General features: G+C 43.1%; 1 protein-coding gene across 2 annotated transcripts; it reads right to left on the bottom strand.

Annotated features, from left to right (window-relative positions):
- Nucleotides 1-6,193: 6,193 nt before the first annotated feature.
- On the bottom strand, nt 6,194-116,218 carry SGPP2 (sphingosine-1-phosphate phosphatase 2; the record flags this gene model as incomplete). 2 transcript variants are annotated; one of them, XM_081262181.1, is made up of 5 exons in its annotated part: nt 6,194-6,857; nt 33,751-33,840; nt 36,134-36,313; nt 67,778-67,936; nt 116,000-116,218. In XM_081262181.1, 5 exons carry the CDS (start codon nt 116,216-116,218, stop codon nt 6,306-6,308), a joined length of 1,200 nt encoding a protein of 399 aa, XP_081118307.1. In that variant the 3' UTR covers nt 6,194-6,305. The 2 variants fall into 2 exon arrangements, with proteins under 2 accessions (XP_081118307.1, XP_081118308.1); XM_081262182.1 differs by having other exon boundaries at nt 116,135-116,218.
- Between the last annotated feature and the right edge of the window lie 4,781 nt (nt 116,219-120,999).

Raw genomic sequence — 120,999 nt, 5'->3', positions numbered from 1 at the left:
CAGCGCTGGCGCCCATCTCCCCTCACTGAACACAGCAGAAAAGTTCCCATGAGCACACAGTGAGACAGTGGCTATTCACTGTGGCCCAGAGAATGAGATCTACCTTGCTGGCATCTTTATCTTGAACTTCTAGACTTCAGGACTGTGAAAATAAATTTCTGTTGTTTAAGCCACCCAGCCCATGGTATTTTGTTGTGGCAGCCTGAGTAAAGACAAACTGAACATTACATTTAAGAAAACCAAAGACTGGGGCTGAGGTTGTGGCTGAGTGGTAGAGCATTCGCCTAGCACGTGTGAGGCTGTGGGTTCCATCCTCAGCACCACATGTAAATAAATAAACATGTCCAACTACAACTAAAAAAATTTTTTTTTTAAAAAAAAGTAAGGACTGGCATGTGTAAAAAAACTAAAGGCAGCAGTGCACCTCTGGGTGCCTGTGAGCAGCTCCCTAAGACCCTTGACCAGAGTCAGTGTGGGGAACGTGACCTCTTTGGACAAAAGTAGGGGAGTCAAATGACCTTGCTTGCCAAGAAGGGCAAAGTCCATGCAAAGCAGTCTTAGTCTCCTTTACAGTCTGCTTTGATTTTCTAGCAGACAGAACAACCAAATGTTATAGCCAGACTGTGGATTGGAAAAATGTCTCCAGCAAAGGGTTCATGAAATTGTGTCTGCCTAAAAGCCCTGAGTTTTTTCCACCCCCATGTGATGAATGCAGTGTTAGAACATGTTCAGTCTTCGGGACAGTGGCACACACCTGTAATCCTAGCAACTCAAGAGGCTGAGCCAGGAGGATCTCAAGTTCAAAGTCAGCCTTAACCACTTAGTGAGACCCTGTCTCAAAAAAATAAAAAGGGCTGGGGAATGTGGCTCTGTGGTTAAGCACCCCTGGGTTCAATCCCTAAAACCAAAAAAAAAAAAAAAAAAAGTTCAAGGACAACACTCGAGTTTTTCACATCTCATTCATAAGGTTCAGACTTCGTTGTTGATTCAGGAGGCCAGGAACATGGCATGAATCTGCATTAGAAAACATTTTGAAACAGCCCATCGATGTCAGGAGGCAGTGGCGAGGCTGAGAGCAACTGCAGCACTGGGATTGGAGGATTTGTGAGTGCCAAGTAAATCAGGCCATTAAGACAGCATAAAGATGTGGGGGAAATGTGACTTTTCTATAGCCAAAGAAATTTTCTACTTCCCACAAGCCTCCACTTTCTGTAGTGAACAATGAAAATATGCCCGTCCCTAAATAAGGATCTCCTAAGGGCTGACAGGAAGCCTTGGGTGGAAGTAAGCTTGTGTAATCACCCTTTTTTGGTGCTGGGCAGATACCGTGTCACATCCCAGCTAGAGATGGGCGGGGTTAATCAAAGATGTCCTGACTGTGAGTCTTGGGCAGAACATTTAAGCAAGAAGCACTTGGGGTAGCTTTGAGGCAGGTGGAGCAAGATGAGCCAGACAGAGAGGCGCCCCATAAACAAACCGTGCTGTAGGAAGATCATTTAGGCCGGATGACTTATGGAAAGCACTGGGCCCAGCTGTCACACGGAGGGCCTGGGCTGGGGTTTGTATAGGGGGCATAATGGGAATCCCTTTTTGATCTTCAAGAAACTTCAACATCTTTTTATCAGTACTTAATTAAGATGTCTAAAATGACTTGCATTTTGTGTACTCTGTGTATAATTTGTCCTGTGTGACTGAAGGACGCGGCAGCCTGGAAGCCCAGGAGACCTCAGTCCTCCAGGCTCATGCATACAGGTAGAGGAAATGACTTGTGCAACACAGGCAGTAAGGCAGCCCTAGGGGCCACCCTGCCGCCTCATCAAGGACCTCAGGCCAGTGCTGTGTATATTAAAGAGGTATTGACATTCTTTGAACACCTGCATTAGGAAGACTCTGACCAAGGGGACCTGTATGTCACAGCAAGAGAGAGAGCAAGGCCGGCAGATGTGTCGAGTATGTGCGTTAAGGCTGCGTTCCCGCCGAACCCCAGCTACATCCTTGCTTTTCTTGTTTGTTTTTGCATGCCATATAGACAGGCGTGAAAAGGGAAGAAGAATTTTTGGCTTTGGGTAGCTCCCTTGTCTCATGTGGCTGCAGTTTTAAGAATTTAACATTCTATTCATGGCCCACATTCAACTCTCATTCTTAATATGCATCTGTAAATATTTAAATGTGTCCTACAGGTGTGCCCCACTTTAAGAAAACAAAGGATTCATGGTGCACCCCAAGTAATTTATTAAAGCCTTATGTTTAGAGAAACGAAGGATGGCCATATGAGTTTTAAACAGCAAACCCTTCAGTGAACTTAAAGTCTGAAAAATACAAGCAGCTTTGAGGAAAACATCTATTGTGTAAAGTAAGGCAAGCGTATACCACTATTTCACTTGGTTCTGCCCCTTACTAGAGAACCAGGGCTTCACTCGTAATCATCAGAGAGAGAGGCGGGGGTACTGAGTTCCCCGCAGGAGGCAGGATCATGGAAATATTCTACAAGTTTCATTTCACAGAACTAGTTCAGGGAACTGGGCAAAGACAAGACTGAGGAACACAATGGGCACAAAGGACACAGATGCTGGTCATCTCCACCCAGGGCTCTCTGGAAACAAGGTTGTGAGTGAGCAATTCAGAGGTGTAGAAGGGGAAGGAGTCTGAAGTCACCTGTAGATGTCCCTTCATTTTTAACACAATATCTATGCGAGTTTACTTTGGTTCTTCCTTGTAAGCACTGAAGGAATCTGGGGAAGCACCTCTGGTCAGAGCTGATCCCACGTGTTCTTTAAGCCTGGCTCATACATTGCTTCTACACATTGCTTGCATTGCTGCAGTCCTCCACCTGGAATTAATCTCCCCCTCCTCCCGAATCCCATGACACGGTATGTTTTCCCTACAGTCTTAATACTTCAGATCTTGAATTGTAATTCTCTGAGCCTGTGTCTTCTCTCTCCTTGGAGAACTCCACAGGACAGGTTGGAGTTGCTCATTCCAATGGTGCCTGGCATCGTAGGTAATAAATGCATCCTGCTCACAGTACAAAGAGACTCCTAGACTGCTCTTGCAAATATAAGTGTCAACTTCTCATACCATTTCAAATAGCAAACTGGGGTACTTGGAGGCAGAGCACATAGTTGCAGTTGTTACTTTGGTTTTGCACTCACTCACCTTACCAGCAGCAGCTCTAACACACCTTCCAACACAGAGTGAAATTTATCTCATTTACAGTAAAAGGACATAGAGGTGGGCACTTAAGCATGCCAGTGTAATATTTCCACTAATCATATGTGACCACTATGGGGCTTACTGGTATTTGCATGTGATTGAATCATGATAACAGAATCATGCAACTTGCCACTTATCTTTATCCCCTTTTTCCAACTCAGGTCCAGTGAACTCAAAAAAACGATCCAGGGTAAGGGGGAAAAAAATCCAAAGGAACAGAACATTGGCTTTTGAAGCATTTAATAAGAAGTCAGAATCAAACAAAAATGATTTATTTTAAAAAGAATAAATTTACATACCGTACATAAGCAAGGCAGCTGAAGGCTTCCAAAATAGAAACCTGGAACACATGGTCCTGAAACACCACATGCTTTGATTACACTTGGGGAGCATGAGTTGTCTATTTGGGCAAGAAAATCCCATGTTTCAGTGAACAATTGAGCATGTGCTGGAGCAATTTCATCCTCTGCCATTGAAGTCCCCTTTAGTCCAGGGGTCTCTTCTATGTCCCACCCCCATGTGTTGTTATGATGCAGATTTGAGCAAAACTGTCATGAAAAGACAGCTACTCAGAATGAAAGTTAAAGGATGAACACCACAGACCATAGTGACAGTGAGCTGGGGGTGGCATGGGGACAATCAGGAAAAGGGTGTGTCATTCTATCTGGCTCCCTGGGGGCTTGGCATCAAGGTTGGCTGGGCTACATAGGCTTACATTGGACACATTGTGGGAAGCTGGATTTACAGTCTTAATCTCTGAAATTCCAGATCAAGAGAGGGGCTTTGGACCAAGACTAAAGCCAAACCAGCAGGGGGCAGTCTTCCCCCAGAGAGGAAATGCACACTTCATGAAAGGAGACCCCGGCCCAGCTCCCTGAAGGAGAACACTTTGTGGGAGGTGTGGTGGTGGTGGTGGTGGTGTAAGTAGCGGGAAGTTCTGTATGAGAGATGCATGGAAGAGGGACGGCAAGGTAGCGTTTGAATCAAGAAATGACATTTTTTCAATCGGTTTCTGCCTGATTCTAGGCCATAGACCTGAAGTCCCTCAAACTATATATGCTTGGCCTCACCAACATACCCTTATTCTCCCGTTGCTGTGATCAGATATTTTAAAAAGTGGCCAATCATGACATCCTTCTTTAATGTTCCGTGGCTAATACATTCGTCTTCCACTCAAATTCTGTAAATATAGCTTTGAATACATCCATATAATGGCTTAACCTTCCTATTGTTGGGACTTACTGTAAAAAAAAAAATTATATGTGAATGTTCACACTTACTGCTATGACACTAGTTACAGCCTCTCTTTTCCAAAATTACAAGTGGGCAAAGCTGATCCTTTTGTCACCTGACTCAGACACACCAAATAAAATCATTTTCTGTAAATAAGATCCAGTATTGCAAACTGGTTTAGCTTTTGGTAGGGACAGAAGTATGGGAAAGGGCCTTATCAAACCAACAGCCACTGCACTAAAGAGGCAGCCCTAGGCAGGAGGGCCTGCAAGCTAGGGGTCTCCCCCCCAATCATGTGGTGCAAGTGATAGATCCCTTTTGATCCCTGCCTTCTAACTATGATAAGTGTGAAAAGAATTTTCAGTTAAAATGGTATGTTTTGCTAAAAATTGTTCTTGAAAAATTGAAGCACTAAGTCTAAGATCATCCCAACATTAAGGCCATGGAACATATTTGAAATCAGGAGAAACATGGGTTTCAGTTTTAACCCAGGATACAGGGGTCTGAGCCTCTGCAAATTTTAAGGAAGATAATTTTTTTTCCCAAAATGCGTACATAGTAATGATATCTTAGGAGCATAAAACATTGGCTTCTGTGGATTAGGGACTATTCCCCAAAAGAGAGTTTGTTGACTACATATTTATAGTAACATTTGAGAAAGTTGTTGATACCTATCCTTTATGTTTAAGAACTGAAGAGGGAAATCTGGAGTATGCATATGATCACCTTCCTGAGGCTAAGCAGAGCTCACCCTAGGTTTAATGGATCTTCTATTTGATTTGCTTGTTTTCTGAAGAGAAGCTGAAGTTGTTCTTGCCATTAGTGACCTTAAAATTGCCAAGAGTTAAGAAGTGGGAAGATAGAGAGATTCTATCTAGTGGATGAGAAAGCAGAATTACAGAAAGTAAGTGTGAAATGGAGGAGAAATGTCAGGAAGCCCTGTCACCATCAGGCAATATCACAGAAGCCTATCCCCTTGGAGTCAAAGGATTAAGGTTCATCCATTCTTCTGTTGATCCACTTTCATAGGCAGATGCCAGTAACTTCCAAGTTTACATGAAAGCCCGCACTGCTGACGACATCAAAGACTGAGGCAGGAGAGAGCAGGAACCTCAGCATGTCCCAGTCATGTCAACATGTGATGAGATGGCAGCAGCCAGTCATTCTGTGGGTCACAAGAGTATAGTACTGGAAGCTGGGACCCTGCAAATTGTATGGTCAAGGAAGAGCAGATCCTCATTTCCACATGAACCTGGAGGAGACTAGGCCTCATGAGGAAAGCAGGCTCTTCCCATGGCCTCATAGCTCTGCAGGCACCCTTCATCTCCTCCCAGGAAGCTTTATTCCCATGGTCGTAATCTAACTTGACCATCACACAAGGAAGTTGTCTTCTCCGAGGAATGTGGTTGTGCATGGCGCCATCCTTTCTCCAAGACCAAAGCTCCAAATTTGGAAATGAGATTCAGTGCTGGGCAAGGTCATAGCTAAAAAGACATGTTCTACCTCCACATCCTCCAACTCTGTTGGCTCTCCAGAGCCCACTGAGATTTGTACACATTCCTCAGCAAGGCCACAATTCCTGCCCGCCCAGGACCAGGTCCAAAGTCCATGTAACAGAAAGGGGAGGGATGTTCTTGAAGAATTCAGTTATGGTTTTCCGCTTGGGTTGGCTGTAGCACAATCCTTACAGACTAATGGGAGCATCAGTTCCACGGCAGCAGCATTTATCTGGTATCAGCAGCACAGACGTGTGACTTAAGCTGTATCAGAGAAAAACAAGTGGTCAAGATTGCCCACCCCACAACTTTCCTGAGTCTTGGCTCTCATGTCCAGTGGGCTAGTTTTCAACTGTTTGAGGCTCAGAGCAATCCCAAAAACCTGTGCAGCATTGGCACAAAGGTGGTAGCACAGATGCCAACCGACGTGTAGGTGACAAACTTGTAAGGCACTTCAATCTCCAGTCTCCGCCTGGCCTCCTTGTTCCTGGTGACCACCTTGAACCACGAGTACAATACTTGCAGGGAGAGATTTTGTACAAGTTGACGCACCAAGAGGATCAACACGATTCCCACAATAAATTTGGTCAGACCCAAAACTAACATGTCAGTGGTGAGCGGTGGAATGTTCTGAATGACAGGGAGCGAATCCGCGGGCTGGGACACTAGCTGGAAGAAATGATTGATCCAGAACCCTATGGCCACTCCGGCCCCTGCAGCCAGAATGGTGGTGGTGTCCGCCCGGGTCGGGCTGTAGTAATCAGACACAGGGTAATTGTAGCACAAGAAGAACGGCACGACGAGGACGCACACAGGGAAAAGGGGGCTGGCCGAGTCCAGGCAGTCGATGAGGGTCCAGGCAGGGTAGGTGAGGACAATGAGGAACACGGTGATCAGGACGCCACCCAGCACATCCTGTGAGGAGAGAGAACAACGGTGAGTCTTCCTTGGGTACAGCTCTAATTTTGAGCCAAAGATGATTGATTTGATATTGAAAATACAATTTCTGCACTGTTACCTTTCACAGTACATGCTCAAAAGAACAAAAATAGGAAGAAGTGCACATAACCATGTTATTCATGTTACATATTTTCTTCCATTTTTTTCCCCTGCATTTTAGAACTAATTTTGTCATCTTCAATAAATGCCTGTAATCTCATGGTTCTTTTAGACTTGCTTGTTACTTGAATCTTAAAAGTATTCCAAAACTTATATCATAAATATTGTCATGGTCTTCAAGAGGCTGCCATCCTTGGGGGAAGGCAGGGTTGTGACTGCAGGCTGGCTGGAGGGGGCAGGTAGCTTCTGGGGAAGCCACACTGACAGCAAGCAGAGCATAGCATCTTCAAGCAGCAGGGGTGGCATGTCATATGTGCAGGTGGATTGAGAAGACTCTTTGGAAATGGTGGAGTCCAAGCTCACCTTGCTGGACTTGGACCACCGCTCTGTCTTCAGAGACCCAGTTTCAAACAGCATGCATACAATTTCATTGAGCTGCTGTACCATGTTCTCCCTAATCCCATTCTTTAGGACATTTTAGATTGAAGAGCATTTCTTTCTTTCCTTTCCTCCTCCCTTCCTTCCCCTCTTAAAATATCATGAATTCCTTGATGTCACACCTTTTCTTCTTCGTTTAGTTTTCTCACTGCAAAATTTATTAGAAGATGAAGTCTTCATGGAATCAATAGACCAACACAGTTAAGTCAGAGAACTGACAGCTTGCTATGGTTTTGTCTCAGATTTCATGTGGATTATTTTGGAAGTTTACAACTGAAACATTTAAAACATGTTTCCTAACACACTGGAAAATCTGGAAAACACCAAAAAGCAATACACATGCATTGTAGAAAATCTGGAAATCTTTGAAAAGCATAAGAAAAATAGATCCGTGGTTGTGCCACTGAAATTAAGCACGATCTATGCTTTGGCATATTTCCTCCAACTTTATTTTCATAGATATGGGTTAGATGGATAGACATAGATATATTAGTATTAGAATTCTAAGCATTGCTTTTTTAATTTTACTACTAAAAAGTTTATTTAACAAAAAGTTTAATATGAAAATGTACATGGTCTGATTTTTACGTCATAGTTAAACAGGCCCTCGGGAGAGGGGACATAGATTTCTCTGCTGGATAACCATTATTTATACTCATTCCAAGGCTTCAAACGTGATCACACCGTTTCCCTACGTGACCACCATTCCAGTATTGTTCTGTTGCCCACGAGTTGCCATCTCCACATGCTCATCTATCAGGAGATTCATAAAGGGGTGAAATCCCTGCAATGTTCCATGGACATGTCTGCGACCACTTAATTTCAGTGATAACTTCTTGTCCATAATTCTTTCAGCTTGAGAGGGTGAGCTTGGCTCATGTTGTCTACTCTGTAAGCCCAGAGATGCTTTGAAACGACAGGCTCGTTTGTTTTCTAGTAACTTCATTCTGTGTGTGTGTGTGTGTGTGTGTGTGTGTGTGTGTGTATTATTGGGGATTGAACCCAGGAATAACTCTACCACTGAGTTACATCCTAATCCTTTTTTATTTTTTATTTGAGACATGGTCTTGCTAGGTTGCCCAAGTGGACCTGAAACTTGCCTCAGCCTGCCTTAGCCTCCCAAGTTGGATTACAGGTGGGCACCATCTTGCCTGGCTTAACATTTTATTTCTTGCACTTCTGATGGCTGGGAAGCCTGAAGTTAAAGTGCTGGCATTTAGTGCCTGGTGAGGATCTCACAGCTGTGCCCTCACAAGGTAGAGTGGATGGGAGGGCAGAGAAAAGAAGGTGAACACTATGTCCTCAAAGATCAAAGTAAGGGAGAGCAAAAAAATAAGCCTCACATTATTTTATTTTTGCTTATTGCCTATAAAACCTGATGTGGGTAAACCCTGGGAGAGAATTGGGTCTTAGAAATAAACACTGAGACTGCAGCACATTTCATAGATTAGTGAGCATCCATCCATTCTGTCAAAGCCACATATGAGTGCCTACTGTATGCTAGACAGGACACTAGAGAATGCTGAGTGAACTAAGTAAATACAATCCCCACCCACGCAGCTTGCAGTCTGGTGCACAACCAGTCACTGTTACCTCGGGGGGCAACAGGACAGCCTGTGGATCCTGATGGTCTCTCGGGGAAGGACAGGAGAGTAAGCACCGGCAGGAGCCTACAGTCCCACGCGCTTCACAAGGACAACACCGTGCTAGCCATGTGCAGCGCTTGCTGGGTGACAACAGAACTAGATTTTCACTTTCAAAAGACTGTCTTGGCTGCAGGGAGGACAGATGGGAAGGCCACCTCCTGGGGTGGTGGTGGGGGGAGTCTCGCACCATCCATCTACATGGTGCCTCCAGTTTCCCAACGGCACATGGCTGCTGTCGAAGCTTCTAGATGCTGCCTCTCAAAGGCCACCTTCTATGTATTTGTTGGTTGTTTCTTGGGCACCTATGTCTTCCTCCCAACAGCTTTGGATTTCTCTGTGGGGATCCAGGAGGTTCTGGGAAACCATGGGATTGGAGCATGGTGACCTGGGAGGCCACTGGTGCTCCACACCACCAATCACAGAGCAGTGGGCAGGTGGTCACATGGCCTCCCAGTCCAGTCAGAGTGACGTCGGGGCTTTCAGCTGGGATTCTTGGACAGCGATGTTCTCTCAACCTCTGACCACTGTGTCCTGTGGATTACGATCCTTGACTTAGACATTTATTTCACTCTGCCTCTCCTGGCTCTCTCGGACCTCTGAAGTCTTACTATTGGCTTCCTCTTTCAGCTCTTCTTCTTTCCACATCCTGAATGTGAGCATTTCCACAGATTCTATCTTCAAGCCTCGTATGTTTTCTCTCTTGAAGAGCTTATGCAGGTCCATGCGCTCACCTCTCCATTCTTTATCACCGGGACTCTCAAGTCTACCTTTGGGTGTCTCTAATTCTAATCCTGCCTTGTTTTTTTCTTTTTTTTTTCTTCTTTTTGGTACCAGGGATTGAACCCACTAAGCCACATCCTCAGCTCTTTTTTATTTTTTATTTTGAAACAGGGTCTCACTAAATTGCTTAGGACCTCACTCGATTGCTGAGGCTGGCTTGAATTTGAGATCCTCCTGCCTCAGCCTCTCGTTGCTGGGATTACTGGCGGCCACTCCAGTGCCCAGTTTAGCCCTGCATTTTAAACTTAAATGCTAAATAAGTCCGCATGGATGACCTGTCAGCTCCCCAAACCAACTTGTCGAATATAAAAATCACCTAAGTCCTCTTCCTGCAAAAAATGGTGACAAAAAGGAGCAGTTTATGAAAAAGGAAATGTAAATGTCTCTCAAATATTTAAAAATATCCCTACACTTACTCATAAAACACATGAAAATTGAACTACACTGAGGGTAAATTAAAGTTTATGTTCCCACAAAAGTTGGTAGATGCATGTTTATAGCAGTTCTGTTAATAATCACTCCCAAATAGAAACAACCCATGCCATTCTGTGGGCGAGTGGGTAGATAAGCTGTGGTATATGCATACAGTGGAATACTTCTGAGCAATGCAAAACATCAAACTACTAATGTGTGCGATAGCTCTGGTGAAGCTTCAAGCAAGTTATGCTGAGCAGAAAAAGCCAAGACCCAGGGGTCACATACTGAGCAGTTCTATTTATATATCATCTCTAAAAGACAAAACCATAATGATAGAGAATGGATCAGGGGCTGCCCATGGGGTCTAGATGTTCTTAGATGTGGCTTCAAAGGGGTGATATGCAGCAGCTTTGGGGTGATGCAACTGTTCTGTACTGTGGTGGTGATGCAATAATATACATGTATTAAAATTCATAGACCTCTATGCCAAAAGTCAATTTTAAAATACACATGTTAAAAATGTTATTCTAAAATTAAAAACCAATTTCAAACAAATAAATGAAAATTACAAAGCTGGTGGGCTCTTCTGTTGCACTGAATGACACAATGGAGTCCCCACTGCTGTGTTTGGTCAAGCAGCTCTGGACACCTGGAGCTCCCAGCATGCCCGTGTACCATTTCCCTCTTCCACACAAACTATGCTGGGAACACCTATCCCTGCTGAACAGAATCCAGGAGCTAGCATTTTGTTAATGAAACTGTATGTTCATTAATCACTTGTCTATAAAATGGTGCGTGCTTTATGAGGATGAACTTGTTGATAGCTTTAAAAATTACTCATCTGTTTATCCTCTGACCCTCAATCTTACTCTGGGTCTCGATCTTAGTGATACAACTGCCCAAGGCTGAAATGGGACATTTTCCAGTTATCCGTTGTAATGCTAAATACTGTTTGTAATAAGAAGACACTGTTTGTATATAACAAGTATCATAGCAATACTGTTTGTATTAACACGTTCCATCTATAGAAGGACGGTTAAATTTAATGGTAGTGTATTCACAGCATGGAATACTATGCTATAAAAAGAAAAAGGACACTCAGATGATTTTTAAAAGGCAAGATGCAGGAAGTGTGGATAGTACATTATCATTTTCATTGAAAAAAAAGCTGAGGGAAGTTATAGACGCATTTGCACTTGAATACACAAAGAGGTTTCCTTGGATGGCTGGGAAGGAGGCTTTTCACAAGATACCGCCAACCTTTGAATTTTTTATCAAGTGGTTGTGTTACCTTCTTTAAAAATATAGGTGAAGCCAGGTGCAGAGGTGCACATCTGAACTCCCAGGGACTCAGGAGGCTGAGGCAAGTTCAAGAACAGCCTGGAAAGATAAGCTGTCTCCAAATAAAGAATTAAAAACAGGCTGGGGATGAAGGTCAGTGATAGCGCACCCCTGGGTTCAATTCCCAGTACCAAGAGGAAAAAAAAAAAACTATGTAAACACTTTAACGTTATGATATATTAGTAATAAGTTAAAAAACAAAAGCCTTGTCACCCTGTGAAATGAATCTAAAGAACAGAATTTTAATGCTACTGAAGTAGCAGTCATAAACTTTATAAAAATAAAATCAGTGGGTGAGGTGGTACACACCAGTAATCCCAGCTTCTCAGGAAGCTAAGGCAGGAGGATTGCAAGTTCAAGGCCAATCTTGGTAACTTATTGAGACCCTGTCTCACAATAAAAAGGGGTGATGGGTACAGCTCAGTACCCCTCAGTTCTGTGTTTTATAGATCAGTCAAAATCCAGGGGCCCGGATGCTGAGCAGCAGCACAATCCCCTACAGCCTCTGGCGGGTCAATTTTGCTCATATCATGTGTTTCAAAAGCCCTGGTTTCAATCCCCAGTACCAAAAAAGACTGAAGAAAATAAAACATAAGTGAAATAAAATTCTACCTCTCCTTCTCCAAACAGGACTCTCCTCTCAAACCCTGCAGGAGAAGGGCTCTCGGGAGCCTAGGTGCACCCTCTGCATAGCAGGGCCTGATAAAATGTCACCAGCTGGGGACTGAGAGCGCTTTACATATGTTTGAAGGGACACTGATTTCGAAGGAGGCAGAGCCAGCCATAATGAATTCAACACGGCAAACAAGCCTCTCTCCTCCCGCAGGGGAGAGAAAATTCTGCTACTCAGATGTCTCCATGCACTCAACTCAGGTCTGAGACCAGAGGAATTCAGAGACGGTGAAAGAGTTATTTTGACTGATCTATAAAATGCAGAACTGAAGAATGTTGTTTTGAGACTCCTCTGGTCGAGGGACCTCCAGATGGAAGAATCCATCCTTCCTCGTACCCCATGTGTGCACAGTGACAGTCCCAGACATTGTGGAACCTCCTGGCAGTGGAAAGCCAGAACATCTGTATCCCTCGAGATGCCCCGGAAGCTGAGTCAGTCATGGGCAGCTGAAGCCATGGTGGTATCATGGGGACCAGCAGGGAAGGGCTCAGGCTCAGGTGCCTGGCAGGGGCCCAGATGCAGAGCAGCGGCAGGATCCCCTACAGCCTCTGGCGGGTCAGTCTTGCTCATATCAAGTTGTTTCAAAGGCACATAGAAGACAGTGGGCAACATCAAGGTGCTAGAGGTCACAACCTCACCAGAGAGCAAGGGATCCAGCAAACCACCCCAACACCATGACATCAGAGGGCAGGTGGGACCATCTAAGTCATGAACACATGCGAGACTTGCATGGAAAACTCCAGAAATATTGTGTGTAGAATTTCTGAAGATCTCCAGAGCTCAGGGTGATTCTGTGGTGGCTCAGAGAATTCATTGTACCTTTTTTGGAGGGAGTAGGAGAGTTAGAGATGGCACCTGGGGCCTTGGGCCTGTTAGCTAAGCTCTCTCCCACTGAGCCATAGCTCCACCCCCTCATCCGATGATGTCCCCAGTCTGACTGATGGCAGAGGCTCAGACCTCAGAGTGCTATCGGGTCACTCCTGCCTCTTAGCCCTCAACCACTGGTCACTGGGTTGCACAGGTCCCTCCTTCGTGCTGAAGCTCCCCCAATCTGCCCTCACCCCTGAGTGCCCACTTCTGCTCCCCAGAGTCTGGGCCCTTCATCTCTGCTCTGTCTGCCAATTCCTAGGTCAGAGCCCTCATGCCTGTCCCCATAGCCGTTGTTCTCAGCTGTCCTGAATCACGGAAATGAAGTCGGTGTACTGATGCCAATTCTGACCCAATGTTTGACCCAGCCTCTGCGATTTAACACTCCAAGGTACAAGGTAATTCAGATACAGTGAGTCTAAGTATAAACAAACAAAAACAAACAAACCAAAAAACAAAACAAAATTAGAGTCCAGAGGTTGGTAGAATCCTGAGGATAAGGGTTTAGTTAACCTGTCATCGCGGGATTTTCTCTCATTGATTTTCCATTTCAACTTTCTGCTCCTCCCAGATAGGTCTACTTGCTTTTCTCGAATGTGCCTGGTACACTGTTACCATCAGAGTTTCACATTCTTTTTGGGTATAACACTCTTCCTCTGTCTCTACCTTGTCGGTTCCTCTAAGGCTCAGCTCAAAAGCTGTTCTTTCTAAGATATTTTCAGAATCCTCACTGTTGGGATGCCCCCTCTCCCTCCCTTTCCCTGAACTGCACCTGGACAGACCTGCTTAATATCACTTGCCAAGGTGCCTTCATCTTGCCCCTGGCAGCAGTTACGGGTTTCCACACTCTCCTCCAGGTTGATGATAAATCCAGTCCAGTATGCAGGCCAGGGTCCCTTACATCTCCACGTCATTCCTCAAATGTATAGTAGACATTCGGTTGTAGTGACTGAGAGAATGTAATTCCCTTCTCTTATACTGAATATCTATGATATTTGGTACCCATTTTTTCAACATATAAAAATAATTTTGCCCTTCTTTCCTTGGTCTGCCTTTGTAATTGTGGTTACCAAATTCCCTGACATCTGGTTGGAATATTCTTTGTGAACTAATTCTGTTCATCTTCAATCCATCAGGAGGCTGGACTATTTTGGTCCACAGCCCCAGCATTGGAGGCAAAAATAATTTTAGTGAACAGGGCTGCTAGAGTAGGTTTCTAAAGTCTTTCTTCTAACTATATGCTCAGGTTTTCAGCCATAAAAGGTGATTTGTAATAAAGATATTTAAGTATTTTTGTAAGGAAAATACTTGAACCATACGAATGAGATTTCTAACTAGGAGGCTCTAAATTTTTTAAATAAAATTATTCTAAACCACTTCTAAATATAGACTGTAAATGGCTCAAAAAATTAAAAACAACTTTTCACATTAGTTTTTTTGTTGTTGTTGTTATTGTTGTTTTACTAAATTCACAGAAACTAAAAAAACTCCCAAGATGTCCATCTCTAAATTGGATCTGCTATTTTGATTTTTACAAACTCAAAAATCAGGAGGTGATTTCTCTGGAACTGCACCATATTTGGCACAGTATGTGGGGCCACAGGGAAAAGCAGCTTATAGTTCTGAAGACCAGCAAAGGCAAGCGGGAGGGCAGATGACAGGGGACAGAGAACAAAGGACAAATGGGGGAAGCCAGCCAGCGTGTACCAACAGGTGGATCCAGGGGTGGATCAAGAGAAAGGCCAGTGCACATGGTTTAGAGGGAGAAATAAAATATCCAGAAGAAAATATAAAAAGCGAAAAGGTAAAAGATAATGGGGCAGAATGGGAAAGACAGTAGAATGAATTGGACGTTACTTTCCTGTGTTCACATATGAATGTGCAACCAGCATAAGTTCACGTCATGTACAACCACAAAAATGGGACATTTTACCCCGTGTGTGTATGATACATCAAAATATACTCTACTGTCATATAGAACTAAAAAGAACAAAATAAAATTTAAGTGAAAAAAAAAGATAATGGTGCAAAAAGCTTGATAACAAGAAGACATGCAGGTAAGAGAGGCAAAATAAATATTCTTTACTTAAAAAAAATAAAAAAACCTTTAAATTCCTTTCCATGGAGGAAGATAATTAAACTACAAAGTATACAAAATATTCAAACATTAGATCCAGCAGTTTCAGTCCCAGGAATTTATTCTATGAAAATAATTCAAGAAGATAATAAAACTACTCACAAAGTTCTATATATAGGGATGATTCTTGTTGGATTATTTTAACTCATGACAATTAAATCCAAAAAGTAACACGTGCTCCATTACAGAAAAATTAGAAAACACAAAGCAAGCAAAATCGGGGGAAAGAATGGAGAATATATAATAATAAGACAAATCTGAAAAGAAATAAATCAAACACATTATGTTGCTTACACCAAAAGCAAGATAAAAATGCATACTGCTTTTCCATTGAATAATGTAGCAGGAACATTTTACATATGAAAATATATATTTCTGAAATCTCATTTTTTAATGGCTTCAAAGTAACCCTAAGTGAGATGTATCAAGCAGAACACAAAGACTGATCCCAAATTCATATAAATAAATACCTGCATGCATAGATAAAATGTCAGAAGGAAATGAACAAAAATGTTAATAGTTTTTGCTTCATGGGAATGTCACAGGTGACCATCATCTTCTCTAGGCTCTGTGTGCAACATTCTTCATATTTCCTACACTCATTGCCTGCTATTTTTATTACAGTAAAAAATACAGTCAAGGAGAAAAAAATCAGGATGTTGAAATTAGAATATTTCAAAATAGACTAAAGTAGAAATAGTTAACTGATGCTTACAACTTTCACATCATGCCAAAAAAGAAATGTGTCCAAGAATCTAAATGAAAATCAACATACTATCCCTCCTGATCTAAGTAACATTAAAAATAAAGGCAGATCTCGAGGCTTGAAATACAATCAACTTCTGATTCAATCTACCATCCAAAGTTTAAAAGCAGACTATTAAAGTCTTTGAGACCAAAAAAAAAAAAAAAAAAATCATTGCATGTAACCAACATTTTCCAAAATTAAAATGCGAACGAACTTAAATCCATTTGATGGTTATACCTATTCCCACTTTCAGTTATAAAACTTGGCATTTAGATGAAAACTTGAGCTTTATCATATTTCACTATAGATGACAATAATAGGGACAGGCAATCTAAAGTGTTCAGAAGAGAAGGCTGAGAGTTAAACCAGTGGCAGAACACATCTTAGTGAATTCTTATAAAAACATATCAAATAGAATGTTTTTATCCCTAGCCAAATAAAACATTCCTCCTTTTAGTAAATGTCTCTAGAAATTTCAAGTGGAAGGCCCGGCTCTGAGAACTCTCCACATTTACGAATTCTGATCCAATGTCACATTCCCATATGCAGTTTACTTTGACCAATTTACATTCTATCTCCAAACATCTTCACTGAAGAATGCTATTGAGCAGGCCAACACAGGCAAGGTTAGCGGGGGAGAAAGAAAGAAGGGGACAGAACAAACCCTTTCATTCAATTGTTAGGAAAGAATGCATTCAGATCTTAGAACTATTTATGCTGAGAACTCTATGATTCTGGCATCTTCCCCTCCGCCCGGTCCCCTGCTGTGAATGTGAAGGGCCTTCTCTGCCCTTGGCTGCTCACAGAGCGAGCTGAAGCCAGGAGCTGAGTAAAAGCCAAGACCCACTTCTTTGCAGATACCGTGAACATTTTGAATGCAGGCTGACATTGAAACAAGCTAACGCAAACCCAAACCCAAACCCTGCTGTTATTCAAAAAAATCATTTCAGTTATAGGTCAATCAATGTTTCCTAGTTAACAGACTCAGAATATTTATTCTTTTCTATGTTAGCTAACAATTAATGAGATTTCTGAGAATAGTGCTGATGATATTCAACAGAAGCCAAATAGCAGGCGAGGAACAACGTTGTTCATGAATATGAATATGAATGATTACAGAGAGAAACCTACAATTTATGCAATTAGCATTTGTATAGGGAATAAAAAGTGAATGCATAAGTTCAAAAATATTAATTTCCTACTGAAGCGCATTGATGTCCATAGAAATCAGTCAAAAGCAGGTAGCCGAGTCCAGGACACATGGTATGAGGGCAAGCAACAGATTCTGATGATGTTAATGGGTCTTTGAGTGGACACTGTCACTGAAGCTCTTCCTTTGAATGTCACGACTGTCCTCAAAGGCACCTAAGATGTCCCAAGGTTGTTGCAAACTCAAAAGACTAAGGATCACTAGGCATGCAAATTTATGGTGATAAGACAGAAGACTTTGGAAAAAAAAACACTTTTAAAAATTGGAGTAACTATATAAGGTATAAAAAGTAAGCCAGCTTTTACTTTCTGCAGTTATAGAATAAATGCCCACCTGGAAAGTGAGTGTATGTAAAGTTTTAGGAGAAATTATGTTGACATTTTGGACAAAAAAAAAAAAAAAAGGTTTTTAAAAGTGTGTTAAGAAAAAATTATATAAAACAAGGACATGAGGGAAAATAGTCATTTCAATGTCATATGGAGCAAAGGCCACCTAAGGATTATAGAAGGGAGAGAACTTGACTCCACTCACTGTTACTATTGTTTCAAGTTCTCAGACTTAGTGAAGTGATAGGTTCACCAGTTGGGTTTTGTCTGATTGAGAGGCCGGTACTTGCCATTGTCATAATGATGCTTCCAAAGTACATTTTTTGTTCTATAGAATAATAACCCTTGGGCATAGAGCTCATTTTGTACATAAGCCAGCAATCTTAATGTAATATTTCTTTATTAAAGTGTCCATACAAGCCAGGCCCTGGCACACATGTGTCTGGAGGCAGAGGCCAGAAGATCAGAAGTTCAAGGCCAGCTACAGCAACTTAGCAAGACCCTGTCTCAAAAAAAAAAAAAAAAAAAAAAAAAAAAAGGACTGGGGATGTAGCTCAGTAGTAAAGCATCTCTGGGTTCAATCCCCACTACTAAAAAATACATATATATTTTGTTTATAAAGATTTACTTGTTCCTTCATTAAATCTCATTGGCACCTTCAATAATTAATGAGCCAAATAAGTGGTTTTGTTTGTTTTTGCAGCATTAGGGGTGAAACCCAGAGCCTTGCACACACCAGGAACTACATCCACAGAACTTTTTACTTTTTGTTTTGAGGTAGGGTCTTGCTAAGTTGCCCAGGTAGAGCTTGAACTTGTGATCCTCCTGCCTCAGCCTCCTGAGTAGCCAGGATTACAGGCTTACACCACCACACCCAGGTTAAATGAAACTTTGGACACATATTTATTTTATAGTTGGAAGAGACTTGTAATTTGACCATTCAAAAATTACACACTAAGCTAGGTCTGGTGGCTCCAGCCTATAATCATGGCTACTCAGGAGGCTGAGGCAGGAGGATGACTAGTTGAAGGCCACCGTAGGCAATTTAGTGACTCCTGTTTCCAAGACAAAATAAAAAGGGGTGGGAATGGAGCTCAGCAGTAAAGTACTTGCCTGGCATGTGTGAGACCCTGAGTTCAGTTGATCCCTAGAACTGCAAGAACATTAAAATAATAATAATAATACTCCTGGAAGTACATAACCATTTAATGTTTATTCAGATGACTAAATGTTTGTAAAGGAAAGAAAATTCTCTTGGATGATTAAATGTGCATATCCCATGTGAAAACAATTGCAATTTTAATCTTTTTTTTTGTAAGACATTGGTGTGCTAAAAAAATATAGGGCAGGCAGCAGATATTATGTTTAAGGTGATGATATTGAAAAACCAGCCTCTACCTCAGAGCAAAGCCTGTCCAAGGAAGGGACATGACCTTTGTCCTTGGAAAGACCCACAGAGCACTCCTAGGCACATTCCCACCCTGCTAAGTGGTTTATCTACAAATAACAGGAGAGATCTGCTGCACCAGGTGTCCCTGACTCAGTCAGGCTAGGTGGGGACTCATTCCAATCCCCTAGCAGCCACCAATCAGCATGAGACAGGGAAATACCTGGGATGCCAGATGACCCCCCAGTAGTTTATGGTGTTGGGAAACCATGTAGTTCAGCAGGAACACCCCTCTTGGCTTAAACCAATCAGTTCTAATGAATCCCCCTCTTGTAGTAACCAATCACCCCTACCCAACTTGTTCCCGCCAGTGAATGTGCTAATCATGTTTTAGAGTTGTTATTTGATTTTCCTGCGGTGTGTGATGATTTGCTAAGAGATGCTATGATGTATGTGAAGTCCCTGCCTTCCCCAAAGAATGCATAAAACTGCTGCAAACCCTGGGCTTGGGGCCTCTCAGTGTCACCAGTTGCTGTGTGTGCGCGGAGGACCGAGCTAGCTCACAATAAACACCTCTTTGCTGCTTACATCAATCTTGGGTCTCTGGTGGTCTTTTGGGGGTCCTGAATTCGAGCATAACAATATTATAAGGTATTACTATAGGCTTTTCATAATATCAATATTAACTAGAAAGATATTTGGGTATACTGTGTATTTCTAGACTTTCCCCCTTATACAGCATGATTTAGGAAATGATCGCTTGTTTGTCTTGCCTTCCCAGAATCTAACAAGTCCAAACGGCAGATCTTTATGAAACAAATAAAATTTCCCCACCCATAATTCACATTAAAACGAACAGTGGTATCGAGGGTGAGTCACAGGGTTTGGCAGGTCAGCAGGATTATGAGGTTAGATCAAACAAGCTCGCAGGCAAGTTATAACATTGTTTTTGACAAGTGCTAAGCAGAATGATCAGGATGGGGAAGGGGCGATGGCTAGCAGACACAAAAGACCCTGTCAAACATCCAAGTGATTTTTCTCAAGTCTGGGTGGGCAGAGGGGCCTCAGAGCAACCAGAGAACAGAAGACAGTCATGTTCAATGTAATATAATTGTTAAACAGGCCCATGCAGGTTGAAATTTAATTGGCAGCATAGCTGTATTTGCTGGGAGATGGGCATAGACTATTTCAGTGCTTTTCAAACTGCTATCTTGCATTCAAATCCACCAGGAAGCATTTGAGAATGAGAGCTCTGGTAGGTCTGGGTGGGGCCTGAGAGTCTGAATTTCTAACAAATTCTCAAGTGACTCTGAGGTCGCCTGTCATGGTCACACACATTTGTGAGCAGCTAAATCACAGAGGCTAGCATGGGGTCTTCATGCTAAGTGGCATATCTGAGCTGCCAGTGTGCTTTTTGTGATACATATAAATGAATGCAAGCCCCTAAGTTATATTAATGCACTTGACAGTGATATTGAAGTCTTTGAAAGGCCTAGACTGATATTCTGACATAAAAATATCTGTGCACAGAGAGGTGCAAAAGGAATATCTGGAGAGGCTTTTGTAGACCCATGACTCAGGTGCTCACATTTAGAGGAGAAGCAAATCTATCTGTCCTTTGTGGCTGCTCCTGGGGAAGGCTGGCTGGCACCTTGGCAGCCTGGCTCCCTGGGTGAAACAGACCTCCCTGAGGAACATGCACAGCCTTTCTCCATCCTAGGAACTGGAGATTTTTAAGATACTGGTCTTGCTTTGAAGGCTCTTCTGAGAAGTCAAACATGGAAGTTTTCTGATGAGGCTGGGCCATCTCAGTTATAGAGATTGTCACTTCCCTGTCATGAAGCATGCATCAAGGGCCAACAAGGTGAAGGCATTGAGCTTTGTGATAGTGGGGAAGCAAATCCACCATGCAGCAGATGCTTGGGTGTTTTCACAAATGTGGAGAGAGCTCAGGTGTGTGGTGTGGAAACCAAATAACGCCACAGGTCTGTGCACGTAAAATGATTTTATGCAGGTGTTAAGGTTTTAAAAGCATCAAGTCACTGCACTCACAGGAAACCCAATATGCATTTAAACATGTGGTATGTGAAGCGTTTATTCCTTACCCAAGTGAGCAGGTTTAAGGAGCATTCCCACAGAGATGTAGATCTAGACCTCAGCAGTGTTTTGCTATTAAAATGAAGTTCTAGACCTTGAGCTGATTTCCAGAGCATAGAGACAAGCCAGCTCCTTCCTTTTCGACGTGTTTACTCTACCCCAATTTGCGTTCCTCGGATCAACAGCAGGACATATTTTGGTAACGAGGCCATTTCTCAGGCATTTGATGGTGTGATGGGTAAACCACACATTTGCCCTTTGGTGACTGGCTGAATACTGTGATTTTTCTCCACAGGTGACTTGACCCAGATCAGCTTCTCCACACATTTAAGATAAATTGTTCATCTTGAAACAGCACTGCAGAGAAGGGTGGGTTGGATATTAATTCTGTTGAAAACTTGGTTGCCTTTTTCAATTGAATTTGACCCAGAGAGTTACAATAACTAGGGGAATTTTTAAATCAAGGGTTTGCAAGTTTTAAAATTGATCCAAAAGCATAAAAGGACAAAGAGATAAGCTCTTTGGGACTTATGTATTTGTTTGATTGACAAAAAGTATTATGTGATATGAAAGAAAGGAAGGAAGGAAGGAAGGAAGGAGAGAGACACAGAACAAGGAAATAATCTAAGAAATGCGAGAAGAGTTATTTTTCATCAAAGTCTAAACTCTTCCTTTTCTCCTAGGAAACCAGGATAAATAATAATAGAGTTCAAATAAGAATCCACACACCTGGAAATAATAATAGAGTTCAAATAAGGATCCACACACTCAATAGCTCTCAGGCTTTTATCTTCAGTTGGCTGTTACTTATCAAGAATATACTTGGGTAGAGGAAGAAGAAAACATAAGTCTATTGAACAAAAACAGCTTCCTTATTTTAATGTCAGGTTCACTTTTAAAATGCATTTCAGTATCAATTTAGAAATGAATTTAATTTAAATTAAGAAAATACCCACTATGTCGATGAGGAAAATAAATATCATATTAGAAAAAAAGGTACCTCCAAGCCCTTTGTCTGTAGCTAGGCTCCCACCCTGTGCACCAGTGGTACCACACTGTACTAGGTCTTCTGGAACTGGCTTTTTTTCCTTAACGACATATCATAGACGTCTTTTCATGATATATACATATATGTACACATGTACGTATCTATGTGTATACATATAAATTTTTATATATATATTGATTTGTTCCACAGTTCTAGGGATTGAATTCAGGCCCTCACACATGCCAGGCAAGTGTTCTCTCAACTGAGCTACATCCCCAGCTGCAGAGAATTTTGTAAGGGTTTTATAATATTATGCTACTGTATGGAAATACAAAACTTCCTTTAACTAGATCTGACTGATGGACATTGAGTGTGTGTTCACTGTTTGCTACTGAAAGCGTCTGAACATGATGGAGGCATAGTGTGAATGGTCAGGAGAGGCAGGGAGAAAGTGAGGCACAGTGGCAGGTCCCTGCAGTCCAGTTACTTGGGAGGCTGAGGCAGGAGGATCACTTGAGCCCAGGAGTTCAAGACCAGCTGGCAATGTACTGAGACCCCATTTCAAACAAAACAAAACCAGGCCTGGATTCTGAAGTCAGAGGCTTTGTTTCGAGTCTGAGTTGAAACTCTCTCATCAAAGACATAACCTTGGGCAGTCTGCTTCACCTTTCTATGCCTTTTACAGATGGAGTAAAAATAGAACCTTCCTCATGGCGTTGTTGTTAACTTAGAAAGGAACCTAGTAGATCAAATATGTTCAATGGCACATGGTATGCAAGACCTCTACTCAGCAGACTGAGAAAATCCAAAGATATACATAAAGGAATGTCCTACACCCATGTGCTAGAATACTCAGTATTGCAAAAGCTGCCAATTCTCCCATCCTGGTCTGCAGATTCAATTTAATCCATAACAATCTGGCATTAGGGAAAATGACAAGATGAGTCCAAAATTTATGTGGAAGTACAAAGAGCCAAGAATAGCAAAGGTAATTTTAAAGAACAAAGTTGAAGATATCTTCTCTGCCTGACATCAATATTTATTATGAGGTTCCAGTAAAGAGGACAGTACTAATAGGATGAATAGGTACAGAAGGTCTAGAGAGAGAATAAACAGACATTTGACTCGTGACCATGTTGATGCTTCAATAAGTGGATAAAGGATGATCTTTTCAATGATGGTGCCTTGTAAATTGTATATTCATACCGAACAAAAATAAATCACAAAATTAATTCCACGGAGATTGTAGATATAAGTAAGAAAAGTATTAAAAATTCTCAAATATAAAACAAAAGAATCTTCATGAACTTGTGGTAAGAAAAAAAATATCTTAAATAGGACACAAAAAGTTGTAACCATAAGGTGAAGATTGATAAATTAGATCACATTAAAGTAAAAAATACGTGTTCACCGAAATACACGACCAAAAGCCAGGTTTGGTGGTCCATGTCTGAAACCCAGTGACACTCAGGAGGCCAAGGCAAGGAGGATCACAAGTTTGAGGTCAGCCTTAGCAACTTAGTGAGAACCTGTCTCAAAATAAAAAAAAATAAAAAGATCTACCTCTACTGGAGGTAGCTCAGTTACTGAGCACCCCTGGATCGAATCCCCAGTACTACCCAAAAGAAAAAGAAAAAAGATACTACCAAAGGAATGAAGAGGAAAGCCACAGAGTGGGAAAAGAAACTCACAGTACGACTCACCAAGGACTCAGTAAGAAAATGATCAACAGTTCGGTAAAAAATTTCGTAAAAGACAAATAAGGACTCCAAAAAGAGGACATCTAAGTGGCCAATAAACACATAAAAGGGGGCTGAATGTCATTTTTCAGAGATCAAAACCGAATGTAATACTGAGATACCCACTGGAATGACTAAGATGAGCGCCATTAAGAAGTGAAGACAGGAATGTGGAGACCGGCCAATCCCTCACCTTACGGGTGAGAGTGTAAAGTGGCGCCGTTCTTGGAAAAACACAGTGGGAGACACAAAAGCTGATCATCTACAAGCCTATGACGCATTCTACGTTCACACTCAAGAGTACGACATACACTTTGCTCTAAAAAGCATAAAAAGCAGAGTGCAGAGCATCACTGCTTATCATATCCTCCAACTGGAAATGACCCAAACTATGCACAGAAGGAACAAAGGCTGGGGTAGTCACATAATTGCATATTATACCATAAAGGTTAAATAAGTTGCATCTACCAATCTGGGTGAATTTCATAAACATAACAGGAACTCAAAGAAGCCCAGTGCAGAAGAAAGCCCACGATAGGATTCTATTTACCTGAAATCCAACTTATCAGTGGTGCCAGAGATCTGGGGAGTGGGTACCTTCAGGGAGATGCAGGGTAGAGGGCACGAGAGGGCTGCCCAGGTGTGAAGATGTTCTGTTTCCTAACGTGGGTTCTGCTGACTGTGTGCATTCACTCTCTTGAAAATTAATGGAACAGCACATTTATAATTTGTATGCTTTTTCAACATGTGCTGTACATCAACATAAATTTTCTAAAGTTTTAAAAGATTTCTTATTTTGAACCAAAAGCCAGGGACCCTAGGATTGAACCCCACATTTCTTGTCTTCTAATAAAAAAAATACAGCATCCTCTAGTAAAATATATTATCTTACACACCCAGATCCAAGAACCAGGTAGCAGGGCCTGTGTCCATGACATTTTTAAGTCCACAGGGGACTGTGGAACTTCCTTCTCCATCCCTGGCCACATCAGGATCCCATTTTTTAAAGGGAAAGCATGGAGCAGCATGTCTTGGGAAACTCTCACCAGGAGTCCCCTCTCTCCTAGGAACTCCAAAGTCCCCTGTGGCTTGACCCCCAGTTCCAAGATCGCTTCTTATCTAACAGTAGCTGCCACACTCTACTCTTGGGGTCTTATTAGCACGATTGAGTTTCATGCTTGCACATTCTCTGCTGTTAGATGACACTTCCCATCCCATGTTTCACAAGTTAAAATTTCTTCTCACAGAAGAAACAAAATAGTGTTGAAAAAAATATTAGATATATGATCTTTCTTGGTATCCCATGGTGAATGTGATATTCAGACTAGTGGCTAAATGTTGTCAAAACTCACTCAATAAAGTGCAGAGAAATGAGAGGGGAAAATAGATTTATCAACAGATGACAGATAATAGTGATTGCAATCCACTCAACATTTATTGTGCTCTTACAGCTGGGCAACCTGCTGGGAACCGAGGGGGGCCAGGTGGGTATAGAGATGTTAAAAATAATAATAATAAGATTCTTACTTTCAAAGGACACACAGTCTCCTGGGACAAACAGACATAAATATAGCCAGTCATATACCTATGTCATAGCTTGTGCTTATTCCTAATAAGTGAGATGGATACACTAAAATGCAATATGACTTAAGGGACTTTGTAAATCTCTTAAGTGTTCCTTAATGTACTGACTGAAATAGAAATATTTGTGTTTAACATTAAAAGAAACAAAGACCAGCCAGGCACAGTAGTGCACACCTGCATCCCAGCAACTCTGGAGGCTGAGGCAGGAGGATCACAAGTTCAAGGCCAGTCTCAGCAGCTTAGCAATGCCCTGTTTCAAACACAAAACAAAGCAAAACAAACCTTAAAAAACAAAGCAAAGCAAAGCAAGCAAGCAAGCAAGCAAGCACACAAACAAACAAAAACCGTTAAAAGGCTGGGGATGTGGCTCAGTAGGAGAATACTGACCTGGCATATGCAAGGTCTTCAGTTCCATCCCCAGCACCAAAAAAAGGAAAAACAAAAACAAAAAAAAAACACAAATAACCACAAGTACACGCCAGTATCTTCCTGAATTGAGCACTAGAGCAGATATGTGTATATAGTTTTGCAAGGAGCCAAAGAAGTGAATCTTTTTAGAAATGATGTGAATATTATGTTTTGGCTAAGATTAAGTATATATAATATTCTGATCTTAGCAGTTTAATTAAGTATGATACAAACCAATGAGAGGTCAGGTTCATTTTACAAAAATTAAATTCAGTGATTTTGAAGACTGTGCTTTTTTCCATCAAGAGAAGCATAGGATTGTAGATTTTATAGAAAAATTTCACCCTTCAATGAAACCGCCACACACTGTGTAATCCAAAAAGCCGGTGCCTGATCAAAGAAACACTTGAGAAGGAAAGAAGGGACGAAGGGAGGAAGCAGATGGTTTCTATGAAATGTTTAACCAATCCCTTATTCTCAATTATTTTACCAGTAACCAGGCCTCACCTAGGAAGAGACGCAGCCATGACTTCAGATCCGTGCCCTCTCCTTGACTGGGGTGATTTCTTACTTATTTGATGCAGTTTCAATACAACCCACACTTTAAGCACCCATACAAGCTCCCTCTGCCAATCTGGGTCTCAAGTGGTCTTTCTCGTGGAGATAAGCTACCTGCTTCCTGACAGCCCCCTGCCTGTCTGTCTCAGGCCTGTCTGTCTCTGTGGCTGGAGGCCACCCAGCCCTAGGCCTGCTACCCAGGTTCCTTCCAACCCTCCTGGGAGCCTGTTCACCCTAAGCTTTCAGAACAGAGGGAAACTGTGTCCCACTTGTGGCTTTTGGGACAGTGTTGGGACAGGAAATTAAAAGTTAATTTGTTGACCAGGCACAGTGGCGCAGGCCTGTAATCCCAGTGGCTAGGGAGGCTGAGACAGGAGGATCCCGAGTTCAAAGTCAACTTCAGCAACAGAGAGGTGTGGGAGGCCATCCTAGCATGTGATTTGAGTTACCTCCCTGGCTGGGTGAGAGGCGCTTAGACACAGCTGTGTCAGAGCTTTCCCCACCCTTCTCCAGGTCCGAGGGCTTGTCCGTGCAGAGGCGTGTCTGGCCACTGCTCCGAAGACCCAGTCATCGCCCCTGATCTTGGGATGCTGCCCCCTTAACCTTCATTGGATGGATTTGTTCCCCAATAAAAGTCCACTCCCTGGCGTTATCTCTCTCTCTCTCTCTCTCTCTCTCTCTCTCTCTCAGGAGCCTCTTCAGTAAACCTCACCACCACATTAGGTAGCTGGAGGCTGGAGCTAGGAGAAGCCATCAGGAGCTGGTTTTAAAAGTAATTAGACTCTTGTCTCTTTAATTTAAAACTCCCTAAGGTTTTGCTCACGGTTTGAACCTTCTTTAATGAAGCCAGCGCTGGTGGCTGGGCAGAGAGAGGCACTAAGCAACTCAGTGAGACCCTGTCTCTAAATGAAATACAAAATAGGCTGGGGATGTGGCTCAGTGGTGGAGTGCCCCTGAGCTCAATCCCCGGTACTCTAAAAAATAAATAAATAAAATAATTTTTTTTTTTTTTTTTGTGGCGGGGAATACATACCACTGGCAGTTTTTTCAGGAAATTGTACTGAGCCCTAATTTTTATTCAATTAGTATGGAAGCATAAAATGCCTTCAACTTCCCTTCACATCATCCCTGACAATGGCCGTCTCTACTTCTCCTGTGATGGCTAACTAATAATATTATTTTGTCTTTAAAAAAAAAGAACTTTAAAAACAAGAGAGGTTGAATGCTTTACCACGAACGAGTACTTATTATTTTTGAAACCAGAAATAATTCTCTATTTTTACAAAAGGGTAAAAAAATATGACTCTCCAGGGTAAAGAGAAGACAATGGGCATCATAATAACATGGTGACTGATGTTCCCAAGTCTCTTTTTAATCTCGGTGAGGAACTCGTCCAACAGGATATAGCAGAAAGTCCAACCTCATAGGGTGTGATTTATTTGACAAAAGCCTCTTTCCTCGTATTAAGGAAGGCACTTGAAAGTAAATTCTTGTGTGTGTGTTTTAAAGTGGTTTCCAAACAACTTGAAAAACACGGTTGTCCAAAGCCAGAAGGGAGTTTTGTATGGTCTGCAGATAATTTAATATTTAAGAAGCTTTTTCAACATCCTCCAACTCCAACCAAAACTAAAGGAATACTTAGGGGAAAATACAAATGAGTAAGCAAATAAAACCTAATATCTACATAATTATCCACAGATCAAACAACATAGGGACAATGAAATAGCAGCATTGCTGCTGATTCAAGTCAAAACAAACACCATTTGTTCATATTTCTCATATCCACTGATCTAACAATAGAAACTCTGGTTAATCTTCCTATTAAGATATTTGGTTCCTTGGAAAACTTGGAATGGAACCACCATTTGACCCAGCTTTCTCTCTCCTCGGTCTATACCAAAGGACTTAAAAACAACATACTACAGGGACACAGCCACATCAATGTTTATAGCAGCACAATTCACAATAGCTAAACTGTGAAGTCAACCTAGATGCCCTTCAGTAGATGAATGAATAAAGAAAATGTGGCATATATACACAATGGAATATTACTCAGCAATAAAAGAGAATAAAATCATGGCATTTGCAGGTAAATGGATGCAGTTGGAGAAAAAAAACAAAACACGAATGTTTTCTCTGATATAAGGTGACTGACTCATAGTGGGGTAGGAAGGGGGAGCATGGGAGAAATAGACAAACTCTAGATAGGGCAGAGGGCTGGGAGGGGAAGAGAGGGGGCATGGGGTTAGCAATGATGGTGGAACGTGATGGACATTATTATCCAAAGTACAGGTATGAAGACACGAATTGGGTGTCAACATACTTTCTATACAAACAGAGATATGAAAAACTGTTCTATATGTGTAATAAGAATTCCGATGCATTTTGCTGTCATATATTTAAAAAATAAAAGCAATTTAAAAAAGAATAATGCAAAAAATGATATTTGGAAAGACTGCTTTATCAGTCACAGGGATTTGAAGTTGTTCTGTGTGGTTGAATAGTTCAGGGCATTGCAGTTATAGTGTGAACAATCTTCTTGAGTTCCAGTCATCCTTCTTCTCCCACAAACACAAAAACAATGTCATGCCCAGTTTCTGAGCCTTTTGAGAGTAAGAAAAATGCCCTGACATAGATGCAGAAAGAATATCTCTGGGGCTTTGCCTGCCCTCTTCTTCTGATAACTTATTTTTCGAACTGCCTATACTGTATGCCAGCCCCAACCCTAACCTTTGCTGCCAATCACAGTCCCTGACCCAACATGCTGGCTCCTGACCCAGTGGCCTAATTAGTCCTGGAAGCCCTGGGTCAGCCATTGTGCAGCAGTAGAGTCCTTATGCAATTAGAGATCTTTCCCAAAGCTCTCTTCCCTGGAATCCTTTCAGAAGTGAAACAGAAAGGATTTAAGCCTGGGGCTCCCTGGGTCTAGCCTCAGGGAGAAGAGGAGCACCAGAGCATGAACCACCTGTGGAGATGCAGAGACAAGCTTTGTCAGAGAGGGAGTGGTGGGTCTGGTGGGACCCAGGGGCACTCTCCCAATGACCACCTGAACCTTTGACCTTCTTACATTGTGGCTATAAAGACAATAAATTTTCTTTTAAGCTTAAAATGGTTTGAGTTGGTGTCAGCTATTTGCATTCAAACGGCCCTGATTGGTGCAGATGTGACCACCTGATGTTCCTGCATTGATGGGGCTCTCTGCCATTCCTGTTCTCAGGACACTCACTGCCTTTGCACCCCACAAGGTGGTTCCCAGGGTCCATTTTCTGCTCTGTGACCTTATGTGTCTGACAAGGCTACCTGGTCCAAAGGGTAGTGACAGGCACATCCAAAGTCTCACCTCCGTACCTTAGAGAGAGGAGGTGGGAGCCAGGACGTGTGACTGGTGGCACTCCAAAGGGAAGACAAGGACAGTCCTCAGAGCCACCCTGCTTCTTCTCCCTCCTGAGGCGGAGTGATTTGATCTAGCTGTCTTGAATTCCGCGAGCTCACCAAGAGAACAGAACCTGTACACCCAAAAAGTGACCCTGCAAACCGGACCATCACTTCAACGCGTTCCCCTGTGGGGAATGTGAGGCCTCGCTAAAAACGGACCTCAGCAATCAGGATACTGTGGTTTCCACCTTGCCCCGTGAGCCCAGAGGTGGGGTGGCCCAGGTGTGACTCAGTCAGCACCTGGGGGATGTGGTCACCTGTGGTCAGGCCGTGTGCCTTATGCTCCATGTTTTAAGGCTGACTGCTTTCAAAGGCCTATTTCCCTGGGGTCCTAAATGGCTGCCAGTCATAGTGAGCTGTGTCATCGCACATGGCCAGCAGGAGATAGAGACGCTTCTGCTCCAGTCTGATTTGGAAGCAATATCCTGGCAGCTGTGTGAGAACAATTTTGAGGTGTCTTTGGGAGTCGGAATTGGCAGCTTGCTGGCTATGGGGCTGCAGAGGTGTGGGGAGGGAGGGGTCTTGCCTTCCTTCCTTCCTTCCTTCCTTCCTTCCTTCCTTCCTTCCTTCCTTCTTTTTTCTCAGATTCTTTTGTTTTCTTGTTTTGTTTTGGTACTGGGAATTGAACCCAGGGATGCTTTGCCACTGAGCCACAACCCTAGCCTTTTTATCTTTTTTTTTTTTTTTAAATTTTGAGGCAGGGTCTTGCTAAGTTGCTTAAGGCCTCGCTTGCTAAGTTGCTGAACTTAAGGCTACTTGAACTTATGATGGTCCTGCCTCAGGCTCCCTAGTCCCTGGGCTTACAGGCATGTGTCACTGCACCCAGCTTGCCCTCTTTCTGGCATGGGCACCTATGTTGACAGAGATGCCCTTTCCTTAGGCAGAGCTGGTCTGAGAAGGTCTGCCCAGGAGTCCAGTTGGAGCCTTCGGCCAAGCCTTGAGGTTGACAGTAAAGTGTTCATGTCCGACAAGGAGTAACCGTACCAGGTGAGATAAGCCAATTGTTTCTCTCGACGAATGGCAGTTTGTGCTTAGGCACAGAGGACCATGTAGAAAACGCAGGCGGCCGCTTTATGACCCTTCAGTGCTGAGCTTCAGAGGCCGAGCATCAGAGCCAGGGGTGATCAGAAGTCAGTGGGGTTCCTGACGTCGGTGCCACACAGCTGTTTCCACCTTCCAACCCAGTTTTGCTCAGGTGTGCACCCACGCCCAGTGCTGCAGGATTCTCATCACGAGTCTGACAGATGGCTGTCAATTCCAACTGCGTATCAAGATGTGAAAAAACACCACGGTTCAGGACCTACCTCCTGAGCTTAAGTTTCAAGTGAAGAAGACACACTTTACTCTAAATAAAAGTACACCTTTTATTAGTTTCCAGGTATACAGTGGATGGCGTTAATGGCATCACATTGCTGAGCAAACCTCACTCTCCATCTCCAGAGAGCTTCTCCTTTGGCAGATCAGACACCTTGTGTCCGTTAAGTAGTTACTCCCATTCCCTCCTTCCTCAGTCCCTGGAGCCCGCCACTCCACCTTCTCCTTCCTGACGTGACTGCTCTAGGTTCTTCCTATCAGTGAACCAGACCACATCTCTCCTTTGTGATGGGTTGACCTCACTTAGAAGATGGCTCCAAGGTTTATCCGTGTCGTAGCTCAGGTCAGAATTTCCTTCCTTTGTTAAGACCGAATCATATCCCACTGGACACGGGTGCCACAGTTTGTTTCTTGGGTTTCCTCCACTTTGGGGCTATTGTAAATAATATTGCTGTGAATGTGGGTTTTACAAATAGCACCAGAGACAATGAGTTAGGAAGCCAGGAAAAAGACAATCAGATGTCACCAGAGGTATTTTGGAGAGCTTTCCATGGGATCTTGAATAGGCAACAAGGGTGGAGGGCATTATATATGGCAATACCTGGAAACTTAAGGAGCCCAGGGAAGAGGCGCGTTACCTTAGCTGACTCAATCCGGTTGCTCTGTGACAGGCCTCGTCATGTCAAGCTAGCAGCACTTCACACATCTGCCTTCACCCCAAATAGACTTGGAGACCCAGGAGGGTGGGGTGCCTTTGTTGACCTCAGCATCTCTTGGATATAGCCCAATGCCTTCTTAATAGTTTATTAAGTTGCTATTGAATAAAGCAGCCTATAATCCACCTCTATCCCACTATTACAACCAAATATTCCCTTCCTCTGCTGGGCATCATGTCCCACTGGTCCCCAAGCCACACTCTTGTCCTGTAGCCTGACTCCTGGCCCAAGGTTCAGTCAGGATCCAAATCTTTATGAAACGAAATTATGAGTGTAAAAGAAGCCATGGGCCCCGATAGAGGGACAGGACAGGGGTGGAGTGCCACAGCCTCTGTTTCAGTCTCCTCCCCCAAAGATAGTGGCTGTACCCACAAATATCTGCTTCTCCCTCTCCACAACCCGCTTTAAAAAGAAAAACAAAGAAGCAGCATTTCTATGGCGGTGGATTTGTGTGCTTTTTATTCCCTTTTGTGGCTCCACATGCTTGTGTTGACCTTGGTTTTCATTTTAAACCGAGTGTCCGAGATCACATTTTATGGAAACCTTTGGAAATTCAAAAGCAGACCCAGCTAAACACTAACCACCTGGAGAGTTCTACTTAATTCCATACGCAAGTCCACCAACGTGTTTGGAGAGAACCTCTATGTCAGGCAGAGCAGTAGTGTAGCAGATTAAGAATGATCTGCCCCCTCCTCCCCTTGCCTCAGAAGCCACCATATGCAATGGGATGGGGACAGCAAGGGCAGGCCTTGGTGAGAAGAACGATAAGACTCGCCCTTGGTTGCTCCCTGAGTTTCCAGGAGCCGAGCTCCCCTTTCACCCAAGTGGCAAACTAGCAGGGGCCCGGATGAGGGGAGGCCAGGGAGGCTGGAGTGTGAGAACACAGGTCAGATCTTGCAGATCTTGTCTTTACTCCTGGTTTACATACTTTGGTCATGCATATATTTGGTATTCAACTTGATTTTTTAAAAATACTTTAATATAGTCATCTGTGTTGATTACCGAGTTGTTGGCACCCATTAACCTTCCTTCCCCATTTGCCTCACTTGACTCCAGCTGCTGCCACTGCCTCCCCCTGCAGCTGCCCATGCTAACCCCCTCTTCCGTGTTTCCCGTGGTAACCCACACCTGGCACGGGGAGAGACGCAGGGAAGCTGGGCAGGGGTGGCCTTCCCCTCCCAGATCTTTTGCTAATGTCATCTTGAAGCTTTTCATTGAGATACACATGACAAGCAAGGGCCCATTTCTTTTAGGTTTTCCTGAACTAGAGGATGTTGACAAAACAGTGCCCCTGAGATAAACCATGACCAGCTTTGTGCTCTGGAACTTCCAGGCGACTGGCTGCTGCACTAGACATTTGAATTCTCAAGTTAATTTAACTGTGCTGATGGGAGCAGCCCTGGAAAAATTCCTAATAGAGTGAAAGGATGGACCATCTTCCCAGTGCAGATGTGTCTCCCTGCTCCTACCCCCACTTCCCAGCCTAGGACAGTATGGGAAGACGAGAGGTCCTACTTAGTGGGGGCTCACCCTGCAAAGAGCAGTGGAGGCTCCTGGATTTCAGGCCCATCTCATGAGGACCTAAGTGGGAATTGTACTGCTCCTTGACTGCGTCTTTGACTCTGGATGTTTGTTCTGTGCTGTTGGCTGCATCAGGAGTAAACCAATGTGGAAAAATGACCAGGGTCCCCCTTGCCTTCCTAGCCATTCTAGCCATCCTAGCTGGTCTTCAAAGTCTTGAGGATCCAATCCACCTCTGCCTCAATGACGTCATCTTCATATGTCATTACTATTACCAGACTTGCACCCTAACATAATGATCAAGTCATTGATCTGATGAAAAACATCATTACGTAGCAGACGCTTGTGTACCTAAGCAGTGTCAGGAACACCATAACACACTGAAATCATCAGGGCAAGACCTGCCCACGCCGCCTTACCAGGACCGTGTGCATCCCAGTGTAGAGCCTGCTGAGGCACACCAAGCCGGAGAACACCACGGCCATCGTCAGTCCCAAAGCAAAAGGGTACTGTGGGGGGTGGAGCAGAAAACAAGGAAATTAGATCACGCTCGGACGTGTGTGATTTGATGTTGTAGGTGGCAACAGGATTCATTGCGCCACAACTGCTGGTGTGAATCACATATTGCCTAGACCATCAATCCAACCATCTGAAGACATTTTAAACACAGGGAAACAGAAGGGAGGGAGGGTTAGGAAGTTTCTCTACATATAAACATGCGGATAATGCAGAGTAGAACTTGGTTTTAAGACTCATGGTCACAACTACTGTGCTGGCATTTTAACTGGAGTGAATAAATTTATCTATCTATCTATCTATGTATTTTCTGAACCACATACCCAGCCCTTTTTATTTTTTATTTTGAGGCAATATCTCACTAAGTTGCTTAGAACCTTGCTAATTTGCTGAGGCTGGCCTGATCTTCTTTCCTTAGTCTCCTGAGTCACTGGGATTAGAGGCGTGAGCCACCATGCCAGGCTGGAGTGAATAACTTTTATTTTTAACTACTCTGAAGTGAAAGCTTGAGAAATACACAATTTGACCGTGAAGCAAGGCAAACAGTCAGTGCCATATAGTCTGAAAGGCCCAACCAGCAACAGGCATCCAGATATTCAGGCAGGCAGTAGTCCAGACCTTGCTAAACCTCAGTCATAGCAGCCAGAGGAATCTGGCTAACACCGGGTCATATGGGGGATACACAGACTCTCACAGCATATTAATCTTTAAAAATTAAATAGAAGCCAGGCACAGTGGTACACACCTGTAATCCCAGTGGCTCTGGAGGCTAAGACAGGAGGATCGTGAGTTCAAAGCCAGCCTCAGCAATGGCAAGGCCCTAAGCAACTTGGTGAGACCCTGTCTCTAAATAAAATACAAAATAGGGCTGGGGATGTGATTCAGTGATTGAGTGCCCCTGAGTTCAATCCCCAGTAATGCTCCCCCCCGCAGAAATAGAAAGGAAATTCACAATCATGGGTTTTCAGGCCTTATGAAAAACCAGTATATCACGTGAGCTGAAAAGAACTTTTCAGAAGGACTAGGTGGCTTTAAAAATGAGCGTATAAGCGGCCAATTGTTACTGTTTTGTCATTGTTCTGTCCCTGCAGCCAGCCTCTCCTGGCTTCTTTTTTCCCTAAGTAACATTAGCGTGTTCACAGACTTCTCTGGATTCCGAGCAGCCCCCGGGAGACTGGTGCCCACCACATCCTCCTGGGCCAGCTGGCATTGGGTACAACATAGATCAGAAGTCTGTACTCAGTTAATTCAGACATCTTTGATCCTGGCATGACCTTGAAACAAGTTATGACAAATGATTATATCTAGTTAAACAGACATACAATGGTCCCTTTCCCCTTCAGGAACAGAGTTCTAAACCCAGGCGGCCTGGTGGAGAAGGCTGCAGGGTCAGTGAGGATCCTGTTACTCCCATTTCAGCATAACCCCCAGTATGGAAGATCCCTGATTCTCAGAGGTAAAGGGGGCAGGGTGAAACAATACTGCCGTTTACCTATAAGGCAGCTAGATTTCATGAAATATAAAATTTCCAATAGCTAAAAGGTAACATTTATGAAACACAAATTAAAGCAATATATCTCACGTAGGAGAAGACAGAAAAAAAATAAACCTTCATTAGAGTTTTAATATAACTGTTAAAAGGTCTTACTGTAATTGGGATCTAAGCAGACATTAAGGGACATTCTCCTGTTTTCATGATTAATCAATCTCCTGTCATTTAGACAGTTCTAAAATAATCGGAGTCATTCCTTCTAATGGCTGTGCCCTAAGCAGAGGCAGAAGCATCCTCAGAGGGTAATTTGAGCACAGACTCTTTTCAGCCCCAGGCCCTGGGGAGTCTGGCAGAGGGATTTGGTGGAATCATCTCTGCCCTGGAGGATCATTTACAGGATCATAAACTCTTTGTGTCTGGTGAATGGAGAATGAGAGCACTGATTCAAGTCTGCCCAGGCAGGCAAGTCAGGGGAAATGGTTCCTGGGAGAAGACAAACCATGCTCGCTGCCTGGATGGCTGTGTTTCGCCAGTTGTCCTGGTGTGGTTATTAATGGTGCCCACTTGCACTCTTGGGCACAAACCGATACGGATGCTAAATTATATGGTCACTTTATTTATGAGGAAGCTGTCATCCAATAGGTTTCGGTTCCCATTAGTCTTTATCCCATAAACTTTAAAGTTCTTCAAAGCAAACTTAAGAGAAAATTCTGAAGTGTACCTCTGTTAGGTTCCTTATTGTACAGTGTCACTGGCCTGGGTAGGGGGTGGGAAGGAGAGTCAGGCCGCCTTACCTGGTATCTGTCCATGGTAGAGATAAGGAGCGTGAAGGAGATGGCCGTGGCCGCCATGGCATGGGTAGATGGCATTCCAAATTCCGCAATCACTCTCTTCTCCAGTTTCACAACGGGAGGGGAGGAGGGACGGGGCCACTTCAATATATCCTTGGTCACCTGACCAACATACATCACCAACTGTAAAACCAAAGGACTGAGGTGAGTCCAATCAAATACAGAAAATAAATGAATTTCTTAATGGCCTAGTTTTATTGGAGGTTCCCAGTTGGTTGGCTGAAGTCTCCCTTCTCTCTGATCAGCCTTATTGGGAAAGTCTTGTAGAATAACATTTTAGCTGCTATAAAGAGATAGGCCGTCTAGATTCCATAGGACCACTGAGCAACCCAAATAGGACATTAATGCAAAGATTATTTATTTTAACCACATATCTAAAAAATACTTTCATAGCTTGGATATATGTCTAACACTGTTTTAAGAATTTTAACCATGTTAGCTAACTTATTCCAATAATACCTGTAGAATGTAGCTCCATATTATAGATGAATAAACCATTGCATGACTATCCACAGGCACAAATGAACTCTGCAGGAACTGGAATCTGAATCCAGAAATTGGGCTTCAGAGTATGCTTTAAACTACCACAAGATGGTACCTCCAACTTGGGGGTGGTCCTGGGTTAAAGACAGTCTAATGCTTAAATCAGGCACCATGTTTTCAAGCTTTAGCAACAAAAGTGATAGATCTTATGGAACATCTAGTTAAACATTTTTTGAATACCACTGTTCATCCTAGTGAACATAACTGACATACTGGATTGAACTTAACTTCATTCAGAAATCAGAAATACCAGTAAAATAAATGGCATGGGAATTTTCAAACCTAGAGTAAAGACAAGTCAATCTGGAGTTTGTTCATTTTACATGAGGCCATTAAAGAAGAACTCTGCCTTCCTGAGCTTTTTTTTTTTTTTTCAAGTGGAAGAGAGCTAGGCACTGTGATACATATGGGAGGCCAAGGCAGAAGAACTGCAAGTTTGAGCCCAGCCTGGGCAACTTAGGGAGACCCTATCTTGAAATTAAAAAAAAAAAATATATATATATATATATATATATATATATATATACACTATATATATATACACTATATATTTATATGTATATATAAAAATATATTTATACATAATATATAAATATATATTATATATAAAAATATATATAGATATGTAAAATATATTTGTTATAATATATATTTTAATATATATTATATATATATATTTTTTTCCTGGACATGTAGCTCAATGGTAGAGTGTCCCTGGATTCCATCTCCTGTCCTGGAAAAATAATAAATACATAAAGTGAGCAGAAGATAAAAATCTGGATTTGACATTCACACTCTCCAAAAATGGATAGAACTATTATAACAACAGTTTCGCTTATTTGATGTAAGCATTTTCAGGACAATTTCCCCTTGAAGAGAGAAGAGCAACTCAATTAAGGAATTCCATTCATGGCCAGAGGGCACCCCTACCCCAGACTCTCAGGGCCCCAGGGGATTTGGGTGCACAAGCGCTCTGCCTGGTGCTCTGGCTCAGGCCACTCTCATGGCGTTCATCATAACCCTTCTCATCTGACCGTGACTGCATTGATCTCACAAAGACGTGATGGATGGAGTTACCTTGCTATCAAAACCACTAGGAAGGACCACTTCAAAATAGCTGGGACTGCTCGCCCAGATTGCTCTAGGAAGGAGTCTGCTCCGGATCTTAGGTGGTCTGTTCATTCGGAGCATTACCCCAGCGGTGCAGGATCCCGCTAGGGGGCGCTGCTGTGTGTCCTTGCTCCTGCCTCTGGGTCCCTGGTGACCAAACCGGAGCCACTGCTGTGCACCGCAGGACAGGTGGGCGGCTTTCCAGCCACAGCGACCATTACTCTGCATTCCACAGCTCTGGTTTCCAACCGGACTTGGAAACTTACCCTTTTTGCTACCCCTCATTACCAGGCAGGACTGTCCTGGAGACCAGCTCACTCTGTGTTTCCACCTCCCTCCTGGGAACCTGTACAACCAGCTCCAAAGGAGGGACTGTCTTCTGGGGAGTGGAAAATCGTGCACGTATTTCTGACGTCCAAGAAATTCTCAAAAGCTGCCTGAAATGTGTGTCTCAACTCTTTCCCTTCCTCACCACCAATATAGAAGAGTATTGTAGGCGAAGTGCTTAAGTCTAGTTAAATATAGAAAATAAAACCTTTAGAGACAGGGAAACTTAAAACCAAAAGGGAAGAATGATTGGGTAACCCTTATTCAGACCCACTTTAATTTCTTTAAAGTTCATGAGTTCCTTTACGTCATTTATAGTTTGCCTTCTATGTTTGAAGGTTGTTTTTTAAAAAATAGGACAATAGTTCATTTCAAAACATTGCTAGGACTTGCATGCTGTTTCTGATTGGTAAATTTCAAATAACAATGACTGTAACAACAGCCCTCTTCATTTTGTTTATTTATGTATTTATTTAGCACAATTGGGGATGGAACCCCTGACTAAATCTTCAGCCCCTTTCTAAAAATCTTTTTTTTTTTTTTTTTGGAGACAGGGTCTCACTAAATTGCCCAGGCTGGCCTCAAACATGCAATCCTCTTGCCTCAGCCTCTCGAGTGGCTGGGATTACAGACATGTACCACCAGGCATGGCTAGCTCTCTTTGAATAAGAAAAAAACACGGAGTGACATTTTTTAAGTTTCGGGGAAATAGCTCCACTCCTGAGATGCTCAGTCAGTCTCTGCCATTGCCGATGATGACAGTGAACCTGTCAGGTGTCCAACCCTGTGTTACCCTTGGGTAGGGAAAACAGCTGCACAGAGCATTTCATCAAAATGCAAAACAGCTTTGAAAAAAATTATCCACAGGATTTTCTGGGTACAAGCTATACTTGGATCTGGAATGTCCCTCAAAGGCCATGTGTTGAAGGCTTGGTCTTCAAGCTGTGGCACTACTGGGGGGTGATGGAACCTTTGTGAGGTGGGGCCTGGTGAGAGCAAAGTAAGTCCCTGGGGGATGCCCTATAAAGGGATATTGGGACCCCTTCTTCTTTCCTGGTCACCATGAGGTAAGCAGCTTCCTCTACCATGTACACTCCCCATGATGCACTGCCTCACCACTGGCCCAGAAGTAATGGAGCCAATTGACCACAGATTGAAACCTCCAGAAGCACAAGCCAAAATAAAACTTTTGTTTTTTTCAGTTGACTATCTTAGGTTTTTTTGTTATAGTAACACAAAGATAATACAAAATGCATATACAGAGAGAGATTTTGGTTCAGCCAGGAGGGTCAGGGGCTCTGGGGTTGAGTGTTAAGATAAAGGACAAATAGCGAAGCATCTGGATTGCAAGAACAGCATGAGAGACGTAATGGTGGGGGGCATGTAGTGGGAACTATTAGGAGGTTAGAAGTGCTAAAAGTGGAATGGGGGGCATATCACCACACATCTCCTGGGATGACTGAACTGAGCAAGACTGGCCATAGCAGAAGGTGCTGAGGATGTGGAGCACTGCCTCTCCTAGGCCACTGGAGGAAATGCAGACTGGTACACCCACGCTGGAGAAGAGCTGGGCAGTTTCTTAAAAAGTTAAGCACACACTCATCATGTGATCTAGGTGAGCTGTTGCTAGACATTTACCCATAAGCAATGAAAACACACGTCCCATAAAGACTTGCACGTGAATCTTCCTGGCAGTTTTTCTGTAAAAGTCCCAAACTGGAAACAGCCCAACTTCCATTGATGGGGGAGTAGATAAATTATGGTGTAATCATACAATTGAATGCTACTTGGCAACAAGAAAATAATGGACGATTGACATGTGTTTGCAACATAATGAATTTTCAAAATAATTATTTTGAAGGAAGAAGCCAGACTAAAACAAAACAACAAAACAAACAGTACAGACTAACGAATTCCATTTCTATAGAAATCTAGAAAATGCAAACTACTTTCTAGTGACAGAAATAGGAATGATTGTTACTATGGAGAGGAGAAGAAAGTACAAACCAGCCTGAGGATACTGTGGGGGGTGACATATCTTGATTATGAAAAGGATCTCAGGGTAGACCCACAAACCAAAATGGGCCCAATTGGATATTTTAAATATGAGCAAACCTTGTGAATACACTGAGAATGACGGAATTATATGCTTTAAATGGTTGAATTATACAGTGTGTGAATTACACCTCACTAAAGCTGGGAAGTATGTGCAATTCATTATGTCCCAATCACATCTCAAGAAATGGCTCAAAGATTTCCTGAAATGAGAGGAACATATTTCTGGACAGGGCCTGGTGATAAGGCACCATGTTGTGGAAAGGGGACTCTGGCAGAGGCCTGGCCTGGCCTGCCGTGCCCTGGGTGTCTAATAGATCCCCTCGATGCCCATGGGAGATTCGGGAGGGAGTCAGTTAAGAAAATCTTGCGAAATCCAAGTGCAACCCAGGTCAGCTGAAAAGAGATTTGAAACGCATTTTCCTTTTTGTTTTAAGATGGAAGAAGGTTGAATCCGACTACAGTGGTTCACACCTGTAATCTCAGCCACTTGGGAGGCTGAGACAGGAGGGTTGTAAGTCTGAGGCCAGCCTCAGCCACTTAGCAAGACCCACTCTCAAAATTAGAAATTTAAAAAGGTTTGGGGATGTACCTCAGTAGTAGAGTGCCCGGAGTCCTGGGTTCAATTCCTAGTACCCAAAAATAAAAAAGAAGGAAGAACGTTGAACAGCTTTATAAGTATAGGGAGAATGTTAACCAGGAAGAAATTACACAAATAAGAGAAAAAAAGAAACTGGGGTGGTCAGGGGTGTAAAAGTGCCTTTTAGATTGAGAAGAGCTGAGCCACTGGTCCTGCATAAGGACAGGCATAAGCCAAAATAAACCTTTTGTATTGTTAAGTTGACTATCTTAGTTTTTTTGGTTATAATAACACAAAGATAACACAGTATGCATACACTGAGAGAGATTTTGGTTCCTCCTCCTGGCATGGAGAGGGGAGGCGACGGCGGTGCTACCTGCCTTTTGATGACAGGACAGTGCTGCTCTATGAAAACTGGGTTTTTGTGTGACTTTTGAGTGGCCAGACATTCACAGAGGTGAAAAGCCGCTGCAGTCAGTCCTCTGAGGTGAGGGCCTAACTCTGTTGATGAGTAAAACAGAGTGCCGTGCTTTGAACACGGTTTGAACACATGCTGGAATTTCCGAGACTGTCACCGCTTGTGCAAACTGAGGGAAGATTCAACTTTGGCTTATTTGGGACTTTATCAGGAGTTGTTCACCATTAGAGACAGCCAGGTGGTCAGTGCAAACACTGCTGCTGTGTGTCCCTGCTCTGGCAGGTGGCATGCTCATGGTGATACAGACTGGCAGGAAGGCTCAAGGGTTCTCACGCTGGGAAATGTCCCAGCGTAGACAAGTCCCCAAATTACTTACTTTAAAAGTGATTTGTATTATAAGACGCATTGTTTTCTAAAAATCATATATGTAGTGAGGCCACGTTACCTATAATGTTGATTTCCAGAAAGGAAAAAGAACTTTGCAATACATTTAGAATGTACGGGGAACTCCTTCATAATAAATACTCCTCTTCCTTGTTCTCAGTTTAGAAATCCAGATGCAAATGACCACACATTGTATGATTGCATTAATATAAATGCCCAGAGCAGGCGACTCCATGGAGAAGAAAGGCAGGTGAGTGCTTGCCCAGGGCTGGAGGCCAGAAGTCTGAATCAAGGGGTCAGCAGGGCCCTACTTGTTCCGGAGACCTCGTTCTTGGTGTCTTCCAGGTTCTGGTGGCTGTAGTACTCTTGGACATGTGGCTACCCCACACCTGTCTCTGCCTCTGTGGTCACACCTGACTCCTCTCCTGTCTCAACTTCCCTCTGCCTTTCTTTATAAAGATGCCTGTCTTTGGATTTGACCCATTTAGATCATCTGGGATGATTTCTGTATCTCAAGATCTTTCATTATATCTTCAAGGACCATTTCAAAAAATTAGAATGAGGACAGATCCTTTTGAAGGTCTCTACTCACTCCACTTGTCCACACCATGAAGGACAAGACACATTAGAATTTTGTTCTCACAGAGTCTATGAATTAAAACATGAGCTAAAGGTAAGTTGGTTTCTTCAAATTTTGTTGATTCAGGAAAATAGCATCATCATACTTAAAAAAAAAAAAAAAAGGAGATGCTGGTTCTGATAGAATTGAAAAGTTTGGCCTAAGAGATTAAAAACCTTACTATAGTTGTTCAACCCCATATGTCATTAGGAAATTGCAAATTAAAATAACAATTGGATACTGCCACACGCTTATTGGAATGTTCAAAATTCATAACACGGGCACCACCAACTGCTGGTGAGGATGCAAGCAAGGGAAGCCTCACTTTGGTTGGAAGCAAAACGGTAAAGACACTTTGGAAGAAGATTTGGCAGCATTTTACAAAACCAAGCATATGCTCGCCACATATTCCAGCAATTGCACTTCTCGGTATTTATCCAAATGAGTTGAAAATTTATGTGAGAAAGAAAGAAATGAAAAGAGAGAGGGAGAAGGAGAGAGAGAGAGAACAGACTGCATGTGAATGTCTATAGCGGTTCTATTCATGGAAGCAACCAAGTTCTTCATCCAGGGGAAGGACGGACGTACACTGTGGCACATTCAAGCAATGGAACGTTATTTGGGCTAAAATGAAATGAGTGGGAAAGCCAAGAAAAGGCATGCAACTTAAATGCCTATAACTAAGTGAAAGAAGCAGTCTGAAGGCTACATGCTGTATGAGTCCTACTCCAGCGACCTTCTGGGACAGGCAAAACTATGGAGACCACAGGAGCATCCGTAGTTGGCAGGGGTCCGGTGGGGGGTGAATACGAAGCTATTCTGGATGGGGCTGGGATGATGGACAAGTGTCATCACACGTTTGTCAAAACCCACGGGATATGTAACAGCGAGAGTGAACCACAGTGAAAACCACGGACTTGGGTGACCAGATGTCATGTAGGGTCGTCGATCATAACAAGTGTAGGCCCTGTGCTGTGGGATGTGGATGGAGGGGAGGTTGGGGGAGCAGGGGATATGGGAACATTGCTTTTCACTTTGTTTTTTTGGGAACCTAAAACTGTTCTTAAAAAAAATAGTCTATTTTAAAAAATTGCTGTGACAGAAGAGAATTATTTCTCCATTTAGTTCTCAGTTCAAGAGTATAATGATTAACTCAGGGTGGCGTGCCCTAGGCGAAGGACTTCGCCCCACATTGTGGACAGGGCCCTCCTACCTAGAGGGATCCAATTAAGTTCCACCATCCATCATGCTCCTGTGGGCTCAGGTCCCAAAGGCCTGCCCATAAAAGCAGAAACCCACGAGGCGGCAACACAGGAAGTAATTATAGATCATTAATGTCTTCAGCCAACTGACTGGGTCCCCCTGCATGGTGCCGAGGGATGGCACGGGGGCCTGGTAGGTCACTGTGAAAAGGCGGTCACCTGTTTTCTTACTTCTACCCTGATTGCAGGATAAATGAAATGCATAGGTGGACAAAAATCTGGTCCTCTTCATAGTCTGCGCTGGTCCCAAGCAGACAAAAGGCTCCCCAGGGAACCAGCTCTGTCACTAGGAAACACATCTTCATGTCCTAGAGGAGTTTCCAGCTGAGGGCTGTCCTGGATGGCGGGGCTCCCAAGGAGCTGGCAGAGAAATAGCACATCTCTCAGCGTGGTGGCCTTTTTCTAGTTATTACGCTCTACAGTGACAACTGTACCACGTCTAACACATCTCCAAGTAGCAGGACTTTGCTTTTCACACTGGTCTAAATAAAATCTACAAAGTTTAGAAAACAGAAGATCCTTGAAAAAACATTATTGCTAGTAAAGCCACCGCAGGATTTTTTTAAAAAAAAAAATAAAGCCATGGGCTGGGGATGTGGCTCAAGCGGTAGCGCGCTCGCCTGGCATGCGTGCGGCCCGGGTTCGATCCTCAGCACCACATACCAACAAAGATGTTGTGTCCGCTGAGAACTAAAAAATAAATATTAAAAATTCTCTCTCTCTCTCTCTCTCTCTCTCTCTCTCTCTCTCTCTCTCTCTCTCTCTCTCTCACTCTAAAAAAATAAAATAAAATAAATAAAGTCACACATTCATTTTTGCGTATGCTGCAGATTGCTGGATGTCTGTCTGTCTTCCCTCCCCCACAGAGTTCCCCTCCCCCACGGAGTGACACTAAAACCTTTGCAGGATTGGAGGAAGCACTAAGAGACTCCTTTCAAATTACATCCATTCCCTAACCAATGTTGATAAACTCTGAAATCACCCTTCCTTCTCCTGAGTACACCCACTGCCCCTCCATCATGGAGGAATCAGAGTCTGAGATCCACTGTTAACTAACAAGAGTGTATGAAATCCCTCGTCCCTCATTGGTGGAGAAATGTGAACCACTGGAATTTGTAGTCTTCCCTTGTGTTTATTTTTTTTTTTTTTTAAGAGAGAGTGAGAGAGAGAATTTTTTTTTTAATATTTATTTTTTAGTTCTCGGCGGACACAACATCTTTGTTGGTATGTGGTGCTGAGGATCGAACCCGGGCCGCACGCATGCCAGGCGAGCGCGCTACCCCTTGAGCCACATCCCCAGCCCCTTGTGTTTATTTTTAAAAAGTCAGAAACTAGTTATATCATTCTTTACCCATTGGAGACTAGAAGACAATGACATTTAACCTGAAGACCACAGCTTCTGTGTTAGTTTTCCCTGTCCTGTTTCTTAATCTACCCAAATTAAGCTCAGTCTCCTTCCCAGGATGCTAATAAGGTGATTTGGTTAAGGAGACACCAGATCAGCAACCCTTCCATTGCTGGGAATAATATACTCAAGAGAACAGAAAACATGTTCTTACAGAAATTGTACACAGAAGTTCTTAGAATCATTCTTCTCTGTAGCAAAAAAAAAAAAAAAAAAAAATCAACAACCCTAATAGCCATCAACCAATGACTGGATCAACAAAATGTGGTCTATACTTACAACAGAATATTATTTGAACATAAAGAGCAATGACGTACTTGTGCATGTTATAATACTGATAAACCTTGAAGATAGTATCCTAAGTGAAAGAAGTTAGATACCAAAGGACCCATATAATATAATTCCATCAACAAGATATGTGCAGAATAGGCAAATCCAGAGGAACAGAAAGTGAATGGGTGGGTGCTTAACATGTGTGTGGGGGGGGAAGAGAAATGAGTACTAATGTATACAGGGGTTTCTTGTGAGGGAGAAGAAAATGTTCTAGAGTTGAAAAGTCCAGCTTCAAACATAGATTCAATTACATATTTTAAAAGGGTGACAGTCATTGTAGGTGAATGATATCTCAATGAGAAGGAGAGGAACCAGACACTAAGATGGGTCCCACACTACTCAAAAGAAGTACAGATGGTCAACAAATATATGAAAAGACATTCACCATCTTTAGCCATCAGGGAAATGCAAATCAAAACTACACTGAGATTTCATCCCATTCCAGTAAAAATGGCCATCATTAGGAATACAAATAACAATAAATGCTGGCAGGGACTCATGAAAAAAGGAACCTTGTGCACTATTGGTAGAAATATAAATTAGTACGGCCAGTATGGAGATTCTTAAAAAAACTAGGAATGGAGCCACCCTATGACCCAGCTGGACCACTCTTTGGTATTTGTCCTAAAGAACTAAGGTCAGCATACTACAGTGACACATGCATACCCATGTTCACAGCAGCACAATTCACTAGAGCCTGATTTGGGAATCAGCCTAGGTGTCTGTCAACAGATGGATGGATACAGGAAATATGATATCTATAAACCATGGAGTTTTATTCAGTCATAAAAAAAAGAATGAAATGATGCCATTTGTGGGAAAATGGATGGAACTGGAGAACATCATGTTAAGCAAATTAAGCCAGATTGAGAAGGCCAAGCATTCTCTCTCATATGTAGAAGCTGGAGGGTCTCATGAACAGGGACCAGCAGGTGAAGGAAGAGGAGGCCGGGGGGAGGAGGGGGTGCTGAGCAATGAAACTGGTTAAATCATATGCTTGTGCAAATATGCCACAAAGCCCACGACTCTGCATAATTATCATGCACTATTAAATTTATTTTTTAAAAAGGTGGGTCCTGATGTATCTCTTCCATATTGTTAAAGTCCCTTGTTCTGAAATGTTATTGGCAATGCTTGAAAATACAGACTCCAATGGAAGCAAATTGGTGGGAGTCTCAGTGTTCATTTCTTTGCAGTGCTGTCAGACTCTGTTGAGGACCCTGGGATATGCATAGGACCAACTGGTTACCTTTGTGACAACCACTATCCCCCTCTTGATCTGGGTTGGGTATCGTTCTTAATGACTACGTCATCCCACTTATTTCTAGATCATGAATCTGGCTATCACATCTTCAAAGAGAATCTCCTGGAATGAGTCCTGGACCCCTCCCCCAGCAAACGTATGAGAGGAAGAGAGAGACCCTGAGCTACTAGGGAATCCTTGCTCCAAGCACGGGGCATCTTTCATCCTCTTTGTAGGGGATCCACTCAGGACACACAGGAAGGAACGGCTTAGAAACTTCTTGTCATGTACCTTGTGCAGGCAAGGAAATAAAACCCCTGGAAACACATCGAATAGGCACTACCCTCACTGACATTATAATCATCCACGTTACACTGAAAAAGACCCCGACGGTTGGTAATTTATACACTGATCTAAAGCAATTATGCCAAGGACTTAGGACCTTTGTCATCTCTAAGAGGGACAGCCCCACAAGAGCTGGACCTCACATCTTCCCTTGAATGTAGACTTGAAGGTAAGTGAACTGATATGAATAAATGTATGCTCTTAATATTTAAAATAAAACAGCAAAAATTCTCCGTGTTCTTTCCCCTCTTTTTATATTATTTCAACCCTAATAGGTTTGAAATATTTCATACTATATTTAATTGAATTTCTGAGTCATCATCATTTCAGTAAATAGCTTTTACTCTCACTGGACTCTGTCCATCTCTCACTGTACTTACATAGCAATGATGTTCTCCTCCTTTGATGGTCTATTTCTTGGTTATTTTTGCTGAATGGGTACCATAATCTGAACAGAGATTCTGTTTACCAGGACCATACAGTTTCAATATTTCCCTAGGTCTCCCAAAGCAGAACACTCCATAGCAGGGGCTTGGAGCATAGGGGTATTCTAGGGATACCCTTAGAATAAATAGCTTTCCTTCACCTAGAAAAAAAAAACTAGCTCTATCTCAGTTAATGGCAAGCTTAAAAGTAAGCTGCAGGTGGGATGGTACACATCTGTAATCCCAGCAACTCAGTAGGGGGATTGCACGTTTGAGGACAGCCTAGGCAATTTAGCAAGACCCTACCTCACAATAAAAAATAAATATGACTGGGGATGTGGTTCAGTGTTAGAGCGTCCCTGGGTTCAGTTCCAGTACTAAAAAAAATTAAAAAGCAAGGCATAGAATATTTTAATCTTCTCTTCTTCCTTCTTCTTTCCTCTTGAGGTAGAGATGGAGATTCAACCCAGGTCCCTGGGTATGCTAGGCAAGTACTCTACCACCAGGCTACACTCCTGGCCTTTTAAAAAATTTCATTTTGAGACAGGGTCTAAATTGCCCAGGTTGGTCTCAATCTTGCAATTCTCCTAATCCAACCTCCCAACTTGGCCAAGTGCCATCAAGTCTGGCTTCGTTCAATATTTTTTAAAAGGCAATACAACTCTCTAATCAAAGAAGTGTCAAAAGACAGAACACACCAGGCACACTGGTGCACACCTGTTTCCTACCTCTTCAGAAGCAGAGACAGGAGGATTGTGAGTTTGAGGCCAACCAGAGCAACACAGGAGACCCCACCTCAAAAGAAAAAGCACAGATATCATTAAATAGGATCCAGGCTCAGTATATTTTGGAATAGATCTAGCCTTGGAGGATATCTAGTATTGAAGTCCACTGAGACAGCATCTGCTTATCAGGAAGTCCCCCAATGTGGAGGGGGGTGGTGCTGGGTCAGCTATTGCTGACCTCGCTAATCAATAACCTGATTTTAGGCTAAAGGTCACTAACACTGATCATCAGCTCTCCTTACACATGTGGTTGGAGTTGGGTCATTTATATTGGCCTCCTGTAAAGAGATGGCTTTGATGTTTCAGGCTCTCTCCCTATTGTGAGCTATTTGAACTGGAGGTCACCAGTGTGTCTGTCACAGGTCCACAATCCTACCAGGATTCAGAAAAGATTTGAGAAATGGTCACTCAAAAGAAGTTTTTAAAAAGGTTTATTTCTGGAGGCAGTAGAAATGAGGAGTCAAGCAACCCCAACCTCACCCTTCAAGTTCTGAGTTAAAGTCGGTGGAGTCCCAGTGGCTGGCCTTTCCCATGATCATCAAACTGTATCACACAGAAAGAAATCTGGATGGATGGTGACTCGGGTGACGCCTGCTGTAACCCCAAGGGATCACCCATTTCCAAAAGTGAGCACAGTGTTAAAGGTGCACTGGTCCTGGGGGTCCTGTTTGAGAAAGTGCAACGCTTGCTGTTTGTCTGGGTTTGGTTCCCTTCACCAATGCCAGAGTCTCCCCTCATGTAAGAGACAAGTAATTTAACGCTGAACCTTTTGGTGATAAGAACAGTAGATGATTGTCCCCAAAGTCTCAGGTGTGCATGATCTTTTTCTGCAGAGGTGGATTCTGCCAGCTCTGCATCCTCATGCTAGGACAACTGCACATGCGTGGGGAAAGGACCGTGGCACGAGGAGGTGATTTGCCGGCAGCAGCCCATGAACAAACTGAATTACCAGTTAAGATGTTAGAGGAAATGGAAAGCTAAGGAAATGCATAAGATTAAAAACTCAATATGCAGTCTAACAAAGTTAGGAGGGCCATAATCGCAGGATGCAGGGAAGAAAATTCACTTAAAGCTGATGATGCTGCAGTTCAGTGAGGGCACCCTGAGCACATATCTCCACAGCCAATCTGGGGACGCAGCCAAGTGGACTCTTCCTCTTCCATACACACCATATATTCCCATTCTCAGTTTGATGTCATGGGCTACGCTATCGGTACTGGGAGAAGTCAATTTCATACTTAATTCGAATAACTGTCAAGATGATGACCATGGTCAGGAGTGCTACCAACTGTGTGGGCAAAATCTCCTGAAGTCAGTGGAAGTGAGCCCATGATCTTCTCAGACACCCTCAAGTCACCCATTTATTTATCAACGTCCTCATTTGCTCCTCACCACTGTCCTCCCCTTGTCTGGTTCCCTTCTCTTCTTTCTAAACTGCAAATGGAGACCATTCAGGACCCGCCAGGAGACAATCCAAGATCTGTCCTCACTTCCCTGCTGGTCTCCAAGCTTCCAAGCCCGGTCCCTCTCTTCCACCGCCACCACAACGCCAGGAATCACGGCTTCACAAGGTGCTTGTGGAAGTGAGCTGGCTTCTGGTCTAAATTCAGTCTCCCTAGGAAAACTCTAAACCTCCTGATAGTGTCTTCCACACCCTAGAGAGGACCTAGCCCCGAAGGTCAAGTGGAGGCTCCTACCTCAGCGCTGAATGCCTCTCAGCTGAAATGGGGAGACTATGACCTGGGATTTAATCCATGACCCTGGAATTTAATTCTGCCTGCTGGCTGCTGAGGGCCATTGCCAAGTAGGAATGACGCATCGAAATTTCCTTGCCAGCGTACCCCATGTTAAATGGACTTGCCTTGGAATTTCGCTGTTGACATTGCATGTAAGGTGACCTTGCTCAAGGACCAGGGCGGATCTGGGTTTAGAGCTGATCAGGTTTGAAGAAGTATCCCAGTTCTTGGGTTTAGGGTGTTCCCGGTTTAAGACAAGTTTAAGGCGTTCCCGGTTTAAGACAATATGGGTTTTAGGGAAGTTGGAGGTTGAAGATTATTGCTGCTGGAAATAGGGCGTTCCTGCTGCCTGAGTTCCCGTGGAGTTCTCGTGAGATTCAGAAAGAAAATATATTGGAAAAGAAAGCCTCGTGGAGGAGGTGAATTGGGCGGTAGGAGAACTTGGATTTCCCGAGAACGTGTGTGGAGGCCGGTGTGAGTTCTGGAATAAAGAATTGCTGTTTGAATCTACAAGGTGTGTGGTGGCTCGTGATTCTGTGCCCAGCCAAGACATTGGCAGCTGGCCACACCCTTCCACCAATCAAAGGGTTCAGATGTCCTTCTGGTGAGACCCGAGGAAAGAACTTCACCTTGGAAGTTCTAGAATCTGAGCACTGATGTGCTGACTGATTCTCCAGAATCTCTGCTCAGGGAACTCTGATCTAGTAAGTCCTGTGAAAGAGCTTATTTGGAGTAAATAAAAAGTCATCAACTGGTAGAGCTTAACCAAGGGGCGAGGTGTGGGGGGGGGGAATCTAACTCACCATCTCCCTGAATGAAAAGATTCTAAAAACTAAGATTGTAGTGAATTCCAAAGGCATCGTCAATATGAACATATTCTCCAGCCCATCGTTGCCTTTTGACTTTGGTTGCAACGTCTTTCCGCAGAAAGACCCTCTTTTCTTTCCTTCTCTCCCTTCTTTCTGTTTCCCTCTGCTCTTTGGTTTCCACCAGGGACAGAAGAAAGGGCTCCCTTCCCTGGGCTTGCCAGACTCCCCTCCTGAAGAGCAGGAAGGGACAGAAGTCCCAGAGAGCCCTGCCTGACGCCTGCTCACTGCAGGGGTCAAAGGAAGGAGGCTGCAGGAGCTGAGGCCAGAGGAGGGGAGAGGGCAGGGCGCATTGATTTCCAGTTGGCCAGTGAGTGATTAACTCCATGTTATTAGGAGGGACTGGGGATCACACCGGCAGCACCTCCCAAACAGGACTGTAACCAGGGCCATAACCTCCCCATGACCCTTTTTAATGAGAAAGGCTTGACCTGAGCCTGCCAGAATCTGCCTTCAGGCCCTACCCTTCCCTCTGCAATTTCCACATTCCACACTAAGTCTCAGGTTTGTGTGACAGTGACCAGGAAAAAGTATTTTTGCAGAACTACTGTTTGATGCTGTCTCTCACCAGATTTGAGTTACAGCACATATTTTATTGTTATTCTTAAAATTTTAGTTTGGGTACTGGGATTGAATCTAGGGATGCTTTATCACTGAGCCACATACCAGTCCTTATTTTTTAAATTTTGAAATAGGGTCTCATTAAGTTGGTCTGGGTCTTTCTAAGATTCTGAGGCTGGCCCCGAACTTCCAATCTCCTACCTCAGCCTCCAGAGTGGCTGAGATTATAGGGCTGTGCCATCACACCCAGCTCACCTTTTATTTTATTTTACTTTTTAATTTTTTGGGGGCTGAGGATTGAAATCAGAGGCACTCGACCACTGAGCAACAACCCCAGTCCAATTTTGTATTTTCTTTAGAGACAGGGTCTCACTGAGTTGCTTAGTGCCTCAGTTTTGCTGAGGCTGGCTTTGAAATGGCAATCCTCCTGCCTCAGCCTCCTGAGCTGCTGGGATTACAGGTGTGCGACACTGCGCCTGGCTCACATGTTTTATTTTAGAGATGGGGAAGATGAACTAAAGATGGCTTCTACTTTTTAAAATTTAGCTATCTTCTCAGAAGGCTTGCTTGCTGGGCTATTTAGACTTCTTGGAACACTGGTTTTCAAATGAATAAATAGAGAAATCAATCAGAAAGGTTGCTGATAAATTTCAAACATTCTAGACTTGCCAGAAGCAATTTAAACATGAGTTACAAGTAAATGATAAGGACAAGCCAGCCCTGTACCCAAATGCCACCTGCTGGGAAGGGAGTTCCCTGGACACTTCACAACAGCATGCCTCTGGCCACTTTGTCTCCCCAGGCCCTTCTTGAAACTTTACCTGTCTGCATTTGGAGAATGTATATTTACTTTTCATTATTTTTTCCCCTTTCTTTTGGTACTGCCAAGTACCAGGTTCATGGGACAATAAGGAAGGGAATGCAGGTGCAGGTGTCCAGGTGGCTTTTCAGGAAATACCACCTCAGTGGAGACTGAGCCAGGCAGGAGAGGTGAGGGTCTGCAGGGCAGGGACCCTCGGGAGAGACGCACAAGGTTAAATCTGTACGTGTCCAAGATTAGGGACTGCGGTGGGGCTTGGGGGTGGCTCAGCAGCAGCTCCGTGGTTCCAGAGACACCATTCTTATGGGAAGGGACTGGAGGGGGAGATTGGGGCAGAAGTCTGACTGCAAAAGGCCTTAGAGGTGATTTTTAAGGTGCTTGGACATTCAAATGCGTTTAAACATTCCTACTTGCATTTGAGGTAGAGCACTGTAAATACTGTGAGGAGCATAGATTTGAAGGGTGCACAAATAGCTAAAGGAGCCAGCCAAGTGTGGCAGCGCTTGTCTGTAATCTGGACTGCTCAGGAGGCTGAGGCAGGATGGCAAGTTTGAGGCCAGATGCCACAACTTAGCAAGAACCTGTATCTAAATAAATAAATAAAAGAACTGGCAATGTAGCTTAGTGGTGAGAGCCCTGTATTCAATCCCCAGTATGGAAAGAAACAGACAGAGAGAAAAAAGTGCTGAGCTTGGGATGTAGCTCATTGCTCAGTGGTGAAGTGCTAGACTAGCACAGGAGATCCTGGGTTTCATCTGCAGGAGGTGGGGTGGGGGGCTGGAGGGAGCATAATTAGAAGATGAATGTGGCCTGGGTTCAGTGGGGCACACCTGTAATCCCAGTGGCTTGGGAGACTGAGGCAGGAGGATCGCAAGTTCAAAGCCAGCCTCAGCAATGGCAAGGCACTAAGCAACTCAGTGAGACCCTGTCTTTAAATAAAATTAAAAAAAGGGCTGGGAATGTGACTCAGTGGTCAAGTGCCCCTGAGTTCAATCCCCGGTAAATGCCGCCCCCCCAAAAAAAAAAGGGAAAAAGATGAATATGAATGTGGCTGAGAGTGTGGCTCAGGGAAGCCCTGGGTTTGATCCCCAGCACTACAATAACAACCGAAAAGAAACCACCTGCATAGGACAACACGTTTGATGCAATTAATCAATAGCCTGAGTGTCCTAATAGAATTCAAAGTGATTTTCCACGTATTTTAAATGAGACACTCCTCAAAACTATTGCTGCCGGTGATCTATTCATTAGAAACAATAAAATGAGGTGGGGGGGCAGTGGACCCACGAGCAGGAGATGCCATGGAGCTGATCCTCAGTGCTCCCCTGAATGCTGGAAAAGCCAACTCCCAGAGAACATGCAAGGCATGACAGAATATTTGGCTGTGGAATGTGCTTTTGTAGTTCCCTTTGAAGAGAGTTACAGCCAAAGCTTGCTGGCTGGTGAATTCAGAGGTATAGTGAAGATGCCACTCTGTGCTTGCAAGAGTTTCTCCATGCGGTATGCTAACTCCCAGCCCAAAGGTTCATAGTGGCTCCTCCTAATTCTCTTTGTTATTTATGTGCTGCTTTATTAGAGAAAGAGTTCAAGTGCCTTGCGCAAAGGTGTTCTACGATGCAAAGCCTTGGCGCGTTACCTAAGGAGAGTGAACACAAGCGAATTTGGCCACAGAATGGTTCTTGATGATGTAAACCATTGCACAGCCATGCAGAGATCCCCCAGGGCTCAGTGCTCTGTGCTGCTTGACCCATGATCTCTGTGAGATAGAAAGCAAGTCAGGATTTAGGAAATGAGACACCCTATGTGGACAAACAATTGAAGAAGGGAAGGAGATCTACTGCACAGAAGAGACCCTGAGGCCTTCAGAGGCCTCAAAGATGAAGCAGAAAGACTTTGCTGTTACTTGGGAAGGTGTGGGTTGGGATAAAGGCTCCTCTATTCTCAGCAGGGGTCCCCAGGAAGGGTCGCACGTGCTGGTGAGGATGGCCCAGACTTCACTAAGTTTGGAGGAGGCCAGGTAACAGGTGTTTTGCCACAGTTGGCCAGTAGGGGCAGAATGCAGGTAATTGCGTAGGAGACAAAGAATGGGAAGTTGGAGTGTGTGTGTCTGGATCTGTCCTGGGTAAACAACAAGGGCATCTGTAAGTCTCATCTAAGCCAGCCGCATGGGAAAAAGATGGTTGCCTGCAGTAAATCCTTCCCCAGAACACACAGAATTTGGGGAGGAGCATCTTCATGCCTTCTGTTTTCTAGAAGCATGGGGCACAGGCCAGACCACAGAGGTCACTTTTCTTCCTCTCTTTTTTTAAGCCAAGAGGTCTTGAATGCATTGTCTGATCAGTTCCTCATTTGCAGGAGAAAAATGTAGACCTGAAAGCAGTTTTGGTGATTCAAGATAAGCTCTTAGCAAACTCCTTCAGGCTCTCGAACCATCAGCAGCCCCGAGGTTGAGGGAAAGCGAGAGAACTGTGCTGAGCTTCCTGGAAGACCAACAATGGCAAAGCCAGAGCTCCTGGCACAGGGAAAAGGGGCAAACTCTCCCTTAAACTGAAAGGGGCTGGCTTGGGAGGCAGCTTGGTTAGTCCAGAGCACTTGTCTTGCATATGCAAAGCCCGGAGGTTCAACATCAGCACCAAAGGAAAGAGAAAGAGAGAGAAAGAGAGGTCCAGTCTTAAGCAAACATCTCAATGTCTTTCAATCCTGCTCAGATATGCCCAGTAATCTCATAATGACTAGTTGTACAATTGCTTTGGCTTATGTAAGAGCAAGCATTTATGGAGGGAAGGCACATATGCAAACCAGGACAGCAGGCTCCTACTGGTGGACGACCTTGGAGCCCCTGCTGTTGCCTGGCAGCTTTCCTCTTCTGAGTCAGCCTCATCTCATTGCCTCCTTTTCTAAACTTTCACAAGTTGTTGATTCCCTGTGCATCATATTCTCTTTACATCCATCCTACAGTCCAGCCTTACTGGACTCTTTCCAAAAACTCTTCATCTCCTCCCCAAGAACCCTGTCTTTCAGTCCTGATGCAGTAGGATGACATAAACAGAGAGCGGGTTTCCAATGTCCTGTTTTCAGTCTCATCATATGTAATTCAAGTATTAAAACCTGACACATTAATGTTAGATTCAGGTAAGGATACATCTGGAAGTGCTACGCCATCTGCGGAGTTGTATGCTTTTCTAAAACATTATTTTTAGAAACCATGGCTGACTTATGGTTCCTATATTCTTCTTTCTTATTTACATGCTCCTGAAGTCCTATTTTTGGATACGGAAGTGCTACGGTACCTACTGGGGTATGAAATTGACCAAATTATATTGTTCTATTATAAGCATGAACGAATACCTAATAATAAATCCAGCTATTATGTATAATTATACTGCATAAATTGAAAAAAACAATTAAAAATAAAAAGAAAGAAACGCCCATTAGTCCTATTTCTAATTTGCTTATGGCAGCTGGTTTTAAGGTAGAGGTGAGGCACCAGGACAAGACAATTACACCACTATCACATCATCTTAAGGGGCAAGGACATTTTAATCATCCTTTATATTTTTTTTCAGACTTAGTGGAGATGCATCCAGACCTAGTTTAGGAACAAAGTGTTACTATATATAACTAACACATTCTGCTCATGGTTTTAACCCCCTCACCCCTATCAATCCAAAACCTATAAGTAGAGACCTAAGCTTCATGGATCTGTGAGAATACAAGATTCAAAAGATGTTTTATGAAGTGCTTTCAAATATCACTATTTACTATTCTTACTTGTATCCAGTCCTACTGCTCAAATGTCATTGATATCCATTTCAGGGTTGAGGGTCCACAATGTATTCAGCACACACTAGGCCCTGGGTTCAATAGACAGTACCAAAAAACAAAATCAATTTCAGATTATAAATGTTCAAGTGACCCCCCAAAAGAGTCTTTAATGTCACTCATATTTTTATTTGGGGGGGTCTGTTCACCTCAGCTTTTAGGACAGTTTTGATTGCAAATACCTCTCTTCCACTGAATAACATTTTCTGAACCAAGATCCATCCCATGCATGATATTTATATTTTAATCTTAAAGGAGACACTCTAAAAAAGCTCTAAGCGCTGGGCATGGTGGCACACGCCAGTAATCCCAGCGGCTCAGGAGGCGGGGGCAGGAGGATTGCCAGTTCAAAGCCAGCATCAGCAAAAAGTGAGGTGCTAAGCCACTCAGTGAGACCCTGTCTCTAAATAAAAACAGGGCTGGGGATGTGGCTCGGAGGCTGAGTGCCCCGGGTTCAATCCCTGGTACAAAAAAAAAAAAAAAAAAAAAAAAAAGCTCTAAGTGGTTTCATATCTCTCACATAAAATGTCTTAACATTTACTTCTCGTGAATGTACAAACTTACTCAAAATCAGCATCTGTAAGAGGGCTAGGCACCAGGTCAACAGTCCTGAATACATCCTTTTAGGTTATGGAGACTTTTAAAATAAATTCCAGCACCTAGTTTCTGCAGCCCAGGTCCTGACAGAGCTGTAATGATTTAATCTTCTCAGTGCTGAAGACACACCCCTTTGATTGGCCTGTAGGATGAGTAGTCAAACATTCTTTGTAGATTAGTAGACTTTTAAGGAAAACATAAAACCCAGTCTTTAACATACATTCTAAGAGCTTTCCACAGTATAAATCTAGGTTTAAATTTCTGAATCCAGCTTCCAAAATGGAAAAGCCCTCAAAGAAGATTTGCCTTATTTGGAAAACTTATCCAAGTGAATGAGTTCCTGCCCTTGATTTCTTTCTTTCTTTCTTTTATTTTTTAAAAATAAATTCTAATTAAACACCCAAGATACGGTTCTTGTTGGTTACAGAAAAATGAAGACTTTCAGTCCATGTCATTGTGTCTATCTTTTGTAGCTAAATATTTTCCCCAGTCATGTAGACAAACACTGAAAATTGCTCAATCTGTCTTTCTTTCACACAGCACCTGTCTAAGCAGCCCTGACAGCTGGCAGCCACATTACAGGTGTACAGTCAATTGCAGAGTTAGTATTAAGAGTAGAGTCTCATGTTCGCCTTTGCCTGGATCTTCTATTATGGACTAATAAAAGAATTCGTCTCTCTTCTTTTACTCATTTAGCCTTTGTTTACCAGTGTGAGTTTAAAAGGAAGCAAGCCTTCTGCTGCTCACAGCGTGCTAATTCCAAGTGAGAGTGTTTTGGAAAATCTTCAGAACATCATTCCCCAGCCCCCAGAGTCAAATCACTATGTGTTCGAAAAACATTTTCAAATTGAACAAAACATTTTTTCCCTTCTGATTTTGTAGTGCCTGCGAGTGCCAGAAGAAATTTAATTTTAAAAGGAACAAAAAACATAACATCTTTTTCTAGTTAAATCTGAGCACATGCAATGCAAACAATGAATTCATATGCATGCGTGTGTACACACATTCTCTCTCTCTCTCTCTCTCTCTCTCTCTGTGAAGCTAAGAGCAAGGCTTTCGTGCTCCATTTGTGTCCAGACTAGGACATCCCTAGTCCCCAATTCTTAAAGGGAAATATATCAAGTTTTGATTCAATTATTACTTTTTAGGTTAAAAGACTGATGAGTCTTCCTAATTCCATTCCTGTTCCTTGCATATCATGAACAATAAGTCACGTCTTACTTAATATCAAACCATTCTCCGAAAAGCAGGGTACTGTGATCAAACAATGTGAAGATAGATACGGCTAGATAGAAAAGGAAATGACCCTCAAATCAACAATGAGGTAGGATTTGGGGAACTTGCTTATTTTTTCAGTTTATGTGAATGTGGTTTACTCCTTGAGAAATGAAAAATAAAATTAATTGAACATGTTTCATACACACATGAAGAGTTCCAGAGTATATTTAACATAATTAAGGGCAGAGGCTCTGCAGAGAACAAAGGTAGGAGGATTCTGGAACTAGGTAGTTATGGGATTGAATCTGACCCTAACCTTCTGCCTAACGTGACTGGTCTCATGCTTTTTCCTTTCGAGACGAATAATAGTGCCTTATACTCCATGACGCTTATAGAGGCCACAGCCTTGTGGCCAGCACACGGTCAGGATCTGCGGCGCTCAGAGGTTTACTGTCTTGAAAGCTGGCCTATGGTCCAAGTTCGTGTCAACAAGTAATCAAACAGAGCAGCACAGCAGCATGTGGCCTACATGTACGAATTTTAGAAGGCTGTTTATTCACAAGCAGCGATGCAGTGACTCCTTGCAAATTATTTATTTAAGACCCTTTACTCTGCCTCATGGAGCATGCAAATAGAGCATGCAAACTGGCCAAATGCCTGTAATCCCAGCTACTTGGGAGGCTGAGGCAGGAGGACTGCAAGATTGAGGCTAACCTTATGAGACACTGTCTCAAAAAGCAACATTTTAAACAAGACTGGAAAAAAAAAAAGTGTGTGTGGAGGATGGGAGTGTAGCTCAGTGGTAGGGTGCTTGCCTAGATGAGTGGGGCCCTGGTTCGATCCCCAGCACTGCAAAGAAAGGAAGGAAGAAAAAAAGGAAGAAAGGAAGAATGAACCTGAGCTAGCCTCAGCCTAGAAAAGAAAGAGCTGCGAGACTGAGCCTCAGACAGCAGGAGGTGGTCAGGATCACCAGGGACCAAAATGTCTGCCAAGGGAGGGCCAGTACGTCCTGAGCCAGAGTCAGGAAGCCTCAGTGTCCCGGATTCGCCCTCAGCTGGCCAAGGCCACTGCAGACACAGCACCTCCCTGCCGTTGTGTATACCCACAGACGGAAGGGCCTGGCTGGCAAGTGGTGGCGCTGGGCTCTAAGGACAGGAATCAAGGTTTCTGCCAACCGGCTAAAGAGGGCACCCCGCTGTCTCCCAGCTCTCCCACAAGAGGTTCCCCCTGGGAAGTCCTGCCTGCGTGGGTGAGAGGGGAGGAAGAGGCAAGGTGGCCGCCGTCAGGTAGGTGAGGCCAGGTTTGCCTTGTGGTTCTCAGAAACTTCCAGAGCCACGGCACATTGTGACCTCTCAGAGCCCTTAACCAGGAAGCCTGTCCCTCCCTTCCCGGAACCTGAGGGCCCTCGTTACTCACTTGAGGCTGGACAGGGTGCAGGCAGGGAAGCGGAGGACACACGGAGGCCAGAGGTCAGAGGTACGCTGACCAGAAAAATGCCCTGTCCTCACTCGAGGACCCCTCTAGGGAGGAAAGGGCCACTCTTTTCCTCTCTCCTCCTTCTTCACTTGGCTGCTTTGTGAACTAGGACAAGGAAGTGGAACTTGGGGCCAGGAAGGAGAAACCCTGGGGTCAGCCAGCAGGCAGCCCTTGGCCTCTTCAACCCTTGACCATCCTACTGGGTCCCCGGGGTGCTCTGGTTTTCCCACTAAGCACCAGAAACTTGGGACACGCTGTCCAACAAGACTCACAGGGAACTCAGAACAGAGAGCTGGAGGGAGGAAGTCTGTGACACATGGTGGCCATTCCTAGGGGCCCTTGCCATGAGACTATGATACTTGTGATGGAAGAAGTCAAGTTCAGCCATTGGAGGCATCACAGTGTGGTGGAAAGGAACAGAGCCAGGCCTGCCCCTACCTGCCATCCTCACTGGTTGTGCCTCCTTGGGAAAGTCACTTAATCTCTTTGGGTGTTGGTTTTCTCATCTGTGAAATGGGATGCTTGGCATGTAGCTCTGTAAAACAGCTGCTGTGAGAACCACAGCCCCCCCCCCCCCCGCCCCGTAGGAGTGCGGCATCACAATGGAATTGGTTGTTTCTTTAAAGAGAGAGAGTTGTTAAGATGTTATTTGAAAATGTCACCTGAAAGAAATGCCTCCAAGACCTGAAGATTAAGATTGTGTTGGGCGATGGCCCTTTTCTGGGCAACGGCAGCTCTGCTTGATCCCAGCATCCCAGTCTTAGAAGTGCTGGGAAGGGACAGCGTGAGGAGGGGGAGCAGGAGGGAAGAGGTGGCACATTTCCTGGCCACCATCATTAAAAGAGAAACATCGGAATCATTTTTCAGATAATGACAATGATGAGAAGTCCAAATGTATTTGTTCATGTGTCCAGTTTTAAGGCTTTTAAAAATCTACACTAAAACCAATACATTTTTGCTTACTGTGTTTCAAAACCAACCCAATACAGCTAGCATGACAGCCCTATGAGACCTTTGCTTAATCTTTAACTAAGGCTAAATTACAGATTCGACTTCAGAGGGACCAGGCAGAATCTCTGACACCTAATTCCATTCCATTCACTGCAGGCTAGAGAGGGTTACAATCTGGCCATTGTCTCTATGCTTAAAGACTCATTAATCTCAAGCAAGAACCAACTTAATGAGCAGGGCAATCTTTTGAAGGGACTGGTGGTAGTGGTTTAAACAGAGGATTAAGAGATAATCATATTTAAAGCTATCTTTTGGCACTGAAATTGACCCCTGTCTATGGGGTGTGAACTACAGGCACAGGGCAGACTTTCCCCCTCACCTCCCTAACCAAGTGACAAATTCCCCTGTGAGACAACCGAGTAGCAGCCTTCCCACGTCCAAAGGGCAAGCTCCATCTAGACATGTAACCACAAAGTTTACTTCTTAACCAATTTATGGGACTGTTCTATAAAATGATACCCCAAACCACAGCAGTTAGACACTATCTAGCTCATAGGCACAATTTAAATGTGAATTTTAGCCAACAGGATGGTGCTTGTAATCCCAGAGGCTCCAGAGGCTGAGGCAAGAGATGGCAAGTCCGAGGCCAGCCTGGGCAACTTAGAGAGACTTTATCTCAAAATAGAAAATAAAAGGGCTGAGGATGTAGCTAAGTGATAGAGTGACCCTGGGTTCAACCAAATGAATTAATGATTGATCGAATGATTCAATGAATGACAATTTTAGGTCTGCTTTGTACTATAGGTACAAAAATAAATAAATAAAGGGTTGGGGGAACCCATCATTTAAGCTGGAGTTCTCCAATCTAAATTAACTTATGTTGGAAGAACAGGACCGGAAGGGCCTTGCAGCTACAAAAAAAAAAAAAAAAAAAAAAAAAAAAGGAAAAAGAAATGGAATTTATATTTACCAAACAATGAAGCCTTTTCTTTTAAAAGTACTTTTTCGAGAGCCAGACATGGTGAGGTCATGCCTGAATCCCAGTGACTCCGGAGACTGAGGCAGAAAGTTTGAGGTCAGCCTCAGCAACTTTGTGAGGTCTTAAATGACTTAGGGAGACTGTCTCAAAATAATAAATAAAAAGGGCTGGGGATGTAGTTCTGTGGTAAAGTGCTCCTGGGTTCAATCACTAGGACCCAAAATAAATAAATAAATAAAATTATTTTTTCATTTTGTTGAATACAAATAGCAGCTGACCTAACAATTATTTAGCAATAGGTTTGATATGCATTTCAAACACACTGTCTGATATTGAGGAGATTCACAACGCAAGAGACAATGAGACAATAAGTCAGGCCACATTAGTACTTGGTCTACATAAGAGATGAAATATCTCTCTTTTTTGTTTTCTTTTAAAATGTCATCCTACCCAATTTTGGCTCTTTTCATTCTTCCTCCACACTCTTTGAAGTGTCGTGTAGCCCATATGATAAACACCCATGACCGTGTTACCAGCCTCCTGGGATCTCTAGCCGGGTCCTTTCATCTTAAAGCTGAGGAAACTGCTGGACAGAATCATGAAGTGCCTTGAATGAGGTTCCACTGCTAGGATCATCACTCAGGTCTCCTGATGTTCCAGAACCTGGACCACGGTGATATGGCCCTGGTTTGTCACCTATCCCCATTCCCAGAACCCCTGTTTGCACCAAGTAGAGCCAAGTTATGACTGGGCAGAGATGGATGGATGGTAAGACCTTGCTACATAACACACTGCGTCAGATTGACTGGAAATCTGAGTTAAAAGGCAGAAGTTACCAGCTGATCACAGGTGACAAAAAGACCTGAGGAGTCGATGTTGGAACATTGAACCAACCAAACCATTCACTGGTATCTATTCCTGTGAGTTTCTGCTTCTTGGATTCCCCATAAACTTAGAATGAATCGTTACCCCTCTCCCCATCTTGAATAAGTTTGGGTGGCTTGTATTTCTGGAAACTACAACACACTACATCAGCACAGGGCATCTTTTTGGACCACAACCTCAAAGCTGCTAATGGAGGTGGGAGCAACCCCATGTCCATCTGTTACAGTTTGGATGTGAGGTTTCCACCATAAGCCCAGGTGTAAGTTAATGCAAGAAGTTTCAGAGGAGAAATGATTGGGCCATGAGATCTTTCAGCCAATCTGAATTAATCCCCTGTCAGGAATTAACTGAGTGGTGACTGAAGGCAGGTAGGGTGTGGCTGGAGGAGGTGGGCATCGGAGGTGTGTGGCTTTGGGGTATATTTTTGTATCTGATCAGTGGAGAGTCTCTCTGCTTTGTGATCATCATGTGAGCCACTTCCCTCTGCCACACTCCTCCGCCATGATGTCCCGCCTCACCTCAAGTCCCTAGGAATGGAGCCGGCTGTCTATGGACTGAGACCTCTGAAACCATGAGCCCCTAAATACACTTTTCCTCTCCTAAAATTTTTCTTGTCAGGGATTTTAGTCACAGCAGCAAAAAAGCTGACTAAAACACCACTCCATCACAGACCCTCCTTGCTTCCCATCAGGGAGATAATCCAAGGCCATGAATTATTAGAAAAGAGATTTGCACTGCCTAGAAACTCTCAGAAACAACCAGGACCTTCAACATAATCAGAAAAATATGCAGCAACTCATGAGGCTGAGGCAGGAGGATCACAAGTTTGAGGCCAGCCTGGGCAACTTAGCAAGACCTGTCTTAAAGCAAAATAAAAAAGAGCTGGGGGCATAGTTCAGTGACAGAGCACCCCTGGGTTCAATCTCTAGTACCAAAAATAAATAAATAAAATGAGAATATGAAAGCTCAGAAGAAGGAGTCAAAATGTGTACTCTCACACAGATGACCAGGGGGTATTGATGCTAAATAATTTTCCTAAAAACATAACCAAGCAATATGTACCACCAGCCTTAACAATTATATCAATTCTATCCGTGGTCAATCTTTTAGGAATTGGCTTATCATTTATTTCCTAATAGATAATGTAACTTCACTTTGGGCTGGTCAAGACAAAGTTCAAAGACTTATATGTGGCTCACCCTTGTACCATCATGTAGTTTTTTTTTTTTTCCTTTTTAGTACTAGGGATTGAACCCAGAGGTGTTTTACTACTGAGCTGTATCCCCAGTCTTTTTTTTTTTTTTAACTTTGAGAAGGGGTATCACTAAGTCACTGAAGGTCTAAGTTGCCCAGGCTGGCCTTAAACTTGTGATCCTCCTGCTGCAGCCTCCCAAGTCTCTAGGATTACAGGCACGCACCACCTTCAGCATGCTCTATTTAATGTGAGTCTGGGGTTTAATCCTTTATTAAATAACTGTATTTTGATTTTAATCTACTTATCCCATTTTTTTCCTTATATCTCATCACGAATGCTATGAAATGTCTGTGAAAAGAGGCAGAATATAAATAAGTAAAATAGGATAAGAACAGAGAAAAGACTCCCAAACCTCAAAGGTCAATTGTGTCATCAATATTTTACAAAATAGAGAATAACTGTATTTGGCAAATGGCGAGTGAGACTGCTTCATGTTACAAAGTTGGGCACCACCCAGTTACAAGGGAATCGCCTCTGACCTTTTTAGGGTGCATCAGTTTAGCTGGAAGCCCTTTCTTTTTCCTTTTCCTTTTGTGATGGGACTGTCGCCAAGCCAAAATAGAAGTCAAGAACTCAGCCAAGACTCATCTTCTAAAGCCCCATCTACTTCTCCTTCTGGGAATTCTCACCCGGTGACTCACTCAAGGGCTTTTCCTGTCCTGATGTCTGAGATTCTTTTGAGTCCAGACAGGACTCAGAATGACTTGACTGATATCTTTCAGCTAATTGAACAAAAGTTTGTCCAAATGTCCTGGGCTGAAATGCATCTGGCTTATCAAGAAAGGCACACAAAAGACACCTGAGTGGAACCCAGGGCTGTGCCATAAACACAACCAAAGCAAGGGAAGAGGTGAGTTGTTTTAACACATCAAGCCCCAAAGCATTAACATCTTAAAAAAGAAAAGACAGAGAATGCTCTTCACTTTGAACACTTACTTGTGTTAGGGGGAAAAATGGGGTCCCTACGAGGCTTAGGAGGCCCAGGGCAGGATCAAACCCACTTTGCCATTTAAACCAGTTCAATCCTGGGCAAGTAACTAACTTATCCTTACTATATTTCAATTTCATGACCTATAAAATGGGCTGTTAAGAACTATTTCTCAGGATTGCTGGTAGGATTAAGTGAGGTAAAATATGTAAAGCACTATTACAGTGAGAGAGCTATAATATATATACACACATATATATACATATGTACATATATATATATATAATATCACCTTTATATATACTTACATTTATAAATTCAAATATATGTGTATCACCTTCATATTCTTACATATATTATATATTTATATATGATTTTCTGTTATTTGAAGTATTAGTGTCCCAATCTATAAAATGATACTTACTTATTGAATGAAATTCAAATAAGACAAATGATGCTGAAAATAAAGGATATATAATAGGAGGCCAGAACAATTATGATTGTGAAGACAGCAGTTAACACAACCATAAATTATGCTTAGCTACTTCAGACAGTATGAGTCACCTCTAATGGAACAAATGATTTTTAAAAGCACAAGACAGCGACTGAATTAACAGACAGTTTGGTCTGGCGCTCCTGAACGAGCAGCTGCCTTCCAGGGCATTTTGGATGAGATGTTACAAAACATGAAGTTCTCCTCTAAGGAACTGACATCGCTCCACTCCTTGAAGAGGCTGTCACTAATTTAGGAATGAAAGTCCCTTATACGAAAGAGGATGCCACAGCAGGAAGCTGACTTCCCTGGTTGGCTCAAGTTCCAGAAAACCTCACCGGGCTCCACCCCACACCCCCAATCCCTAATCACAGAGATTTCCCTTCCTTTCTCCACTTTGCTGTGACATCTAGCTGACCACACAGAGTCATGATAGAACTTTCACCACGGGTGCTCGCGGACTAGGTCACACACTCACTTCAAACATCAGGTAACGGGCGGTCGGACTCAGGACAATGTGCTGCTCAAAGGTTGCACCTACCTTTCTCTGACAAAGATTTTGATTCCTCCTTTCTGACAGATAACTGAGTCATTCTGTCTCAAGAGACACACTGACCACTTTGACATGAGGAGTCCAAAGTGTAAAATATCCACTAGCAATGACGAGCCCCAACCACAGCCTCCCATCAAACCTGAAGGCCTCCCAGCCCCTTGGGGGCAGTGTTTCCACCCTCAGTGGGGGAAATAGACACCAGTGAACCGACCACACACTTGACAAGATGTTGCTGGGTTATTAAAGGTACTCTATAGCATCTGCCCCACTTCAACACTATGAAATTTTGGGGGAAAAAAAGTGTGTGTGTGTGTGTGTGTGTGTGTGTGTGTATGTGTGTGTGTGTGTGTGTGTGTGCACGCCAGAAAAATAAACAAGATTCAAGCATCAAGGGTTTTTCCATGGGTTTGCAGATCTTAAAGCTAGAAGAAAGGCTCGCTGCTGCTTCTATCTCTTACCCAAAACTCAGTTATCTGGCAGACCCAGAAGGGGGCTTCAGAAGGGGTGAGGGGCATCTGGACCAAAGTCCCCTCCGTGACCTGTTAAGATGCATGTGCTGTCGCAGATTCTTTGGTCATGCTTTTAGAATTCAAAAGCTATAGCTCGTGGCCAGGCAAGAAGCAGGGATGAGGGAAGGAAGGAATGGCCTGTAGTTTTAGAGAGAAAAGGATAAAAGAGGAAGAATGTGGGTACAAATGATCAGAAGTGTCCAACTGAGTGGTCCCGTAGATGGAGAGGCTTCACAACAGGGTTTCTGCATTTGGTCTTTGAGAATTCTTTGTTTAGTTGGCATATGCTTTAAAAATGTAAGCCTACACTGAGAAAGGGAGACATTTGAGGAAAAACAGAAGGATCCAGCAACCCTGGGCTCATGTCTCCTGGCAGCCACAGGTGGAGCCCAGGAGTTTCTGCTCCCTAGTGCCCCCAGGTGGCCATGGGGTGAATGACTCACACAGAGGACCACCCTCCACAACCCTCACCCCTGCCCAGGAGGACAGTTTTTCTTCTCTTGTCCCCAGAGCACTTTAATTTATGTCCTTGATCAAGTCCACTCTACTTGTTCTACAAAGGAGAAAAAGCCCAGAGTGGGAAGTCATTTGTAGTTCACACAGCATCTCCTGTACACCCAGTTAAGTACTTCTAATCTTCTTCTGGGGGCATAATCTTGAGTCAGGGAACCCACTAAAGCTTCCTCTGCCAGCTAAGCAAACTTGGATCCTAGAATTAGTTGATGGTTGACTCCTTTGCCTTCTGGGACTAGTCACTGTGTTTTCCTGCACAAATAGCAGCTTGTAACTGCTCCCGCATGGCAGGCCTGAGCTCAGTGCGCTCTCGGCACCTTCACAAGGCACATTACTAACTCCCTTTGACAGAGCAGGATGGTAAGGCTCAGGACAAGGGGACACAGATATGACCTAACTGCATCTGATGGCAGACCTGCCGGACTCCAAAGCCTGTGCATCTGTAGTTGTTGCCTTGTTGCCTCATACTACCCACAATCCACTAGTTAAACAGCAACCAGAACTCAGACAGGTGGGTGGCATCACCTGCAATCTCAGCCAATCAGGAGGCTGAGCAGAAGCATGGCAAGTTTGAGGCCAGCCTGGGCAACCTAGTAAGACCCAGTCTCAAAGTGAAAATAAAAGGAATTGGGGATGTGGCTCAGTGACAAGAGTATTCACCTAGCATACAAGAGACCCTGGGTTCCATTCCCCTACAAAAACATCAGAACTCAATGGGTTCTGAACAAACTTAAATGACAGGTCCACCCCTTTCCTGGACCTGCCATGGGGTTTGTGCATGGCAGCAGCCCCACTGCACTAGAAGTTCCCTCTAGGAAGATACCTGCCTTGCCTGTTTGGCGGACTACTGCCTGGAGTTGTCGGTCAACAGCTTCTAATTCTAGAGTTTGATCAAATTTTACTAAAGTGCCTATTTTTTGTTGTTTGTTTTTTCAGTTCTTGCAATCTGTGTTCATTTTTATTTTTTAAAATGCCTCTTAGGAGGGTACGTTCCGTACCCACTGTGAGTTCTTAGAAAGGTCCTTTATTCTGGGCTCATCACTTCTCCCTTCTAGTTTTATTTAACTGTGGGGAGGTAGACATCAAAGTGCATGAAATCACTTGGTTGGTTTTGTTTCTACAAACAAAACAAGTTGCTCTTAGATTTGCTTTCTCCAAATTAGACAACAAAATTCTACTCTAAAGGGTCAGGAAGAAATAAAAAAATATAAAGAACATATGGACAAGCTAGGTGCAGTGGTGCACGCCTGTAATACCAGCTGCTCGGGAGGCTGGGGTAGGAGGAGCGCACGTTCAAGGCCAGCTGGAACAACTTAGAAAGATGCTGTCTCAAAAAAATAAAAGGGGCTCGAGATGTAGTTCAGTGGTGGGTGTCTCTGGGTTTGGTCTTCAGTACTGGGGGGAGGGGATAAAGGTCATATATGCCAAGTACTTGAATAACGAAAGCAGACGGTTATCTTAGAAGTAACAATGATTAGTAAGTAATAATACTACTTATGGGTGAGGGACGTAGCTCAGTAGTAGAGTGGTTGCCCAGCATGCATGAGACCCTGGGTTCCATCCCCAGAATACGACCACGAATAGTACTTACAACCCATATCATGACCAGTCTTTTGGATAAGTAAGGATCAATATTCCAGTGTGTGAATGGAAGAAACGTGATGTAGAACACTTCTTGACCCAAAGCAGCCGAAAATCGGAAGAGGTAATAGTAGAAGTAGTTCTTCACGATGTACTTCTGTACATAAGCCTAGAAGAGAAAAGTTGGAAGAGTGTGAGTTCATGTATGTCACCATCAGCAGGCCTTGATCTCCAAGGTGCTGCTCCTCTCTGGTCATGTCATTGTGGTGTGCTTGGTGTCTGCATTGCCATTAAACACCTGTGGATCCCAGTTTGTCCACACAAACATACAAGACATTGGTTCTTCATCAACCTATGTGAGTGACATCAAAGACAGAAGGACTAGGAGAAGACTCAGAAAAGGCCTGGTCTTGTTTGTGTGTATACAGAAGGCCTGAAGCTTGGGGGTAGTCATCTGTGTTTGAGCACCAGATGGGTTCCTGACTGTGGTGGGCAGAATACAAACACGTGCATACCCTAACTCCGAGAACCTGTGAATGTGCCACCCCTCACCCAGGAAAAGGGACTTTGCAAATATCATTAAATTGATGACTTTGAGATTCAGAGATCATGAATATCTGGGGGCTCAATGAAATCACAAAGATCCTTAATAAGGTAGAAAAAGGAGGCAGAAATGACAGTGTCAAGAGCCATTTGAAGATACAACACCGATGGTGTTATCAATGGAGGAAGGGATCTTGGGTCAAGGAGTGTAAGTGGTCCCTCAAAGCTTCAAAAAGCAAAGAAACAGACTCTCCCCTTGGGTTTTTCCAAGGAAAGCAGCCCTGATTTCACCTCTATTTTAGCCAAATAAATCCATTTTATGCTTCTGACTTCCAGAACTTTAAAGAGAATAAATTTGTGTTGTTTTATTCACTAAGTTGGTGGCAACTTGTTACAGCAGCAGTACATATCTAATACACAGGCTGGAGAAAAATCACTTGCTTCTGAACTTTAGTTCACCTTTTAAATGGGACTAAAAGAGACAACCCAGCCCAGCAATGTTGTGAGAAACACAGCAACACATGGGGTCTGTTGACACACACTCATTTCCATTGTATCTTCCTTCCCTCTTGCCCTGTTAAGGGGTGGGGGTGGTTGGGAAGACTTGGAGTTAAAACAGGAATAAGCAATCTATTTAAAACTGGTGAAGACTTTTATAAGATAGCTATATTAAATAAGTTAAAAACAAAAACATCGAGACCCTGTTGAACGAATCCGAAGAGTAGAATTTTAGTGTAACTGAGAGCCGACATACACAGCCAGGTACTTCGTAAAAACCAAATCAAAGTGAAATCCAACACTGGAAGTGGGGAGAGGAAAAGAAACAGCGCTGCAGCAGGCGACTTGGGAAAGACCTTGTGGGTCTGGATTTTTAGCACCTGTGCTGGGTGCTAAGAATACTCAGAACGGACAGGGACAATCCAAGTTCTTATCTGGTGTGGGGCCTCTATACTATGAGGCAATAAAAATTGAGGAGACCAATATTGTGTTTGAGCCCTTGAAAAATGCCAACAGTACTATTATATTTGAGAGATGAAAAAAGATGACCTTGGCTAGGCATGGTGGTGCACATTTGGAATCCCAGGTAGTCTGGAGGCTGAGGCAGGAGGATTACAAATTCCAGGCCAGCCTGGGAAACTTAGTTACCCTGTCTTAAATAAAAAGAGGCTGGGGAAGTAGTTGAGTGGTAGAGAGACTCCAAATTCAGTCCCAGTGCTGGGAAAAAAAAATGCTCCTGGAAATTGTCAGGATATGACTGTTCTCAATCCTACTGGCTGCCTACCAAGTCTGCATTCCTCTCCTTTTTCTCCCTAAGAGGTTCCTGACTGTATTCCAGCTTCTCTGTCTCCCCTACAGAGAGCCCTGAGGTGCAGGGGAAGGTCCACACTGCCCTGTGCTCCAGAAATGGATCTGGATTCCTCTAAACCTGTCATGGTGCCTTTGAGAATTTCAGCCTTCAGCCAAGCAGCATGCCCCCTTATAACTTGTGCTCACACTGACAGGTAATTGTTGGGGGCGGGGCGGGGGTGTGTGTCTCTCATTGGGAACAAAATGTACTTTGAAATGAGTTCAGATTAGAGATAATAGCAATAGATCAACCCTAAATAGGGATAATAATGCACAAATTGAATCCAACAAAGAAGTGCTAAAATAAGGCTGGAATTGCAAAACAAGAACCAGGGATTGTAACAAATACATAGTGACAAATGCCTCTCTCCCTCTAGAGGGGTCTGTTTTATAAACATACACCCAACTGGCCTGACCTTGACAAAACCCTGCCCCTTTTTACATAGAGGTTACATATTTTATCCCCCAGCTACCAAGTACACTTGGTAATCTGTCCTGCTTTGAAGATTTACAAGGAAACATTTTGCCAAATTCTAACAAGGGTCAAATCCTTCCTCAGTGTCATTTCATGGTATCTGAGTGTTATGTGACATCATAAAAGCTCAATGACAATAATTTCCCTCCTCTAGGGATGATTGAGACCAAGTTCAGCAGCTGCTTTACTCTCTCATATTACTAATTAGTATCTTTAGACATGATTTTTTATAATCTCTCAGGGATTCTCTTTCAGAGATTTAAATATATGCATGTGTGTGTGTGTGTGTGTGTGTGTATTATTTGTATTTCCTTAATTGCTAAAGATGTTAAACTTTTTTCATGTATTTGTTGGCCATTTGTATATATATATGTGTGTGCGTGTGTGTGCGTGTGTATATACATACATATATATGTATATGTGTATCTATAGAGAGAGATAGAATGTACATACTTATATTCTAGTCCAGGGGTTGGTTCAAATTTATTTATTCTCATATTTTATTGAGGCATTATAATTGCACACAGTGGACGAACTCACTGTTCTGTATTTGTGCATGTGCATAATACAGCAATATAATTTAGTCAATAATGTTTCCCAGTATTTACCTTTCCCAATCCCGACCCTCCCAATGGTTACTTTCCTCTCCTCTGCTGATCTCTTTTCAATTTTCATGAGACCCCTGCTCCCCACAACTTTCTTTTCCCTTTTCTTCTCTGTCTTCCTTACATGACAGAAAACATATGACTCCTGATTTTCTGAGTTTGGCTTATTTCACTTAATGTAAGTTTCTCAACTTCCAACTATTTTCCTGCAAATGACATACCTTTATTCTTCTTTATGGCCGAATAAAACTCTATTGTACACACACCCCCTTTTCTGTATCCATTCATCCATTGACAGACACCTACACTGATTTTATAGTTTGGCTATGGTGAATTATGCTGCTATAAACATGATGCATGCATCACTGGAGTACGATGACCAACTCTTTAGGGTAAACACCGAGGGAGTGGTATAGCTGGGTCATCTGGTGGTTCCATTCCTAGTCTTTTAGGAACCTACATACTGATTTCCACAGTGGCTGTACTAATTTACAATCCCACCAACAATGTGAAAGTCTCCCTTTTTCTCTACATCCTCCCGAATTTATTATTGTTTGTATTTTTGATGGCTCCATTCTAAATAGAGAGAGATGAAATCTCTGTGTAGTTTTGATTTGTACTTCCTTTTTTTTGGATTCCAATTTAATTTATTTTTTAAATACAAATAAACCTTAGTTATCTGAGATACCTCCATATCATATTAGAAAAAGTCAACTCTGCTCTGTGTTACTGTGTATGTATTTCCTTAATTGCTAAACATATTGAACATTTTTTAATGTATTTGCTGGCCATTTGTATCTCTTCTTTTGAGAATTGTGTGTTTAGTTCATTTATTCATTTATTAATTGGATCATTTTGTGTTCTTTTTGATTTCTGAATATTAATCCTCTGTTACATGAGTAGCTTAGCGTAGACTTTCTTCTATTCCATGGGTTCTGTCTTCACGGGAATTAGTATTTTTAAGACTTAAATATTCTCTAAATCTTCTTAGGGACAGAGGAGCCAAGGTGAAATTTAAAATAGGGCATGTGCCCAATGTGGTAGTGCATGCCTGTAATCCCAGCAACTCAGGAGAATGAGTCAGTAGGATCCCAAGTTCAAGACCAGCCTCAGCAACTTAGTGAGGCCCTATCTCAAAACAAAAAACCAAGGGATGTGGCTGAGTTGGTTTAGTCCCTGGTACTGAAAAAATTAAAAATAAACAATATGAGCTTGTATACAGGGCACTCAAAAGATTTCTTAATAATTTCTCTCTATACATTATTAAATAGCTCGAGAGCCAAAATTTACTACCAAATTCTTAGGGGTTATATGTACCTGAGTAAAGCAAGTACTTGCCTTTTCAGACAAAGAATCCTGAGTTTTCTTTGTAGGAAATCTCATTTTATAGAACTTCAGTGTAGCTTAGGAAATAAAAGGAATTTCATTTATGGAGCATGTGTTGGTCTTGTTGAAAATAGTTAGAGAAAGAAGAGTTTTGTTTGGTGTTATGATTTGGACCTGGAATGTTCCCCAAGGCTCATATGTGAAGGTTTGCTCCCCCTCTGTGTCCAGAGGTGGGGCTTTGGGGAGGTGATGGGTCATGAGGGCTGTGACCTCATCCATGGATTTTCTATCGATAGGTTCATAATTTAATGGACTTTGGAAGGTGGTGGAAACTTCAGAAGATGGGAGCTAGTTGGAGGGAGCAGGTTACTGGGGCTGTATTCTGGAAGGGTGTATCTTGTCCCTGGTCCCTTCCTCTGTCTCTGTTTCTCTCTGTGTGTTTTCTGGCTGCATGGGGTAAGCAGCTTTGATCAGCTACCCCCTATTGTCAGGATGCTGTGCTTCATCACAGGCCCAGCTGGCCATGGAACCAGCTGACCATGATTGAAGCCTCTGAAACCATGAGCCAAAATAAATCTTTCCTTGTTTAAGTTGATTTCTTCAGGTATTTTGTCACAGTGATTGAAACTGATCAACCCACAGGGGTCAGAAATGGAAATGATGGGTGAAGTGGAGTGGTGGAGAGGAGAGGGGTAACAGTGGAGAGAAAGGAATCCTAGCTGGCCACACACAAGAGGTTGATGGCTGAGGTTCTGAGGTGATAGGTGATAAGAACAGAGGCTCAGGTGATAAGGACTAGCAGCTAATCTTTTAGACAGCAAAATAGGAAAACAACATCATTTAGTGGGCGGGGGAAGGGAATCCCCTCTTAGAAATAAAATGCTTTGAGCTGGGTGCAGTGGGACACACTTGTAGTCCCAGCTACTCAGGAGGCTGAGGCAGGAGGTTCACAAGTTTGAGGCCAGTCTGGGTAACATAGCTACCTTGTCCTACCCCCTCCACAAAAAAGTGTTAGGTATGTAGCTCATTTGTAGAGCACCCCCAGATTAATATTCAGGAACACACACACACACACACACACACACGCACACAATTCAGAGGCTCATCCTTTCTGTATGACTTCTGTGCTGTGATTCCCCCTCCCACACTTCAATAAATTTATAACGCCTTTTCCTGCTGTTACAGAAATGCATCTTAGTATGCATATCATCTGTCACACAGCCAGATGAAGAAGTGTCTGGTAATCAAGGGATAATAAAATGAAAATCACCCACCCATCCATCATTACTGACTACAAAATGTCACTGATAATGTCTTCAGTGGATCTGATTTATTGGTTTCTTTTCCTAAAATAAATAAATAAATAAAAGTGTTTTCACAGAGTTTTTTGTGCCTTCAGAAATCCCTGGAATCCATCTTTCCATTTTGGTCATAGATTCTTCAAATGCACATTCTTCTAAGTTGGGGTTTTCCGTTTTTTAACTATTCAGAAGGAAGAAAGCTGCTGTGTGTGTGTGTGTGTGTGTGTGTGTGTGTGTGTGTGTGTTAGTTACTGGGATCAACACCAGGGACACTGAACTCCATCTCTCCCTCCTGGATCTCTGGGGTGACAGGCCTGCATGGCTTTTCCGGGGTTGCAGTTTGCAGCTAGCCGAGTGTGGGTGTTCTCTTCAAGGCTGCCTTCGATGTATAAATGACAAGGAAAGTTGCCTGAGTGGTGTAAGAGGTGACCACAGAGGAGCTATGACGTCTTGACCAGCCCTGCCATGAACACCTGAACAGTGCTTTGTTTTCTAAATACACCAAGGTGTCCGAAATGCAAAGGGGAGGACACACGCCCAGGGCAGCAGCCTGGACATAACAAGGGCAGGCAGCAGAGGAGCAAAGCCGGGCAGACTTGGCTGCTGGCCCAGCTTTTGAGCTTTCAAAGGGTGAATACAAGAAACAGCTTTTAGTCAAAACAATGTGTGACCTTGGGGAAGTCAATTTGCCTTTCTAAACCTCCAGGGACTCAACTGCAAAGAACACAAAGGATACAGTGGGATTACCTCACTTTTGTTCAGTTGCTTTAGTTTTTTCTTTTTGTTTTTTTTTTTTTGGTTTTTCTTTTGGGGGGTGGCTCTACCAAGGAGCCATGCCCCCAACTCTCAGTCACCTGTTTTTTCTTTGAGGCACTGGGGATTGAACCCAGGGGCACTTTTACCACTGACACTGAGCAATATCCACAGCCCATTTAATTTTTTTGTTTTGTTTTGAGCCAAGGTATCTCCAAGTTGCAGAGGCTGACCTTGAACTTGTGATCCACCGACCTCAGTCTCCCAAATTGCCGGGATTATAGGCATGTGCCACTGTGTCTGGCTCCCTCAATTGATTTTTACTGTATGATTTAAGGGGGAAACAATAACAGGAGAAATCTCATCAAAGAACATGTTGCCCAGTGTCTGTGATATAATAAGATTGCAAGTCTGTCCTAACGGGTTGAAAGTGAGTAGGCAGGAGGAGCGCTCGGGCTGGGCTCCCCACCTTTGCAACAGTGTTCTCTGCAGCATCCCTGAGAGCACTTCACTGAAGAGCTTCACAACCACTGACCTTGATCTCTTCCAGATCCCCGATATCACCTTCATGTAATTAACTTGGGCCTTGAGGACCTGGGCTACAGTTATTTCAACCTTGAGGTCTTTAAGGGGTTTGATAAATTCTGGATCAATGTCATTGCAAGGTCATATTCCTCTTCCCCACTTTTTTTCACATTATAGTTACAAAGGTAAGTTTTCTTCTAAAGGTCAAGGCCAAGATACTCCACTATCTCAACAGAGCAGGAAGGAGTTCACGTCCTGGAGGAGGGTAAACTGCAACTCTAAGCAGTCCACTTTAATTAGAAGCAGCAGAAAGAGCTCCTTCTCTGGGGCTGAGAGAGATCTAATCTATACGCAGCATAGACTCAGTATTACTTTAAAATGACTTCAAAACCTAAAGCTCTTTCACAGAACACACCAACACACAGCCTGGGTTTCACAATAGCTTGTCAAAGGATACAATATGACAATTTAGTTTAAAGATCTTAATTGGTTTTAAATTTTATTCTAGAATTGGGCATCACTTCATTCCATAAGATAGGTTGAGAGTCTGTTGGGCCCAGAGCCTCATGAATGCTAGGCAAATGCTCTACCTCTGAGCTACATCCCCAGCGCTTTTATTTTTCGAGGCAGGATCTGTAAGTTGCCAAGCCTCCTGCCTCGACCTCCCGAGTCACTAGGATTACAGGCATGATACCACCTCTGGCCCCAGCCCTTTTTTTATATCTTATTTTGAGACAGGGTCTGCTAAATTGCCCAGGCTGGCCTTGAACTTGTGGTCCTCCTGATTCTAAGTAGCTGGCATTATAGGCATGAGCCACCATACCTGACAAAGTTGATTTTATAGAAAGAAAATGGATTAAAGAAAATCAGAAACAAAAATGGGAGCAGACTGGTCACTGAAAATTTCTTTTCTTGGAAGGCTGGGAGGCAGAACACAGAACACTAGGAAGATTAGTTAACATGAATTTGCTTTTGGTTACTAGTTTTTGTGTAAGGATTAGGTAAAGGGGACGTCATCGTCATGCCAATTGACACTGGGCTGTTTGGGGAATTTTGCAGTTACCTTTCTAATACCGATTTCTCAGAATGTCAGGTAAATAGCTTAGTCTCAGTGTGAATGACTCCATTGTCAGTGTTAGCCTGGTCTGTTGGAGTTCAGTGCAGGAGCTTTGTTTAAAACAATGGCCTCTTATAATTTTCATTCAACAGGCCTTGCTTTAGTCTAGTATGACAAACTAACAAGAAGGAATCAAATGAATACAGAACGGATTGACTTGGGGAACAGCAAAGAGCCCCGGGGAGAGTCATTTTACATCAACTACATGATCTCCCGGAGGCTCAGTTTCCCCATCTGCAAATGGAAATAGTACTAGAACATGCCACATAAGAACACTGGGGGCACCAAGTGAGATAGTGTTGATGGTATGTGTGAGGCGCTCGGACCAAACTCTGCACAGGAATTCTCAATAAGACCTAGCTGTTGGTTGTGATGACGATGATATGATAATAGTAAAGATGACAGTGGTGATGATGGTGATGGTGGTGGCAGTGGCAGCCACTGGAGGCAGTGAGGAATTTTGGGAGGTGTTTCTCAGTTCTAATGTGCATACAAATCAACTGGGATCTCGCTAAAGTGCAGATTTTAATGCCCTTGACCTGGGGCTGAGAATTCTAAGGAGCTCCCAAGTGAGGCCCAGGTTGCCAAGTTGGCAGCCCATGAGCCACACTTTGAGGGGTAAGAATCAAGGATGCCCCAGTGTAGGGTTTTCAAATACCCAAGTAATGCTCTCAGATTTCAGGTGCAGTGTTAGAGGAAGCCACAACGGAATTAAGAGAGTAAAATAGGGTGATCAAAGTGACAGGTAGAAATGCTGGTGACAAACCAGGGAGGGACAGTTGGTGACACCCATGAAGGATCCTGCAGGAGCCAGAGTGCAGGACTGAGTGCAGACGAGCGCTGGACCACAGAAGGTACAAAAGGGAGAAGCACAGCAAGGCCGCCCCCTGGACCCGCAGGTGGACCCAGGACAACTGGTAGAAGAACAGCATAAGCCAAGCTGGGGGCTCCCGGTCTTGATTGAGGACAGGTCTACATAAATTCACGGATGACAAGTCCAACATGAGTTAAGAAGAAGTCATGAAGCGTGAAAAGCATTTCCAACCTCTCAGACCACCATTGATATAGAAAAATAAGCCTCTTTCCTTAAAAGGGGCTTTTGTATCACGATCAGAATCCTGGCTTAGAAACAGAGTTCTCAGATCTTTGTAGGGTCTACTAGCATGGAGGAAGCATTTACTCTTACTTTTACTTTTTTTTAAAGGTATTTTTTAAAGGAAAAATAAAAGCTAAGAGAATAGTATCACATTAACCTCAATAGTTTTCAGAAGTCAACCCTCCCTCACCTCCCGCCCCTGGGCTCCATTTTAACCCAGCCAGGCTGGAAGAGTCTTTGCCATTTCTAGCCACATCTGCAATCATACATTCCAACCTACCCAGATCGACACACTCATTCTCATCAGCTCCTGAGGGTTGCTCTCCCAGGATCATTCTTTGGGTTACAACTCTTCAGGTGCTTGGGGTTGTGGGAGGAGAGGGGATCAGATTGACAGACACTTATGGAGACACATATCCTTATACACTGCAGAGATGGAATATTTGTAAATCAACACTCTCTCCAAGCTATTAGAAACTCCAACCAGCACATTAATATACCAGGTACAAACCCAGCAATACTCAACATTTTAAAAATAAATGAAAACAGTGAGTCTTTTCCAAACAGGCCATAAGCATATAGACCATTCATTACACTTTAGTTGTAGAAGGTTGACAATGAGTAGGTGACATCATTTAGCTATAAATGCTATGATGACATTAAAGCTGGGTAAGGTGTTACAGAGCAATGCAGGTGTTCAAGGGAGGCTGCCCAAGGAGCTGGGTGAGCTGAGCCCTGGATAAGGAGAGAAGCTGGTTCTATTGGGGTCTCTGGGTCAGAGAGAGAACACTGTGCTGGGACACAGGGCATGTGGAAGAGAGGCAGGAGACGAGTCTAAAGCAGAAGCTAGGTAGAGCCAAGGTTTGAGATTGAGGCTTGGAGAAATAATATGTCACTAGAAGTTTTTAAATAGGAGTGTGACTCAACCTATTCTGATTAGACTAAAACAAATTTTGGCTCAGAAAAAGTGGAACGAAGCCCTGACTAATGGAGCAGGCTGGATATACAGTTCAAAGGTAGAGAGCATGCTTAACATGCATGAGGCTCTGAGTTTAACCCCAAGGACCAAAAAAGTAGATAAATAAAGAAGAATAAATGTCCTGGATAAATATCACTGGTAGTGCCAAGTTTCAAAGCCGGGGGGGGGGTGAAGAACTTCAATTCCACCATGAAGTGACACCCCAAATTCACAAATCTATGGACTAATATGTTCCCAACACTTTTAATTACTCTCATTATTATTTTTTTTTAAGATTAAGGAATCAAGCCTTTCTGTCACATGGAAAAAATTGAATGCAGATTCCTTAAGGAGCCTAAGAAAGATTGACAATGTCCCTTGAAGGGAAAAACAAGGAGCAAGAAAGCATGAGGGTTTCTTCTTTCTTCTTCAAGTTCAGATAGAATTACACGTTGGGTGATCTAACTGATGTCTGCTCTGAGCTCAGGCGATTAAAATTTCAGGATGGTGAGACCGAAAGTCGATAAAATGGAAAGACAAAGACGAGCTGGAGAGGAAACTGCCTGTTAATCACTTTCATCTGCTTTGCTGGCATCCGCAGGATTCCTCAGTCTGTGTCCAAAACAAGAGGGAGGCTGCGGGGACCGAGCCCCACGTGGCTTCTGTGGACAGTGGGGTGGCAGCTGTAGCTTCATCTTGCTGACTTATCCCAGTTCAGCTCGTCCTCTGAACAGCTGATGACTCTCCTTTTCCTCTGGGCTGCGATTATGTCGGGCATCATTTCAGAAGGGTAAACCGGGTCTACCGATGGGGAAATTCTCAACCTGGTGGCATGGTGGTCCACAGCCCCAGTGTTCCACCTGAACCTAGAAACGAGTCTTGCCACCCTTGGAAACACTACTGCAGAATCAGCACTTCAGAGCTCTGCCTGAAACACCCAGTATTTGCTTAGGAAGCGAATCTGGGAATCGGACTGGGAGAGGGTTTGAAGGGAGCCTGTTGTTGGAGAAGAGCCATCTCTAGCTTCACTGCAGGCGACAGAGCTGTGGGTCTCCCTCTGCTAGAGAATTCCCTCCTCAGACGAGAGGAGCAACAGGAGAACAGAAATAACATTGCCATTTTTAAAGGGAGAGAGAGAGAGCCAGCTGCCTTTCAGATACTCAAGATGTCTTAAGAACTGAACTGTTTTTCAAAACATTGTGGATCCGCTAAAACCCGAAACACATTGTGCTAAACATTCTTCCATTTAATTGTGAAGCCCTTGTGTGTTCAGGGGGATTTGTGCTGCAGATGTTTTGGATTTGTTTATATTAACTTATCAAAATGACATTTGGAAGAGCTATATGATGTTCAAGAAGGAGTCTTATAAATTGGACTTCATTAGCTCTAACCCAGGAATTCCACCTCACCCCCCAACCCAGCCTCAATGCACACACAGAATGCAGAACTGGGAAGGTTTGGTTCAGTCTCTTCTAACCTGGCAGCATGCCCCCACCCATCCCTGATTCCTTTTGTAAAACTTTTCAGTTTTTTGTTTGGTGGGGTAGTACATGCCTGCAATCCCAGTGACTCAGGAGATTGGGGCAGGAGGATGGCAAGTTTGAGGTCAGCCTTAGCAATTTGGGCCCTAAATAATTTAGTGAGACCCTGTCTCAAAATAAAAAATAAATTGGAAAATGTAACTCAGTGGTAAAGTGCCCCTAGGTTGATCCCTAGTATCAGAAAAAAAAAATTGTATTTGTTTTTTGCAGTCCAGGGGATTGAACCCAGGGCCTTGCACATATTAGACAAGTGCTATCCCACTGAGCTTCATTCGTAGCCTAAAAAAAACATTTTCTAAAACTTTAAAAGACACCATCAAAATGTAAGAAAGTTATTTGGGCATGGATAAGGTTTCCTCCTTGATAATCTTTCACATACAAAGATTCTGGAAGCAAGCTGGGCGCAGTAGCACATGCTGGTATTTCCTGTGGCTTGGGAGGCTGAGGCAAGAGGATCACAAATTCAAAGCCAACCTGAGCAACTTAGCACAAAAAAAGACGGGAGGTGGGCAGAGATGTGACTCAGTGGTTAAGTGACCCTGGAGTTCAATCCCCAGTACAAAAAAAAAAAAAAAAAAGCAAACATTTAAACCAATAAAAACACACCTGAACTAATTTGCTGTTGAAATCATAGGAAGCTATTATGGGGTGGAGCCGTCCTGCTGCCTTCTTTCCTGTTTATTTGGGCTAAATGCAGACAGACTTCTTAGCTTGGAATTCTCTTAGCCAGACTATCATCCATGTATGTATGGAGAGAAGGACAGAGCGAAAGGCCCCCGGCTATGACCTCCTCCTTTTTAAAACCCCATCCTCCACTTTCCAGAGCTCCAGAGGAATCCAAGATGGCCAACCCAGGACCGGTTTTCCCTCCTGATCCTTCCCACTCCCTGGGATGGACATCCGTGACCAGGTGGGAACGGGACAGTCCCAGGAACGACATCATGCACATGGGAGGACATTTTGGCCAGGGGGCCTCACTCTTTCCATTCTCCTCCTAAGTTTTCTACATGAAGAATTCTTGGGCCATATCCATGAATTTCCGTTGCATTTTCCAACCATAGCCCCCCACTGGAAGGCTGGCTCTAAGAAAGTTTAAAGTCACTCTTCATAAAAATAAACTCAGGAAAAGCTTTGAAATGCTGTGTTCATACATGAAAGAACATCAGGGCGAAGGACGCGCTGGGTCAGAACAATGCACTCTCCACCCAGTCCCTGGCTGACCCTGTGGCTTATTTGTGCCCTATGAATTTTTTTAACTTTATTTTTTGAGTTAAAGTTTGAGGCTCTTTTACATCATATTCTCCCCCGATATTTGATTCCCGCTTTTTTTTTTTGATTAATATATTTCACATGAGACCCTCTGAAAGTTCAAAAGCTACATATAAACAAAATCCCACCCCTCATTCTCAACCCCTTTTCGTATTTCCTCTGCATAAACAGGAGTGTGAGTGGGGGTACAAATTTTAACAAAATTGCGATTGCACTGAATGTTAAATTTTGTAGTATTATTTATTGCACTGTGAGCCCCTCCCTGAGTCCTGAAACATTACCTTAGACCATGATTTTGGTTGAACTTGACTTTTCGATTCTGTAGCTCTGTTTTTGCTGTGTTCCACTTTCTCACTCCTCCTTTTTGCTGACAGAGACAGCGAACAAGTCCCCTGCATGAGCAGTGTTGATGAGAGCAGCTATCTTATCCCCCAAGAGCCTCGCTCTCTCCGACCGCTCCCTGCCTGCACGCGGAGGCCCCACTGGGGCAGACCTCTCTCTTCCTCACTAGTTCCACGTCCACACTGACAGTGGTCCCTGGGGTCATCTTCTTGCCATTTGCTTGTTTTGCTTTCCCACGTACCTAAAGCCTCCTTTCTATACTTTGCAAAAGCTTCAACGTTACACTCTGAAGCTTCCTGAGAACACAGCTCAGAGACATTGCTGAAGAATAAAGAACAACCAGGCGATGGACATGGCCAGTGACATTCATTGTGCTGGGGCAGAGAGACAGTTCCCTGATCCATTTCACAGCAGGGAAACCCAAGTCCTCTCTGGCTTGGACGTCCTGCAGGTTCCTACATAAGCCAGTGGCCTACTTTCTCAGCTCCAGCCCCTAGCTGAAATAAATGGATATAAATGGGACCTCCAAGATCTGGGCATTGTCACCAGATTTGGACCCAATGTCAGACCTCCTGGGCAACCTAAGGAAGTTTGAACTTCTTCACCTAGGCAGGGGATTTACAATGCCAGCTTCCTTACAAAGGCATTGGAAGATGAAATGAAGCCACTTATGTGAGACACATAAGATGTGCTCAATAAATGGTAGCTGTATTGGCACTGTTTTCGTTAACAGCATAAAACTAAGAGAATAGCGAAGAACATTTAGTTATAATAAAATGCAGAGGAGAGGAAGAAGGTAAGAAAATTAATAATAAAGATAAAATACCATAGAGGAGGAGGAGGCAGGCAATTCATCCTAGAAGGATGACTCAAGTTTTGACCTAGAAAGGGAAGAGGGACGTTCAATTGAAGGGAACCGCAGAAGGAGAGGCACAAGGCGGCATGGCACAGTGTTCCTGGCCCAGTGCGTGCTACGGTATGGTGAGTCCAGGCAGCAAGGCTGGAAGAGGACACAGAGCCAGAAAGAGAAGTCTCGGTGGCCCTGATAAAAAGGTTGGATGTAACAAATGTCTAATGGGGAGCCACTGAAGGTGCTTGAGTCGGGAAGTGGCACAATCAGAGATGTGCTACTCCAAATGGCCACACTCTACTTGAATTCTGGTCTGCTTGTGTTGATTTTTCACCTTTTTCAGATTCCAGTGGGTCACAGGGAGAAGTTGCAGTATGCTGCTCTACATCCAGGAAGCTCATGCACGTCTTGGGCGGTTCTCAGAGGGCATGCCGCACAACCTGGCCTGTGCCGTCCAGGTCCAGCAGAGCCATGAGCCTCCCTGTGCTCCCACTTCACATCTGACATAGAAGAGGGGAGATTGGGAGCCTTGGGGACCATCTGGAAGCTGACTCAAGCTTGGCTTCTGTGTCTGGCCCTGGCTTTGCCATGTGGGATCTGATGACATAATGATTGAGCAAAACCACAGGGACAAAAGCAATTTGATGAAACCCAGGGAAAGGAAATCTTTCTTCTGTGGAAGCTAAGAGAATGTCACTGGCTGCACAGCGACCCACCCACATGGACCCCGAGGCTCTGGACTGTGACTAACTGCGGCACCCAGTTATTCCTCCTGCCTAACTGGGGACCACCGTCCCTATACCTAAGGAAATGGAACTTGTCACCAGGATCCCAGCGTGGAAGATGGGGTCCTCGTTTCTTTTCACAAGACCATCTCCAGAGAGCACCATGTGACCAGAGTCGATGACCCTGATGTGTCAGAGATGCTCAGAGACACATGATTTTGCAGTCTTGATGGAACCAGGAAGGAACCACGTCAAGTTAGAACAATCTGCAGTGTCTCTGCTCTTAGGAGGGTGACAATGCACCAGGAGGGTCATGAATTTAGAGAGTAGGAGTGAGCAAAGACATTTCGAAGTCCTCATGGTCCTCATTTCAGAATGGTAGAGAGAGGTCCAAGGACCAGAGCCCTGGCACTGCCCAAGTCTCCCCACCCACGTGTACACACACATGCTCATTACACTGCTTGCCAGACCATGGGGCGGGGTGGCGGGGCTGCCAGACTAAGCCAGTTCTAAGTCTCCTTGACAATCTCTCTGAAATGAAGCTTCTCTAGTTAAAACAATGACTGAGCATCATTTCTGTGCTTGTCCTTTGAAGTGTGGTCTCCAGACCAGGAGCATCGGTGTCACTTAAAAATTCACAATCTCCCTGGGTGAGATGGTGCACATCTGTAATCCCAACAACTCGGGAGGCTGAGTCAGGAGCTTCACAAGTTTGAGGCCATCCTCTTCAACTTAGTAAGGCCCTACATAACGTGGTGAGACCCTGTCTCAAATAAAATATTTTAAAAGGCTGAATGCCTCTCAGTGGTAGAGCACCCCTGGGTCCAATCCCCAGTAGCACGTGCACATGCGCGCACACGCGCGCACAAAAATATTCAGACTCTTAGGCCCAACCCAGATCTGCAGAATCACTGGGAACTTTTGCTAGGTTCCCCTGATGGTTTTCCTGCACATTAAAGTACGAGAAGATTAATGTGTGAGAAGCACTCATCTACATCCATTGAGAATACAACAAGAATATCTGAATACAGTGAGACTTGACTATTCCATCTATGGATTTGCATAGGGCACTTTAAAAGTACAGAAGCACTCAGTGGAGAAGGGACAAACCTCTAGAGACAAAGGAGATGGTGGATGCCTAGTGCTGGGAGTGAGAAAGAGGGTGACTGCTAATGGGTACAGTTTCTTTTAGCAGAGATGAAAATGCTCTAGATTGATTGTGGTGATGGTTGCACAACTTTGCAAATTCCATGATAAAAGAACACTGTCTCAACAAATCGAAAACTTCTGATTGCAAAAGCGATTACCTCTAGAATCAGATTTTAGAGGGTAACTCTGACCAATGACTTCTCTGTTGTCCCAGCCTGGGGACATTTATGTTAGGAGCAGAGTTTCTTTCCACAAAGAGCAATGGTATGGGTATTGGAGCCTAAAACAGGAGAGATTCAGGGCAGATCTGATCTTAACGAGCAACCAGGGCCCATGCCCTGATCTTCAAGGTTTAGGTGCCCGGCTCAATTTTTGTTGTTGTTGTTTGTTTTTTAGTGCTGGTGGTGGAACCCAAGGTCTTGCACATGCTACACAAATGCTTTGCCACTGAGCTACACAACTAGCCTTAGATGTCCCACTCTGTACCTGTTCCCAGAACAAGTCCTTCTATGACTTTCTCACAGAGCACGGGAAGATCCCATCTTCGAGATCTTTCCCCAAGCATCCAGGACCCCATCATTCCCTGCGCAGATGTCCAAGCCTGCATCCCAGGCCTGCGCAGGTGACTGTCCTAGGTTGGTCCTCCCTAGGGTGGGACTGTACTGGCTCCAGTGAGTAGTCCCCGAGACCTGAGGACTGGCTGAGGGGTGGCTGCTCTTAGGGACACCCAGAGCCTGGACACATCGCTGGGGAGTCCCTTGCACAGTCCTAGATGGACACCAGGCTGCTCCCTTACTTGGCCACATTCCTACATGAAACTCTGGGTAGTCTAAGAATGAGAATTCAAATTTAGAAATTTGAATCTAGTTTTCCAGGTCACATGAAGATATAGATGTCAAGGCAGGAAGTCCAAGTACATTCTATCCAGTCATTAGTCAACTGAATAACTAAATATCTTGACCTCTGCAGTCTTAGTCTACACTTGTGCATTAGCCTAAAACCCTGCAATTTTAAAGGCAGCCTGGCTGCCTTTTCTTCTAAGTTTGACTAATGAGTAATTTTTGCCTTCTCCTCCACATGCCATATTTTATAGGCAAATATTAATTATTCATTAAAGGACATCTCACTTTTTTTCATAACTTCATACATAATAAATACCAAGGATTCATTTTTGCTCCAAAACGGTATAGGAAGTTTTAGGACAAGAAGGATTTAAAATGTGTTTGCCTCCATGTTTGCCTCATGTATGCCAAACGTGGTGGTTGAAAAAACAAAACGGGAAATGAAGAACAATGATTAAAAAAAAACAATGAGCCTTTTACAACATTAATAAAGTTTAAGGTTCCTCCCAAGTTACTTTTATTCCTCTGAAGGACAGAAAAACCTTCTAGAAAAAATGCCTATCTCTTGCGACTGTTTTTTAATAACAGAAGCAGCTTCAATGGAACTTTGGGGAGGAGGGAAAGTTTCCCCATGAGAGTCTAAAGAGTCTTTTGTGGCGCTTTGATTCTTCTTAGGTAATAGTTTGGTGACAGAACCCAGAAGGGCAATTTTGTTCTTGTCATGTACAACCCACAACTTGAGCAAGAGAAACGACCTTACTGTTATGTCCTCTCAAAATATTCTGCTTTCGGAGTCATCTTCACTCTTTGTGAGTTGTGAAGCTGTGGCCTCGCTCACCACTTTCCTCTGTCCTCTCGTGAGCATCCAGATGTCACTCATGCCCAGTGCTAATGAGGGTGACTCCCGCTCACATATATTTATAGAACAGGCCACTTCGTCTCCTGCCCCTTGTCATCTGGAGTCCTTGTGGGAACTCTCGAGTTTTTTTTTTTTTTTCTTTGTAGGGAGGATTAAATTTAAATACAACAATTTGTAGAGCATATGTTTCAAAATTTTAATGATTTTTGAAACTGGGGACGGAGGGGGACATAGAGGAAAGTGATTTCAGATAAGAGTGTGGATTTGTAAATTGCCACAGAGCTGAGCTGTCCAATGTGGTAGCCATGTGTGACTATTTAAATTTGAATGTCATCAAAAACAATCCAGTTCCTCAGTTACACTTCAAGCGCTCAACAGTCACATGTGGCTAGTGGCTACCAATTTGGACAGCAGAATGAAGAATGCGTCCATCACCGCAGAAAAGTCCCACCAGATGTGCTGCATGTGAGACTTTTTAAAAGTTTTCTTTACAGTTGCAGTCAAGCCTTCTTTGACTCACTCTGATATTTTACCACAATTTCTTAGAGCATTATGTATATTTTTTGCAACTTAAATCCTAAAAGGAGTTGCACTGCTGTTTGAATATACTTTTAAAAAAATGGGGGTAAATTTTGGGGTATGCGAATTACACCTCAATTTAAAAATATAAAGCCTAATTGGTCAAATATCAAATGGTATTTGATGTTATTTCATAAGTATCACACAGAACGAAACACTGCCACTCACCAGTGGCATCCAGTGGCACCTAGAACAAAGTCTAATCGCACAACTACAATCAAGGCCTGAGGTCCAACCTCCACTCATGGCTCCAACCTCTCTGCCATCCTCCCTCTTTGTGCTCAAGTCACCCTGGCCCTGGTGAGCCGTCCTGAACATGCTCACTGGCTGACTGCTCCTTCTCACCTCCCACAGGCCTGCAGCATAATCCTGCCTTCTTTTCACCACTTACATCCCACCTGAAATCCTCTTAGGCTGCTGTCTCTACGGTTGTCTGTCTGAATTGGACGGCAAGATCCTTGAAGGCGGGACCTTGACCACCTTGTTCCTACAGGATCCTTGGATCCAGCCAATGAATGGTGTTGAATGAATTCAGAGATGAGGGAGAGCCCACCAGCAGCCCACTCTGGCAGGTAGGTGGTCATGGAGGGGTCCTCAGGACCACCCCAGGAGCTCTGGAAGCAACCCCATTGCTAGAATTTGATTTACTAGATTTGGGGAAAAAAAAAAAAAAACAACCCTCCACTGTTTAGTCAATTGCCTCATTTTTAGAGGAAGCAACAAAGCCTAGATTTCCGAGCCTTCGGCTAGTCCTGTAGAAGCCTGGCTGTCAAACCTAAGAAGCTCAGCTCTTAGCCTCCGTTACACCCTGTCTGAGAAATCCCTGTGGTTCCCACTAAGCACAATCTATTCTGAGCAGGACACAGTGGTGCACACGTGTAATCCCAGGGATTCTGAAGGCTGAGGCCAGAGGACTGCAAGTTTGAGGCCAGCCTGTGCAACTTAGCGAGACCCTCAGCAACTCGACAAGACTGTCCCAAAATAAAGCTAGTGCTCCTGAGCTCAATCCTCAGAAACATAAATAAATGATTAAATAGGAAAATAAGTGTTTGGGGGCATAAGTCAGTGGTAGCGTGCCTCTGGGATAAATCCCCAGTGCCTCCCCACTCTGTCTATCTATCTATCTATCTATCACATCAGCTTTATAGAGTGTTGAAAATTAAATGTGTTAAGGCACAGGAAGCATTTAGACAGTGGCTGACTCAGGATGTGCCAAGTAAATAAATGTAAGCCGTGGATGAGAAGGTTTCCCAGCCTCCCTGCCTCCTCGATCCTGAATGTGTGTCCTTAAACTTGCCCCCAGGGTCTCCCTCTGCTTCCTCGCATCCACTTTCAGGCTGGGTGTTGGCTTCCTCTGGTTTGCTGTCTTGTAATGCCATCAATCTGGAAGTGGAGGCACGGTGCTGCTAGCAGACGGGGGATGATGGGAAAGTGCAGCGAGCTCAGGGCTCTGCCTCGGATAAGGGTTAGAGTCATTGTGCCTGGAGACAGCAGTGTGTCACATGACCAACAGGGCTCAGCACACTGGCTGTCAGGTGCTGCTGTGCCATTTCTGTGACCCACACAACATGCCCAGGGTGTGGGCTCCTTAGGCACATCCAAATAATTCTGTACACATGTATTATTAGACATTAGCATGACTTTCAAGAATTCACCATCAGAGGGGTTAGGAGTAGATTGCATCTTTTTTTTTTTTTTTTAAATACTGGGGTTTGAACATATAGGGCCTCGGGCATGCTGCAGTGCTCTACCCCTGAGCTACACCCTCAGCTCCTTTTAAATTTTATTTTGAGACAAGGTCTCACTAAGATGCCCAGATTGGCTTCAATCTTGCCATCCTCCTGCCTCAGCCCCCTGAGTAGCTGGGATTACAGATGTGTACCACCAAGCCCAGCTTATACATTTATTTAATTTTCTTCTTTTTTTTCACATAAAGAACAAAAGCTAATCATTTCAAAAAACAACACTTTTCCTCCTCCAGAATACCAATCCAGATGAAGGATATCATAGGTACTCTGAAATTGTTTCTGGAAACGTGTGTGTGTGAGTAGGGGGTAGGTACTGGGGTCTCTACCACTGAGTTACATCCCCAGCCCTTTTTCTTTTTTGGGACAGCGTCTTGCTAAGCTGCTGAGGCTTGCCTTGAACTTGTGATCCTCCTGCTTCAGCCTTTGAGGCTGCTAAGATGGCAGGCCTGCATGGCTTTTAATATTCGTGAGTATTCTATTTCATTTTACTTTATTTGCAGTGCTAGCGGTCTAACCCAGAGCCTTGGGCTTGCCAGTGGAGCACTGTAGCACTGAGCTACACCTGCAGTCCTTGATTCTGAGACTTCTGTTTCAATGGAGAGTATCCCTGAGTCTCTGGTACAGCCTTCCTTCCTTCCCTCTTTTCTTTATCATGGTTGTATTCATTTGTTTCTTACTAAAAGAAATGCATTGTGCATCTGGTCAAAATGTATTTTCTACATTCTGAAGGGAATACACAAGGAGTTGGCTGTCAAGTCTAAGAAGTTCACCTCTTAAATATAAATATACTTGGAGTAAGCCTTAAATGTTAAAAAAGACAAGAAGGAAAGAAGGGAGAAAAGGAGACACCTGTAACCCTACTGTTCCAAAGAGCTCTTGGAAATGGAGAAACTCTTTTATCAGAGTTTGAGTTCTAGGACAAATGGCGAAGCCAGAGACAATGGTGAGGGTCAGGACAAGGCTTGTCCCCACCCCAGGAGGAGACATGGCATTGGGGAACCTGCCCTCCCGGTTCCCATGAGAAGGTTCTCCAGCCTTTCGGTTTGAAAGAATGGCACCTCGGTGGGCAATTTGATTTCTGCCTGAGTCCCAGTGTCTGTGGGTGCTGGCTGGCTGGGGACAGCCTTTGTAGCAGGAATCAGTCCTCCTGCCTATGGATCCCCACTGTTTTATTTGCAACTATGCCCCATTAATTTCAAACCAGTGATATTTGTAAAACGGTAGCCTGTAACCAAGTGGAAGATGGAAATAAACAAGAAGAGAGGCCGATTTCTTTGGGAACTTTCCACAGATGCCTGCACTTCCGTGGAAAGAGCTTCAAGGATGTGAAAGCCATTAGCCCTGGGAAGAGCGGACTCTCCCATCACCTGGTGCCAATGAGATGATGGATGCCATTCAGGTGGTGGTGACGTCACCTCCATCTGCCAGGCACGGCTTGCTGGGAAATTCCCAGGGGTGCCCGAGCGATAGGGAGAGCTTTTCTCATCTCAGGGAGTCAGACAGTGTCGGTAATGCACCAGAGAGCCCGGTTTATATTTTATGTTCTGATTTTCTTAAATCGCTGGTTATTTTTAGGCTGAAGCCTATGAAAATTGATAAGATTTGGTTATTTTTGATCTTCAAATGGAAATTTGTTATGGTTCAATCCACAAATAGAAAAGGTTCTCGTTTGAAAAGAGGAATTCTGCGGCTCACATCTATGTTGAACTTGGGCAGATGCTCTGCCCCTGCTTGTCAATAGGGCCAATGTGCCAAGGTGACCTCACAGGGCAGAGATAGCAGATGAGCACTCTGTACACAGAATCAGGACCCACAGGTCTATGCTTACTTTGGTGCACATATGACTGACTTTTTCCTCCCTCGGCACTAAGGATTGAACCTAGGGCCTTGGGCATGCTAGGCAACCACTCTCCCACTGAGCTACCTCCTCAACCCTTTTAAAAACTGTGTTTTGAGATAGGATCTTGCTAAGTCACTCAGGCTGGCCTTGAACTTGCAATCCTCCCACCTCAGCCCCCTGAGTAGGTAGGATTATAGGCATATGCCACCATGTCTGGCTATAATTGGTTTTTAAAAAACAGTTGCCCAAATTTAAAACTAGACTTCAAATTTCCCTTGAAAATCACATTCAGGCGGCAGCAGCACACATTTCCATAGGACTTTTGAAAAGAATGGGCAGATGCAGGTAAGACTATGTTTTTCCTAATGGGGAATGTGTGGGCTTGAAGATGTAACTCAGTGGCAGAGTATGTGCCTCGCATGCAGGGAGTTTTGGAGTTGATCCCCAGCACTGTAGACAAAAAGAGAAGAGCAAAAAAGCGGGTATGTGAAAGCCATGTTCATCGAAGACCTAAACTTGGCCAGTGTTGCTTTTCACCTGACCCAGGTTAAAAAAAAAAAAAAAAAAAAGCTGGGCTTCCCATCTTCAGGGTTAGCTAATTGGATTTGTTTTGTGTGCTCCCCCTTCCAAATACCAAAGCCTACAATCTGAGAGTCAGAAAGCACACAAGTTCAATGGGACGCTCACCCCTCTCCCTCGTCCTTTAGAGAAGGTTCATATGGCTACAGAGACCATCTGTGTAGAAAGGGAGAGAGAGAGAAGGCAGAGCCCAGTTGGACGACAGTGTCTGTAGTAATCTCACAGAAAAGAACATGTTTTCAAAATCCCCCCAGATGGGAATTCTACAGTCTCTCCCTGTAATCCAGTCCTAATGTGGAGCGACCCTCACCATCAGGAAGTTCTGCCATAAATAACCCCAATCCTTCAAGCAGCTTAAACCCATTTCCTCTGGCTTTCTGCTCACTGGAGATGGGGAACAGCTGGTTACCACGCTGTGCACCAAGCTCTTTGTCAACTAGATGATTGGATCCCGGCGCTGAACCACTGTTGCAATGAGAAGTCTGACGGGTTCCATGTTCTGCTGTCTGCACAAGTGTGTAAAATGGGGAGATACAATTTTGAGCCTGCTGAGCTCCCAGAACATGCCGTCAGAGGAGGCTGGTCCTCATCATGTCACCAGGCTGTTCACGGTCTATAAACTTGTGAGTGTGAGGTTTCTTTTTTTTCTTTTGGTACTGGAGATTGAGCCCAGGGGTGCTCTACCACTGAGCTACAGCCTCAGCCCTTTTAATTTTTTTTTTTTTATTTTGAGACAGGGCCTTGCTAAGTTCTCGAAGCTGGCCTCCAACTTGTAATCCTCCTGTCTCAGCCTCCTGAATCACTGGGATTGAAGTCACACACCCCTGTCTCAATGTGACCATTCTGCAATGTAAACCAACATGTTTTTCCGAGGTCTCCTCCATGATGTGTACCTAACATCAGATAACGCAGCATCTTTAAATGCCACCAACAGACACAATGCAAGGAGTCAGCGTGTATGAAGTGCTTTCTGTGTTTCTTCCAGCTGCATCAGCTCACGTGCTCACGACCACACAGAAGGGATTAGGACGAGTTCCACTTTGCAGGGAGGAGAAAGTCCCGTGGAGGCTAACTTGCTGATGTGTATAAGCCAGTGAGGCAGGCACCAGACCCCAGACCTGTGCTATCTGGACCATTCCTGCATCCTGCACAGGAACCAGATGCTGGTCAACTCCACACAGCTCTGTGGAACAGGGTCCTTCTGCTACGTCAACCACGCTTGGCCTGCAGAGACCAAGAAGTCACAGCAAAAAATCAAACATTGTACTCCTGACATGGAGCAAAGATAAGATTTAAAAGAGATTGACATCACTAAGATTCAATTTTTTTGTTTTATCTACAACATCCCCACAAAAGACCCTGGGTCTCAGTTGGCTGCAGACTAATGGTTCTCCTGATTCCCAGCTATATGCCTGTTCCCAAGCATGCACTTCTAAGTCCAACCTGCGTCAGGTTCTGCAGAACTTCCCTGGCCACTTTAGATGCTGGCTGGACTGCCTCAGTGTCCTTGGCAGTAAAATAGTGTCCGCAGAAGTCTCTCCCCTTCCCTCGACCCTGTCCAGCTACACACCTCCTCACCACCTGAGCTTCCTCCTACCTGAGCTTACGCCATCACGCATCACTTATCAGTGGGGACATGTCTGAGCAACGCACTGTTAGGTGCCAACATCACAGAGAGCATTTACATAATCCTAGATGGTACAGGCCGATCCCTTGAGCAACCAAGAGCCAGGGGAACTTGGGATGCTTGTGGCTGCTGCCGGTGAAAGACAGCACAGGGCTTCACAGTGAGCTCTTACAAGTAGAAGGAGCACACTCTAAAATAATGATAAAAAAATACCGTTCGGTAAATACATTAACCGGTAACATGATCATTTATTGTTATTATTGAGCCTCATGTATTTCACACAATCCTATATGCTAGACTATTGTGTGACTGTCAGCTCAGTAGATTTGTTCACACAGCATTGCTACAAACATGAGTGACACGTCACAGTAGGAGGTCACTCCTGCTCTGATGTCACTTGATGATAGGAACTTTCAACTCCATTTTAATCTTCTGGGACCACTGTTGTATCCGTCCATTCATCATTGCCCCAAATGTAATTCCGTAACACATGGCTTATTTTTCTATTTACATCTATGGTTATTTATTTACCTCCTTCATTAATCTGTAAGCTCTACAGGGAAGGGGCCTTACCTGTCTCTCTCATCACTGTATCCCCAGCTCAGTGCCCTACAGTTGGTGGGCACTTGAAAGATATTTGTGGAACGGCGTCATTAGGAGGATTAAATAGGAAGCACCGTGTAACGCATAGTCAAGGTCAGTGGTGCCCACTTCTCACTGCATTTTCTCCTGGAAACTGGGTGGTCTCCTACTTACCTTTGTCTTGCTTGTCTGATTCATCAGCTTTGATTCCCTTCATGGCTGGGCAAGGTCACTCCCACTTCTCTTACATGGAGCCTGGTCCTGGTGTAAGGTTTCCTAGCTGCACACAGCAATACCTCTTGAATGTCCCCTGCAGCTGGATTGCTCAGGGTCCAGCCAGACCCTCTGAATTGCTCACTGAACACCACCCATCCCGTTTTGACTTGCTATCAAGACACACACTCAAACCAAACCTCAGGCAATTAGCGGAGTCAGTCTGGACAATCCTCTTCCTTTCCCACATTCCCTTGCAATCAAGGGAGGCTAGATACCTCGCTGTGTCAGTGAGAAGTGTGCGTGTGTGTGTGTGTGTGTGTGTGTGTGTGTGTGGTGTCTTCTTGTCCTGCTTTTGTTTTCTTTATTTAGAAAGGATATAGCCGCTGTCACACTACTTCGACCTTCTTCCTAACTTGAACACGATTCTGATACCAGAAGCAACAGCAGGTTTTTTTTTTTTTTTTTTTTTTTGTACTGGGGATTGAACCCAGAGGCGCTTAACCACTGAGCTACATCTCCAGCCCTTTTGTGTATTTTATCTGGAGACAGGGACTCACTGAATTGCTTAGGACCTCACTAAGTTGCTGAGGCTGCCTTTGAACTCGCAATCCTCCCTTGCCTCCACTTTCCGAGCTACTGGGATTACAGGCGTGCACCACTGTACCTGGCACAACAGCAGCTTTCTTAGCATCATGAAGCAACAAACCAACAAGCCAAAACAGTGTGAGTACTTGCCATATGGAGCCAACTTCTAGACCCCAGTTACATGAGAAAAAGAAGAAAAGTCAAGCAACCCTTAACAAAGCTTACTGTTACCCATAGCAAGATTTCTTTACCTAGTGAGCTCATCATCTTCCTTCACATCATGATTCTCCCTTTCCCCATATTTTCTCATCTAAGCCAATAACATCATCCCAAATCCTTAGTCCCCAAATACTGAGCTCTGTTTGGATAAGAGGAACAAAGAAGAAATGCATTTCCAAGTCCTGTCCATCCACTGGATTCTCCTAACCAAATCAACAAAGATACACACATAAATATTTATTATAGTATTTACATTAGCAGAAAATGGCAAGATAAACCCTAAATTAGAAAATCTGGCTGGATGCAGTATTTTTGATACAGATGGGTGTAAGGCACTCAGCTTTGACTAGATGCCTTTCCATCCTCTGCTCTTTAGTCTGGTTTCTTAAAGGCTTCTTCCACGTGGCATGCTTAGTCCCACCGCGGATCCTTACTCTGTGGTGGTCTGCTTCTGGAGCATTTGCTCCGTCTCGTTTGATAATCCAAACCTCTAACATTCTGCAAAACCCACTGTATCTTTTCTCATGAGCCTAGTCCAGAATGGAGCTTCTGGCAGGTGCATGCACCAGGCAGACAGTAGGTCCATCTAAGATTTGAGCAAAGGACGAAGTTGAACCCTCCTGTACCTACAGGGCAGGCACAGAACAACAACAAAAAATGTCACAGCAAGTCACCAGGCGTTAGCCTTTTCCACAATATGTCATCAGCAGCAGTGGCTTTGTGGCCTAATCCCTCCCAAGGGATTCCAAGTGTCTCCTCTGGGGACCACCACAGAGGAGATGGGGCATCCTCGCTCCAAATAGCACAGGGCTTCTACCTTAGGATCCCTGAAAATTCTCCCTCTCTCTGGAATTTTCTAGGCCAAAAAGAACAAATTCAGATGTCTCCATGGGTCAAGCCAGTGATGCAAATCATGGAAGCAATTGCAGATATAAGACACAGGGGTGTGTGAGGACCCAGTGAGCCTGCTACCTCAGAAGAAAGCACCTGCCACTCTAAGCCATTCTCCGTGGTTTTGTAGGAATGCAAACCAGAACAGCTTTTATTTATTCATTTATTTAGGTGCCAGGAAATGAATCCAGGGGCGCTTTACCACTGAGCCACATTCCCCAGCCTTTATTTATTTATTTAGAGACAGGGCCTCGCTAAGTTGTTAAGGCTGGCCTTGAACTTGCAATCTTCCTGCCTCAGCCTCCTAAGTCTCGGGGATTATAAGCGTGCACCACCATGCCTGACTTGCTTCTATTTTCTTAAAAAGCAGAAGCCAAAAAAAGTTAGAAAGATCCCATTATTAAAACCAGGTATGAAAAAAGCAAAGGTTGACATGGTCAACCTTCAGTCCCCAGGCCCTGGTTTGTGGCCCCTGCTCTGAGCTTCACGGAGGGCCAGTGACTTCAGAGAGCCAGGTCCCAGCAGCAGTAGTCATTTAGCATCTTCATCCTCACAGAGTGACCACGTGGGACTCCAGGGAGTGGCCTTGTTCTCCTAACTCTGCTCGTAGTCTAGGACCAGTAAAGGTTCCTCGGCTCCTGGTTACTGAACAGTTAACCCTCTCCTGGGGGAGGAACTTGGCCGAAGCCTAACAGGAGTCTGGGAGACCACATCCTTGAGACTTGATCCTGTTACCCACGCTCAGAGTTTCTCTTCCCATTTTAAAATTCTCTTAACTTATAATATTCCAATGTTAAGCATGAAATCCATATGTCATATATTGTAATAAAAAAATCTCTGAGGATTTCTTCCTCATATGAAGTCCACATGTATTATTTTCTTGGACCTTTTTGAGCCCTGAAACCTTCGGCTGTACCCAATTCTGTTTGCTTAGTTTCAAATCCTCTAATTTCCATCAAAAGTCTTAGCAGCAAGTTCTTTCAAAATGTTGGTTTAGTGTTTTCTTCTGGGGCATTATGGAATTGGATAAAGGAGGCTCCTGTTCAGCTGAGTTTTGATGAACTGAGAGAAATAGTCCTTTTGCTCATATGCTAAGCTCAACTGTTCACCTCCCTCCCTGGATGGATTGAAGGCTCTTCAAGAACAGGGAGCAGAAGCGTGTCTGTCCCCGGCAGGGCTCAAGTTCTAATCCAGGGTCTGGAACATCATATGTACTTAGTGGATATTAGCTGAATATTAACATTGTTATCTTAGGACAAGAAATATTCTTAGACACTGTCCAGCACACAGTAAGTCCAGATGAGGGGAAGCAGAAACTGGAAAGATATTTTTATGGCAAATGATTGGGTGCCACAGACCATTGGAAGAAAGACCTCCAAAGTCCCTGCTATAGAAATCATGGAAAGCAATTTGGCAAAACGCTTCAGTATGCTGCCTTTAAAAACATACGATTGACCCAAATGTTAGAGATTAGCATTTTGAAGTGGCATAAGAAACTAGATTTGCACTGCCTATCTGAGCCAAGCCCTCTCACTTCCACCACCCACACCCCACAAAAGAGATGAAATTCATTCCAGAAAAAACCCATTGGATAAATGTAACAATAGCCGCATAAGTAGTATCAGTTGCTGTTGTAAGTTCAGGTCAAGCATCCCTAACTGAAATCTGAAATTTGAAATCCTCCAAAATTTGAAACTTTTAAAGCACTGAGATCATGCCACAGGTGGAAAATTCCACATTTGGCCTCATGTGATGAGTCCCAGTCCAACCACCGGCACACCAAAAATATTGCATGAAATGAACTTCAGCTTCTAGGTACAAGGTGTATATGAAACATAAATGAATTTTGTGTTTAGACTTGGGTCTCCGATGTATATCATTATAGACATGCAAATATTCCAAAATTTGAAAAAAAAAAAAAAACCCAGATCTGAAACACTTCTTGTTGCAAGCATTTGGGGTAAGGGATGTGTGATGCCAGCAACAGTATTGGCGGAGGGAGGATGGAAGAGTTGAACATGGAAATAGCCTCTGAGGACCTACCTGATGCCTGGCGCTATGTGCTGGCATCCCACTGGTGATCTTATTTCCACCTCAGAACTCTAGGAGGTGTATTGTTGTCTCCAGTTTTACAGATAAGAAAACCACTGTGGTAGAGGTCATGTGATGTGTCGAATGTGCCATGGCTCGAAGTGTTAAGAAGCCAAGACCCTCTTGGCCCATGCCACTGCCTCCCCAAGAGCACAGCACGGCTCAGAGCACAGCTCAGGGCACGGTGCACTGCCAGGGGCAACAGTAGCCATGAAAGGCTCACCGACATCTTGTCAGCAGACAAGCCAGCCAACAACACCAGAACAGAGGGTCTACAAACAGAAGAAACGGAAAACAAACCATAGCAATACTTGCTCCTGGCATAATACAGATCTCCAAAGGAACTATCAGAAAGAAGAAATAGCAAGGAAAAAAAGTGGGAAAGAAAGTCACTGTTATTCCTTCTCTCTATGCTGATCTCCCATAAATCCTTTCCTTCAGCAATACAATAAGCAAAGCCAAGTGTACCTTCACTGCATGGTGCAGGACTTCTACTTCACAAGACAATTACCATTGGTAGTTTATTTTCAATTTTAAAATTGTGATAATTTTTAAGGGGAGAACAACTAAAAATGTCATCTTCAAGTGTGATTCATAAAGGTCACCACATGCAAATGTGACAATTTCTTCTGAGGTGTTCCTTAGTATAATACTATTATTCAATATGTGATCGTTCTCATTTCAGGTTTTGTTTGGCCAAGCTCCACTCCGAACTAGCTATGGACTCTTGCTGTGCTGTCGTGCCAATCTTCCAAATACTGAGCACTATAAAACAGTGGCTGCTGAGGAGGGATGTAGCTAGGAGTACTCTGAGTCATATCCTCCAATGTTACTCCATTACTTTAGAGTGAATCCAAAACTGCAAGATATCCTGAAGTTCAAATATCAGTACAGAAACACATTGCAAAAAGAAACCACGTTATTTTTTAACATTTTGGATTCTTAGGCAAAAGAAGCTCGTCTAGTTGTTAAGTTAGGAACAGGGTATTATATATGTTCAAGGATATTTGTATCCTTAAGCAAAGTTTACAATACTGGTGGCCAATGTTCATGAATACATGAAAATGAATTACAGGGTTAAGTTGTCTGATTTTTTTTCTGTGCTTATCAAAAACATAACCAACAAAGCCAAATAGGGTACGAAGAGGGAAAGTAGATCTTTTAAAAATGTGCTAGGGCCAAAAAACCTACTAGGTAATATCTTTACCTCTGTTATAAGCACTAAATATTGCTATTGACTATATAAAGACAAAAACTATAAACCCAAAGTAGAAGGTTGGCCTAGTAACAGAAAACCTCTATTAACTCACCCTTTTATAAAATTAAAGGAGAAAAAAAAAAAGTATGATTCTTTCACCAGATAAAAAAGAATTCAGGCCAGCCACAGTGGTGTTCACCTGTAATCCCAGCTGCTCGGGAGACTAAGTCAGGAGGATCTTGAGTTCAAAGCCAGACTCAGCAACAGTGAGGTACTTAGCTACTCAGTGAGACACTGTCTCTAAATAAAATACAAAAAATAGAGCTGGGGATGTGGTTGAGTGCCCCTGAGTTCAATTCTAGGTACCAAAACAAAACAAAAAGCAATTCAGTAAAATTTGATAATAATCCATAAAAATATCTCTCAGTAAACAAGCTGTAAAAGGAAACAATCTATGTCAAGTGCAATATTCTATGGTGGAATTTGAAAATTATTTCCTTAAAATAAAAAAAAAACAAGAATGTTCACCAACACCACTTCTACACAACACTACACAGAGGTCCTTGTCTGTGGAGTAAGATGGAAGATAAGAAAGATATAGGAATTGGAAAGGAAGTAACAAAATTTGTTTTTTGATTGCTTTCATAGAAATACAAAGGCAACTTGTTAGAATAAAGGTTTAACAAGTTTGTCAAATCAATACACAAAATTCACTTGCATACCTACACACCAGTAGAAAACAGAAAATGCAATTTCAAAATATTATTTTAACAGTAACAGAAAACAAAGTATCTTAGGAATAAATTTAGCAAGTAATAATTGCCATTTTAACTAGAACGAGGTGAAATCTCAGTGTAGTTTTGATGGAGAAAATTATAAAACTGATATATAATTATAATGCACTAATTAAAATAAAGTAATAATGATGATAATGACAATAATAGTAGAAGGGAGATCAGTAGAGTACAGCAAGTGGATCCACAGCAGGGAGAAGAGAAGAAAGAGGAAGGTGCTGGGGAAGAGATTAAACAAAGTATGCTAAGTGCAGATGCAAATATAGCATAGGGGATTCCACTCTTATGTATAATGATAAAGCACACACAAAGGGTAAATGGAGTGTTGGGGTGCAGCTCTATGGTAGAGCACTTGCCTATCGTATGTAAGGACCTGAATACACTCCTGGCACTGAGAAAATAAACAAACAAACAAAACTACAACTTAGGTAAGTGAAAAGACATACCATGTTCAGAGATACGACTCCAGAACATAAAGAGGTCAATTATACCAAAATTAATCTACAGTTTTAATGCAGCTCCAATTAAAATTATATAAAATTATATAAAATATCATCTACAAATTATTTTAAATTTCTTTAGTAACATGAAAAAAAAGATTATAGTGTGGGAATTTTCAGGAGAGAGAAAGAGAGATAGAGAGAGAGAGAGAGAGAGAGAGAGAGAGAGAATACTTTTGTTTTAGTTTTTGAATCAGATTTTATTTTATTTTAAGTACTGGAGATTGAACCTGGGGATACTTTACCAGCCCTTTTAAATTTTATTTTGGGGTAGGGTCTCTCTAATGTTCCTGCCTCAGCCTCCCAAGTAGCTGGGATTATAGGCATGTGCCATCTTACCGTGCAGTAATTGTTTTATTAATTAATTAAGCAATAAAATCGATAAATTCCTATACCATCCGTTTGAGAGCCAATTGAGTATGTGAAAATGATAGTTATGATGTACCCAAACTGAATTTGACTTGACTTCAATCACTGATACCAGATGAAGGGGAACCAAGATCCTTCTTCAAACAAGCCCAAGACATGGCCTGCAGGTAACAAACAACTAAAACCATGACCTATAACAACCAAAAGAAATACTCATCTGTTGATGGGCACCTGGGTTGGTTCCACAGCTTAGTTATTGTGAATTGTGCTGCTGGATTTTAGATCTTTTGGAAACATCCTAAAGGGTGGGATAGCTGGGTCTTACGTTAGTTCCATTCCTAGTTCTTTGAGGAATCTCCCTCCATACTGCTTTCCAGAGTGGTTGCAGTCCTACCAACAATGTATGAGTGTACCTTTCCCCCCACATCCTCACCAACATTTATTATTATTTGTATTCTTTATAATTGCCATTTTAACTAGAACGAGGTGAAATCTCAGTGTAGTTTTGATTTGCAGTTTGCATTTCCTTGATTGCTAGAGACGTTAAACCGTTTTTCCATATATTTATTGGACATTTGCATTTCTTCTTTTCAGAAGTATCTATTTAGTTATTGAATATTATTCAGGCATAAAGAAGAAAGAAATTAGGGCATTTTCCCATAAATGAATGGCACTGGAGACCATCATGCTAAGTGAAATAAGCCAAACCCAGAAAGTCAAAGGTTGCTTGTTTTACCTGACAGGTGGAAGCTAGTTCAAAATAAGGGAAAATCAGTGGTGGTGGTGGAGTGGGGATTGCAATAAAATGAAAGAGAGATCACTGGAGTACAGGAAGGAGACTGAAGGGAAGGGAGAAGGGCCAGGAAATGGGAAGAATGGTGGAATGAATCTGAGCAAACTCTCCTATGTACATATATGAACATACCACAGTGAATCTCATATTTATGTGTATCTACAAGGCACTAATTAAAATGTGTATTTAAATAAATAGAAGAAAGAGCAGCAGAATAGAGGAGAGGAGAGAGGGAAGGGAGAAGGGGAGGGAAAAGAGCAGTCCTGGGGACTGAACTGGAGCAAATTATCTTCCATGTCTGTATAATTTTGTCAAAATGAACTCTGGTGTTAGGTACAGCTAAAATAAACTAATAAAAATAAAATAAAAATATCACATATAAAATAAAAAAAGAGATATTCTAAGGCAACTTTTAAAGAAATAAGTAAAAATAAATTCCCCAAATTTACTAATAGGAAGAGGGATGGTATAATACTCGACATCTGCTTTTCTTAAGATGTTTTTGAACTCTCGAAGAATACGTTTTGGGCCAAGAAAATAAGAGATCTCTTCAAAGCCAAAATTTTTCAATGCATTAGGAAGTTCCTGTGAGTACAGAAGAACTTTATGCATTTCAAGCTTTTGGCATTTTCTGTGTTGGTTTGGACAAAGTACGAAATGACGTATTATAATTTCTCATGGGGTCTTTATGCAAAGACCTAGGGTACCATTTTGTTTCATTTAAGGAAGCTCCTGGAATAATTCATGTGTTTTGATAAATATTCCCTCAAGGTAAGGATCACAAACAATACAGTGGGGGACTTTGTTACAAAGACATCAATGGTAACTTTTTAAAGTTCTAATATGGAACAATGTTAGTAATCTTAGTGACTACCTAATAGTCTTCAAAATTAAATAAAAAGTGTCCTCGTATGAGCCTTTTTTTTTTTTTTTCTGTACTGGAGATTTAACCCAGGGCACTAACCCACTCAGTCACATCCCCAGTCATTTTATTTTTTCATTTTGAGACAAGTTCTTGCTAAACTTCTAAGGCTGTTCTTGAACTCGTGACCACCCTGCCTCAGCCTCCCAAATTGCTGGGATTATAGGCAGGTGCCACCATGCCCCGGCTCACAGGAGTATCTTTATAGAATAAAAATATTTTAGTTTTTCACTAAACATAAAACTATCTTGTTATTGTTTTTAAAAATGCAGGAAATGCAGATATGCACAAATAGGAAAATAACAGATTTTAAACCCAATGAGAACCACTGGCAGTCTTTAGTTCAACTTCTTGGGGCTCTTTTAAAAATATACATTTCAATATATACTAAATACAGTTTTAAAATTTGGGTCATATTATAAACTTCATTTTTTAACATCTTTTTTTTTTTTTTGGTTGGACAATATACATTGCATATGTTTCCATGTCCAGAAATTCAAGAAATTTTAACTCCTTTCCTGGCATCTTTTGAATTTTGTGATTAATTTTTTCCCTGTTTATAATATAGCTGAAAGACCTTTTATGATTATATATTGATGATATATATGGTAATAAGAACTATGTGTGGGAGAACATAAATCTAACATACAGATTCCATCACTTGGGGAATGGACACTGTTGACCTCAAGGGCAGGACAGTGACCGTGAGAGGACAGTCGGTTCCCCTGCCCTCGCCCTGCCCTTGCAACTTGGAGTACAGTTTAAAGAACAGTCAGAGTTTTATGTTTAACAGAAGAGAATTCTTTTACAATTTCTAACTTTAAAAAATGAGCTATTCTCAATGAAATTACACATGGGTAAAGAAAGCTGTAAAGTTTTTATCTCATGCTAAACACTTTCTCCTAGTTTTATTTCATCTCAGTTCATCCTACTCCAGCTAAAGCCAAGCGGCGGGAACGAACACAGGTGAAAGAGCAGAAGACGTGTAGACTGTGGATGATTTTTTAGAGATTTGGTGGCTAAAGAAGGGGCGTAATCATTAGCTCCCAGGGACGGTTGGGCTCCACAAAGATGTTCTGTGGCTGGTGAAGAAGGTTAATGACGTTGAACATCTTTCTACAAAGGAAGAAAATAAGCAGAAAGGAGACTGAAGATGCAATGTGTGACTTTGACCTATTTGCAATACCAGATTGAAGCAGTTTGACAAAATGAAATGCCAAATAATTAAAAAATAAATAAATAAATCCCTTCCAGCTATGAAACAAGATTGTCAAAATAAAGCTAATGACAAATGTACATTTTTTTTCCTTGTACATTCAAACCCTTCTGTGTTCCACCTGGGCAGAAAACAGAGCCCTGTGAGCAGGACGTTCAAAACTAGGCCCCAAGGCTCCTGTGACAGAATGACCCTGGGAGAGGCAGATCAGAGGAAAAGCTCCCAGATGCTCTTCTGTGTTTCCTGCACAGTGTACAAAGACAGCCTGCAGCAGACGCTATGGGAAAGAGCAGGACCAACCCTTGAAAGGCAGTATTGATTTAAAATAGTCATTTGAAATAATGATAGATTCATAAGCTGTTGCAAGTACTAAATGTCCTGTATTCTGTTCATCCATTTTCTCCAAATGACTACATCTTACAAACTGTAGCACAATATCAAAACGAGGGATCTGACATTGTACCAGCACTGCATGTAAGATATAAACTACTGTATCGCTGCACGGACCTTCTTGGTACCAATAACTCGGATGGATTAAAATCAGTCTTTTTCTTCTCCTTCTTCTTTTTCTTTTTTTTTATACTCAGCATAATGCCCTTGAAATCCACCCAGGTTATTGGGTGGATCATCACTACAGTTCTTACAGCTGAATAGTATCCCATGGTTTGGATGCATCACAGTTTATTTAATCATATAGTGAGGGATATTCTGGTTCTTTCCAGTGTTTGGCTATTGCAAATAAAGCTGCCTGGATGACCAGGTACAGATCTTTACGTGAATAAATTTTCATATCTCTGAGGTCAATGTCCAGGAGTGTAACTGTGGAGTACATGACAATTGTGTGCTTAATACTAACTTTTAAGTATTTAATAAACAAATTTATCTTTTCAAAAGTAACATTTTTCCATGATTGATTATTTATTTACCTGGTGAGTCAACCGAGCCCAGCATCAATTGGGATGGAGAAGAGAAAGCACTGATTACCAAATAATTCTAAATCTAAGAGACTGTGTTGTATTGATGGGCCTAACTGTAACTTCTTACAGGCACTATAATCTATGCAGGTGTACCTGCCAGCACCAGGGTGTACTCAGAATCAGAGTGGGAAGTCCTGCTTCTTTCTCTTCATACAGTGGTAGTCAGGGGTAAGATAAAGAAATGAAGGCTGGATCATGTATCACCCCTTATGTTGGAAAAAAGTCACAAGATTCCTTAAGGGGCAAAATTTGGGGACAATAAAATATGACATGTGGAGTCAGATGGGCTTAGATGGAGGCAAGGTTAAGTGGCCAATGGATCTCAGTCCACCTCCTCTCCAGAAGTAAGAGTTATTGAGAAATTCACTCTGAATAACCTTTGAGGACAGGCATCCCATTCTGTCCATTTGAGGATGCGTGTGACATCATGCATGTAAGCATGAGAAGAAGAGATGATATGGCAGTCCTTTGGGGCCTCTGGAGGAGGCCAGAGGACTAGAGCAAGCTTAGAACTCAACTGAGGATGCAGGAGCTGCTGGCCACCTTTTGCAGGACCACAAAACTAATTCTTTTCTTGTTTCAATATCATACAATCATACTCTGTGACATATATTCATACCCTCTAGACATACACTCCTTTCTGGCTTGGGGTACAGGGAATGTGTGCTTTCTCCAACCCTATCAGAAGCCCCAAACCCTGCCCAAGGTTACTGACATCGCACACGCATATCACAGGACACAAATGATAACCCTTACCTGGAAGGTACAGGGGAAAGGACAGGGCACCAGGTGTGGCTTATCTAAATCCAGAGATAGCTGCAAGGGAGGTGCCTTGCCTGTTTTTCCCTTCCGCCCTCAGAATCCAAATACTTTCCACTTGAAAGATTAGAAATATATGAAGGTTGTAAGCTTTTGCTAAGTGAGACGCAGTGAAGGATTCTGATGTGTAAATGAACAAACTAAAAACATAGAAACTAATAAAAACAACAAAAAACTTTACTAAAATCACAGCGGAAAACGTGGGCAAAGTACATGCCTGGGTCATTCACAAAAAGAGTAATATGAGTGTCTGCTAAACAAGAAAGACATATCACCTTGTTAGAGGTAAAAAACCCACAAAACTAAAATAATGGAATACTTTCATGTAGGTATCAAATTGGTGATTACGTTTTGCTTTTTGCTTTTTTTTTTTTTTTTGTACTTGGGGTTGAGCTCAGGAATATTCTACCTCTATGCTACATGCTTAGCCTTTTAATTTTCTTTTGGGACAGTGTCCCTGTAAATTGATGAGGCTGTCCCTGAACTTGCACTCCTGCTGCCTCAGACTCCTGAGTAGCTGGGATTACAGGCATGTACCACCGCGACCAGGTGGCAGATTACTTTTTTGAAGAACTCTTCACTAATGGATGCTAAAATTACTGGGTAGAAATATGGAGAGAAAATAAAAGATATTTATAATGTTTCAGAATGCCAGTCTGTAAGATAGGTATTGATTACAAAGAGAAAGACAGTAATCTGGAAAACACTTTTTCAAAGGTATTTAAAAATCACTGGTAAGGGATAGGGTTGTGGCTCAGTAGTAGAGCACTTGCTTAGCACATGTGAGGCACTGGGTTAGATCCTCAGCACTGCATAAAAATGAATAAAAAATTAATTAAAAAGAAAGGTATTGTGTCCATCAACAACTAATTTTTTTTAAATCACTGATAATAGACTAAATCAACACTATATGCCTCCTGATAGGATGCACTAATAAGGATGCAGTGTCTTCCTGTGAATCCCCAACTATGCAGGACCTGCCTACAATTTAGAGGAAACAACAGGCAAACCCAAGCTGAGGGGCTCTATGCAAATAACTTGCCAGGACTTTGCAAGTGTCAGTCAGGGAAGGCAAAGAATGACTAAAGAGTTGATCCACATTGGACTAGAGGAACATGTCAACTAAATGTCATTTATGATTCTGACTTAGGACCCAGAATAGCCAAATGATACTCAGAGGCAATTGGCAAAATATGAATAAAGTCCATAGATTAAATAATATTGCTTTATTTTGATTACTGTACTATACGGTTTTATTTTTTAATGAGATAGTTATCTTACAGGATCTCACTAGTATTATCTTACAGGATCTCACTACTATTATCTTACAGGATCTCACTATGCTATTGAGGTTGGCCTTGAACTTAAAATTTTCTACCTTAGCCTCCCAAGTAGCTGGGATTATAGTGTGGGCCACCACACATGGTATACTATAGTTTCATATGATGCAAACATTAGAAGAATTTTTAACACTAGGTCAGGAATTTTTGACTATCTTTGCAAAATTTAAAAAACCTAAAGTTATTTCAAAAGAAAGTGAAAAATTACAAAAATTTAAAGGTGATACTACTTGGTGTTGTTTTTTATTCATAATTACACAAATATTTATACAAAGCAAAAGGGATACTTATGCCAGGTATGGTGGCATACACCTATAATCCCAGAGGCTTGGAAGGCTAAGACAGGAGGATTATGAGTTCAAAGCCAGTCTCGGTAACTTAGTGAGGTCCTAAGCAACTTAGTAAGACCCTCTCTTAAAATAAAAAATAAAAAAGGCTGTGGATGTGGCTCAGGGGTTAAGTGCTTCTGGATTCAATCCCTGGCACCAAGAAAAAATATATATATATATACTTCATAATTGTCAAACAACAACTGCTACATATCCTATCTAACTCCACGAGTTCAAGAAGATGCAAAAAACCATGGTGAGCAGGGGTGAGCATGACATTCACTGGTAAGACCAATAAGAGCCTTCTGAGTCTCTGGGACTGTTCTGTTTCTCCACCTGGGTGCTGGCTATGGGGATACAGACGTCTGGCCACTATTTCTGACATAAGCATGTATTACTTTTAATGTTTAAAGGTTGTAGAAATTGGGCTGGGATATAGTGTAAATGGTACAGCTCTTGCCTAGCATGTGCAAGGCCTTGGGTTCAATCCCCGGCACCATGAAAAAATTTTAAATATTTATTTAAAAAAAAATGTAGCATCTTCTTAGTGAAAAACCATCAAAAGGTCAGAATTCAGAATGAAAGAACAACTAACTTCTAACAGTCTCCTTTGTTGCAATTTTACCAAAATCTGAGATGTTCTATTTCACAGCTACCTTTCTAGTCATTTAGTAAGAAAGGATGAGTTTTTTAAACCACAACCAGAAAATATTCACCTAAGGCCTTTCTCCACCAATTAAGCCCTGGCCTTGCAGCTACCAACACATTATCCCCAGGAAATTTCTCACCATTATTTTCTTTCCCCACATCCTGGGGATTTACTGTGATCTGCTGTTTTCCATAAAATTCTACAGAAATCATATTTTTTTTGCCATTTAAAGAAAACAAAACCTACCCAGATATTACAGAAAGAATGTTTCTTGTAAAGACAGAATTACTAAATAAATAGCTTTATTTAAAGCAACAATGATCCTGGTGTTTTGTTTTTAAATGAAAAATATCTAAAAGGTCCCTGTGACCTAGGCCTGTCATCTCGGTAACATGGACAGCTGAGGCAGGGGGATGGTGAGTTTAAGGCAACCTTTGCAACTTAGCAAGACCCTATCTCAAAAATAAATAAATAAATCAGAAGTATAAATGTGTGAGTGAAAACGTGTGTGTGTGTGGGGGGGGCTATTATTTGAAGTGGTTCAAGGAAGCCATTGGTTCCTTTCCCAACCCCAGATCCTAAGTGGTTCACCCCTTTCCTTTCTATCTAATCCGGCCCCAAGCTCAAGGATTTCCCCCACACACACTGTTTTTAACACACTGTCTCTATTAGTCCATTCCATGTCTGAAGCAAGATGAGAAGACGAAAATGTGAACCATGATCCTGACTGGAGTTTTTTTTCAAAGTTTCATTTTTCTCAACATGCGGAGTGTATCTCACCAGGTGAGAAGAACATCAAAGACCAGTGGATGCCCCAAATTTCAGCATTTTCATAGACTCCTAACATCGACAGGAGCACTCTAAACGTGTTGCCTGGAAACCAGAGCAGTGCTTTTCTCCCAGGAAAGCTTTGTGCTACATAAAATGCAGGAGTGCCTTTCTCAGGATGTCCTCCTTATCAGGGCAACAAAGGATTTAATCATTTAATAATATCTATCGCAACAGAAGTGCAAGTGTTCTTTGAAAAAGTGAAGGTCTTAACATCTTTGTGTTTTTCTCCCCATTTTTTATTTTTTTATTTTTTTTCTCCCCATTTTTTAAATGGTGCATTATAGTTGTACATGCTGATAGGATTTATTGTACATATTCATATATACGCACTACATAACCATATAATGTGGCCAATATCACTCCCCAGTTTGACATCTTAATTCCAAGTCAAGAGAGTTAACGTTAGCCTAGGCTTGCTGTCAATAGCCAGCTAAAACATGGTGATTTAGCCACATTTTTAATTCAATAGCTGTTTCACCATCAAGTGACTTTTTAGCAATGCCTGTACTTTCCTTCGTAGTGTTCAAAAGAAGAAAGCAGAGCAATGAGAAAGTTATTCATTAATCAAAACCTTTTATTGTTGCTGGATTAAAAGGAGTCAACACTGAAAACAGTTATCAAGCTAAAAGAAGACAGGTAAAGTGTTCAGGGATAAAAATCAGCTCCCAGAACCCCATCGTCAGAGGAGCAGGTGATATCTATGCCAAACAGGGAAAGGGAAAGTTTCACATAGCTCTTGTTCTTCTGTTCATTAGGTAGTATTATGTACCTGCCCTGTTCCAAGCACACGGTAGGCCTGTGGCTACACAGGTGAGCAGAGGGACCCGCCCACTCTCCACGTTATTCTACCATTTTGAACCTCCCACCATTTCCCAGCTCAATAGAGGTCACAGAAATAATGATCTAATTGAAAATATGTGCAAATCCTTAAAAGTAATAGAAATCAGCATATTCTGGTTTCATGTGGAGACCTTCAAAGGTTACTTTCAGTGTGGGGGTGGGAGGGTGGTTGTTAGATAAGTCCTCAAAAAGTAAGGCACAATGCCAGATGCCACATGGCCAGTTACCTTTCCAAAGGTCCTCCTAAGCATTGATATTTTTGTTGTTGTTGATATGAGACAGAGATTGACTACATTGCCCAGGCTGGCCTCCAACTTGTGGTCCTCCTTTCTCAGCCTCCCAACTAGCTGAGATTACAGAGGCATGCTATTGTGCCCATGCCAGGCTCCCCCTGAGCCATTCTATTTCAAAACTCAACTGTTCCTCTAGCAACTCATGCTCAGAACTGGAATCCACCATACTCAAGTCTCAGCTCCTCTCTGCACTGGGAATGTTCCCATCTGCCTGTGCCATGCTGTGCACTCTCTACTTTCCTCTCTACCCCTGGTTTCCGTGTCCCTGTTGTTTTTTTCTGGCTCAAGCCTCCTGTTCAGTGACCTCCCACTTTTTTTTTTTCTGAGGTTCATCAGCATCTACCTTTTATGTCCTTATGTCTGGATCTTGCTTTCTGACTCCCTGTAGGAACAATGCGATTGTCTTAGTCACTATCCAAACTGCAGATCCCAGATGGATGATCTCATGCCAGGCCATTGTGCAGGATGCTTTCCCACCTGTGGAAAACTGCTTTGACTCAAGGACTGATCCCTAATCAAATCAGCCTGTACCCATAAAAATGAAGTTCCATTATTCAAAAGATGGCAACTGACATCTTAAGAAGCCAGTTGTGGTATCTTTCCTCCTAAGGGCTCACTGTATGAGAGAGACACTCAAAGTAACATGAAGAACCCGAAACTGACACTAAAGCTTGATTTTGTGTCTTTGCTGCTGTTTCTAACATCACTGTCTTAAAGGATTCACTCAAGGCCCTGTAAATCCCCACACAGGCATCCCCCCCCAATCCCACCCTCTTCCCCACAGAGACACACACAGAGCTCTAAGTTGCCAATTCTGATTGGCTGGAGGGATGAAACTGGTTTGTCATACCCTGTCCATGGGATGAAGTCCAAACTCTGCAGAGATCCACGTTAAGGCTTCAGCCTAAAACTCTGGCTCTCGCCCAGCATGACAGCCAGCTTACCACACGGGTTCTCTATGCAGCCTGTGCTGGGGTGTCTCTATTTACCTTCCCAGGTCTACCGGTACCTTTCCGGGAAGGCAGGGTGTTCACCTTTATGGACTGCATCAACCCAACGCCCAAGCTCCCTGTCTTCGGATAGAATTTGGCCAAAGGGGGGCACTGGCAGGAGGTGAGAAAGGGGCACACGGCAGGAGTTTGAGATGTACGTCCCTCATTGCTCTTTATGGTTACCTTTCTCCACGTCTTTTATGTGGGGGGAGGCAGTGGTGATGGAGATTAAACCCAGAGTTGTGCACATGCTAGGCAAGCACTCTACACTGGAGGGACATCCCAGGTCCATCTTTTTCTACTCTAGGTCTTGGCTCCTGTCAAGGGCACCTCTCTGACCTCAGATCTCTCGAGGTCTGGGGTTACCAGGACCCTCTTCCCTCTCCTTGAACATGGAGGCTGAAGTTGCTTTCTCCAGGATGTACCATCCTCCCATGACGATTTCTCCCACCCTTTTTGCATATTTGTAAGTGATCTGCTATTTGGACTGCCTTTGATTAGTTCCTCTTGTATATAACTTTCAATAGAGTGTCCTCTTATATACCTTTCAATAGAGTGTGCTTTTCAGAACAGATTTAGATTTACAGAAAAATTTAGAAGATGGTGTCAAATTTCCACGTGACCCATATTCTTCCCATATATTCTACAGTTACCCCTATTATTAACATCTTATATTAATATGGTATATTTGTTTCAAAACTGATACATTATTGTTAACTAAAGTCCACACCTTATACAAATGTCCCTAGTTTTGACCTCATGAGCATTTTGTTGTTGTTCCCAGTCTGTCCAGATGACATTCAGCCATCACGTCTCCTGAAGCTCCTCTTGGCTGTGACAATTTCTCACTTTCCTTATTTCTGATGACCTTGTCAGCTTTGAAAAGTACTGGCAGAATTCTGTAGAATGCCTCTCAGTATGAATCAGGAACATATCATTTCAATTTGCATCAAGAGAGCATACTATCAATATGACTTTCACTATTGATGTCAACCTTGATCACCAGGGTAATGTCTATCAAGTGCATACATCATGAAATTATTTGCCCCTCCCCTTTTCATATTGTATTCTTTGGAAGGCACCTTGTTCAGTCTACATTTAAGAAATAGAGAGCCATGTGTGGCCTCCCTATAGGTAGAATACAATGTATGTTTCTTTTTTAAATTTTTAATTTATTTTTTATATTTTATTTACTTATTTATTTATTTTGGAACTGGGGATTAAACCCTGGGGGTACTTTACTACTGAATTACAACCCCAGTATGGATTTTGAGATAGAGTTTCACTAAGTGGCTGCGGTTAACTTTGAACTTATGATCCTCCCGCCTTAGCCTTCCCAGTAGATGTGATTACAGGCCACACCACCACACTCAGCTTCTAGTATTTTGTGTGTTGTAACATTTTATTTGGGGTTCTCTAAGGCAGGAACTACATTTTCTTTATCTTTGTATCTCTGAGACTAACAACTATGCCAGAAACATAATAGTTGAACAATAAATATTGGTTGTAAATGAAGGAAGCAAAAATGAGAAACAAGTAAAAGTGGCCTATTTCTCCAAAGATTAGAGAACGTATGAATAACTGAAGACTGGGAAGACTGTGGAAAACCTGTAACAATCTGCTTATAGATTTTTATCCTGGTACACTCTTCCTTTGGGAAAATGTGGCAATGTTTATTAGAAGACAAAACATATGCATATTCTTCATTCAGCAATGCCCTGTCTGGAAATTTAAATTGGGAAATAACCAAAACAGGTGGAAAGACGTGTTATAAAATAACATCTTTTATAAAGATGTTATTATTTTTAGTGCAAAAATTGGAAACAATTTGTTTAGATTGGAAACAATCTAAAGTCCCAGCAATAGGCCAATTATATAGGCTGTCCAGGTAATGGAGTAATACTAAGCCATCACAAATCAGGTTGAATGTTTCCCAGGTGACTGTCTCTGGGCAGTGGCACATGGGCATAAATTAAGCTTTTTATTTGTGTTTCCCCAAGTTTTCTCCTCTAAATAATGAAGGTATCTGTGACTAGAGCAAAAAAAAAAGATCAAATGCACATTTTCCCCAGAGTGGCTCATTTACCATTTCAAACATCAGATTATAGGCAATCAAAATTTGTAGTTTGATCTTTTGGCAAATTTAGTTACAGTGAAGCCAAAACATCACAGCTGCTGTGACAATTGCCTCCAGCCACTCCCCCCCCCACACACACACACTGAAGTGGGTGGGTCCCAGGATAGAGAATACAGAGCTTCTTACCTGTTTGCCAGCTTTTCTGGGTATCACTTCTAACCTGGACACTCGACACTGCTTGTTTGTTTTGCTTTTAAAGCTCCTCTACGTGGCAATATAGCCACATTACTATGGTCCTCTTTCACTGTTCATTTTGCAGATGCTAAAACTGAGGCCCAGAGAAATACAAATGATACAGAGACAGAAGCAGAGGCAGAGTCTCTTTCTTTGCAGAATGTATTCTTTGCTCTTTAGCAAGTCAGTAATTTCAAGGGAGGGATTTTTGTAGACCAACAGACTTGGAGGGGCCCAAATATTTCATGAGAATGCAAAGACTTTGAAAAGGCAACTTACCCTTGATTCCCTCCCCAACCCAATTTTAGAACTATGGCTGAGCAGTTAGCAAACAAGTATTTATTGAGTAGAGTGAGACTTGGAAAGATCATATTTCATCTAATATAATGATGGGGGAAACACAGGAGAGTCTCACTAAGTACAACTGCTTTGGGTAATGTTGAGAGCCACAGCCCAAGGGGCCTTTCCCACATCATGAAGTTCTATTTTGTTTTTTGAGCTCATACAGACCTAGGTTAATGTTTTGCTGATCAGTTCTATTTTTTGACTATAGAGTTTTTAAACATTGCAATGGAGATTTCACCTGTAAAAAGTTATAAGGCCTTTACTATTATGTTATGTGTTGTGTGCACACTTGTGTTTTATGTTGTATGTTTGTATGTACGTATGTCCGTATATCATATATGGTGAGCGCTCATGAAAAAATGGATCCAAATATTTTTTTTATTCACGTGATTTAAATGGTTTAATTTAAATTGGGTAAACAGCTGTTGAGGATTGTTTTAATATGTGAACAAAAAAGGAGGTTAACAGATCTGTTTGTTTACTTTCACCTTTCCTTTTCATTATATTTAATAATTCTGTTCAAGATAATGTAAATTGTTAAGAAAATTGTTTCCTTTTAGTGCCTTCTGGAATGTTACATAATTTTTTCTTTAGCCATTATTGCCAGAATTCCTATCTTCATCCCAGTGCCGGTGAAGACAAAGATAAAACCAATCTACAGCTTCTGCAATAGCCATCACTGAACTGCTTGCAGAACTTGCCTGGACTATGTATCACTTGTATGCATTGTGAACTCACCTGTATGCATTGTGAACTATCTGTTGGTGCAGCAACTTGTGGTAGTGTTGGGGTATTTTTGCTGATGGTGTCATTGGTGGTACAATTTTTCCAAAAGGAGCTGTCAATTGGCTTGGTGTATCTTCCTCCCTTCTGCTTGTCATGGTCGTTCAGCTAAAATTTGGGGGCCAACAGAGGTGAGGCAAAGAACCTCACCCCCCCACACTGGTACAAAGACCTATCCACAGGTGTGGTTGTATGCTGGACCAGTAGTCAATGACAGGTAAGATCCAATTGCAATGGTACCAACCTAAGACAGGAGGCTGACGCCTTGAGATCAGCTCATCCGATAACAGGTAAGGACCATATGTACTATTGGACAACCTAAGGCAGGCACCGTCCCTAAGCCACATGTTTGTTGTTTAAACAGAGAAGGGGAGATGTTGAGAGCCACAGCCGAAGGGGCCCCAGCAAACTTCCAGCTGCCAGCAAACTGCCAGCTGCCAGCTGATGATTGGCTCACAGCAGCCCCAGCAAACTTCTAGCTGCCAACTGATTGGCTCCTCTGCGGTGATGCTCATTGGGGTGTTTCCCCGCCCTTTCAGACCACGGAGCTGCTCATTGGGGGACTTTTTTTTTGGCTCTGCCCACTTGACCCAGCCAATCAGCCTCAAGAGCAGGAGGAGTGGGGGAGGTGGAGAGGCAAGTGGGAAGCCAGTGGTGGCAGTTGGGCTCTGAAGGTTTTTCTTGAGGAGCTGTGTGGTTTGGTGTGTGTGTTCTAAAAATAAAGTTTGTTTCTTTTGACAAGTGGCTCCCGAATTGTGCCCAGCCAGACTGTGGCAGGGTAAGCAAAGACATTAGAAATCAAAATGACATTGCATCCAAGGTTGACGTGACCCCAGAACAAATCAACACAATCTCTTAAGGGTCTTTGCCCTCCCCAGCAAGTTCTAGGTTCTGTGTCTCTTACTCAGGACCCTGCTTCTCAAGGTGACTACCAAGAATGCCCTCGGATGGTTAATCTTGAGAATTGGCTACCTTTGCAAACTGCAAACAATACCTTCTCATTCTACCTGATCTCTACCCTGCCCCAGCCAGGACTCACAGCTCATACCTCCACAGTACATCAGTCACAGTGAGGTGCTGTGTTAGAAGCTGCACAGTAGGAAGAAGCTCAGAGTTGGAATTCAAAAGATCTGGCTTTCCCTGGCTGTGTAGAAAACCGGGAAGTCCCAAGTCACCTAATCTTTCAGAACTCATATTTACTGGGGCAATCCCTAAATCCCAGTTCAATATTCAACAACAGGTCTGTGCAAGCCCAGCCCAGCACTAGTTTGTAAGAGACATAGTTAATTTTTAAACTAGCAGTGTGTGGTGTTACAAGAATTTATAGAGGAAGTCTTTAATCATTCCATATTTGTGCAGTGTTAAGGACTTAAATAAAAACAGAAAATGTGGAAGGTAAATTAGATTCATGGAGGTCTAAAATTATTGAAGTGAAGGAAAGTTTACTTTTGTTTGCAGGGTATTAAATGGATGTCTTTGGGTTGCCTTCTAGATTCTGGGACAACCTTTTTTTTTCATTTGGCCCAAGGCAGAGGGGGAGTCATGGTTGATAGGAAAGAGTCTTCTCAATTGCCCTTTTAAAAATCCTATTATGTATCCAGGGACAGGCACATAATCATTTCTTTTTGGGAACTTCCTGTGTGTCCCTAGTAAAGTATTAATCTTCTCAAGTCACTTGAAACTGATCCACTTTTAAGAACATTTATTAACCTCTCCCTTATCAAATACTCTTGAGTTAATTTTCCCCCCACTCTCACCAAGTACAGGGATTTCTTATCTTGATTTTGGGTTCTGTCTTGCTTCTTCACAATCTGCTGTGTGAGTGAGGTGCTGTGTTGGCGGGGAAGGGCAAGCCTACCCCTGGGCTTACCAGCCACCTAAGGCACTAGCAGCAAAGAGGCAAGAAGTCCACTTGGCTTGCTTTTAAAGGGGAAGACAGCGCATCTCCAGAATTTCAGGTTACCTTACCAAGGGTAATGTGGAAAACAGTTTGAAAAACACTATTGAAAAAATGCACTCTTTTCAGCTTCCTGAATTCAAGAAACTGGGTAGAAGTGTGAGAAGAGAGCAATAGAAAGCAGTCTACACATCTACCTGTGGGTGTGAGTGTGAAGGTGTGTGTGCACAGAAAATGTCAATGAAAAACACTTCTTCTGGCTATTCCCCCTTTAAGACACCACAAGAGGAAAGGGAGGGGTCAGCAAACTCAACTAAAAGTTCCTGGAACTTCACATAGGACAAAGAAAGGACTATAAAAGGAGATAAAATATTATAGAGGTGGATTTTTCTGTAATGGAACACACAATCCACCTCCACCCTCCCAAATGAATTCTATAATTCAAAGCCTATTCATATTCAGGTTCATATCAAGGTTCTTCATAATTCCTCACTTACTAAATCTAGACATCTATACATGAAGACATGCTGCTTTCTTGTCACCAGAAACTTCTAGGAAGAAAAAAAAATGTGGCTTTTTAAAAAGAAAAAAGAAAAAGGAATTACTGTTCTCAATTGCCACACTTGTTATTTTGCCTAGCAAAAGGTCAGTGTCTGCAGGTGCCAGGGTAGACAGGCACCCACCCCCTGCAGCTGTCTGCAGCCTGTCTGTCCCTCTGCCTGGAGTCTCTGTGCACTGCGACGACGACACAGGCTGGTTTCCCCAAAGCTGCAGTGGTTGTATAACCACACTCAGGACGCCTAGAGGAGAGCGCGGCGCGAGCGTCTCTCCCCAAAGCATCTGTGAAAAGCCATCGGTGCCGGTTAATAAAAGACCCACCAGGCAGAAGGGGGCGAGAGGGAGGTGTTGTCAGAGGTCTTAAATCTCTTTAGGAGCAGTATGGAAACCCGAGCTCTGTCCCGAGAGTCGGCAGAGCCGCACCGTAAGACAACTGAGCCCCACAACACCCGCATTTGCGCGGACAGGGGAGGGGGATGGGCGGCAACTCAGAGTTCCCTGGGAATTCTCCCGGGAAGTGCCAAGGACATCCCCACTCCTTCAATTAAGTAACTCCGACAGATTCGGTAGAACGTACAAGAACGTGAATGTATTCATTAAAATGGAAAGCCTCTAAGTAGACCGCCTTTAAAGGCTCTGAGCGATTTAAGTCTGAAAAGACTTGGTGGCCACCTGGCAGGGTTAGAGGATGGCATCCCGGTGGCTGGACCCCCAAGGCCACCCCCTCCACCCACGACCGCCGGACCCCAGGAGCCTCGAGGGACGGCGCTCTCTCCACCGGGCTGGTTTAGGGCACGCCTGTCCCCACGTCGCCGAGTCGCCTGGACCTGCACGTCCGCAGGCTGCAGAGCGGCTGCCCCCTCCTCCCTCCCGGGCGAGCACCTGCCCGCGGTTACCTGCGGCGCCGCCGCTCTCCGCAGCCCATTGGGCGGCTCCGCGCCGCCCTTGACGCTGGCCGCCCGGCGGTGCCCGACCTCGGAGCAGCGCGTCGCATCCTCCGGGGGACCCGCGCCGTTCTCCTGGGGGCCCTCATCCGGCGCCGGAAAGAGCCCGCAGCGGCGCTGGAAGCGGGCGACTATCTGGGAATCCTGCAGGCTCCACAGCAGCTCTGCCATCGTGCACCGGGCCGCCCTCGCCGCCCGGCAGTCGCCGCAGCCTGGTAGGGCCGTCACCTCCTTCCGCGCTCCGGTCGCTCACACCCCGACCCCGGCGCAGGGCGGGCGGGGCCCCCGCCACCCAACAGGTGCGCCGCCCGGGTCCTAGCGCCCGCACTTGGCGCGCCTGAGCCCAGGTGTCCGCCTTCACCTTGCGCAAGACACGCCCCAGCTGTAAGGGCGACAGCACAGTCTAGCTTTCCTTCTCCAGGGCTGGCTAGCTAGCGACTGGGCAGAGAAGCACAGGTGCCTGAACTCTCGCTTTTATTTGAGGGCGACTTGTATCCACTCCCTCCTGGCTAGCCCAGACCTGACATTAAAAGACAGCTGATCCCGTAGTGACCTTCCTTTTCACTCCCAAGCTCAAGGTAAATTCAGTTTCCCGGCGCGCCAGCTCCCCACTCGGACTTTTGTCCGCACCCTGCAAGACTCAGCAAGTACAGCGAGGGCCCCCGGGGAAAATTCCCAGGTTCTTTCCAAACTCTGCTTCATGCAACGTTTCCTCCGAAGCCCGGACACCCTCGACCTTGCTCAAGAATCGAGGGAACACAAAGTGGGCCCTGAGTCATCCACAGCGTGAAGATGTGATGTGGCAACCGGGGAACACTTTAAGGTGGGTGGGGAGGAAACCTGCTTCCTTCTTGATTTTCTGCGTTGAGCATAAAGAGTCCTACTAGCTCCCTTATCCCTGCTGCCATGCCTCTGCTTAAGAAACGACGCTGGGAAGATGCAACCAGACCGTTGAGGGACTTCAGACCCATAGAATCAGTTGCTGAAGGCTGCGAGGATAGTTGGGCATCTCACTGCACCCGCGCCTCCGTTAGGGCTCTCAGCTGGAGAGCAGAAGAGGAACCGTCCTGCAGTTTGGAGTGGTTTTCCCTCACCCCTCCTAAATCTCCCTCTAGGGTCGGAGATCCCAGCCGCTGCACCTCCTCACATGGAGGCAAGGGTCCAGGTGATCATCCTGCAACAAAAGCACAATTTACTTGTCTTTAGATTACAACAGAAGGCTACCTATTTGCTGACTGCCCATGTAAAGCCTACTAAGTATTTGGTAGCACAAATGATCAGAAATGGTCACCTGAGCCACCTTGCTTAACCACTTGTCCTTTTAGGCCTGGAAACCTCTGGGTTGTAACTTCCAAAGATAATTTAGTCTTCCTCATGCCCTAGTTTCCGCTTTCCTTGCTTCTCAGTCTTATCTGGAAAGCAAAGTCAAGGTGGCTAAGAGGACAATGGAACTCTGGGGAGATACCATTTTCCTATTACAAAAGCACCAGGCTACTGTCACACCCAGCTGTGTCACACCTAGACATGTCTGACTCAGGCAGCAGTGGCCTCTCTCCCCTGTGCTGTTTGCTATCATTTATAGGCACTAGGACCAAACCCCTTAGTTTAGTTTTAAAAGCTGGAGTTGTAGTTGTTCAGAACCTGTTTTGTTCATGTGTTAAAAAAATTTGTTCTCCCATGAAGATTCCTGCATCATGTATCTCCCAAATTTAGTGCTTCAGTGTTTCATTAAAAAATAAATAAATAAAACACGGCACATTCAGCATTAAGTATACCAACAAATTGCATTTTCAGACAGAGCATTTTATCTCTGACTTCAGCTTCCAGTGACTCATGAAGTATCTTTTGAAAAGGAGAAAAGAGTGAATGTACTGAACAGCAATTTTATATTAAGCATGAAGCAGAAGTTTACATATCACTTCTGCGGACAGCCTATCAGTGAGAAGGTAGTCTCCTGGTCTCAAAAAGGCTTAGAAATGTCACCTCTAGCAACGCAGCCCCTTTTCAGCTTAATCTATATAACTGTGGAAGAAGGGAAGAACTGTTCCATTTTTTAACTACCAACAGTCTTCATCATGGTATGAAAATAAATCATTGTTGGTTAAATGTTGTAAAAATATAAGTCCAAGTTATAAATTCACTTTTGATCTGCCTAATTTTATCTATGCAGTCTGTCTCTAATGTGGCACATTCTACTCATGTGCAGTAAAGGAAGCACTAAAAATAACCTATTTCAAGGAACAACAGGCATACCTTTAATATATTTAATTTTTTTTTCATTGTAGATAGGCATAATACCTTTATTTATTTATTTTTATGTGGTGCTGAGGATCAAACTGAGTGCCTCACATGTATGTGCTAGACAAGCGCTCTATCACTGGGCTACAGCCCCAGCCCTGCCATTAAGATATTAAAATGAGAGAGCTGACAGACAATGATGTTAAAATGCATTCACTCAAAGTGAACATTTTTGGAATTAATTAATTATTGCATTTTAAATTCTGAGTTAGAGTTGTCTTTCAACAAAGACAGGTTCCTTCCAAATTACCATTAGTGAGGCAGATACACAGGATCTGGGCTCTGTTAATAGTTATCTACTGCTGCATAACAAAGAACTACACAAATAGTGACTTAAAGTAGAAATATTATCTTGCAGTTTCTGTAGGTCAGGAATCCAGGTGCATTTTAGCTGGGTCCTATGACTCTGGGCTTCTCACAAGATATCAATCAAGGTGTTGTCTGAAGCTGCAGTCACCTCAAGGCTCAACTGGAGATGGATTAGTCGTGAAGATCACTCATGTGTATTGTTATATTTCAGTTCCTTATGGGTTATTGGTCAGAAGTTGCCCTCCCTGCTTTGCTACAAGGGTGCCACCATAGAACAGCTCATTAAATGACCCTTTCTTCTACTGAAGCAAGCAAACAAGAAAATCTGGAGATACAGAAGGAATCTAAACAAGACAGAGTAGCAGATTTTTATAACAAACCCTTGGAGGCAATATCCTAATACTTTTGTCATTTTCTACTTCTTAGATGCAAATCTCCAGGTCCAGCCCACAATCAAAGGCAAAGGGGATGAGACAAGAGCACAAATCTTAAGTGGGAGGGACTGTTGGGAGCCATTTCAGAAACTACCTATTATACATTCACATCAGTTCTCTGACTTAGCCACAATATCAGTAGTTATTGTCCCAAAGAAATATGATACATGAACTTGCCCTCAGAGAGCTACCATCTGTTGCAGAAATAAGATGTTCACATACCAAACAAATAGGTATAATATAATAATAATATAAATACAACAGTATAATGGAAAATATAGTGCACCACATGACAAATTTTCCATAAAAATCCACACGTTCCACAGTTGTAAATCAGAAATCTGGGATCAAAATCACCTTACAAATCTGCCTAAATTACAGATACTTTAAAATAAATAAAAGCATAAACTATTGAGTTATAAAGAAAAACAATAAATCAAAAAATGGTTCTGTGAACAAAAAATCAACAAAATAGACAAATCTTAGTTAATCAAGAGAAGGAAGAATAAAAGGAAAAAACTCAATTGCCCCAAACCAAAAATACTATGGGGAAAATGATCATTAAAAGCAGAGGAATTTTTTTTTATTTTTAGAGAGAGAGAGAGAATTTTAATATTTATTTTTTAGTTTTCGGCGGACACAACATCTTTGTTTGTATGTGGTGCTGAGGATCGAACCAGGGCCGCACGCATGCCAGGCGAGCGAGCTACCGCTTGAGCCACATCCCCAGCCCAGAGGAAATTTTTTAACCATGGAGTTACTTGACATAACCTTTTTTAAAAAGGAAAAGACAGCTTACTAAAATGAACCTTAGTGAAGAAAGTCTAACCAGAATAATTATCATAGAAGAGCTAGAAAGTGGGTTAAAACACTCCTCTCTAAAAAGCACCTGGCTTAAATGGTTTCTCAGGAACATTCTACCTAACCCATAAAGTATGGATGATCTCAATGCTACTTAACCTATTCCAGATTATAAAAAAAATTCAAATTTTCACTTATGAAGCCATTGATGTCAAACTTGAAATAATTCCAAAAGGAAAACAGAATATTCCTTCGTGTGAATATGGTTCAAAAATCTTAAAACATCAGCAGTCAGAACCCAGCAGCTCCTTTACCAAACAATACTTCATGACTAAGTGAGATTCATTCTAGTAATACAAGAGGGTTACCTATTATAAAATCCACCAACATTGTCAATCAGACTAGCCGAGCTAAGGAGACCATCATATGCTGTGTTATGGATTTAATTGTGTTCCCCAAGAAAGATACATTGAAATCCTAAAACCAATATCTTGGAATGAAGCCTTGTTTGGAAATAGGGTTGTTGCAGATGTGATTAGTTAAGATGAGTTCACAGGGATTAGGGCGAACCTCCTAATCTATTATGACTCGCATTTTATGTGGCCAGATGAAGACAGATGCACAGGGAAGTGCTGTGAGACGGAGGCAAAGATTTCAGGGAGACAGTGCCAAGAATTGCCAGCAAACCTTGGAAGCCAGTGCCATGCTTCTTCTGAACAGGGCAGAGGAATCATACCCAGCCTCCTTCTAGGTTCCAGAACTGTGAGACAATAATTTTTTTTTTTTTTTTTTTTTTGCTTTAAGTCATCCAATTCATGGTTTCCTTACAACAGTCTTAGGAAACAAATACATGATGTTTTCGAGAGATGTAAAAATCATTTGGCAAATTTTAGCACTCAATTTATGTCAAAACTCCTTAGTGAAATAGGAATGTTTGGTGTATCTGAGGTCAGTGGGCAACCATTTTTGGCAATATCTTTCCCACATTAGCTCCCATTTGAATAATGAGGGGAAAATAAGTTTTGTCTTCAAAGCAAAGGGCCCTGAATGTCAGGCTACAAAATTTGTAGTATACTATACGTTTGAAGCAATTAGAAGTCATTGAAAAGC

Source organism: Spermophilus citellus (assembly GCF_964194105.1).
Source record: "Spermophilus citellus genome assembly, chromosome: 11".
Classification (NCBI taxonomy): Eukaryota; Metazoa; Chordata; class Mammalia; order Rodentia; family Sciuridae; genus Spermophilus; species Spermophilus citellus.
This window is presented reverse-complemented; position numbering and strand designations above follow the sequence as displayed.